Source organism: Primulina eburnea, chromosome 8 (genome assembly GCF_022965805.1).
Source record: "Primulina eburnea isolate SZY01 chromosome 8, ASM2296580v1, whole genome shotgun sequence".
NCBI lineage: Eukaryota > Viridiplantae > Streptophyta > Magnoliopsida > Lamiales > Gesneriaceae > Primulina > Primulina eburnea.
In genome coordinates, this window is record NC_133108.1 from 1,210,469 (window position 1) to 1,332,364 (window position 121,896).

General features: G+C 34.3%; 15 protein-coding genes across 30 annotated transcripts; 7 read left to right on the forward strand and 8 right to left on the reverse strand.

Annotated features, from left to right (window-relative positions):
• The first annotated feature begins 2,571 nt into the window (after window positions 1-2,571).
• Window positions 2,572-5,034, forward strand: LOC140838230 (uncharacterized). 3 transcript variants are annotated; one of them, XM_073204392.1, is made up of 5 exons: window positions 2,572-2,830; window positions 3,309-3,741; window positions 3,987-4,260; window positions 4,342-4,423; window positions 4,778-5,034. In XM_073204392.1, the coding sequence occupies exons 2-5, from the start codon at window positions 3,372-3,374 to the stop codon at window positions 4,979-4,981; spliced, it is 930 nt and encodes a 309-aa protein (XP_073060493.1). In that variant the 5' UTR covers window positions 2,572-2,830; window positions 3,309-3,371; the 3' UTR covers window positions 4,982-5,034. The 3 variants fall into 3 exon arrangements, with proteins under 3 accessions (XP_073060493.1, XP_073060492.1, XP_073060491.1); XM_073204391.1 differs by having other exon boundaries at window positions 2,575-2,834; window positions 3,309-3,906; XM_073204390.1 differs by having other exon boundaries at window positions 2,576-2,830; window positions 3,309-3,906.
• A 6,206-nt stretch (window positions 5,035-11,240) lies between these two features.
• On the reverse strand, window positions 11,241-15,986 carry LOC140838229 (triacylglycerol lipase OBL1). The gene is made up of 5 exons (XM_073204389.1): window positions 15,626-15,986; window positions 14,095-14,288; window positions 12,794-12,827; window positions 12,078-12,676; window positions 11,241-11,720 (listed from the first exon to the last, which is right to left on the reverse strand). Exons 1-5 carry the CDS (start codon window positions 15,978-15,980, stop codon window positions 11,430-11,432), a joined length of 1,473 nt encoding a protein of 490 aa, XP_073060490.1. The 5' UTR covers window positions 15,981-15,986; the 3' UTR covers window positions 11,241-11,429.
• Window positions 15,987-20,183: 4,197 nt separating this feature from the next.
• Window positions 20,184-21,641, forward strand: LOC140837647 (mitogen-activated protein kinase kinase kinase 20). Its single transcript, XM_073203762.1, has one exon. The coding sequence runs from the start codon at window positions 20,368-20,370 to the stop codon at window positions 21,427-21,429; it is 1,062 nt and encodes a 353-aa protein (XP_073059863.1). The 5' UTR covers window positions 20,184-20,367; the 3' UTR covers window positions 21,430-21,641.
• Window positions 21,642-23,886: 2,245 nt separating this feature from the next.
• Window positions 23,887-35,713, forward strand: LOC140838231 (DNA polymerase alpha catalytic subunit). Its single transcript, XM_073204393.1, has 31 exons — window positions 23,887-25,214; window positions 25,967-26,254; window positions 26,328-26,411; window positions 26,591-26,665; window positions 26,859-26,923; window positions 27,232-27,322; window positions 27,410-27,598; window positions 27,969-28,132; window positions 28,244-28,358; window positions 28,586-28,765; window positions 28,836-28,949; window positions 29,070-29,189; window positions 29,276-29,587; window positions 29,726-29,818; window positions 30,732-30,850; window positions 30,938-31,010; window positions 31,107-31,163; window positions 31,266-31,358; window positions 31,730-31,852; window positions 31,935-32,032; window positions 32,161-32,206; window positions 32,708-32,821; window positions 32,934-33,017; window positions 33,140-33,253; window positions 33,343-33,432; window positions 33,530-33,606; window positions 34,099-34,318; window positions 34,651-34,704; window positions 34,783-34,902; window positions 35,174-35,248; window positions 35,356-35,713. Exons 1-31 carry the CDS (start codon window positions 24,006-24,008, stop codon window positions 35,500-35,502), a joined length of 4,803 nt encoding a protein of 1,600 aa, XP_073060494.1. The 5' UTR covers window positions 23,887-24,005; the 3' UTR covers window positions 35,503-35,713.
• A 1,104-nt stretch (window positions 35,714-36,817) lies between these two features.
• Window positions 36,818-47,976, reverse strand: LOC140838233 (nicotinate phosphoribosyltransferase 2-like). 2 transcript variants are annotated; one of them, XM_073204395.1, is made up of 15 exons: window positions 47,555-47,976; window positions 46,809-46,956; window positions 46,059-46,178; window positions 45,783-45,917; window positions 45,631-45,692; window positions 44,989-45,064; window positions 44,316-44,417; window positions 43,597-43,713; window positions 42,740-42,798; window positions 39,622-39,796; window positions 38,749-38,883; window positions 38,580-38,678; window positions 38,074-38,173; window positions 37,267-37,379; window positions 36,818-37,137 (listed from the first exon to the last, which is right to left on the reverse strand). In XM_073204395.1, the coding sequence occupies exons 1-15, from the start codon at window positions 47,710-47,712 to the stop codon at window positions 37,060-37,062; spliced, it is 1,677 nt and encodes a 558-aa protein (XP_073060496.1). In that variant the 5' UTR covers window positions 47,713-47,976; the 3' UTR covers window positions 36,818-37,059. The 2 variants fall into 2 exon arrangements, with proteins under 2 accessions (XP_073060496.1, XP_073060495.1); XM_073204394.1 differs by having other exon boundaries at window positions 38,065-38,173.
• Window positions 47,977-54,319: 6,343 nt separating this feature from the next.
• LOC140838234 (histone-lysine N-methyltransferase CLF) lies at window positions 54,320-62,417 on the forward strand. Of its 2 annotated transcripts, XM_073204396.1 has the most exons (17): window positions 54,320-54,611; window positions 55,608-55,709; window positions 55,788-56,113; window positions 56,800-56,961; window positions 57,934-58,018; window positions 58,207-58,353; window positions 58,460-58,507; window positions 58,587-58,655; window positions 58,888-59,564; window positions 59,857-60,010; window positions 60,099-60,319; window positions 60,554-60,685; window positions 60,944-61,034; window positions 61,316-61,363; window positions 61,427-61,555; window positions 61,686-61,763; window positions 61,964-62,417. In XM_073204396.1, exons 1-17 carry the CDS (start codon window positions 54,552-54,554, stop codon window positions 62,153-62,155), a joined length of 2,721 nt encoding a protein of 906 aa, XP_073060497.1. In that variant the 5' UTR covers window positions 54,320-54,551; the 3' UTR covers window positions 62,156-62,417. The 2 variants fall into 2 exon arrangements, with proteins under 2 accessions (XP_073060497.1, XP_073060498.1); XM_073204397.1 differs by lacking the exons at window positions 54,320-54,611; window positions 55,608-55,709 and having other exon boundaries at window positions 55,977-56,113; window positions 56,795-56,961.
• A 5,713-nt stretch (window positions 62,418-68,130) lies between these two features.
• Window positions 68,131-71,221, forward strand: LOC140838235 (PI-PLC X domain-containing protein At5g67130). Its single transcript, XM_073204399.1, has 8 exons — window positions 68,131-68,522; window positions 68,631-68,753; window positions 68,889-69,026; window positions 69,130-69,228; window positions 69,342-69,645; window positions 69,728-69,951; window positions 70,032-70,118; window positions 70,844-71,221. The coding sequence occupies exons 1-8, from the start codon at window positions 68,250-68,252 to the stop codon at window positions 71,024-71,026; spliced, it is 1,431 nt and encodes a 476-aa protein (XP_073060500.1). The 5' UTR covers window positions 68,131-68,249; the 3' UTR covers window positions 71,027-71,221.
• Window positions 71,222-71,691: 470 nt separating this feature from the next.
• LOC140838237 (F-box protein At5g67140) lies at window positions 71,692-74,167 on the reverse strand. Its single transcript, XM_073204402.1, has 5 exons — window positions 73,730-74,167; window positions 73,497-73,643; window positions 72,722-72,857; window positions 72,525-72,623; window positions 71,692-72,036 (listed from the first exon to the last, which is right to left on the reverse strand). The coding sequence occupies exons 1-5, from the start codon at window positions 73,837-73,839 to the stop codon at window positions 71,827-71,829; spliced, it is 702 nt and encodes a 233-aa protein (XP_073060503.1). The 5' UTR covers window positions 73,840-74,167; the 3' UTR covers window positions 71,692-71,826.
• Window positions 74,168-81,312: 7,145 nt separating this feature from the next.
• Window positions 81,313-86,925, reverse strand: LOC140838236 (filament-like plant protein 7). Of its 2 annotated transcripts, XM_073204400.1 has the most exons (6): window positions 86,718-86,925; window positions 85,737-85,848; window positions 85,105-85,249; window positions 82,512-84,981; window positions 82,368-82,425; window positions 81,313-82,112 (listed from the first exon to the last, which is right to left on the reverse strand). In XM_073204400.1, exons 2-6 carry the CDS (start codon window positions 85,842-85,844, stop codon window positions 81,633-81,635), a joined length of 3,261 nt encoding a protein of 1,086 aa, XP_073060501.1. In that variant the 5' UTR covers window positions 85,845-85,848; window positions 86,718-86,925; the 3' UTR covers window positions 81,313-81,632. The 2 variants fall into 2 exon arrangements, with proteins under 2 accessions (XP_073060501.1, XP_073060502.1); XM_073204401.1 differs by lacking the exon at window positions 85,737-85,848.
• A 3,107-nt stretch (window positions 86,926-90,032) lies between these two features.
• LOC140838238 (OVARIAN TUMOR DOMAIN-containing deubiquitinating enzyme 7) lies at window positions 90,033-93,341 on the forward strand. 11 transcript variants are annotated; one of them, XR_012119558.1, is made up of 6 exons: window positions 90,033-90,711; window positions 90,898-90,969; window positions 91,348-91,520; window positions 91,638-91,758; window positions 92,624-92,731; window positions 92,824-93,341. XR_012119558.1 is itself a non-coding variant. In XM_073204403.1 (5 exons), exons 1-5 carry the CDS (start codon window positions 90,658-90,660, stop codon window positions 92,838-92,840), a joined length of 342 nt encoding a protein of 113 aa, XP_073060504.1. In that variant the 5' UTR covers window positions 90,033-90,657; the 3' UTR covers window positions 92,841-93,341. The 11 variants fall into 11 exon arrangements, 2 of the variants coding, with proteins under 2 accessions (XP_073060504.1, XP_073060505.1); XR_012119557.1 differs by having other exon boundaries at window positions 90,898-90,959; XR_012119555.1 differs by having other exon boundaries at window positions 90,898-90,959; window positions 91,436-91,520; window positions 92,821-93,341.
• A 2,515-nt stretch (window positions 93,342-95,856) lies between these two features.
• LOC140837890 (ethylene-responsive transcription factor ERF011-like) lies at window positions 95,857-96,318 on the reverse strand. The gene has a single exon (XM_073203971.1). It carries the CDS (start codon window positions 96,316-96,318, stop codon window positions 95,857-95,859), a length of 462 nt encoding a protein of 153 aa, XP_073060072.1.
• A 4,459-nt stretch (window positions 96,319-100,777) lies between these two features.
• LOC140838239 (uncharacterized) lies at window positions 100,778-104,885 on the reverse strand. Its single transcript, XM_073204406.1, has 10 exons — window positions 104,411-104,885; window positions 103,743-103,805; window positions 102,986-103,070; window positions 102,813-102,881; window positions 102,500-102,572; window positions 102,243-102,285; window positions 101,517-101,599; window positions 101,361-101,430; window positions 101,156-101,241; window positions 100,778-101,044 (listed from the first exon to the last, which is right to left on the reverse strand). Exons 1-10 carry the CDS (start codon window positions 104,720-104,722, stop codon window positions 100,999-101,001), a joined length of 930 nt encoding a protein of 309 aa, XP_073060507.1. The 5' UTR covers window positions 104,723-104,885; the 3' UTR covers window positions 100,778-100,998.
• A 1,685-nt stretch (window positions 104,886-106,570) lies between these two features.
• LOC140837648 (protein IRX15-LIKE) lies at window positions 106,571-107,916 on the forward strand. Its single transcript, XM_073203763.1, has one exon. The coding sequence runs from the start codon at window positions 106,765-106,767 to the stop codon at window positions 107,704-107,706; it is 942 nt and encodes a 313-aa protein (XP_073059864.1). The 5' UTR covers window positions 106,571-106,764; the 3' UTR covers window positions 107,707-107,916.
• Window positions 107,917-110,490: 2,574 nt separating this feature from the next.
• Window positions 110,491-112,780, reverse strand: LOC140838240 (probable WRKY transcription factor 15). Its single transcript, XM_073204407.1, has 3 exons — window positions 111,859-112,780; window positions 111,639-111,764; window positions 110,491-111,032 (listed from the first exon to the last, which is right to left on the reverse strand). Exons 1-3 carry the CDS (start codon window positions 112,617-112,619, stop codon window positions 110,870-110,872), a joined length of 1,050 nt encoding a protein of 349 aa, XP_073060508.1. The 5' UTR covers window positions 112,620-112,780; the 3' UTR covers window positions 110,491-110,869.
• Window positions 112,781-116,889: 4,109 nt separating this feature from the next.
• LOC140838241 (F-box protein At1g47056-like) lies at window positions 116,890-119,032 on the reverse strand. Its single transcript, XM_073204408.1, has one exon. It carries the CDS (start codon window positions 118,820-118,822, stop codon window positions 117,209-117,211), a length of 1,614 nt encoding a protein of 537 aa, XP_073060509.1. The 5' UTR covers window positions 118,823-119,032; the 3' UTR covers window positions 116,890-117,208.
• Between the last annotated feature and the right edge of the window lie 2,864 nt (window positions 119,033-121,896).

Genomic DNA, 121,896 nt, shown 5'->3' on the forward strand with positions numbered 1-121,896 from the left:
GGGATGTGTCGGCTGAGTGTGGAACGGCTTGCTAAATATAGTACAATTGCTTTGTTTTCTTTCCGGCCTTTCACTATAAGTATTTATTGGTTGCCCACAACTATGATGACCTGTTATTATTTATAAAAAAAAAATTGTAACATGATCTAAATAATCAATTTTGTAAGTCGACTATTTTATTTAAATTATTCATTAAAAAATTTATTTTTTATATAAAAAATATTACTTATTATATATGAGCAATATTGATACATCTCACAGATAATATTATATATAAGACAATTTCATAAAAGAACTGCTATTGTTTTTTATTTGGGTTCATGTTTCATACATTGTATAATGCTAGCGTATCTTTGACACGCATCACGTATTTGTACATTTTTTTAATAATTACATTAGTTTATATTTAAATGAGGTAGGTATCTTGTGAGACGGTCTCACGAATCTTTATCTATGAGACGACTCAACCCTACCGATATTAACAATAAAATGTAATATTTTTTCATGAATGACTCAAATAAGATATTTGTATCACAAAATACGATCCGTGAGACCGTCTCACATAAGTTTTTACCATAAAAAATGGGGGTCACATTTTTTGTGATCATTATTTGTTCTTTGAATAGCATGGTTAATTATATTGCATGGGACCAAAATTGTATCCAAGTTGCTTAAAATTAGGTCTGAAGTGACGTGGACTCAAAACATATAATTTGAACGAGCACAATTAATATTGTGGTTGTGTATGTATTCAACTATTTGATATAATACAATTCAATTGTATACATGCAAGTGATAACTACGAACATACATACCTACGTCTACAGGCAAAAAGAATGATGTTAACGGATCAAAAGCATATTAATTTGCAAGTATTAACGTTAAAGCTTATATTTGGTTATTTTTAATAAATGCCAGTCGTACGTGTAATAAAAGTGATACTATGTTTCATCTTCATCGAGACTATGAACACGCGATGTGTATATAAAATATCAAAATATAACCTTTCAGAATATCGTAGGCGCTACAATTCAGGAAATAAATACTGTACAAACGTGTCCTATGTAAATTTTACCCTTACTTATTCCAAAAAAAGAAAAAAGAATTATGCTTGTTTCTTTCGATTAAATTGCCGAGAGGTTCATAATTGTCGTGAAATATCATAAAAATACTAATAAGTGAAATGGTGGGTTATTTAGATTATAATTTTTTATATAAAAAAATTCAATTCCAAACTAAGCGTAAACTATATTATTATATCTTTTTGGCGTATCCACGATGCCCGTTATTTCCATGTAATTTACAAATATTTAAAAGTTTACAAATTTATTGTCAGCTATGTTGACTAAGAAGGTTAAATTAGAGAATTTAAAGATCTTGCTTTGGCAACAATTAGGAAAGGGGCGACGCAAACTTGGTAATAAAATTGTATGTTTGATAAATTAATAAAAATTAAAATATCTTGAGGAAACTTTGTATTTAGCCAAGAAAGAGAAACGATTCAGGAAATTGTGAAGCGAGACGTGACATAATTTATTTGTCATTTGCCTTAGTGTCGGCAGGCAATATTTTTTACTTTTCATAAACAATCAATGCTTAATTTTAGGCTTCGCTTTCGTAATGCGTAACGCATCATTTACTGTAATTTTCTGTTCCGTCAATATGGTAAGGTAGAGTTCATGTTATCACAAAGATAGCACCTTAATGTTAAAATCAACGAGTCTAAAATCGATTTGGAAATGTTGAGTTCACAAAATATATAGAGTTAAATTGAAATTATATTTTTTGATGTGGTGTATGAGTATCACCCTTACGTTAGCATTTCATTGACTCTGTAATAGACGGTTTATTTCATCCTACACATGTGGCCATTGTCCTCATAATAGGATGGATGGATAAGATTTGCCAATGCATATATATGATCCACTTTTTTTTTTTGAAATTGTATATGTGGTCCGTTGAAATGAAGTGAGAGTAGTACCTAGGGGTGCAAACGAACCGAATCGAGCCGAATAATAGTAAAAAAGTCAGGCTTGAATTCGGCTCGAAATAGGTATATTCGAGTTCGAGCTCGATTCGAAGTTCGATAATTTCAAATATTTGGGCTCGAGCTCAGCTCGAAATGAAGTTCGAGTTCGAGTTCGGCTCGAAATATTCGAATATATTCGTGAACTATTCGAATTATTGCTCGGATATTAAGGTTTGAAAGCTCGAAATGCTCGAAATATTCGAAATATATATATATATATATATATATAATTATATTATATTAATAAAATATTAAGGCTCGCGAACTATTCGCGAGCTATCAAACAAAATAATTTGGGCTCGAGTTCGGCTCGAAAAAAAGTTCGAACGTGTTCGCGTTCGGCTCAAATTCGATAAGTTCGAATACGAATCGAATATTTATCGAGCCGGCTCGAAAAACTCGCGAACATGTTCGGTTCGTTTGCAGCCTCAGACTAGTACCTACATAATTAAGATATGATCTTCCACACCTTTTCGGGTAATATAATATTATGTATATTTACATATGAGGAACACATATCAAGCCATGTATTGTCACATGGATTGCATATGCAGGAGGCACCCTCGACACCACCCCCTTTTTTACGCCATTAATTTCTCCAAATCGACGCCATCGCACACAACAGTCAATCATCACATCCGAACATTCGCTTTCACTCTAATAGGTGTAATTTTTTATTTCTATTCATACCATTTTGAAGCATCCTATTTAAATGTGAACAAGAAACAATTCTCAAAATTTGAGGGGAATTAGGAGTGAATCGTGTCTGCAAGTATTGAGTTTTCTTTGACACGTCTAAAGGTAAGTTCATTAAGTTTTTTTCTTAACTTGTTGTGCTGTTTGATCTTTCTCTGTGGGAGAGAGGAAATTTGTGGATGCTTATTAGTCGAATCGAGGGAAATCCTTAATAACATATGATGTTGAATTGAAATTTTCATCGAACTAACTCAGAAATTTGACAGGGGAACTATTATCACAAGCTGACTCGAAGTACCATGGGATTGAATTTGGTTAGAAGTACATGAGTTGTACTCTATTACAGCCAAATCGAAAACCCATGATCGGACTCGATTCGTTGACATGGAAAATGCATGTTTATTTTATGTATGTGCGATAGTGAAAGAATTTTGAAGTTAGATTCTGAAATTTGATAGAAAGTGTATATCTGGTATCTGCAGAATTATGCTAACCGTTGAGACAGAACATGTAGACGATTTGTTTTGTTTTTCCTTGCATTTGCGTCGAACTCTTACCCTGTTAACACTTCTGATTTAATCAGGCCACATAACTTGGGTGGAATAAGAAAGCAATGTGGCCTACAATTCGGCATTAACTAAAATTCATGAGGAAGAATACGGGATCGTTTAGAAATTCCGGCACATATACGAGTCCAGGAACACCAGAACATGGTGACACAAGCATGGTAGAAACTCCCAAAGGTTGGAGCTCAGAGCGAGCAGCGAAGCCGAATAGCAGTAGTAGGAGGCATGTTAGTTATGCTGCTGCTTTGATACCCTTTAATAGTGGAAGGGCATTACCTTCCAAATGGGATGACGCTGAGAGATGGATTAAGAGCCCAGTTTCCGGCCATGAGTCTTTCAAGGCAGTGACTGCTGATCAGGCGCCACGGAGGCAGCCAAAGTCGAAGAGTGGCCCTTTGGGATCTTCAGGACTTGTCCACTTATCAAACTACTCGCCCACGACCTTGGGAGGTGAGATAGTGAAGAACTTCGTTGGATACTCAATGTCTAGAGGTCATGATACTGGGATTGGAGTGAAATCCAGTCATTTATATTCTGAAAATACTATTGCTAGAAGTTTTAGTGTTCCTGGTCCGTCAAATTTTATTGGTGACACTTCAGTTTCTAGTTCTCAAGGTACATTATAAAGTTTCTTCGTGTGATAAAATCATTTGCCCGAAAACTGTTATGTTTAAATTATGGATTTGATTTTTCAGAAGTCGGCCTTGATGAGGGCACAAAGGAAGAAGATGGGGTTGTTTCACGTTGGGATATGACGACTCAAATGAGTTGTGAAGGAAGTGTTAATTCGTCTTCCAAACAAACGTTTTTGTATTCCATTTTAACTCCCTCTTCTTCAGGCCCAAACACGAATCCTGCGGATAAAGATGAAATCCGAGATGTGCAGGTGGATAAAAGCACCAGTACAGGCCAGCAATCCAAGAAACAAGGACAAAGAAATGTGGAGGAATTTAAGAATGTACAAGTGAAGTAAGTTAGGTGGAATTTTGTACTTTCTATTGCAAATTTACAGAGTTCAAGAAGATCTCAGATGGCATGGCTATTTTACAGGTTGCTAAGTGAAGAAGCCAAGATAAGTGCTTGGGAGAAGTTGCAGCAGGCTAAAGCAGATGCTGCAATTCAGAAACTGGAGGTTCGTACATAAAAAATTAGCATTTATCAGACCTAAAATCGTGCCATTTTGAAATCCATGCCAGCTAATGTCGAACCTCTGCCTTGAATTCTTGAATAGCTTTCTGTGCAACAGTAGATATATATATGGTCCTGTAAAGTAACATATTCGTCATAGAATTAGAAGATATAACTATTGTTTGTCTTGTCATTTATCATCGCATCGTTTTGTGTACAAGCCGCTACATGAGAAATCAGTACAATCACGTCTGAAACTAAAAATGTAATGACTTTGACAAATATACTAATGCCCTTTAAAGTTTTGAAGAGGTTAAATTGTTTGGTGTTTTCTTAATAAGTACACTTGTTTATATAGATGAAACTTGAGAAGAAGAGATCGGTATCCATGGAAAAAATATTGAACAAGCTAAGAGCAGCTCAAATGAAAGCTGAGGCCATGAGAAACTCAGTGCTGTCAGAAAGACATGACAATAGAACCCGAAGAATTCCATGCTTAGGAAGTTCCTGCGGTATTTTTGTGCATTTGCCTTCTCTCATTGCCCGTGAGAACAGTTCGTGACTATCGATCTGTCGAATAAAAAATCTAATATCCATGCTCCGTTGCATGATCAACATTGTTTCTGTGTGTTCAGTGTATGTGTATATAATTATGCATGGCTTACTTTCATTTCAATGTTTTTAGAAAGTATTGAGCAATTAAAGAGAATAGAGATGATGTCCATTGAAGTCCATTAAAACGTGAAACTAGGATTTCCTTGTAAAATGATGATGAGTTTCAAATTCAAATCATGAAGATGCCGCCTATGGGAATTCTTCTTCCATCAATGTGTTTTTCCCCTATTACATTTTCCCAATATAAATCAAGCTTCTCAGGTCTATTTTCGTTAGGTTGAATGTTAAAACAATTTAAATTGTGGAATAAAACATTTTGGCACTAAAGTTAAGAGGTTCTAGTATACAACAAAAAAGATTTTTTAGTGGTTTTAAGCTAACTTTATTAACTCCTTTTGGAACACAGCGCCGTGAATCAATTGGCCCGAAACATTATGTTGAGTATAGATCGTCTAGTTCGTGCCTTCCTGCTCCGTAGGAACCTGCAACCAACTAGCAACAAAAATACAGCAGCATGTATATATGATATATGCAATTGAACGAGGCTCAGACAAACTGATACGGCCTCTCCCAAGAACACAGTGAACCACGGCGAAGACCACAAAGGTTTCCCGATCAAAACCCCGATTACTCTACACACAGTAGGAACGACACTGTCTCGCACAAAGAACCAAGGACAATTTCCAATCTCACCCACTCTGGTATATCACTTTAGAAATAGAGAGGAAGAAGAGAAAGAGAAAAGCTTTCATGCACAAAGCAAGGAACACTGGTATGACGCCGAAGAAGAATGAAGCGCACTGTTGTCTCTCAGAAAACTCACGCTTACGCTCCTCACTCAAGTCGGCTGTTCACTCACCGATTAATCCAAGAAACGTTAGGCAGCCCTCTATTTAAAAGGAAAGGAAGAGAGGCTGAAGCCCTACAGCCCATATGCAAATAAGGGTGGCTAATGGGCCAGAGAAAATATTGGGCCAAACCCAACATTTCTCCACCTTTTGGCCCAACACCGGTTCAACTGGTCAGGAGAGTCACCTACAGCCATCATCATCGCCCCACTTGCAGAAAACACAAAGTTAGTACAAGTAACAATATGTAGCAAACACTAAGTAAGCTACACTAAAAGAACATAAACCGAACACATCAGTCAGAAGTATCAAAATTTAAAATTTTTAGACAAGATATAAATTTTTCAGTTGATAAACACTTAGTTCCCATGTCAGCAGGATTAAATTGAGAAGGAATTTTTTCAAGATAGACTATGCCTTTAGCAACCACATCACGAATGTAGTGGAATCTAACATCAATATGTTTAGTTCTATCATGAAAAACAGGATTCTTACACAGTTGTATACCAGACTGACTATCAGAAAATACTACAACTTCACCTTCAAGAAAACCAATTTCAGAAATAAGACCTTTCAACCAAATAGCTTCTTTTAAAGCTTCAGTGACAGCAACATACTCAGATTCAGTGGTTGAAAGAGCAACTATGTGTTGTAATTGAGATTTCCAGCTAATACAAGCACCACACAATGTAAACACATAAGAAGTTGTTGATTTTCTGTTGTCCCTATCATTTGCATAGTTAGAATCCACATATCCAATCAATTTAACACCAACATCAGATTTTGAAAATTTTAAGCCATACTTCACAGAACCATTCAGGTATCTCAAAAGCCATTTGACAGCTTGCCAATGGTGAACACCAGGATTAGACATATACCGACTCAAACAACTCACAGAATATGCAATATCAGGCCTCGTGCTAACCATTAAATACATGACAGAACCTATAGCATTTGAATATGGCACATTCTTCATGCTTTTAACATCAAAATCAGTTTTAGGGGATTGCTCTTTACTTAGAACAAAATGACCGGCTAAAGGCACATTGACTGGTTTTGCATTTAACATGGAAAATTTACTCAAAACTTTCTTAACATAAGTATCCTGATTCAACAAAATGACAGAACGTTTTCTATCCCTATAAATGTTCATGCCAAGAATACGTTTAGCATCTCCTAAGAATTTCATATCAAATTTAGCACTTAAGCAATTTTTGACATGATCAATAGTTTTCACACAAGAACTAATCAATAGCATATCATCCACATAGATAAGCAAGAAAACAGGAACTTTAGCATTTTGTTTGAAATACAAGCAATGATCATAATTACTTCTAGTAAAATTCATAGAGAGCATGCATTCATCAAACTTTTTGTTCCATTGTCTAGGAGATTGCTTTAATCCATACAAAGATTTCTTTAACAAACAAACATGATCAGGATACTTAGAATCAACAAAACCATCAGGTTGCCTCATACAAATTTTTTCATCAAGTTCACCATGTAAAAAAGCAGTTTTAACATCTAATTGTTTCAACTCCCAATCAAACTGAGCAACAAGGGCAAGCATGATTCTCACAGTAGTAAATTTCACAACAGGAGCAAATATTTCAGTATAGTCTATCCCTTCTTTTTGAGTAAAGCCCTTAGCCACTAACCTAGCTTTAAATCTAACAGATTCACATTCATTCTTGACCTTAAATAACCACTTACAGTCCACAACAGAACAATTATCAGGTCTAGGTACAAGAATCCAAGTGTTGTTAACATGCAGAGAGTTAATTTCTTCATTCATCGCATTTAACCATTGCACAGAATTTTCAGATTTTAAAGCCTCTTCATATGACTTAGGTTCAAGGTTATCAATCGACTCAAACACACTAAATGCATGAGAAGTCATATGAAAATCATCAAAGCGTTGTGGCTGCCTAGTATCTCTTCTAGATCTATCCCTAGCCAATTGATAATCATTCAAATCACTAATATCAGTTTCAGGCACATTTTCAGCAATTTCTTCATGCACATCAGCATCAACTTGACTATCAGAAGCAGTTTCAGAAAGATTTTCAGATAAATCATTCACAACAGGAACATTCTGCACATTTTCAGCATCATGACTTGGACCAAGTAAATACTCCACCTTGTTTGGAGGTGTGGCAGGTTCAGGAATAGGTAAAGGAGCAGATAAACAGGGGAATTCAAACTCATTGAAAACAACATCCCTACTGATTAACACTTTAAAACCAGATTGATCCCTTAACCACAATCTATAACCTTTGACCCCATCAGGATAGCCAAGAAAAACACATTTCACAGACCTTGGTTCAAGTTTGTCATTTTTTTGATGCACAAAAGCAGAACAACCAAAAACTTTCAAGTTTGATAAATTAATTTGAGTACCAGACCACACAGATTCTGGACATTTACCATTCAAAGGCACAGAAGGAGACCTATTTATCAAATAAGCAGCAGTACAAACAGCTTCACCCCAGAACTTTTTTGAAAGACCAGAACTTGCAAGCATACACCTCACCCTTTCAAGTAAAGTTCTATTCATACGCTCAGCGACACCATTTTGCTGAGGTGTATAAGGGACTGTTCTATGTCTTTGAATACCAGATTCAGCACACAAATTATCAAACAATTGATTACAAAATTCAAGACCATTATCAGTTCTTAGAATTTTAATTTTCTTACCTGTTTGATTTTCAATCAAAGTTTTCCAGTTTTTAAACTTTTCAAAAACATCAGATTTGTTTTTCATTAAAAACACCCAAACTTTTCTTGAAAAATCATCAATGACAGATAGAAAATACCGATTTCCACCTTGTGTGGGCACACTCGCAGGACCCCAAACATCAGCATGCAAATACTCAAGTATTTCAGAAGTAACAGATTGTTTGGGAACAGGGGAATTGGAAAACTTCACTCTAGACTGTTTACCAAGAACACATGAATCACAAAATGGCATACAGGACAATTTGTCACTACCAAAATAACCATCTTTGTGCAAAATTTCAAGACCTTTAGAACTCATGTGACCTAATCTTTTATGCCACAAATCAGTTTTGTCACTTAAGACAGCATTCACAGAATTTTGTACACAAGATTCAGATTCAGCATAGCAAACATACAAGTTTTTCTTTTTAGCAGCTTTAAAAATCACCAAAGACCCTTTCATGATTTTCATAACCCCATTTCCCCATCTACCCTGTAAATCATCATCTTCCAATGCAGCACAGGAAATCAAATTATGACATAAATCAGGAACATGCCTCACATTTTTCAAAGTTAACACATAACCAGAATCAAATTTCAAAGAGACATCACCAAGACCAGCAACTTGACACAATTTTTGATTTGCCATTGAAACAGACCCATGCTTCACTTCTTTATAACTAGAAAACAGATTTTTGAATGGAGACATATGGAAAGTGCATGCAGAATCAACTAACCATTCATTTTCACACACAGAATTTGAATGCACAGAATTCACAATAGACACATCACATATCTCAGTCACCATAAAAATATCACCTATGTTTTCACTACAAGAAGCCATATTAGCATGATCATCATGCTGATTTTTAAAATTTTGGTTTTTATTTTGCTTAGGCCTAGAGCAATCTTTAATGTAATGACCAGTTTCACCACAATTGTAGCATTTTCTATTCTTGGGCCTCGACTTAGATCTTGATTTACTCTTACCTTTATTTTTAAAAGAAGATTGGTTTGAAGATTTTTGATTTTGAAATCTGTTTTGAGACCTTCCTCTAACAAACATAACCTCACCAGAATTATTACCACCCTTATTGGTTTTTAAATCTATCTCTTTGCTTTTCAAACCATTCACAACAGTTTCTAAGTTTATGTTATCTCTACCATACTTGATGGCAGATTTAACATCATTGTAAGAATCAGGTATAGCATTTAAAAGAACAATAGGGGTGTAATCATCAATATGTTTATCTCCGGTTTGCTTAATGTCTTGCACTAATTTGGTAAACACATCAAGATTTTCATCAATGTCTTTGTTTAAATCAAGTTTGAACCGGAAAAATTTCTCAAGCAAAAACAATTTACTGGGCAACGAAGTTTCAGTATAAAGTTCTTCTAATTTTTCCCAAAGTTCCTTAGCAGAATTAAGTTTACCAACTTTTCTTAACACAGAGTCAGACAAGTTCAAAATTATAGACGAATAAGCAAACTCATCATTTTCAGCCTTTTTCTCAGCAGTTTCGGTAGCAGAATATGAAAGGTCGATCGCTTTGAAAACCTTTTGTTGTATCAAAATACCTTTCATTTTCTGTTGCCATATTGAAAAATCTGTTTTTCCGTTAAAAGGTTCGAGATTATATCCAGTCATAGCCATTTCCAAAAACACAACAGTTAATCTCAAAAATAGCAAATTTTCACACAGAAAAATTTAAATCACACAAAATCAAAACAAACACAGCGGAAACATATTTTAGCCACGAAAATGGAAACACAACAGTAACCAACAAGCACTTAAATCCTAGGTTTCTACCAGCAGCAAATCCCAGCACATAAATCCGCGGCAAGCGGTTATGCTACTAAATGCAGTAAAAGAGGTTCCAGCCAATATACCAGAGCGAAACTCTAAGTAAGAGTTTCAAATTCAACGAACCGAAGACGACGGTGCGGGGGCAGCAAGGCGCACGGCGGGCAGCGGGGTGCAGGGCGGGCAACGGGCAGCGGGCAGCAACCAATGGCTCTGATACCACTGTTGAGTATAGATCGTCTAGTTCGTGCCTTCCTGCTCCGTAGGAACCTGCAACCAACTAGCAACAAAAATACAGCAGCATGTATATATGATATATGCAATTGAACGAGGCTCAGACAAACTGATACGGCCTCTCCCAAGAACACAGTGAACCACGGCGAAGACCACAAAGGTTTCCCGATCAAAACCCCGATTACTCTACACACAGTAGGAACGACACTGTCTCGCACAAAGAACCAAGGACAATTTCCAATCTCACCCACTCTGGTATATCACTTTAGAAATAGAGAGGAAGAAGAGAAAGAGAAAAGCTTTCATGCACAAAGCAAGGAACACTGGTATGACGCCGAAGAAGAATGAAGCGCACTGTTGTCTCTCAGAAAACTCACGCTTACGCTCCTCACTCAAGTCGGCTGTTCACTCACCGATTAATCCAAGAAACGTTAGGCAGCCCTCTATTTAAAAGGAAAGGAAGAGAGGCTGAAGCCCTACAGCCCATATGCAAATAAGGGTGGCTAATGGGCCAGAGAAAATATTGGGCCAAACCCAACACATTAATTAGCGATTAAAGGTTAGTAATTGAACCTTGAGATCGTCCTTTAAAAGTTAATAAATACAATTCAAAGATCAACAAAATATATTTAGTTTTATTCCTTCCCATTTCGGTGCAACTTTACAACTTCAAAACACAAACAATAACAGAAGAGGAAAAAAGAACATTAAATCTTGATACTTGAATCAATGGTGGTCGGAAACAATTCAGTACTAAAAATGAAATAAAATGTCCATTTTTTTGTACTTATTCAATGAATCTTCAAAATTTTCAGATTATTATCAGAGAGAACAGTTGGAAGAAATACGTGGGATGATCCCAATCTAGTTGCATTTACATAATCCTGAGGACAATGTGCTGGAACCCCTGCAGTGAAAAGCCCGATCACTCGAAACATACGAAGAAGCGCCCCTTCTGCATACTCGGGTCCCCTTGTGAATGAAATAGAGAAGCTTCTGATCAGCTCCCACCACGCATTTCCCATTTTGGGTATTAACCATAGTAAAGAGAAGTAGTTCTTGTCTGGCTCTTCGGGAACAATCTGCACAAAAATATGTGAAAAAAATGAAACAAGATAAATACGTATTATTTACACACATGCTAGGAGAGTGGTGCATCGTCTCATATCGAAAAACTTAATACAAATCTTTTACTTGGATGGCTATTCAACTCGTAATTAAAGCACAAATGTTAGGTTACAAAACCTAGAGAAGTATTGTCCCGAAAGACGAGCATATACAACATAGGATGCGTCATCAATCGATTAAAACGCGAGTTTAAGGATCCTATTTTATGTGTTAAATATATTCAAAAATATGATTTGCCATTTTTGAGCTCCCCGCACGAAATCCCTTGATGCACTACTAGTATACACGGTTCAATAGGTAGAGAATCTTACCTTAGCTTCATAGAAACTGTTATAGTAGATGCATGTCCCAAAGTGCTTGAACAAGAGGGTTGAATCATCGTAAGGCAATCTCGGAACGACATCATAACTGTAAACGAATCTGTAGTAATTGATGTTGTATTTTTCTAAAGTTCTTTTCATGAATTCTCCGAACTTTTCGTCACCAACTCTTGGCTGCCCAAATGTGTATACACCGTCCAGTCTTCCGAGCAGAAATGACTCATCATGCAGAGCCAAGATCGCAGGGAACAACGCAGCCAACGCGCCACCCAAGCTGTGGCCTGTGAGTATGAATTTGGCTTTATCATTGTTCTGCAGCCGCTGTTTCAGCAGTTTCCGGAGGGCATAGTAGGCAGTCTCCTGCTTGTTTGGCGGCTGTTCTTTGGGCCAGCCGAGGGATTTCTGCATTCCTAACGCTTTCATGAAACCACCGTGGATTTTTCCGGCAGCCGGAAGCTCGTACCACGAGAGATCGACGTCGGTGGACCACGCATCTGAGTCGAAGGGTTCTGTTCCTCTGAAAGCAACGACGATAATATCATTCTTGTCTTCTAGTGCAAATGCTTGTGTGGTGCTTTTTTCTTGATAATCTGCGATAGGCTAAAGGTCAGTTACACTAAAAAAAAAACTTTTAAACTATTAATTACAGGTAACCGCGAAATAATTGATCGTTACTTTAAAAAAAGTTTAGGAATTAAAATCATTACCATTCCAGAAGTCGTTGAATCCCAGGAATTCCATCTGCACATCTTAAAAACACGAAATTAGTTCGGCATATAATTATTTTACATTTTATGACCGACTTATGAATTGATTATTTGGTCGATCAGTAGCCATAATATTTTATATAAAACACTTGATAGAAAATGTGATGATCTGATCAATAAAACCTCCTTAAGGTAATACTCGATAAACTTATAATTTACACCAGTGAAAATTGTTCATATTTTCTATTATCATTATCTAATTTATCAAACTCAAGTCTTAGTAACGTAACTTTGTATTGAATCCTATTTCGTCATAGTACTTATGCGATATCGAAAAATACTGATTTGACATAAAAAAAAATGCCGACGTTGAAGCAAAAAATTATCGTGTCACCAATCTGGCAAAATAGGTTTTGAAACAAACAAGAAAAACATAATTACAAGACTATGATCTAACTTTGACAAGTTAGAAAAGGCAAATAAAGAACACAAACAACTTGGAGAACTAATAGGTTATTTTTCTATCTATATTATATTTGTGAGGTCAGTAGTATTATCATTTGAAAATTAGTTTGTTCAGTGAGATAATAGTAATATTTTTATTTAGGCAAGAATTTGTGTGAGACGATCTCACGGATAGATGTCAAGTGAATTGATAATAGTAATATTATCATTTCAAGATGTCAAGTGAATTGGTTCGTGTTGATTGTTATGGATAGATTGATTACGAATATAGTTAGAGTGTGTGTATATATCAAATTATAAAGAAACGTGGTCGGTAGTTATTAAATTATATGGATTAAAATAATAATTAATAAATCATCTTCCAGCTGTATACCTGTCATGTCCTTTCGATCCACTTGCAACCTCAGCTTGCTTTCCTCGTTTAAGCAAGGGATTACATATAATCCCCGTAATTTTCCAATAAAATAAAATAAAACCATATATGTTTCTGAAGATTTAAAGTCTTTTCAAACAAAATTTCAACGATCGTACTCATGAAAATTGGTGAAAGCAATCACTGAATCCTGTTGAAACTGTCCACTAATTATAATGCATAAAGTTAATCAGGCTAAATCAATTAAAGTCACAAAATTGATTCAGCTTTTATCATAGTAATTTTGACAATTGTAAATTATTTACCTCAAGAAATATTTATTTAATTAGATCGTTATCTTTTTCAATCTAAACCAAATCAAAACCAAGATTTCAAAAAAGAGATCCAATCTATCATTAATTATATATATATAAGAGTTATAAAGGGGGGAATATTATATGGAAAACTTCAAAATGGTACGTACCTTCCAATGGTTCTCTACGATGGCCTGAGTATATTTGTTGTTCTCATAAGATGCCTTAGACGCCATTACAGAGAGAACAGATTTGTATCTTGCGTCTCCATGCTCGATCTTGGAGTCTAATTCAAGTCGCTTGTCGATGTGTCCAACAAAAGACAGGAACCTGGATGATGTTTTGTCTGGCTGTACTACTTTGCCTGTGCACAAGAGTAAATAAAATTAGACCTCAGAATACGGATTGCATTATTTTTTCCATCATTTTTAGCTTGTTTTATTTATAAATAAATCATACGAAACCTATCCAGAAGATGGTAGATAGCTGGTATTATTTAATATTGGTAGGTGACCGCAGTTAAGCCAGATATATTGTATGTGTAGCCGGGCGATCAATAATACACCGTCAGCGGGGACAAAACTATTTTATATAACGAAATTCAAATAAATTCAAATTAAAAAAAGGAAAAAAATGCAATGTTAATAATGAGGGTATGTTTTGTACGTATTGAGCAGGCAACGTTGTTTTTATTATTGTTATGTGAGTCGTATATTAGATTATTGATATCAAATGAACAATATTGTGAAATGATTTTTTTGCCTAAAAAAGACAAAAACAAAATAATTTATTGGATGAAATCAAACTTTAAAAGTTACACTACTGCAATCCCAAACATGTCGAATATACAATTTTTCATATAAAATAAATAATGTAAAACGGCCGTCGTCTAAATTAAATTCATGCATCTTATTCTGTTTGAGAAAAATGACGGTCAATTACATTTTGTTTCACCTTTAAAAATAAAATGGTCGAAATCCGATGCAGAAGAATATAGCATCAATCATCGTGTGTGACTCTTGAATGCTTTACAGCAACGCAACACGTGATTCAAAAACTAGCAATATGTGCTATTCTTTTTTTTTTTTAATAAAGCAATATATGCAATTGGGGAATATAAAAAGAACGTGATTTCAAATAGGTAGATAGGAGTACAATATTCACAACGATTAAGTAACTGTTGTAGATGAGATTTGGAATATATATGTATATATGTATATGACATGTAAAGCCATTAATTAGTACAGAACAGTACTGGAGTGCAACCGACAAGGTAGATCTCAAAATATATACGTATAAATTAATAAATATAATACATGACAAGTACCTAACGTGCATGTATCAAGAAAAGTCTACTACGTACGGTTCTCAAGGAAAGGATCTAATTTTCAGGGATTTCATAATTAAATCCACTTGTGTTTTAATTTGAACTCTACAACTTAATTTGAACGCCTTTTTTAAATTTTTCTATATAGACGAGGATGATTGACTTTGATACAATGTTACAAAAGATCTGCTTAGAGTTGAATCAGTGTTACATGAGATTACTGATATTTAATAAGAAGTTGAATGAACTCAAACAGAAAAGCTAGCATCGATCGTTTGCTTCATGTCACTTCTGCATCCCGATACTTTGAGTTTAAAAAGGATGCGTACGCACAAAAAAAAAATTCAAATAAAATGAGTTGATTAATTAGTTACCATTAAAAGAATTAATGAGTAGCCCAGAGAATCCGTCATTCCCCCAAAGCAAGTTCAACCAATACTCGACTCCGTCGCCAATCCTCGCCATGGGCTTAGACACGGTCTGCAGAAATTTCTGTGTCATCGTCGAGACAAAGATGATCCATCTACGCCCGAATGGCTCCCGCCGTACCCCTTCCGGACAGTCCACAAATTTCCTTTTCCCGATATTACTCGACAACAATATCTTGCTCACTTCAAGTACACCGGCTTCTTCTGGCTTGAGGAGCATGTAGTCACAGGAAAATGACTTGTTGCATTCTGCTGAAGAAGCCATTTTTTTTTCTTTCGAGCAAATGTAACGTAGAAGCATGGGGTTTTTACTTGAAGGCACGGGTATATATATATATATACAGAGAGAGAGATTATCTACTCACAGGTTAGAATCTATTATTATAATAATAATTTACAACATGTGATTAGAAAAAATTATAACATGGGATTGAATAGCGTCAAATTTGTGTTCTCTTGAAAAATTTTAAGGAATGGCCAGATTCCTAAAGGCCAAAAGCAAGTGGTTAAAAAAAAGTGAAGCTTAGCGCCTACCCTACTTGTAACTTTTGTTAATTCAGACGACTTTAGGTTGGTTGAAATCTAGTTGGCACGGCATTGAACAATTGGTCTGCTCCAACTCAGAAATTTCTGCCTCCAGGGAATCTTTTTTTTTTATACATATATATATATATATATATATATATATATATATTATTTATATATATATATTAGTAAGTGGTGACACGTGATAATTGAATACATGTAGTGGAATATAGAGTTTGGTGGATAAAAAAGATATTTTTGAAATTAGTAAAAAGGATTCAACCCACTTACCAACAATTTGATAGGTTTAATTTTAATTAATAATATATACACACTGTTGATTACTCATTTTCTAATTATGTCTTGAGTTTTAATTATGAGTAAATTCTTTTTTTATGTATGATTGAAGTTAAATTTGCAAATTTTAGATGACAAAAACTTGTGTGAGACGGTCTCACGAGTCATATTTGTGAGAAAGATCTCTTATTTGGGTCATCCATGAAAAAGTATTACTTTTTATGCTAATAGTATTAATTTTTGTTGTAAATATGGGTCGAGTTGACCGATCTCACAGATTAAGATCCGTGATACGGTCTCACATTAGACCAACTCATTTAGATAATGTAAATACATATCTCTTTATATTTTATTGAATTAGAGGCGAGCCAAGTTGAGATATTTACGATGAACCATCCTTCTCAAACAATTAAATTTTATTCAAAAATCGTATGATTCAATTATATAATATATTATAGTTACTTGTAGCATTCGATGTCATCAATTTCTAATCACCAATATTGAATTAACTAAATTTGATCCAATTTGACGGCTATTGTTTAATTTTTGATATAATTTTCACGTTAACGAGTATAGATTTTAAATTCTTACTATGTATATTATTAAATTTACGTATGAGATTTAGAGAACATTTCTTAACATTCAGACATGTTGAAAAGATTAATATACTGCTCTTATATTGATTGAGTCTTCGCTGACGGAATAATTGAAGTCAAATTAGATCGATGGACCCTCTCTCCATTATATAGTTGGTGGCAATAATAATAATAATAATAATAATAATAATAATAATAATAATAAATTTCAAACTTAGATGTGAAGAGTGAACATAAACATCTAATTATCTAATCATATTAATCTGTCCACATTACTTGTTCGTAACAGTGTTTCAATCTCGTGTTAAAAATATTTGATTAAATTATACCAATTCTCCATTAAAAACAATATTTTTCAACAATATATATATATATATAGAAAATAAATATAAATAACGAAGAGTTTTTAGTAGTCAAATTGCTTGACGGAGCTTGTTCTTTTTTCGTGCGGGAGTATAATTCTTTGGTAAATAAATCTTCATTTGGTTAAGTTGTAAAGTAATTGACCAACGCGGATTTTCAAGGAATTGAATGTCATATTTGAGTTGCATCAATTTTAAAATGATAATTTAAATATAAAAAAAATCGTGTGATTCGATTCATGAAAAATATTATTTTTAATATTCAAACTATTAAATTTTATTATAAAAATATCATTTTTTATTTGTTATGTTATGAAAAAATATTGTGTAAATGACCGTTGCATATAAAAATATTCAAAAAATAATAATAACGAGGATTCTTAAAAATGTCTATAATACTAAAATTATGAAAAAAAAATGAAGTAGTGGAGGCGACAAACTCGTGTAGTGAACGCAATTAATGATGATTGGAAATTTGCATATTTATCTTCTTGTAGCTATCTGAATAGGTACAATATGTCAATAGACTTCAAAATTTTAGGTCGTGTTTACATCCAACCAAAAGTTTCAATTCAAATAATTTAATTTAATTAGATTGTTTGGATAGTTTTGACAAGTGAAGAATTTAGATTTAAATAGATTCAAGCATGCTTAAGATGAATAAATTTAATTTATCCACTCGTGGCTGTTTTCGTCGCTGAAAATTTGATTTTCTTACTTATTTTCTATAGAGAGAGTCTCATATGAGACCGTCTCACGGATCATAGTCTGTGAGACGAGTCAACCCTACCGATATGCACAATAAAAATTCATACTCTTAGCATAAAAAGTAGTATTTTTTAATGGATGACCCAAATAAGAGATATGTCTCACAAAATATGACTCGTGAGACCGTCTCACACAAGTTTTTGTCATTTCTATATAATAATAATAATAATAATAATAATAATTCAACTCAAATATGAAAGATGTCATAAAAAAATAAATCAAATAAAATTCAGTTGAAACTATGGGTTCAAATAAGATTAAACCTTGCAATCTAATTATTTCCCAAATGTTTTTGAAGTTGGACTAATTTGTAAAAAGGATCTTTACGCTATAAAGTTTCATTCACCGATTCACGAGGCAGAGTAACAGGGCCTATTACAAAGTTAACATTTTTCGAAATGGACTTCTACGCCAGTCCACAACACACTTAACCGGCCCATAATAGACTCAAATTTGATGCCCTTTACTTGCTTCTTATTAAAAAATCTTAGTCGTTGTATGTGGGAAAGAAGCCCTTACATATTCACTGTGATTGTGTTAACAACAAAGAGTAAGTGTATTTTTCATGTATATATACGTAATACGAGTTGATCTGATTTATTTTTATAATTAAAAATAATATTTTTAGTATGAAACTAATATTTGAGTCGTATTAGATATATATCTCACAAAATTTTGTCTTAAGACGTTCTTATTAGAGTGTTTGTGGAAAAAAAAATGACACTTTAATATATTTATATTATTACCTAAAAATTGATTTTTTTTTTTAATAAAAAAGGATTGAATACAGGTGTGGCTTAATCATTAAAAACGTGGGAACATGTGAACTCATATACTCATCGATCACAACATTTTGTTTGCACGGAAAATGCGAGCCGATAGAATGTATTAATTGTAATATTAAAATTTATGTTTGAATTAGCACGAAGTTTTGAGTTAAAAGGATGGTTGAAATTTCTTTTAAAATTTTCTAAATTGTCAATAAATACTCCCTTAGTCCAATATATATGTTTATTTGTGTTTACACACATATTAGAAAAAATATTGAAAACAAAATTCACAAAAAAATTATATTTTACTGTATAAGTGTTTCGATATATATAGTTAAAAAAAAATCGAAGTAACAAACATATTTAATGAGAAAATACATATTGATAAATCAATAAAAACGATGCTAAATATAATTATTGGACTATATATTTGATATGTAAAAAATGTATCATTTATATTTGAAATAAATGAATGATACGTTCATTTGTTTTACTTTAGACTAGAATAGTACAATTGCTTATAACTTATCACCGTCCACCATTATGTTGATAATTAATAAGAACACACCAATAATTATATATGTTCAATTCTAAAATTGTTTCAATATTTAAATAAATATTTATATCTTAAATATCTATAATCAACTTATTTAAAATAATGATGAAATTATACGACTTTCATGGAAGGTTGATAAAATACTTTATTCAATTATATTAGAGTCTAGATTAAAAAAAAAAAACCAGTTTCTTAAATTACGCCCATAATTATATACATATATATCTGAAAAGAGTATATTAGAAATTTTTATTATATTGCATAATTTAAAAGATCTTTCACGTTTCAATTAAATTAAGTATATATATATATATAATTATAAGCTAATAATCTCTCCAAATCCAGTTGAAAGTTATCAATTAACAACTAAATACTGAATTATTAATCAAGGGTAGCCATCACTTAATAATAAAGTTGAAAAGAGGTGCGGGGGAGATTGATAAATGCCGTGGTTTGAAGTGTAAAAAGTCACCAGCATAAAAGCGTGGTCATTATTAAATTAAGCCTAATTAATTATTGTACAAAATATCAACCACGTTTCCGAAACCAATGTTACGCGATATGTCCTTCTTAACCACGCACGTGGTTTTTTTTATATTTTTAGAAACCAAGCCTTCCACTAACGTTTGAAGCTACGAATTTACACCAACTTACTCCTAAAACCTTCCTATATATACAGAGTTTCACAATTTCACACAGGAACGTGTAGTTTCGGCTCTGTATTTCCAATCTCAATCTTCTCCTCCAAAGGCAGAAGTTCAAGCTTGAGTATATGTATAAACAATTTGAAATACTCTTTTGCGTTTACTGAAGAATGGATTGGATTCGAGGTGAGAAACTGGGGCATGGTTGCTTTGCTATTGTAAATTTAGCGGTGCCCAGAAGCAAGAGTGGTGGAGTTTTCCATTTAATGGCGGTGAAGTCTTGCGGGTTTTCGCAATCTTCTTCTCTCATGCAGGAGAAATTGATTCTTGACGAGCTTAAAGACTGCCCGGAGGTGATTCGTTGCTTTGGAGAAAGTTTTTCATATGAAAATGGCGAAAAGTTGTATAATGTACTGTTGGAGTACGCCTGGGGCGGCACTTTGGCTGATAAACTCGAGAATTATAGTAATCGGAGGCTTCCGGAATCCGAAGTCCGGCGGTGCACGAAGGCTTTGCTTAGAGGGATTCACTACATTCACAAGCTTGGGTACGTTCACTGTGATATTAAGCTTCAAAATATTCTCTTGGGCTCTGACGGTGGGGTGAAGGTTGCGGATTTCGGGTTGGCGAAGAAAGCAGGAGGTGTTTCGGGGTGTGGATTAAGGGGCACGCCGCTGTACATGTCGCCGGAGATGGTCTGCAGCGGGGAACAGGGCCCTCCTGCGGATATCTGGGCTGTTGGATGCGTGGTGGCGGAGATGGCCACAGGATCTCCGGCGTGGCAGTGCTCCGACGTGGCGGGGCTTTTGTTTAGAATCGGAATTGGCGAGGGGGTGCCGGAAGTGCCCGGGAGTTTGTCGGAGGAGGGTAAAGATTTTGTTAGGAGATGCTTTGTTAAGAATCCAAGCAATAGATGGACGGCTGAGATGCTTCTAAATCACCCCTTTATTTCTGATGGTCAAGATTTTGACGATGACGTCGACGCCGTTTCCTTAACAACCAAAGAGGAAGAAAGCGTCTCCATTTCTCCGAGATGCCCATTAGACTTCCCAGATTGGGCTTCGTCAACATGTTCAATTACATCATTGCCACCGCCGGTATATTCTCCGGAATCCGCCTCCAGTTTCCCAGGCGACTTTTTGTACGTTTCACCGGGGGTCCGTCTGCGAGACTTGGTAAACAATCAAATCCTTGATTGGTCGGTTTCGGATGATTGGGTAACGGTTAGGTGACGTAGCTCGTTAGGCCAATTCAAATAACAAGAAAACAGAATTGATTTTATTACTGATATTTTTTATCTTTCCTTTGTAAATTTTCATTTTTCATTTTTTTCATTTTTAATTAGGCACGTTATAGCTTTCTCTCTTCTACATTTATTATAGTCATGTAGGATTGTACCGAATTCGTAGAAAAATTTGTCCATATTGAAAGCCAGGATGCATACACTAGATTAAATACATTAAAGAAATGGATATTTAAATTTATTCAAGTCCTGGAAACAATTTCATCAAACAATATCATCTATTTATTAGTTTTTATTTGAAAAATGAGACTGTTGCTTGGGTGTGTTAGGCAAAGATAAGTTATTTGCTTAGTTGCCATGCTTTTTCTGTTTTTCTGATATTTTCATTTTTCGGCAGCTTTGCTGCAACTTGCTAGCCGGCAGCAATATCCATTGAATTCAAGATACATATCCTCGACTGTGTACGTAACAACTAGAATCTACCTTGAATTTCGTGCACGCAAGTTAAATAAAAAACAGCATTTCCCTATCCAAGATAGGAACAACTATAAATAAACATTATATGTTTCGAATAAACAGGAAATCTCAATCCCTTTATATGTATATATATCGTGACCTTCCGGACCATGTTTAGAGTCGTAAGAAACAAACAGGTATAGAAAAAAGGACAAATTCAATCGATATTAGCGTTCTATATTTGTTCGTAATATAATAATAAAATAAAGACATCTTTGTTTTTCAAGCGCAAAAATAAAATAATATGTCCCTATCCGATTTTACATTATTATAAAATTTAATTTGAGGTCATCACTTGCAAGTCGTGGCCAAGTCCTATATCGAGCAGCAATGTGTGTATTTACATCCCAAAATAATAATAATATATATATATATATATATATATATATATATATATATATATATATATATATATATATATATATATAGTCGCATTTTATTCGTTGCTTGCCAAGTTAGAATTGGTCTTACCTACCAGGTTGGTTGTATATGTTGATCGTTTTAAACGATAACATACCAAATTCAATTGAATTATAGACCATTTTATCTCAGTTCAATATTGTTGCATGTAAAAGATATATATTCGGAATTGTGAGATCTTATTTTACATACACACACACACACACACTAATATATATATATATATATATATATATATATATATATATATATATACAGTTTTGATATACTGCACACTTATGTGAGCACCGATGAATGTCACTCACCCATTGGATATGTAATTTTTCTATATTTCATCACATCCAATAGACGAGTGACACCTCATTGGTGCTCACATAAGTGTGCACGGTAGATGTGCAACATATCCAAAAACTATATATATATATATATATATATATATATATATATATATATATATTAATGAATGATGTTAAAAAAAAAGAAGAAACATTGATCTTGTTTGTTAAATTGTTAATAGTAGTTCGTACGTAACTTCTGCCAATTAATGCTTGAATTTCGGTGAAACCGTTCTTATGAAATAATAAAATTGACACCGATATATCAACTTGATGAAAGGAAAAAAAAAAGGTTGGGACTTCTGTATTTTAATTGTAATTTTTAATCATTACATTCACTTAAATAACGAAAACCATCTCACCTAAATCTCTAAATATAAAAATATTGATCTAAATATAATATGTAGAGTGAATTATACGTTTATAACCTTTTTTTTACTATTAACAAACTGCCCACTCTCGTAGGATAGGCTTTCATGTATTATTGCGATACGTCGTACCTCACATGGAGATATAATTAGTTTACAACGATTTATTTTGTGAATTTAAAAATTAAAAATTAAAAATTAAATAATAATATTAGTATTAACTATTAATATGTACAAATTTTGATAAAATAATTTTCTGACACATTATGTAGTCGTAGGAGTCAAGGAAAATATATATTAATGCAATATATCATAAAATTGAATATTCATAATTGTACAAAAATTTGTGAGATCGTCTTAACTCTCATCGGTCAATTGATTTTGTGAGGTTGATATTCGATCCGACTCAAATTATGAAAAAAATCACTTTAAGGATAATTATGAAAAAAGTCGACTCGTCTCAGTATAAACATATTCTTATAATTGTATGGTTGAATAGTGAAACAACTTTAATATATTTAAAAATAAATTGATGAAATCATTATTATTGATATTAATAAATGAGATCCATACTTAAATTTACATAACAAGTTTTTGGTCAAAAAGGACCATCAAACTCCGAAAGCTACCCATATATTAGTTTTATTTAATTAAGTTAATTTATTAATGTCATAGTTAATAATTTCCTTGTCGCACGAGTACTTCCCAATCCATCCCAGTATTTCTTAATCTTGGTTTGGATCCAAAGCCCAAAAACTAAACCCAGCCCATGAAATAAACGAGCCCGAGGGATAAATGAAATCAGAATGGCGCCAAATACATATTTCCCGCCAGTGCTTCAGTCTGCAACCCATCTTTCCTCTCCGAATTTTTAGATCTAGCCAGAGAGCAAAATCTTCAGAATTTTACTGGTGGAGCAAAGAACGATGGCAGATGAGGAACCGGTGGAGGGGAGGAGGCGGACCCGGGGTCCTGCCGTGAAGGCGCGTTCGGAAGCACTACAGCGTCTCAAGGCCCTTCGCAGCGGTGGCCGTCGTGAACTCGAATCCGGAGGCTTCCAGATTAAGATGGAGGAACCGATTTATGACACGGTGGATGAAGATCAGTACGAAGCTCTAGTAGCCAAGCGCCGTGAGGAAGCCAAAGGGTTTATTGTCGACGACAACGGCCTAGGGTACGGCGATGAAGGTGAGGAAGAAGACTGGTCACTCGCTGGTGCCTCCTTTTCTTCGGAAGAATCTGAGGGAGAATTCGATCGGCGGAAAAGAAAGAAAAATAATGGAAACGATGATGCGGATAAGAAGGCGAGGGACGTTGTGAAAAAGCCTTCGGCGTTGGCATCTGCGGCAGCATTGATGGGTAAGCAGAAGATTTCTAACATGTTTACTTCCACTGTGTTTAAAAAAGATAATCAGAAGAACTTATCTAGTGATAGTATTGTTGATGATGTGCTTGCTGAGTTTGCGCCCGATGAGACTGATAAGGAGAGGAGAAGGAGAGGGAACAATAGTAATTTGAGTTTTAACCATTCTAAAAATTTTGCTTCTCCCAGCGGAGGGGTTTTACCAGTTAAAATTGAGAAGCCCGTCGTTGGCAGCATTACTCCAGATTCTAGAATTAAAATAAATGGAGAACATCAAGATGATGCGAATGGAGAGTCAAGGAAGTGCTATGCCGAGGAAGGTGAAATAATGAGACGCAAGGAGATTAATTTTGACATCGCAGAGAAAGGAGCTAATTCATCTAATAAAACAATGAACGAGACAAGAAAGGAGAAGAGTGAAGCTACTGAGGATGGAAAGGTGGGCAAAGAATGTTTGATAAATGAAGTCAAAGTTAAGGATGAATCATCTGTTAAAGAGGTTGAGAAAAAAGTGTCTACCCTTAATGCAAAAATCGAAGAGCCAAGAGATCCAGCTTTGAGTGCCAAAATGGGGTGGCAGGCCGTGAGAAGTGCGGGGCAAAATTCAACTGCTGATTGCAATGAATCTGGGCATGGGATGAATCAGAACTCAACCAGCGAGGAGAAATTGGATTTCGAATTGGGGTCTGATGGATCATTGCCTTTCTACATACTTGATGCACATGAGGAGATTTATGGTGCTAATGCTGGGAATCTTTATCTCTTTGGAAAGGTAGGTGAGCAGTACTGTGTGTTTATCTGGTTTTGCATTTTGTGTAATTGTGATTATCTACTGAATTTTGTAGCTAACCATACATTGCTGTCTGATATAGAGGATGGACTTTATAGTGATGATCTATATAGTAACTTAGACTCGCATATAGCATTTTAGAGTGTGATAAAATGATGTAATATTCTGGTTTAGTCCTGTCAGGATGCAAAATCAAGTTCGTGAAGACCCAATTTTTCTCTCCTTTTCTGTTATTTTCTCCAGAAGTTCTCCAGAAACGTAGTCTCATGGACTTTTAGTGAACATATAACCTCAGATGAATTTTTGTATATACTGATCTCTCCATCTTTGAAGTTCCATTATTCTACTACATTTGAAGTAGAGGGTAAGATCAATTCTTGGGGCTTTCCTCTGGTTCTTTTGTTTTATTTGCTATAGGGCCAGTAGATGTCATACTTAAATGAACCTATCAAGCTTTTATGTTTTTTCTTATGTTTCATATAAGGCACAGTTTACTTTGCATGTTTACATGACCAGTCTTTGACAGATTTGCTTCCCACAATACTCACATCGTTTTAACTCTTTCCTCTCAATGAAATGGCTATCTTAAACTATATTTAACATCGTTTCAATGCTGATATGTCTTAAAATATCTTGTCATGTATGTGACTTGGTAGATTTTCTTCCCCATTTGTAGTTTAGAGGTAATGCACTACATGAATTCCTGAAGTTGACTATAGTTGTAATTGTGACAGGTCAAAGCTGGAGCTGCATATCACAGTTGTTGTGTGGTCGTAAAGAACATGCATAGATGTGTATATGCCATCCCAACCTTTTCTTTTGCGCACATTGACACAATCGCAGAGCTAGAGAAAAATGTTGAGGAGTCTCGTATGACTCTCATGGCTTTCAAAGACACAATTTCAAAGCAAGGGAGAGATGGGGAAAAGTCAAGTATGTCGCCAACAGATCTTAAAGATAAAATTGCAAAGCTAGAAAAGGATGTTGAAGAGTCTCGGACAGCTTTACGAGTTCGGCTTCATGTAATTTCATGCCACCAGTTGCTTGCCTATTAATTTTTCCACTCCTCTTTTTGATAATTTTTTCTACTGTCAGGAATGGGCATCTGACTTGAAGTCCGAAATGGCGAAAAAGTTACTGCAGTGTAATGTTTCAAGTTTTAGCATGGCACCTGTTAAGGTCCGTACTGTTTTGCAGATATAGTGTCAGGTCATTTTCCAGATTAAACAGTTGAAGGCAAATTTTGAACTACAGCAGCTTATTTCCTTTTTCCAATTAAGACATTGCTGAATAGTCTTTCTAATGTTGTAAAATCAATTATTAAATCCTCACACTCTGCTTCTTTTGTGGTTTTCTAGAGAAATTATGCATTTGAGAGATCAGACATACCTCGTGGAGATAACTATGTCCTCAAGATCAATTATCCATTCAAGGTATTCGAGGATTGTATTAGATCAGTTATTTTGTGATATATATTCAAAATTTCAGCTGTTTCGGTTGCTATTCAAGCAAATTCTGTATATCAGATTCCCATGATTCCACACAGTGCATGTGAGAATATTGGAGATTAATCCGATGCCAGATTGACCCTCTTTAAGTTATTATGTGTGTTCTTTGTCTTTGCAGGATCCACCGCTTCCATCGGATACTAAGGGAAACAACTTCTGTGCTTTGTTTGGAACTCATAACAGGTATCAATAAGACTTGCCCCCTTTTGGTTATGTTCAGTGATTGACAAACAGGTTGCCCTTTTTTTTTATTATAGTTTTTGGGTGCATTGATGATCAGAACCTTCATAATCTTAGCAACGCTGGAAAATGTTTAAAATATGTTGGTATTGCTAGCTGTCCTGAGAATTTATTTTCTGATGATTTTTATCTCATTGAGGGCCTCGTTGTTCCTCAATAATGTTTGCTTCAGGTTTTCTGATATTCACTCTGTGCTTTTTACAAATACCATCTAATTTAAGGAAGATTTTTAAATACAATGCATAGTGCAGTGGGTTGGAGCTTTTCCTAATCAAAAGAAAAATTAAAGGACCATCATGGCTATCGGTGTCGAAATTCTCCAGCTGTTCTGCTCCTCAACGGGTGAGACTTCTGCAGCGCTGTATTATGCTGTTTAGCCATGTTAATTTTAATTTCGTTCCATAAATCCTTTTTCTTGCATTCGATCAGGTGAGCTGGTGTAAGTTTGAGGTTACTGTCGACGGTCCAAAGGATATTCAAGTTTCAAATTCCTCAAAGATTATATCAGAACTACCTCCAGCAGTAGTTGCAGCAATAAATTTGAAAACTATCACCAACGAGAAACACAATACAAATGAAATTGTGTCTGCTTCTGTCATTTGCTGCCATAAGGCTAAGGTATTTTAATGCATGATATTATTTTCTTCCTATTTCGTTATTTAATAATTTAGTTTGTATGCTCTTCTTCTTTATCAGTTCAAGTGGTTGGCAAGCCAGTGCCTTTTGTTTTCCTGCTTTATTTTTGGGCGCTGTTTTTCCTTTTTTTCAAATGTTATTGTGTTTGAAACTAATGCATATATTTATAAAGTTTATGCTACTATCTGTTAACTGCATAACTCACTGATTTGACACCTGTCAGTAAAGAGCTATCTATAGATTTCAATTTTTGGGGGAAATTCATGCACATTGGATTTTTTTTGCTTCACAAATATTTCTTTAGTAACACAGTCATATTAAATTATCTAGTAATTCGTTATGACACTTCCAGATTGATATTCCCATGTTGGGCTCGGAATGGACTCGTTCGGGTATGCTTAGTCACTTTACGGTTGTGCGGAAACTTGATGGAGGCATATTTCCAATGGGTTTTACAAAGGAGGCAGCTGACAAAAATGCCAAGGCAGGGTCAAATGTGATTTGCTATGAAAGCAGGCTAGTCTTGTTTTAGCTGTGTTTTTTTATATCTGATTTTAGCTTCCTCCTTTAATCGGTTATACTTCAATTTCTCTTCCTAATGTATACTTGCATTGACCCATATCGCAGTGAAAGAGCTTTGTTGAATCGATTGATGATTGAGTTGTACAAATTGGATAGCGATGTACTAGTTGGGCACAACATATCTGGGTTTGACCTGGATGTCCTTCTACACAGGGTGCAGGTACTAATACTTTTTTTGCATTAAATATAAATGTTTGATATTGCAAGAGCTAGTAAAGCCTTTGTGCATGACTCTCACCCTTGTAATATCAAGTTCCATTCTTGGACCTAATTTAGATCTTATCTGTTTGTGCTATATGCTATATGTTTTTTTCTGTTCTGGTCTTCTTTTAGGTTTAACATATGTAGCTTCCTTGAGAATGTCTAACATATCGTTGCATCTTGCAGGCATGCAAGGTGCCCAGCAGTATGTGGTCCAAAATAGGCCGTCTCAAGCGCTCTGTGATACCCAAACTCTACAAAGGAAACTCAGTATTCGGCTCAGGAGCAAGTTCAGGGATCATGTCATGCATTGCTGGCCGACTCTTATGTGACACTTACATCTGTTCTCGAGACCTATTAAAAGAGGTGGAATGTAATGTTTACTATCATATAATTTGTATGGCATCTTATAGTTTACTTTCTCTTCCTTCTTCAGGTCAGCTATTCCTTGACACAGCTAGCAAAGACGCAGCTGAATAAGGATAGAAAGGAGATAACTCCTCATGATATTCCTCAAATGTTTCAAAGTTCTGAATCGCTTATGGAACTTGTATAGACTTCATAACTCTAATACTTAGAAATTTCATTTTGAAGATCTCTGTGTAAAATTGTTATCTAAAACTACCAACGCCATATGATGACCACAGTATGTCCTCTTTTACTATTTCAGATTGAGTATGGGGAGACAGATGCATGGTTATCAATGGAACTCATGTTCCATTTGAGTGTTCTTCCCCTCACACGACAGCTGACAAATATTAGTGGCAATCTTTGGCACAAAACTCTTCAGGTGACAATTGTTGTGAACTTAGAGAGAAGCTTAATCATATGAAACTATTAATCATATAAGACTGCTGCTTTGTTTTCCAATTGCAGGGTGCTAGAGCTCAAAGAGTGGAATATCTCTTGTTGCATGCATTCCATGCTAAAAAATTTATTGTACCAGACAAGTTTTCCGCTCAATCCAAGGAAATAAAGACAACAAAACGTAAAATAAATGGTGTGGAAGGTAGAGATATTGATGCAGATGATACAAATTTTGATGACGAACCTCTTGAGAAAGATCGTGGGAAAACCAAAAAGGGACCTTCCTATTCTGGTGGATTAGTGCTGGAGCCGAAGAAAGGACTATATGACAAGTATGTATTGCTACTGGATTTCAACAGTCTTTACCCTTCTATTATTCAGGTCAGTAGTATTTCAGATTATATCTTCGCATTCTTCTTTACATTAATTACATAGATTTATAAATGAAATTCTTCAAGTAAAGCTATTCCTTTTTCTTAGTTCTTAATCATCATTTCTTTTTGTTATCAAACTTTGCAGGAATACAATATATGTTTCACAACTGTTGACAGAACGGCTGATGGATCTGTTTCCCGTTTACCATCTAGTAAAAAGACCGGAGTTCTTCCGGAGGTAAAACCATCATGATTTCATAAATACCTAGCTGAAATGCATGTGAGATTTTATTGTCCAATGAATTATGTAATAACATCTAACCAGACATTCCTCGTCTGCATTGAATGATGTCTGTGTTAATATATGACATTCGTTAAACTTACTAATTCGTTGTGCATGATTATGAAAGTTCTACCGGACTCTGTTCTTGAATTTCCTTCACTCTATTCTAATGTTCATTGATAAATAGTATGTGTGTAGATAAGGGATTACTTTGGGTGTAGGGATTCTTCCTTTTCTTATGGATTTGATCCCATTGCTTAAATCAGCACATGTAATTCCAAATATTATATAACCAATTTTTTTACCGTGGCAACATTTATATGATGTTTTATCTGTTTAATGTGTTCATTTTTTACTCTATTTTTTCTTGTCGAAGCATTATCGCGTCTTAATCAACTATCATAGCCTTAGATGTTTTGATTGACAGTCGCCTGGTACTTAAGCCCAAGTACACCAAGGAGGCAAGGATTCTATGCAGTCCTGCATATACGTTTTAACTTTACAGCCACAGGATTGACAATCAGTCAAAACCATGGATCAATGTAACACCAGATCCCACCCAATTGTGATATATCCAACCTTTTATCATCATATTCTTTTCGATCAAGCTGTCATCATATTCTTAGCTTGACACTTAAAATTCTAAATCATCTCTACCCTCAACTTCTATTAATGAAAAATTTCATGTTAATTACCATCCCTCAGATAATTATCATTTGTAAGCAGCACATAACAAACAAGCACAAATTAAAAAGTCCCCAAGTAACCTAGTAAGTGTATACACAGGTATTTGAATAACCAAAAGGTCATTTGATTCTAAAACCTGCATAAATATATTGTTTTCTGAAGAATAACTACATTTGATCAGTTGTTAAAGAATTTGGTGGAGAGAAGGAGAATGGTGAAATCATGGTTAAAAACAGCATCAGGTCTCAAGGTTCAGCAACTTGACATACAGCAACAAGCTCTAAAGCTGACAGCAAATAGGTTAGTGTTTACTTTCTTCTTTCACTTTTATTTTGTGTTTCTTCAATAACTATTATTTGTAGGTTTTAAAACAAACTTGTTATGCAGCATGTATGGATGCCTGGGGTTCTCAAACTCCAGATTCTATGCAAAAGCACTTGCAGAACTTATAACACTACAAGTGAGTCATTGTTGCTTAAATATGTATGATGTCATGTTAGATCAGCATATCAGACATGGAGAATTTTGTTGACCGACTCATGCAAGCTGTGCGCAGGGAAGAGAAATTTTACAGAGCACCGTTGATCTTGTTCAAAATACGCTGAACTTAGAGGTCTATACTCTTAACAAAGCACTCAAAATCTCTATATTCATGTTGATTCTTGTTTACTTGCTACTTGTTAAACTATTAAGTTCGTCTATTATTTCCAATCAGGTTATTTATGGTGACACGGATTCAATAATGATCTACAGTGGACTTGATGATGTTGGAAAAGCTAAATTAATTGCAGGAAAGGTCATTCAAGAGGTGTGCATGGATCTACATGATAGTATTAGGTGTAATTTGTTCTTTTTTGAGTGAAATGGAACTTCTGTGTTATCTATCCAATGTAAATCTGCTGCAATACATTGAACCAAAAGCATGAATTAGTATATGATGATTGAATCATTAAAATTGTGCTCAAAATAGCTGTATTAATTTTTTTATATAAATCCTATCAATCATGAGTTTGGATAAAGATTAAGCATTTTGGATGTAATGGAAGATTGTTTCCTTACATTTATTCTCTGCTTGAACCAACACTTGTGGCTTTATTGAAATGTTTTCGTCGGTTGGCAACTGAAGTGAATGCGTTCATTCTATAGTCCATATCCACTAGCTCCTTTTTCTTTTGCTAGGTCAACAAGAAATACAGGTGTCTGGAGATTGACCTTGATGGGTTGTACAAGAGAATGTTATTGCTTAAGAAGAAGAAATATGCTGCTGTCAAATTGCAGTTTAAAGATGGGATGTCCTACGAGGTGGCTTCCTACAACTTTTCTGGTGATTCTATAAATCTAGTATCCTATCTTCTGTTGCAACTAGCTAATAAGATTGGTGCAGGTTATTGAGCGGAAAGGTCTTGATATGGTTCGTCGTGACTGGAGCTTGATATCGAAGGAAATGGGAGATTTCTGCCTTGGTCGAATATTATCCGGAGGGCAAGTTTACTTGCCTTTTTATAAAAATCATTTTACTTGGTTAAATTGGTTATGGAATTTAATGATTTTGAGTTTTCCTACTGTTGCTTAATTTCGGAAGCTTACCGTATATGGTTGTAATGTTGCAGGTCTTGTGAGGATGTTGTTGAAGAAATACACAATTCTCTCATGAAGGTACTTTCTAAACTAGTCACACATTTCCCAACTTAATTCTAACTATTAGTCATCTCTTTGAAGTTCATCTATGTCTATGTTATATTAATTACTATTGAATACTATGCATAACTAGCAGTATTGACTTTGATAGAAGATAATCTTTTGTGAGTTGTGTGATATGATATTTTGAATCATGCTGATGCTTTTTGGACCTTCGTTGGTGATTTGGTTTGTCTAAATATTTTATAGGAGAAATTAAAATACGTTTATAGATACTTTCACATATTTTTTTTACTTTCACACAAATCATTTGAAGCCATAAGATTGGCCGAGCCTTCAACTTTTTTAAGGTGACACATTAATCTATTTTTTATCACGGGCATGCAATATTTAAAGACAAGGAATTGGAACCTAAGCCCATTGTCACGAGGACGCCATCATGCACCTGCTACTTCTCTGGGTAGTATGATTCAGTGATAAAAGAAAGCCAATGTAAATTATGGGTTATTTTAATTGCAGGTACAAGAGGAAATGAGGACTGGACAAATACCGTTAGAAAAATATGTGATCACCAAGACACTAACCAAACCACCTGAAGCGTATCCTGATGCTAGAAATCAGCCTCATGTAGAGGTAAGGTCGTGACGGCTAATTGTAAGAACTACCAGCAACATATTTACACGTTTTACTTTACATCATTTAGTTTGTTCTTATATTTATTGTTCATGTATTATTTTACTATTAGGTAGCACTTCGATTGAAGAAACAAGGTTATGTGACTGGTTGTTCTTCTGGAGATACAGTACCCTATATAATTTGCACTGAGCAGGTTTGATTCTCACCTTCCCTTACCATTCTTGGTGAGATAAATAAGTGCTTGGTTTGCTGGTCCTTGTGACAATTCCTAATCTTGATATCAAACAGTATTTGATCACTTGTTGCATATTATAGGGAAATGGTTCGAGCACCTCTATGGGAATTGCCCAGCGAGCAAGACATCCTGATGAACTGAAAGGAGACAATCAGAACTGGATAATTGACATTGATTATTATCTGGCACAACAGGTTTGTTTTGCTGAACTTAGGTGACAGGGGCTGTTGGTTTTTTAATTTAGTGCATTATTTTGCTCAAAAACTTTTCAAATGTTATGCAGATTCATCCCGTGATATCACGTCTCTGTGCATCAATACAGGGTACAAGTCCATCTCGTTTGGCTGATTGTTTGGGGCTTGATTCATCAAAGGTAAATTATGTAGCACGCTTTCTGTATTTTCAAGCACACTGTATGTACAATTGCAGTTTGGATATAAATGTTTGACTGTTAATTCTTATTTCATCAGTTCCACAACAAATTCAATGATTCTGTCAGCAATGATCCTTCCAGCTCGATGTTAATTACATTTGATGACCGAGAGAGGTACCCATTTCTTTGTAAATGATATTCATTAGTACCGTGCTAAGCAAATCCACAAACTATCAAAAGTCAAGATCTAGATGATGTTTTCTTCATATTCCTGGTCTTTTGTTCTGTTTTGTTGACCGTTGATCTATGGTGTAAAATGTCTCACTTTTATAGCTTAAAGTTCTTAAAAAGATAGAAAGGATTAATCCCATCTTCTGGTATTCATACATTAGCAAATGTTCTTTTCGTTTGAGTGACGGATTGTTAAAAAATTTCATCTTTTCTAGAGGCTTGCTTTCTTGCTCGAGTAAATCGAAGTAATTTTCCTCCCCTGTTTTCAGATTCCTTCATTTTGTGTATCGTCTATAATTTCATGTGTTTATCACAAAACCAAGATCGCCCTCTTGGTTCCTTGAATCCTATAGTTGTTTTCGCCTGTCTTATTACAATATCACTGAATCGGCGGGGTATGAATATTTGTTGGATCTGATGTAATCTGAATTGCAGATATCGAGGTTGTGAACCTCTGGTTTTATCATGCCCCAGTTGCTTCAGCACCTTTGAATGCTCCCCTATTCTGAGCTCGGTGTGTGCATCAATCAATCTAATGACAACAGATATCCAAGATGGATCATCAATCAATAAATTCTGGCAGAAGCTGCGGTGTCCAAAATGCCCAGAAGAAGGCGATACAGGGAGAATATCTCCTGCTCTTATAGCTAATCAGGTAATTTCTTTTCTTTCACTAGATATATGCATGTAAAGGCAATTTTGCTCATCGAAACAATGTATATGTGGTGGGTAGGCTCCTTTGAGTTTTTCGTTGTTGAGAACCATGAATTTACAATTGCTCATGTATTCGAGTCATAGGGAGTGGAGAGATCGGCCTCAACCCGACAGAAAAGAGAGTGTTTGGCTGACAATAGAGTAGTTTTAATTCTCCTCGAATTCTCTATACTTGACAGTTGACGCATAAATACGAAGTTTTTTCATGAAATTCTATGTTATAAATTCTGTAACGGGATTTCAAGATCACTTGGCGATGCTCGGTTTTATCAGGTTAAAAAGCAAGCAGAAGGGTTTATGTCAACATATTACCGGGGCATAATGATGGTAAATGCTTGCATTGTTGCCTCAAGATCAGTACAGCTAAACACAGTTTAACAGTACTTCATTTCTTTTTTCTTGCAGTGTGATGATGAAACTTGCAACTATACCACCCGTAGTGTTAATCTTCGACTACTTGGGGATTCCGAGAGAGGAACCACTTGTCCAAACTATCCCCGCTGTAATGGGCATCTCTTTAGAAAGGTTTGTCCCCTCGCTCTTCTTCTTTGCTCGTCAAAAATTAATCTCATCAAAATATCATTCTACTTCTGCAAGTCTGTGACCATTCATTTAACACGTATTATCCATTTAGTCACAAATTATTAGTTTAGCTCATTGGACAGTAATTTAGTCAGAATCGACTCATATATCAACAATGTTAAAGATAAAATTTCAATTAGAATACTACAGAACTTCCAAATTTTCTGTGATCGAAGATTGTTATTGATGGATCTTCCTTTGCAATTTACTTCAGTACACTGAAGCAGATTTGTACCGGCAGCTAACCTACTTCTGCTATATTTTGGATACATCACACCACGTTGACAAGGTTATATTTTTCTCTGACGCCTTGCTCCTTTCCAATTGCTAACACTAAATGAGAACGTACACCTGAATGAATTAATAGATTCAGACTTAAGTTTGCATTGAATTCAGATAGAAGTCGACAAAAGATTGGCCGTGGAGAAAGAATTTTCCAGAATTCAGCCTCTGGTTGACGTCGCAGCAGCAACAGTGCAGAAAATCCGAGACAGGTGCTCTTATGGCTGGGTTGATTTGAAAAACTTAGTAGTTAATGTTTAGTCGAAAAGTGGTCATATCACTCTATATGTCATCCTTGTTGAAGTGTGGCCAACTGCATGTATTTTCCATTATTTCCCCCCAATATTTGTATATAATTACTGGATTCAAACAATCTATATCTATCTATATACCTATAAATATATTAGTTCCATTTGTGAGCACATTATTATGACATCTTATTTTGCATTTAGACATAGTTGATGTTATTTTAGTAATTGTCCAAGTTAAGGTTAATAGGATGTAATTCATTTTAGTAGTTATCATTCAATTGTATTTATGATGGTAGAAATTGATGTCTTATGCATTTATTTTTTGTTCATGTATTTGTTATGTTCTTGTGATCTTTAGTATTACCTTTTGTATTTTTTTTCACGTGTTTATTATATTCTTGTGACATTTAGTATTACCTCTGTATTATTTTTTTCACTTGTTTTATCATTCTTCGCTTTTTTTATATTGTTTTCTCCATGCTTTTCTTTTTCTTCTTTGCGTATTCTTGTGATATTTAGTATTACGTTTTGTGTATTTCATCTAAGTACATTGTTGTTTGGGCAAAGGTAATGTCCATTACTCTATTAATTTATATTTATTGTTTTTCTTTTATGAAAGATATTTGGATGAAAAAAAAACTTTTATGATTTGATAGAGTTGTTATCATGTCATAATCAGGTTGATTGTAAAGTTTATCATATGAACAAATGAACATATGTGTTCATGGTCATGATGTTATTTTATCTATTATGTTTTGATCTGTTTAGATTGACAAATACTCTTAAACATGATATTATTCAAACGATTTTAAACAATATATAAATTTCGTTATTATGTTTTTGATCGTTAGTCAACCACGTGTAATTTTTCTAGTGTGTTATAAAAATATATATTGGACTTAGCACTTGTATAAAAAATTGTAACTAGTACAACTTAAATAATTTTAAAAAGTTCAAACTTATGTTCAAAAATGATTTCTATCGACTAAGACTTGATTGCTTTTTAGAAAGCACAACTCTTGTTGTGCTTAACCAATTGCTGACCTAACCTCTCTCCTGAATATTTTGTACATTTCTTCAACCCGATTCAGATAATACTTGATATCGTCATCACACAATATCCAAAATATTAGAACTTGATTTTTTTTTTTAAAATGATAGATGCATGCTATTTTAATTATATGCTACTTAGGTTTCGAGAATTTTAGAACTTTATACACCACTACGTTGATGTGGACATATTACTTTGCAAATTTGAACAGTTCTAAATTTAATCTATATTTGAGTATTAGACATCTATAAACATATAAAATAGAATAAAAATGTCAGTTCAAACGGCAGTATTTCCATCATGTTGAGTTTACTTGCATTTGTTGTGTTCATTTACAATTTACATGACCACACTCATTGATTGACATGGTTTTATCAACACAAATACTGGAAAGTCAGAAACCTGAAAGAAATTTATATTGGACGCAAATTTTACGTATAAGAGTAAATTTCTGTGCTCCTTGCGGGTGGTTGGTTCCCAGTTAGAAGTTCCCTTCCATTTTCTCATATCTCACATTCACTGCAGCTCTCCGACTGGTGCTTCATTGAGCCACAAGAAATGAATGAAATCATATAATTTTGCACTTACACTAACCTGCCCAGAAGATGAAGTAACAGATCAGTGGGATTTTTCTACAAGAAAACAAAATTGGAAGAAAAAATACCTTTGTTTTTTACTGGTGGGAAAAAATAGGTATCAGCTAGTGTAAATTACTGGATGTACCTTGTAAGGTGTTGGGTTCAACCTTCTCATGTGGTCGGGTCGCATCTGATCCAGTTGTTTAATGCATCGTTCTCTGATAGATTTTATGGGCGGTAACTCTTCTCTATCTTTTCCTATAAATATCCAAAAAAGCAAATATTGTTAACATGAGGCTTAATCAATAATAAGGATGACCTCTATAAATATTGCATAACGCTAACAAGGCAACGACCAAGATACAAGAAAGTAGATTGAGAAGATGCGTGGTAGCTGTATTACGTGAGATTTTGTTCCATTGACACAAAACATGAAAGTGTTCACATATGAAAATACCATAGCTTGCAGAAATTGTTGGTTCATCCGAGAATTAAATGTCAGCAAGATGAAGTGCCGCACCAAGTATGCTGCTACAGCATGTAAATTTAACCTTTGGGTACGGAAGATGAAAGTGTTTGCTATCATTTGCCGCCGGTAATATGGGGACGGATTTCTAAAATACGCAAATTATGTCTCCTGGAAAATGCTGTCATACAGCGATGATTTCAAAGTGGAACTCACTTTGAGAACCCAACTGATGCCATGGGCATTATATGTTGAAAAGAAAGTGCTCCATTTTGTTTTTCCAAAAAAATCACTTTCCAACTTGCTAGTATACCATCACTGAAGAGTCGAGACTAATTCCATCATTGTGCAATTTCGCATATGTATATACGGCATCGAGATGCCAAGAAATTTTAAGCTACACGTTGGCCAAAAACGCCATGAAGTTAATAGAGGTTTAGCAAATATCATGGAACAACACCAGAAACCAAAGACCACCTGATTTACCGGGCCAAAAACATTTCATAAGCTCCTCAACATGCTGTGGCACCACATATGCTCTCTTGGATTCATTGAATGGATGGCGACACAAAATTCTTTCACCTACCTGAATTTCAGAATTTAAAGCAATAGTTGAGACACTGGGTGGTCATGCTGAGAGGCGAGATCATTTATTACACAAATAGTGCAATTGCAACGAAAACTAGCAACTCGTACTTATGCAATCGTTTTACCATCATAATTAAATGCTGCTAAAAAATCTAACTTCCTTTAGCACGATAATTTTTTTTGGCAGACTGAAGTATTTCATAAGGATGTCGCAAGATTCTTACTTCCAACTTAGTTCGACAAGAGTGTGTAAAACAATCTCAGTTGTGACACATTCAATAGGAGTCCATATATCATCAAATCCACTAAAAGATACAAACACTTCTTTTTCAGAAGTACAGAGTAAGAAGATGTTCCATGGAATTCAATATAGCGTTAAGAAAGTAGAGAAATTAAAGAAGCACCTTGGGAGGTGGTTCATTTTCCCCGGTCATAATATCCACAAGAGGGTACCCTTCCTTCCCATATAATCTGTAACATCTTTTTTTGCATGGAATGGAGACCTGAAACAAAAGTTTATGAATGAATTTCTATTCTAGATTATAGTTCGATGTGATATCATGAGGATCAAACCTTTGAGACATCTTCAGAAAGTTTTATACGGGGCTGGTTGTTTATTTCAACCAGTTTGAAAACAACACCTAAGGCAGGTTGAGCATAACACGTGACCAAATGAGTCCCAATTCCAAACGCATCAACTTCATGACCCTGGCGAAAACATAAAAAAATGGGGAAAAAAAAAGCAAACCAAACAAATAAAAGAAGTGAAAAAAATAAATAAATAACAAAAGGTTGATGATGCAAAATATATAATCATTAGCATCGACAAGAACTTCCATCAACAAACAAGAAATAAAAGCCTCTAAAAGGTGACCAACTTTTACTCACTGACCTTCTCATTCTCATTCACATATTCCAGTTACATTTTCTTCCCCAAAGAACAAACTTTATAGATCAGAAATGCACGTGGTAGGGGTTTTAAAAAGAATATTGCCCAGAAAATATTTATTAAAACACAAATTCATTTTGAGCTCCTTGGACTGTAGAAGCAGTTTACAGATTGTAAAATGAGAGAAAATATTTTATTACATCTGTTGTTTAGTGACTCGTACTAGTTGAGCACCAAAAATAGGATGTCTCTCAATTTCATCCCAAAACTTGATGATAAAATCTCTTTAAAAGCGGAGTCGCTTTTGGTTTTCCAACCATATCATTTAGGCAGCTCCTAAAGATTACTGCTTTAGTAAATGGAGTTGAAAGATACATCACATCACAGCTAAACAGGTGAACTTTGCATCAATGACTTGGGGCAATGGTGAATAAAACAATCACCTGACAATAATTTTGTAAAATTGCATATTTACACGGCCATGACGACATAATAACATTAGTAAATAACAATAACATATATATGGCTCTAGAAAACTAAACGCTTCTTTTCTATACCTGTTTGTTTAAAGCATCTAAAGTTTCTTCATTGAGGTCATTGCTAGCAGTGATGCTCATCTTTCCGAAATCCCAAACTCCAAATTCCTTCTCAATCACCCGAAAAAAATTTCGGGCCTCACATGACTGGTAGGCAAGATCACCGGAGTCAAGTCTGATTCCTATTGCTTTATACCTGCAAAAGGATATTTAGAAAACAAGGCCTCGGAAGGAAAATATGTTCAACCTGTAGAAGTGGGGATGAATAGGAAAATACTTGTAACACGTTTTCGTCAGAGCAACGAATAGCGGTTTAAAGGGAAGTTAGGTGGCTTACCTGATTTAAGAGTGATGCCTCTACAAATATGTAACTTAATCCCAAAGAAACAAGAAGCGCTTAAGATCAATGACTTTAGACCAATTAGTTTGACAACGAGCATGTATAAGATATTGGCAAAAGTTTTGACAAATAGGCTGAAGAAAGTCTTGAGTAATACAATAGCGGATAACCAATGTTCTTTTATTAAAGGAAGACAGATTCTGGACTGTTGCTTTATTGCGAATGAAATTGTTGAGGAATATCGACGAAAGAAAAAGAAAAGCTAGGTGCTTAAAGTTGACCTAGAAAAGGCGTAGGACAACGTCGATTGGAGATTTCTGGATTTTGTGTTACAAAAGAAAGGGTTTGGAGATAGATGGATGAGTTGGATCATGGGGTGAGTTTCTAATGTTTCTTTCTCGATATTTATCAACGGAAGGCCGCGGGGAAAATTTAAAGGGGAGAGAGGCCTCAGACAAGGGGATCCATTATCCCCTTTCTTTTTTAATCTAATCATCGATGATTTGGGGTGGGTGGTGACAAAACCAAGGCAGTAGACGAAGTAAGAGGGCTCGAAATAGGGAGAGGAAAAATTGAGATTTCGCATATCCAATTTGCGGATGATACCTTGTTCTTTGCCCAGTCAGAGAGGCATGTGATGGCACTAGTGGAAATACTCAACTCTTTTGGTCTTAGATCCAGCTTGAAAATTAATCTGGAAAAAAGTGTTGTGTTTGGACTGAATTTTTCGGAAGAGGAAATTGATGAATTGGAATAGCAATTAAGGGCAAAAAAGATAATTGACCGATTAAGTATCACGAGGTTCCTTTGGGAGGTAATCCTACTGCTTCGGACTTTTGGGAACCCGTGATATCCAAAATGTCCAAAAAATCAGCAAGTTGGAAAAAGTTTTTTCTCTCAAGGGGTGTCGACTTACTTTGATGAAGTCGGTGCTAAGTGCGATGTCATCTTATTTCATGTCTCTCTTTAAAGTGGCAATTCGGATGGCCAAAAGAATGAAAAAATTGATGATGGACTTCTTGTGGGACGGAGTAGACGGGGAGACGCATTGCCATGTCGTTGGGAGGGAAAAAGTGTGTAAATCGAAGGACAGAGGAGGCCTGAGAGTGGGGAATATTTGTTTGAGGAACAAGACACTTCTCGGGAAATTGTGGTGGAGATGTTCAGTGGAAACGGAGACATTGTGGAAAAAAGTAATCAATAGCATTTATGGTCTTCAAGATAATGGGTGGGACGTGGGGTTGGCTAGGATCTCGACATTCAGAAGCCCTTGGAAATTTATCTCTCGTTCTTACCCAATTTTTCATCGATTGATTAGGGCGATGCTAAAAGAGGATAATATCATCGTTTTTGGAAGGATGATTGGAGGGAGGGTTCATCGTTTAAAGATCGATTTCCATCTTTGTTTCAAATATGCACCTTAACCAACAAAACGAACCGTAACTTTGTAGATGTTGATTTCAGAGTTTCCAATGAGATGTGCGGTTCAGAAGAGACTTTAATGAGGTCGAAGTAGGTGAGTTCACTGTTCTTTCAGGGTTAAAGGTTGTTAAGTTGGAGTTGGGCAGGGAGGATTTTAGAGTTTGGTTGAGGGGATTCCTCCGGGTTTATTTCCACGCGATCTTTCTACGACTCTTTTTGCCCGCTTTCTAACTTCCCTTTATTCTCCTACTATTATAATATCTGGAAAGTACCTATCCCGCATAAGGTTTAGGTTTTATCGTGGATCGTGGCTTTGGAGAAACTGCCCACTTGTGACTCAGTGCAAAGAAGATGGCCTACTTGTGTCTTATGCCCACAATGGTGTAGCTTATGTCGAAAACAAGAGGAGAATCAGGACCATCTATTGGTGCATTGCTCTTTCTCGAGTGGTATTTGGATGAAAGTGTTGCAAGAGCTGGGATTTCAATGGAATTTTCCGAGGCACATGACCTGTTTATTATGAAGCCAGGATTTCCCACCGGGAGAAGATTTACGAGCTTTTAGTATATGGTAATTCATTGCATCTTTTGGTCGATATGGTTGGAAAGGAAAATAGAATATTCGCAGATTTATCGGAGTCCGTGGACAAAGTCTAAGAGAAGATAAAATTCAGAGTGACGACTTGGACGACTATGCTGCCAGAGTTTAATCACTTATTTATTTTAGATTTAGACTTAGTTAGGGATTGGAATTTTATATGGTCAAGATAATAGTGTGATAGTGTTTTTTCGATCTCCCTAACACGTTTAGCGGATACTCATCTGCTTCTACTGTAAACCACTCTATTATTATAATAAAGTCTAGTTTTCTATCAAAAAAAAATTTGTCGAATCTATTCACACAAAATGTTGCAAATTTTTCATGTGCTGGAAAGGAGTAATTCACCTTCAATGTTTCAAGAATCACATATAACCAAGAAGTAACCCAATAATTTCTAGAAATTATTCGAACAGCAAAAAAGCTATAAGATTCTAGTTAATCGTGTATTGCATACAAATATTATAGCTCAGCTCCGATCTTCTAGCTGTTGTCTTGGAACTGTTAGAAACCTAAAATCCTATCATAGTCAGAAAACTATCCATCCATCTATGATGTCTTTCCATGATACCACCTGATACACCAATACTTACTCAATGTTTGTACTATTCACGATAGATATTTGTAAAACTATATTGAAAGAAACACAATTTCCAAAGAGGCTACACATGGTGGACCCTCGTAACAAATATTAAAAACTGAAAAACAAGTACACACTAAAGCTAGCATAGATAGGATACATGCATAAAGAACCAACACATGAATAAGACTTGGACGCACCCCAATTCGTCTAGAGCTAGAGCCACTGCACAAAAATTAGGAATACCACTTCTCATTACCTGTTCAAAAAGATTACAAGAGTCACTTCATGACAGAAAAAATAGGAACTGGTATTGAGATTGTGAAGAAAATAAATGAAATTTACATGTATCACGTAACTTTGCCAGTATGCTACGCCACATGGATTATTGTGCGCAATCAATTTAAAAAAATTTAAAAAGGAATTCGAAGTATTCACACGGTTCTCAACATATAAATTCAATCTTCTCCGAGATAAGAATATTGCAATCTGGAAATATCAATTTTAGTTGTTTATTTGTCATAAAGGATAGATTGCTGCTCTTATGAGAAAAAAGTAGATAGGCAGACTGAGAAGCCATGCTAAAACTGAAACAAGTACACCAAATGAAGCTGAATGAAATGAAAGGATCTAATGATCTATACAAAACTACAGAGATAAAATGGACAAAAACTTTTGGAAAAACTCATCTGACCACTGAAGTTTTCAACTTAGAAAATGTAAAACATTTAATGAAAAGATTTGCTGCTTTGTTACCCTAAAGGTTGAATAGTATGCATCCAGGGCCCTTAATTATATAATTAGAGAATACACCTGACCTGAGTGACATTATACAATTCCCCTGCCCCACATACTAGTAAAAAAACGAAGATGGGCAAAGGATGAATTGTCATGGAGGTGGTAATTCAATGGATCGGTATCTGCACGGAATTATTACATACTTCTTGATAACCACTGACCAGAAAGTCAGGATACATGCCGTTCCAAAAATAAAATGTTATCGAAAACAAGACAGCATAAGCAAAGAGAATCCATTGAGCTAATAAATTTCACTTACGTCATACGTGTCGACAAGGGCCAAAAAGTTTGTTGGAAAGGCAAGAGCATACGAGATGAAAGCAGCCAGCTCACTTTGATTTGTTTCGCCAAAAATACTGTCCAATAAATCTGAAAACTAATCAGATGAAAAGGTTGAATCAGTGAACACCATTTTAATGCAAAGATTTTTCAATACATTAAAACTATACCAGAAAGATAACTCAACCTTTTTATTCAGGTGATGTGATAATCAACCTCATCTCAACAAATTACAATAAGAAAGTTACAGCGCACTTTTATTATAATTTGGAACAAGATAATAAGAAAATAAAGATCATGCTCATTAAAAATTTTAAATTCTTTAGAACTTAATTCAAAATTTCAGAACGTTGCACACAGAATAAGAATTGAAGAGCATCAGTGTCAGGGGATACTTGTACTTTACACCAGAGTAAGTGATTTTGTTAACTTGTGATTTATGGGCATATGCAGTTAAAATGTACTGATATAAGTTTTGGTCTACTGTTGGGCTATTTCTTAGGCTTTATGATATCGGCCCCTACCCCCTTGCATGAACTGAAAAATAAAATATGTGGGACTCCACAAATATAATGAACACAAAAAACAATTACCAAAATAAGAAATAGAAAGTTCATATTTCTTACCAAAAGCGGAAATGAAGTCGAAACCGAACAAGATAAAAGAAAATGTAAAGCAGCAGGGATATATTAACTGCACCTTCAATTTTCTTAACCAAGAGTGCACCAAACTAACAAAATCGTCACAAACATTTGAGCCATCAGAACTATGAAGTGACTTCTTGGTGATCTCATCAAAGCTCTGCGCAGTCAAATGTTTGATATGTCAGATCATATGCATAGCAAGTTAATGACATACTGAGCATTCAAATCATAAAATAGTAAATCTGAATATTTTATGTTTTCATTGCCATGTAGCACGACTGGCAATAAGTCAACTACAACTACTCCCCTAAAACTTGCCTAAATAAGAAAGACCTCCACTTCAAATATCATGTATAAACACCTCCCCCATTTTATAAACTATTTATACGTTTTAAGAAATACATAAGGCAAATATTCTAACCTAAATTCGTGGTAACAACGCATAAAAAGTTAGATGACCTTTATTCCTCACCCTAGATTCATTCCATATGTATTTGTTCAAAGAAATACTAACTTTTTCTATCAAATTAAGTATCTAACTTTCTCTGTCAAATTAAGTATCTAACTTTTTCCATCATATGTATTTAAATAACAATGAATAAAAAGATATATGAACTTTATTCCTCATCCTAGATTCATTCCATATGTATTTGTTCATAGAAAAAAATATACAGCACAGGTTTTTCTGGCGAACACAGTTTTTGACACGCGTAAAACATAGTAACTACCAGAAAAGAGCTGACAAATGCATGGGAATGTGTTCCACGAAGTGGTATTCCAAATAATTTCCCAGCAGCAACATTGCTGTTAACATAAACAACAAAGACAGATAAGCTCATAAATAAAGTTCAATAATCAACCGGAGGCTAAAATAAAACTGAAGGGCAAAGGATAATGGTCCTTTCTGCATGCCTTATTTTGATTTCAAACAATAGATACATGATATTTCCCTTTTTGGGGATTAATAATTGTTTTCAAAAGAACAATAAAAGCAGTTATTGTAAATAGGATGTCTCTCATGTACAAAAAGCAAAATGCAAATAATCAACAGTATGCCACTTTTGAAATTTGACATCCAAAATTATAGGATGACAATGACATTTTTCCATTGCAACCAAAATTCAATTCATAAAATTGATTTCAGAGGTATTTTAGATTATTTATGACTAAGCATTCACACACACGCCCGCGACTTTGACCAGGTAAAAGACTGGTAACAAAAAAGACAATGAAACCTCATGGCTCCTTTAATCTTCTGAAACTACATAGAAAAAAGGACCACAAGAAGTATAATCAAATTGACATAATTGTCAAATGACACCAGCAAATGAAAAAGGAAAATTCAAATTTCATGCATCACTGTGAATCACCTTGTCGCATCAAATCCACCCATGTAACAGTACTTTGAGGCACCTATACCGCCATCAGGTCCCTGCGTGAAAAGCAGACAGACAATCCATTTGATAATCACAAAAAAAAGACTAGTACTTCAAGAAAAAACAAGATAGGCAATAGATAAGACCTGTGATCGTCGCAGACCAAATTCAAGAAGTAGTTTGGACTTTCCAGCAACAAAGCGATGCCTTGCAGCATTTGTAGCTACTAAAGATGCATAATTTACTAGGTTTAAAAGTGGGGTTTCAAGCAGTTGAACCACCTTAAAAGACAAACATAATCACTCATGAGAAGCAGCAAAAGTAAAACCAATGATACAAAAAATATATTAATATAGTTTTATAACTTCAAAAAGATCTCAAAAATAGATTGCTTTAAAAGGGATTGCCTGCTAGAAACTTACTGCTACTGGTCCTTCAACTCTCATCAATGGCATCCTTGGAAACACAACACAACCTTCAGAAAAAGCATATATCTCCACATCTGAACAATCTAGTCTCCTCAGATAGTCATAGAAGCCAACCTAAAACAAACATTCAAAACTCATCATCATGTCTGCCACAGGAACAAACAAAACAGGACCTTGAAGTTCTTCAAGAATATGGGAAAAATAATTTATTGGTGAATATTAATAGCAAAACAAAACAAAACAGATCCCTTGGTCCAACAGACAGCATAGAGTCATCATCTTTTACAATGTCGATTAATACTGAGTACCTAGATAGTCACTTCCCTACAATTCAACGGGCATCTAATATGGAATATGGATGATTACAAAATCTTTAGTGGTGAACTGAACAAGTAAGTTTGTTCAGAGAAGGCATTTATTTTATCGGCATCAACATTTTCAGACACAAAAAATAAAGGTTCCATATCTTAAGGTGTAAAATATTTCGACTATACATAAAACTCGAACAAGCATAAGTAACACTTCAAGAACACTTATCCACAGTTCGCTTATCTTGATCATTTTTATGCTAATCAACCAAGTCTGAAGCCGAAAGTTAAATTCCAAGGATTGATAAGACAGGCACTTGTATTTGTGAATAACACTATATCACAATTTGTCTAGAACACATAATCAATTGTTAAAAATGTGAATTTAAAAGCAAACTACTATGTTACCATTGATATGTCAAGTAAATCGATATACCTCACATGTTGGGGGCAAAGATGATTGGACAAAGGCAATCTCATCTTCCGTAAATTTAAAATTAGCAATTAGCTTTATGCACTCTTCTAGACCAGCAAAAACTGTATATTCACCACCAAAAGGGTTCCTCCGAAAATACAAGTCAAACCTGAAAAGGGATACATCATTGATATACATAAACTATCACATAAACCACGCATTCTCCTTGTAGATACATTATGGAGCAAAAATATGCTATCACGCAAACTACGCATTCTCCTTGTAGATACATTATGGAGCAAAAATATATCGAAATGATCCTCACGGCCAAAAATAATACTATTATATTTCGACATGGTTAAAATTTCAAGACACCTTTGAATATTTACCATATGTCAGTCATCTTTAGACAGGCACATGCAGGTGTTAGCATATGAATGCAGAATATAAAATCAGGCTCTCTCCCAGTACAATCATGTTTACGACGAATCATTCCATATTTTTTATATCAAAATTCATTTCAGTAAGGATTCAAGTACTATCAATAATGATTAAGGAACTACATCACTGTGCTTTTCCTAACCAGATGTGTTATCTTATGCATCTTGAGTTAAATCATAAAACTAGCCAATTGAACATAAACTTCATAAGCGTTCAAAGGCAGGTCAGGAGACGGATACTTTTGTGAGCAACAAATTTTGCCGTATCAACTGATAAAACAAACTAGGATAAATTATACAAAATATAGTTAAAAATCGTATGATTACACTGCCCGTTCGTTGTGCTTGCCTCCTTTCCAATACGCATAGGCCATCGTAAACTGATAAAGATCCGTCAGTAGCGGCGTCACCATGGGATTGGTAGGCCCGTCGATGCTTCCGGACTGTCTCTCCTCTTCCCCGACGCCATTCGCCTCCCCCGCCATAATTTCTTGAGACTGCGTTGTATTATATAAATTAATTAATTACGTGTATGTGGTGTAGCATACAAACACAAAGATGAGAATTGTGGGGGAAGAGATTAATAGGACTGAATCGTATAAAACAAAACAAAACAAAACTCTCTCTCTCTCTCGTTAAATTTGGGGTCCAGTCTCTCTTGTTTAGAGCTGTCGAAGCTTGTAAATAACCGCCCTGTCTATGCTGGTGGGAGTGGCTTGTCTGTACATATCACGGACCGGCCGGAACTAAAGTACTTCAAATGTCCAAATAAAGAAAACAAAAGTATAAGACTGTGAAAATTTACGAAAAAAAATAAAAAATTTTAAACTTACAAAATATATTAAATTATACATTTTATAAAAAAAATCAACTCAATTGAATTTTTTTCCCAAATTGAGAGAATTATTTTCACAAATTGAGAGATCTATTTATAGAACTTCTTTGAAATTAATCCAAAAACAAATATATCATTACATACATATCATACACTAATTTTCAATATTTACAACTCTTATTTTCAACCTCAGTAATTTCAACTCTTATTTTAACATAAGAGACATTTTTGGTATATAATCATAATTTATGTCAGATTTGACAATTTTGAAATAAAAACGTTGGTGTAATTTTTTAATTTTATTAAATGTTTAATTTTACGTTTAATTTAATAATAATTTATAGAAATTAATGAGAGAACATTGTGTAATTTGATATGGGTAATATCGAAAATCAGTGGTGAAGGTAATTTTGTGGAAAAAAAGGTTTGTGCAAGGACAATAAAAAATATGGTGTTATATAGGTGATATATATATATATATATATATATATATATATATATATATATATGTATATATATGTATGTATTGATAATACAAAAGGTTATATAAAACTATACATGTGTAAAGGAGATTTTTTATGATATGTTGTTTAAAAAGTTTTTTGTTTTCATTTCTGAATAAAAATAAAAATAAATATATATTTTCGAATATGGGTAGATGATTATGCTGGCTAAAGATGATCCAAATAAAAGTCAACAAATGTAGTCTTGTGCATGACATGGTCTATAGTCTGAGCTGATTGTGAAGTACATGTAAGTCTCTTGTAGCATTACATCAAACACATGATATTATTGTGATGACATGTTTAGTGTTAGAAAGATTCAAATTCTAAAATAGAAAATAAATGTCAATATCAATCCGGGCTTTTACCATGTCTCCCGAACAATCTCAGTACATATGGCGCAAGACGATTCCACATATCGAGGTCGGAATGGGATCGTGTGTTTTCACGTCTCACCGTAGTGCCCAGTTTGTCTTTCTTTCCTATTGATGAACATGAACTCTTTGGCTACGTGCCCTTTGGACCTTTCGCCCGCTTAGAAGTGGATTCGAACCACTGACACAAGGATTTTAAGTCCTTTGCACTAACCAGCTGAGCTACCTGGACTTTAAGTCTCTTTCTCTAAGCCCTGTGTTGGTTGGGCATTTCCATCGCGAAGGATTCAATCCAGCCACAGGTTCCCCTACGGTTACCTTGTTACGACTTCACCCCGGTCGAAGACCCCACCGTGGTATGCGCCAATAAGCCCACCAAAAGCCTTTGTGTCACTAGTATGACACAGAAGTCATGGGTGATCATTATTCCGATGCTTCGGGCGAAACCAATTTCCAGGGTGTGACGGGCGGTGTGTATAGGGCCCAGGTACATATTCACCGCGGCATGCTGATCCGTGATTACTGGCTAAAGATGGTCCAAATAAAACTCAACAAATATAGTCTTGTGCATGACATGGTCTATAGCCTGCTTTTGAGCTGACTGTGAAGTACATGTAAATCTTCTTGCAGCGCTACATCAAACACATGATGATAGTCTTGTGATGACTAATGTGAAGCATTGGCAAAAGTAAAACATCTACTATTTACTTTTCTTTAAAATATTCTAAGAAATTTTTTATCCTTCCTTTAACACTTTCGGCTTTTATACTTGCATATATATACATATTTTTGAACTTTTTAAAATAAATTCACCAACTATTTTACTCAAAATCCAAAAACACATTGCAAATCATAAAATCGTAATTGTCAAACCAAACATAAAACTAGCATTTTTCAAAAGAGCATAAATATTTTAAATCCTTTCAAACCACTCATAAGCAACAAAAGTCATAAAATCTTTAAGGTATTGTAAAGTCATAATAGCGCTGAAAAACTAGTAAGGGTCCTTGGGTTATGTGCACCATCAGTCCATCTAGTTCAACCATCAAGTCCTACTATATCAACATAATTATCCTCACATGCATCATTCACACCTAATGAGTCTAATGACTCAGCAAATCTTAGCCTTTATAGTAAATAATACGTATACATCCACATGCAATCGTAGAAATATTTTTAATAAAATAGCTTTATCATGAATATGCATAAATTTTAAATCTTTTCTTTCATCTTATACTTTTCATTTCATCATATACATATACATTTTTCTTTATCGAATTCAGATAATTAATTACCACTTTCGTATTAGCTGTTGGTCAATTGATCAATCTTACGTATTACCATGGTACCAGACGGCATGGACATCAGCGACACTCTCACCCGTCAACTGAGCCTTGGCCTTACATGTCATCGTGTCATTTCGTATTCGTATACATGTTCGTAATAGTAACAATCAAACCACCTCCTTCAAAACATTTTATCATATCTATCACTTATAGAAATTAATGCATATAACATTTTTTTGAAATCAAGCATGCAACTTATTCTTTAACATTTATTGTTTTGCATCATAAAACTCCATAACCTTTCAAAATAAACATTTTAACATTCATTACAGCATTCAGGACATTGCAGGACGTCTAACATTTTCATGTGTAAAATGACTGTTTTACCCCTGAAACCCCAATTTTCCCAATTTACTCGTGGAGTTTAAAACGACGACCCAAATTTATCCGAACTTACCATAACACCTTAAAATACACTCATAAACATTTCTTAGACGGAAACTTAACTTCATCGACTAAATTCGTAATTCGTTTTAAAACTTGAACTGAAATCCCTGTTTTAACCCGAATCAATTCGGAACTAAACCAAAATTTAACCATAGGTTAATAACATCTAACCAACCCTTTTTCAACCCAATTCAAGCCATTTAAAGCCCTTGGAAAATCCTAGAATGCTACTGCATTTCTTGCCCTTGTTCGAAAACCCTAATCCTAACCAACTTCAAGTCCTTCGAGCCTAGCCCTTAACCAACATGTCCAGACCCTGACCTAGAATGAATCCTTAGGACTCTACTGGACCAATCCTATCTAGCCATGCACTTGCAACGCTTAAGATCGCACTCTTCAAGACTCGCGTGACCAAGCCTCACGTTCCTACCATCCTTTTCCTCTTAGGACCCCTAGATGTGACCTAAACGCAGCACACAGTTGCGTCTTTCTTGAACCCAAAATCGTGCCCTAGTTTCCACCAAAGCCAAAATCGTGCAGCCCCTACCATGCACCATACCAGGCTTACAACATGCATCTTAAGACCCTTAAACCCTCTGACAAACGTCCCTTCTAATAGCCCTACCTTGACAACCCTTTTGTGCATCAATAACATGAAGAATTATACAAGAAAAATCAAGTTTTTCATGTATAAACCCTTAAAACAAAAATAAATAAGAGAGAATCATATTTTTCATACAAGCATGTATAATCACACGTAATATGATATGAACGATGAGAAAAGAAAGATTAAGATGTGCCTTTGCGTGTACGAAAAACAAGTCTAGATGCGATAAACATTGGCGGAGAGATGGAGGAGCCTTGCTGTGTTTTCTTCCTCAAATTTCACGTGAAAAGCCTTGAAAATAAGTGTGTGTGTGTGTGTGTGTGTGCGCGCTAATGGAGAGAAAACTAGGAGTCTAGATTGTTGTGTGCATGTGTTTTTTGAAGTTTAGGGCTTGAATAAAAGTCAAGTTTTGATATAAAAAATTAGGTAGAAAGTTAGGCTCAATAACTTTAGTATAATTGGTCCATTATAATGTAGGTAAAATATTTCGTTTAGGAAGGTTTTCGAAAATATTAGCCGAGCCTCTAAAAAGTCCTTGTTTTCGTAAAAAATCGATTGCTGGTTTAAAATACGACTCGAAGCGCAAAAATATTCTAAAGACACCATTTTTGAAAATAACATATTAAATATACCATATATTATAATTAAAAATAATTCTTTAACAAAAAAATTATTTTTCCTTACAGACCCCGATCTCTGTTCTTCAATCACGTCTCAAATATCTCTTAAAACACAATTTTATGCATTCTAATAGAAAATCATATTTTAAATATGTAAATATGTCTACCACTTACATTTAATTAATACAATTAAAATAATTTAATTAGTCATTTTTCATTTTTTTCCCTAGATTTGCATGCAGTTGGATTACATTATCGCATTTTGGACCTTACATAAAATACATTCGGGCCATAGGAAGTATTAAATGAGTTAATAAGATCTTTACAATGTGAATCTTCGTCCTAGATCCAATCGTTATCATTGTCTAAATATGTGTGGTTCATAATTGATCTCAAATAAAAAATATTTTTTATTATAATGATTGTCATTAGATTTATCATGAGCGTAATACTCTCATATTAGATGAATTAAACCGTTAAAATAGTACAAATCTTTCCCATGAAATACTGATATAGATTTTTTTTTCCTTATACTAAAAGAGATGAAACTCGAACATGTGTAATTACAATGGGGGTAGAGGGCGAGACCATTGAATAATTGGCCGGTCTCTCCGATAAGAATTCGAGTTTCTAAATAATTAGATAAAAATGCATACAACCTTCCATCCATAATTACGGCTGCACGAACTTTTAATTCAGCTGCTAACACATAATTAAGTGATTTCATACTTTAAATGTAGAATTTAGAATGTCGACCTTGGCCACCCAACAATCTATTACTCTCTATTGTCCAAGTAATAAAGAAATAATATTAGCACACACACCAATGTCATACTTATAAAACATGACCTTCCAAGAAGTGTTTTGTGGCTTAGCCATATGTCTCATTTTGTTTGCTTTTAAGAATAGATTCATTATTGGATCAAATCGATTTACCTTTGGTTTCATAAGTCTCGAATTTACGTGTTTTTTTCTTGCATTCATTCATTTTATTCAATTTTATATATTTAGATATTATTTCTTTATTACTCGGACAATTGAGAATAATATATTTGTTGAGCAATCCAGAGAAATTTGAAATTACTAAATTATATATTACAGGTTTCGTTGAAAACACATGTAGTTTCATTTTGTGGCTGGAAGGTGGTATGCTTTTTATCTAATTACTTAATGACTTAAATGCTTATAAATATTTAAAGGGGTGATTTTAACATTTCACGAGATGACTTGATATATTTTACCGTGAAACGTCCCAAAGACACTCATGGAAACTACGATGATTAATTAATTTTGTATGTGTATTACCAACGAAACAATGTTTATATTGTACAACGATAGATGATGTTTTGTTGTTCAGTAAGAGGATGAAAGCCATGATTGGGTAGAATGTAAGCTTTCGTAGCATTGAAAGGCAAAAACATTTGTGAGACGGTCTCATGAGTTTTATTTATAAGACGGATCTCTTATTTGGATCATCCATGAAAAATATTAATTTTTATGCTAAGAATATTACTTTTTATTTTGAATATGGGTAGGGTTGATCTGTCTCACAGATTAAGATCCGTGAGACGGTCACATGACACTCACTCCAATTGAAATGCATAGAACCGGCACCCTTATAACAGGGGGAAAAATCTTGAACTTTGCCCATTACAGTGTTGGGATATCAGGAAAATAAACGAGTTAATATCGCAACGAAATATCATAAATAATATCAACAATGAATAAGATGAACATCAATATTTATAGTGGTTCACCCCAAAATTAGGCTACGTCCGCTCTAAACCTCTTAAGGAGAACACTTATTTATTAATAACAAAGAAGACAAGAGAATTGAGAATACAAATTATTTCACTCAGAACACTTTGATTTTAACACTCACTTTTTCTCCACTAATCCTATTCCTTCCAAGAATAAACACTTTTTAAAAAATCTCACACTAAATTATTTATCTCATTTCTACAGTTAGCTAGAGTAACTGTTTTTGTGTCTGATTGAGCTAATCAATTTGCTCTTATTTCGAATGCAACCGTTTTTTTTAGAGTAATAATTTATCCATCTTTTATTTTAAAAAAGTATGGTCTAGAAAATTAATTATCGAACAAAATCTACATAACTTGATCATTGTAATATATATATATATATATATATATATATATATATATATATATATATATATGTGTGTGTGTGTGTGTGTGTGTGTGTGTGTGTCTCTATATATATATATATGTATTGTAAAATTAAAAGCAAACATTTATTTAATCATTTCTGAAAATTAACTAATTGAAAATAAAATAAAAATACTTTCATATTAGAACAAATATATAAAATTGTTGTTTTTGAAAGATGAAATTTTATAAAACGAATTTTAATATATTTCGTAACAAATAATAATGAACGAATCCACACACACGGAACAAAGAGGCCGCGAAGAAAAGTAAAAGCAAGTACATAAAAAGGGCGAGCAGACCTGAAAAGCTCCTCTATTTGGCCCCTCACACCGCCAGCTCCCCAATATCCAATTTTTAGGGTTTTTGAAAGTAGAGTTCAATTTTCAACCCGCCAAATCAAGTACCTGAGCCGGCTTTGCATGGTTCGGATCTGTAATCGGAGCTCCATTGCCGGATCGAGAGAAAGGCCGGCTCAGCGCGCATGCCACCGACAATGTCGGCTCCCAAAGCCTCCCCCTCCACCTCCGGATCCTACCCCGCGGTGATGTTTTGAATGGCTACCCCTTGAAGCTGCATTTTACTTGAAAATGTTGTTTGAATATATACACTTACACGCGTCGATTTCCGTGAATTATTTGAAGTGCATTACGTTAGATGGAATTCGAACGATGTTATTGTTTTCTCTTGGATTTTCTGTGTTATTTGGAGAGGCGGGGATTGGAAAAGGAGAGAGACATTGTTTTTTTTTCTTTCCCAGAACTAAGGTTCTTGGTTTATCGGTCTCAAATTAGTGTGATTTGAATTTTGGGTTTGATGATGGTCTGACTTGAGGGAAGATTTAATTTTAATGCATTAATTTTAAATTTTTTAGATTGGTTTTTACGTGCTTGATTTTGATTAAAAATAATTTAAAATGTGGAGACTTTTAATTTAATGGAATAAGAAATCGAGAACTGAACCTTGGGATAGTTTGATCTGCACACTTTCATGATTTATCGAGGGTGTTGAGCACGACTTTATGCTTAAATGATCTTACACCTTCCAAATTGAAGTGATTGAAGTTCAACTTTTGTGAAGAATTGTGTATTCTTATTAAGGACCAAAGAAGATTTTGTTTGTCAGGAGACTCAGGACAACAAAATCTTATTATATATGCCATTTTGGAGGTTAAGTTGAATTATGGTAATCCTTTAGATGGTATTCTGGCCTTAGCGACCATTTTATTTAATGCAAAAGCTGCTAATAGCTAATTTTATATATACCAAGCAACCTACATCAGTGAAATTCTTGTTCGTTGAACACAGTTCTTGTCAATTTCTTTTATCTAAATAACATGCTTCACTAGGTTCACCTATATTAAATTATATGTCTTCGTCACCAAAAAAACATTGTTGGTACTTGCATGCTTTTAGCACTTCCCATTGTCGGTTACATACGTGTCTCAACCCTTGGTTTTTTATATGAGTTGCAACTCTTTTATGTTCACTTAAAAATAAAAAAGAGGGATATCTTACAACTTCTCATATTAATTTGACAGATCACTGGGCAGCAAGAATCAATTCCGCCACCCCGAGAAGTTTCAGCAGTCGTTGATTCTTTTAGGAAGCAAGTTGCTTTAGACCGCTCTGTCTATATAAAGGTGAACTCAAATAATGCCTAAGATTTAGACCACCTCGACACCTCGTGATAATTTTTCTAAAGGTTCACTTTATCTCAGAAACGTATGGAGGAAAACACAGTTAAAGTTCTTGATGTTACAAAAGATCTTTATATGCTGACAACGGAAAGAAGAAATTTAAAGATTATCGGCACCGATCGAAGTGTGGATTTACTGGCAAAGAGGCAGAAGGATGCAATTGATATGCATAATGGTATTGGCACCAGCAATGGAGATGATGAAAGCAGTAGCTCTCAAGAAGATGGATATGCCTCTTCAGCAATACTTTTAGGATCAAGTATTGCAGTCAGGAATGCGGTTCGTCCCATAAAGCTGCCTGAAGTGAAAAAAGTACCACCATATACAGCATGGATCTTTTTGGATAGGTAAATCAAGATTTCTGTGTGATTAATTTTATTGACGCTTCTTCAAATTTCAACTTCTCTCTGCATCGATTTTGAGACTCCGTTCGTTAGAAAGGACTGGTAATTCTCACTCCGATATTTGTCCAAATTGAAAGTTTAGATGGTAGTTTTAGGATTAGAAATTGATTAATATCTGTAACTTTATGTACTGACTACTGTGTCTTGGTTTATTCACCTATTTTATTATCTGATAAGTGATATCTTAATATTTAAACAGTCAAATGAAGCTTAATTTGTCATTTGTGGCAGTATGTATCTTCTGGTTTATGATTTTAAGTTTTTCAATATTATTAAATGTGCTTATAATTTGAATCTTTTTATTGTTTTTTTGTTTTTTGTTTTACAATAGCCTTTTTTGTCTCTTCGTTGAGAAGTATTTCTTTTGTATTTTACGTTGACATGTTTTTTGAGATGATTCATACCTTCATTTATGTGGAAAATTGATTATTGATGTGCACAGTCAAGTGTTTTTCCCCACTTTATCTATTAATTTCCCACCCTTTCTTTGGTTCCAAAGGACTGGCTACGGTTCAAAGTTTATGTGGAAGGACCAAGGATCAGAATACTATTTTCGTCTGGTCATTTTTGCCAAAATTTGTGTTAGAGAAGGAAATATATATTTATTTTAAATTTTTTCCATAGTGCAGAAATCAGAGAATGACCGAGGATCAGTCGGTGGTTGGTAGAAGAAGAATCTATTACGACCAGAATGGTGGTGAAGCTCTAATTTGTAGCGACAGTGAAGAAGAAGCAAATGAGGATGAAGATGAAAAGAAAGAGTTTGCAGAATCTGAAGATTATATTCTCCGGTTGGTAAATGTGGTGTATAGCTTATAACCACGATTTATTACTCTCTCTTTTTTTATCTTGAAATCTCGTGCTCGAAGACATCCACATTTTCACTTGCTCCTTTTATTTCCTCTTGCTATTTATGCATTGTGTTAAGCAACTTTATACGTTGGCTATGGTCTTGTTTGTTTGATTGGAAATGGTGGATTGTTTATGTCTGCTCTATTCTGTCTGCCATTTCTTCGTTCAGATGACTCATCAAGTAAGGTTTAATAGCCGTTGTCTCATTTGTCTGTGGCATATTTTTCCTTTATCCCATCTCAGTGTGCAACTGAGAATTTATTTTCGAAGTTAAATTATCAAATTTTAAGTCGCAGTTTTTATTTTCCATTGTCATGAAAACATGAAATTGGTTCATAGGATCGCATAATGAAACTTCTTGAAACAAAATGAAGCTTAGTTTCCCAGTTGCTATATAAGTTAGAAGGTATGGGTACCTTGCTTCTAATGTTCTAAGAGTATCATTAGCAGCTTACTGTTCTAGTTCATTAGATACTTAACTCCATTCGTTGACAAGAAATCAGGCTCCACCTTTTCAACTGTAAATTCCATTAGTGTATTTCACTATTTCTATGTTTGTGCAAAAATGGGCTGCACACGTTAAAAACAGTGAATTTGATGGGCCTTTTAAGATCATATGGCATGAATGATTAAAAGGGAAGTCTTCCTCCACACAAAAATATTTATATTTGTAAAATAAAAAAACATGTAATATATGTCAAAAGTGTACAGCACACATCTATAACAGTAAATGAAAAACCCATTTTCTTTGTTTCATTTGTCATCTCCTTGTGACTACTGAAATTTTCAATTCATCTTTGAGATGTAGTATCAAGTAAATCGAGACGAAATAACATGTTCAATCCTCGTGTTCTCAATTCATGAACTTTCATTTATCATATGATTGTTTTTTTGTCTTCATCACTTTCCAGAAATACCATAAAAGAAATGGGTCTATCTGATGTCACATTCGATTTGTTGGCCCAATGTCTATCAAGAAAATCTTGCGAGATTAAGGTATGCCCTTAAACTGCAGATGACCAATGACGTGCCCGTCTTTATTTTCTTTCTCTTCCTCGTTTGTCCTTCAATACAATCTGAGAAAGAAAAAAGAATTGGTCATCGAGAAAACTTTGTTCTAGCTGTTTCCCATTTTCTTTTTGCTGGCTTTACAGAGATAAACTACCATCGAACATCTTATACAGGGAAGATTTGAAGATCTTATCAAGAACGAGACTGCTATTTGTCATATGAGCAATGGACATGTTGAAGGATTTGTGAATCCATATGTTGATAAAGATCTCGATGCTGCTTTAGATTCATTTGACAATCTCTTTTGTCGACGTTGCCTTGTAATCATGAAGTTTGCTTTTTTCTCATTTCCTGTGGGAAAAGTCTTTTGTTTGTGTGATACTGTTCCCATTTTTTGTCCTTCTAAAGTTCTCTATATGCTCACAGGTTTTTGATTGTAAACTACATGGATGTTCACAGGATCTTATCTTTCCTGTAAGTTCATTATCCAAGGAGATTTAAGCTAATTTGTTTACAAGTCTACTCATTGCTTATTATGTAAATTTTTCCTTAGGCTGAGAAACAACTTTCATGTTATCCTGATGCTGAGAAGGAACCATGTGGGCCACACTGTCACCGGCTTGTATGTCGTCTTCTTCTTCCTTTTCACCGTTTCTTCAAATAGTTGTTACATTGACAACTTTGAATTTGTATGCGTTCCTTTTAATGTATCTTTCCTGCAATATTCTTGAACTCCTTTTGTCCACGAAACATAAATTTTAGTGTGAATACTTGATGCATTTCCAGGGAAAAGATCTCCTTATTCCATTCTAACAATTATTTTGAAGGCTGATTAGTAATTTATTTTTCATCAGGTCCTTAAATTAGAGGGTAATGCCACAGCGAGCTCTGGGCAGGCAATTTATGAAGAACAATTTGACCCAGCACCTACCGCTGCTGCTATGCAAGTGCAAAAGAGGAAGCATGTAGGTCCATCTGACAGGAAGAAATCAAAGTCTTGCCAAAGTGAAAGTGCTTCTTCCTCAGATATTAAACAAGTTACTGATATCACTTCATCACTGAGGAGTACATCTTCCGGAAAATCAGGGAGTGAAAAAAGGAGTAGCAAGAGAATAGCAGAAAATGTTCTGGTGGCTAAAACGAAAAAGCAGAAGAAAATTGCTGCATCTGATTCTGACTCTGTTGCAGGTTGTGGTCTCAGTTTGAAAAGTTTGAATCTTCGGAGCAGTTCATGTCGAGAAAATGAAGACACCCGGTCTTCTCAGAAAGTGTTATCCACAAGTTCTAGAAAGTCAAGAAGAATACAGTCCTCAGTACTGGATTTTGACAAGTCTTTGCTGGGAGAGGCTGCCAGTGGGGCATCAAATGAGACTGAGAGTAACCAACCTCTGACTAGTAGTGGTGACACCTTGAAGAAAGAAGAGTTTGTTGATGATAATATGTATAAACAAGTGGTAATTGATAGTAAATGCTGGAAAACATTTGAGAAGGCTCTGTATGAGAAGGGCATTGAGATTTTTGGACGCAACAGGTTACTCAAAATATTTTGATTTTCTTTACTTGATGACCAGTTCCCATGTTCTTCGCGATAAGGACATTCTTGTAAATATTACTGTTTTACTGACTCAAATGTGTCACGTAATTTATGTTTTTTTCTACTTGGTTATTATCATAATGACCGACAAATAATAATTTTATGTTCAAGATTTTGTTTAGGCTCAACCAAGTTTCCTATCTACTACCATTTTTTTTTATCGTACAACCTTAATGGTTTGCTTTAGATGCAATGCTTTCTCCTGAAGAACTATATACGTTTCATGCAGCTGTTTGATAGCTAGGAATCTTATGAATGGCCTGAAAAACTGTTCAGAAGTCTTCCAATACATGCATCTTTCAGAGAAGGATATATTCTCTCGAGCCAGTAATGGGACGACACTAACAGATGGTTACTTAAAGGCTGATGGTAATGAAACTGTGGTAAGCTGTTTTTTTCTCTTTGTCCATTTTCATGTAAAATAACAACATTTTCAAACAGTTTTCATATATCCATTTTGTGTGAAAATAGAGTAATGGAGCACGAAGAAGGTCGAGATTTTTACGCAGAAAAGGTAGAGTTCGTCGCCTAAAGTACACATGGAAATCTGCAGGTTACCAATCATTCAGGAAGCGAATTTCTGAAAGGAAGGACCAGCCTTGTCGACAGTACAATCCATGCGGATGTCAATCTGCATGTGGAAAAGAGTGTCCATGTCTTGTTAATGGTACCTGCTGTGAAAAATATTGCGGGTAAGATGACTTTTGTTCTTATGTATTCAGTGGGATCTTAAAAATTTAATTGGAGTTTTGTGGTTCAACTCTTGCTGTTTCTGTCTGCTTCCCTCGTCTTTGGTGGTAACACCATGCTTTATTTTTCTTGTACTCAGTCAAACAGCTGTTCTTTACCTATTGGTTGAAGTTCTAATGCCTTTTGGACTCGAATACAGTTTGCATGTTAAATTCCATATTTTTTTGTCTATTTAGATGTCCAAAGAGTTGCAAGAATAGATTTAGAGGCTGTCATTGTGCCAAGAGCCAGTGTCGTAGTCGTCAATGCCCTTGCTTTGCTGCTGACAGAGAGTGTGATCCAGATGTATGCCGAAATTGTTGGATCAGGTAAGGCGTCTCTGACTATGGTTTCTTGTGGCATGAGGTTCTTGGTTGAAATGGATACCATGGGATGTTGTAACAAAGCTGTATTTTTATTTTCACATTTTTTACACAGTTTGGCTATCCATGACAATGCTGTTTTGATGGACTCCATTCCAGTATTCTGATATTCTTGGATTCTGATGTATAAGAATGTTCAATTTCTGAAAAAAATAGATTTCTACTTTCTGTGAAATAGTTATGCTGTTTGATTTGGTTTAACAGTTGTGGCGATGGCACCCTTGGGGTGCCTTCTCAAAGAGGTGATAATTACGAATGCAGGAATATGAAGCTTCTTCTGAAACAACAGCAGAGGGTAATACTCTCCAAAAGTATCCTCTTTACTTCAAGCTTCCCACTCGAGGGAATTTTTTCCATATTGCTTGTTTCTTTACTGAACTTCAGAGAGCTTGTGTATTAGGGGGAGGTATTACTATTACCGAATGGCAATCAATGTTTAAGAAACTTGATTCCCACTCAATCTTGTTAACTTGTAAAGTTTTTGAGAGCCTAAAGTCTCAAGTCCCAACTCTCATGCTTCTAGAGATATGGAGTGTTAGTTTGAAGCATAGTTCTGATGGTATTATGTGCTTTCAGGTTTTACTGGGGAGATCTGACGTATCAGGTTGGGGAGCATTCTTGAAGGTAAAATTCGGAATATGATGCATAGAGAATTTGTCTGACAACTTACAATTAGTCACACTGCAGAATAGCGTCGGTAAGCATGAATATCTTGGAGAGTACACTGGTGAACTAATATCACACCGTGAAGCCGACAAGCGTGGGAAGATATATGATCGTGAAAATTCTTCATTTCTCTTTAACCTAAATGACCAGGCATGATATTGTAAACTTTTTATATCAACAAGTATTTCTTATCTATGCTTACAACTCCCCCTTTTTGTCCTCCATAAACCTGTAGAAATGTAAGAAAAAACGACATTGATGATTTTTTCCTCATTTTCAGTTTGTGCTTGATGCTTATCGGAAGGGCGACAAATTGAAGTTTGCTAACCATTCACCAGATCCAAATTGCTATGCAAAGGTAACTGGTACCACATTATTGATTTATCATACATTGATAATTCGTACATCAATTTCTCTTGTAATACTAAAGTTGGATGCATCATCATGTCAACATAAATCACACCTCTTTGTGGTCATTATACAAAGTGAAGTATGAACTTTAATTTTAACTTTGTCTCTACCATTATCTGCTTTTATCTATTTCAAATCGCTTGGTAGGTCATTATGGTGGCAGGAGATCACAGAGTAGGTATATTTGCCAAAGAGCGAATTTGTGCTGGAGAAGAATTATTTTATGATTATCGTTATGAAGCAGACAGAGCTCCAGCATGGGCGAAAAAGCCTGAGGCGTCTGGTACTAAGAGAGAAGAAGGGGCTCCTTCAAATGGTCGCGCCAAGAAGCACACGTAATTGGATTATATTCATTTATTTAGACAGATGTGTCATTCATTCCTGACAAAAATCGTCCTTGAAACACCTTCTGGCCGAGGTTCTGATAATTTAGTTGCTGGAGGTAAGGTAACAGTAACTCATCATCTCCGGAGTAACCTAAACTGATTCTTTTGTTCGTGGTATACTTTACTATTGAGTCTATTCAACAAAACAGGAAAGAATACAGACGCTTATGATTTTTTTCCATTCCAATTGAAAATCAGTTGTAAAATGCATTTAATTGGTTTACTCTGATTAGCAAAAGGTAGTTTTCAAGGCACTTGTGATTACCATGCGATGTAGTAAATACCAAGCAAAGATTCCTCACTAGCCGGTGAGACACAGTCCGATGTTACTGTATAAGCTTCTGTTGATGCATTTGTTTGCCTCTTCTATTTGAATAAAGAATTAAAGATCAGCTACGGATGTGGGTTGCCGTATATCAGTCCTAGGGCCGTTGGGCCCAGGAAACTCGCTGCCTGATCTGGCTTGAAATGGTTGTGCCTAGTAAAGCCTGGACCCATCCTCATGGGGCCCCACAAATAACAAGGCTAGTTTTCAGAAACTTGTATTGTGCCAGCCTAAATTTTGGCTTTAATTGGTGCAACCTTAATTCGATTTTTTTTTTTTTTTTTTTCCATTTCATTACCATTTTTTTGTTTACCTAATGGTGACACTCCGGGTTAGGGGTGTTAATTTGGGTGGATTGCGTTGGGTTGAACATTAGTACTATTCAAAAATTGTTGACCCGAACCCAACCTGAACCTGAGCCAACTCGAATTCGAATCAACCCGATTTTGATTCTTTATTTATTTTTTAAAGAAAATTAAATAAAATTCAAATAATAATATTTTAATTTAAACAAATATTAACAAAATCTCTCTTGTATGTATGATTTAAATATGAAAGTTTAATGGTAGAAAAATAAAATATCTTTACTAAATCAAATAAACAAATATTTAAAAAATAAAAAAAAATGTTCAAAATAAATATTAAATTATGAAAATTTATGATATAAATATACAATAAATATTTTTTCAGACATACAATATATATAGACAATATTTATTAATTTTTTAAAAAATTAAATTTTCAGGTCAATCCGAACCCAATACAACCGATCATTTTTTTGGGTCAGCTATCGTGTCTAACCTGATCTAACCCGAACCCAAAAACACTAAACCCAAACTTTATTTTTTTTTGGTTGAACCGTGTCGGGTTGATGAGTTGTGTTTGATTTTAACACTCCTGATCCAAGTAAACTCGGAAATTTCAAACATGGTATATGTATCAACTCGGTGGCTGCCATTCTCTTACCATCACTAAGAGCATGAAACATTTGTACACCTGTGGGTGGGTACGAAAAGACTACAAAATTTGTATTTTTAAAGAAAATTAATTAATTATTTTCTTGTTTCAGCATATATACTATATAGACAGTCGAAGGGTACACGGGGAGTAAGGTGAGAGTTGGTTATTAAGCGAACTCATATTTTAAAAAGAAATGATTACCTAAAACATTCATTTATTCACGTGTATATGGAGAAGTGTTTCACCTTTTAAAGTCACTTGCGAGAACCAACCCAACAACCCAACAATAAATTATTTATTTAACTACTAAAAGCGTTATCGTTACAAAAAAAATATCTCGAAAATTCGTTAAATTGGTTACGAAATGTTGGTGCATGTAATATTATCAACTTAAATGTTAAATATGTTTTTGATGAATGCATGTCTATGTTTTTTATGAATGCATATCTACTACAATAGAAAATTTCAAAGTATATGAGAAATTATTATGTAAAAGAAAATATGAGTGTGATTGAAAAACGCTAGTCATTGCTAACGAAATTACATATAAGAAATTTCCTATTTTTGTTGAAACTCGATGAATATTTTTGTATCGATTGCTTAATATCTGTTATGTTTTAAAGATTTACTTACACTATATTACAACAATATTGCGGCATAAGTTTTAGTATTTATTGACTCTGAATGAGATATTTTGAGTAACTGTGTTTATTTGTTGTGAATTCTTAGAGAGGCAACCAAAAAATTTTCTGACGTCGACTACTCTACTGCAATTATGTTCCTATCTATGTTTTTAATATGTTTTTAAAAATTTTTGATTATCGTACCGATGTTGTTAGGAGTGATTTTGCATCAAGTATGAAAGATAAAATTTTAAAATATTGAGAGATTATCTCAATTGTACATGACTCAGCAACTTTGTTTGACCCTATTCGAAGTCAAGGTGGCTTATATTTTTTTTTTTTTGAATATTATGATAACTTTCTTAAGAAGAATATTAACAATAAAAAAAAGTCAATCATACATTCTTTTCAAGAATTGTTCGATTTGTAAGTTAGCAAAGAATGTGGAGCGAGTAACCAGTCGAACCCAAAGGAAGAGCGAAAGAAAAAAACAAAATGAGAGCAATCAACTTCTTTCAATGTTTGAAATGAAAAAAATTTAAAAAAATATGTTACAACAATAAAGTCCTGTGAGATACATATTTATTTAAGTCGATATTTTCATACTCTGGAATTTTTCGATGTTCTAGAATGGTGGGGAGTAAATTCGTAACTATATCCAGCTTTAGGGGCAATTGCAAGAGACGTCTTAGAATTTCAATTTTCAAATGTTGCTTCTGAATTAACATTTTCAACATGTGGTTGAATCAATGGCGAACAAAAAACTAATTTAAATCTGGAGCTAACATTTCTACAGGATTGTTTTGTGGCAACAAAACAAAGACTGCCTGAGTGATAGATGGATTTGCAAGCTCAAGTTTCAAGGAAGATCCAGAATATTCCGAATATATTTTAGTACACAAAAATTCATTTGAGACGGTCTTACGCGTCAATTTTGTGAGAATAATATTTTATTTGGGTCACCAATGAAAAAATATTACTTTTTATGCCAAAATATTATTTTTATTGTAAATATTGGCGTGGTTGACCCGTCTAACGAATAAAAATTCGTGAGATTGTATCACAAAAGACTTACTCATTTTAGTAAATTATGATGAATTTTAAATGTTTAATGTAGATATCAATGTTTCATTTATATTTATCTTTTTGTATGATATATTTTCTCAACTCAAAGTACATAATAAAAATAATTGTTTTTCTACCAGATGAATTTTTTTTTAATATTCCATATTTACGTCATGCTTGGGTCGGTGATTTTTTACTGTCTCAGCATGACCAACTCTGATCTCCTATTTCTTTTGTTCTGTTTCGCTTCGGGGAGGCCGAAAAGAACCATCCTAGCGCGAGATGCTATGCCTTTCATGCTTCGACTTCACCAATGCGAGTTGGGTGGTCAAAGCACCAACCTAGGACGCCTCGTTCTTCTCCAACAATAACCCTTAGAGTGGGTCTCATGTGGGACCGTCTCACGGATCTTAATCTGTGAAACGGATCAATCCTACCCATATTCACAATAAAAAGTAATACTCTTAGCATAAAAAGTAATATTTTTTCATGGATGGCTAAATAAGATATCCGTCTCACAAATACGACCTGTGAGACTGTCTCACACAAGTTTTTGTCTAACCCTTAACCTAGAATTCGTCCATCTATTACCGGTTCGGGTAGTAGATAGGATTAGTTCCAAGATATTCTAAATATTTTGGAACCAACGTGTAATGTCCTGGATTTGTTTATCTGTTACTCTGCAATTATTGATTGATGAATTGATATGATTGTGAAAAAGCCAACTGAGACACAAAATGAGATTGCATGTGATGATGTATGTGCGAGGACAATACCCCTCGCGCATATGCGCGGCACTGATACGTGCATATGCGCGAGGCAGGCAGAGGACCTCACGCATATGCGCGAGACTGGGCGCGCATATGCGCGAGGAAGTGTGTTGATCAATGGCAAGTCCAGAGAACCTCGTGCATATGCGAGGAAGAAGGGCACACATTTGCGCGAGCTGCCGAGAAGGAAATTGCTGAGACCAGTATGTCTCGCGCATATGCGCCGAGGAAGGTCGCGCATATGCGCGAGACATGTAGTGCATAGAGGAAGCCACTTGCCCTTTTCGATGCAATATATATATATATATATATATATATATATATATATATATATATATATATATATATATATATATATACTGTCTCATTCAGTTGCTACGGAGAAAGAATAAGAAAGCTCCGGGGCAAAGTTTCGATTCTTGATACTAGAATTGTGATTTTGTGAAATCCATTCGTCCGATTTTCAATCCGACTTCAGTATTGTGTTCTTATCGACGAGAGCTTCAACTGAACGTAAGTTTTATTGATTTATGTTATGATTTGAAATTAGTATATTGTCATAATCAAATATTATTGATATATGGTGTTCTTGACATAGTAGACATCGTATAATCAAGACCGGATTGAAGAACATATATCATATGCAATTGTTATGAATTTTTAGCATATATGTGAGTGGGATTACACAGATTTTGTGACTTGTGTATGATATTGGTTGATGATGATGAGTCGTGACATTGAATCTATTGATGATTGAGTTATCGATATATCGAAATGATGTCGTTATGCCGTTGAATAAATCTAGACCGAATATTAAGCCTATCACGTAAGTACATTGAGTTGTATGTGATTTCATGCCTCTCAATTGTCATTTCAGATTGGTATTGACAGCTTCTACGTCGAGAATCCAACTTCACCATCGAAAGAAGAACGAACAAAGAATCCAACGAACAAAGAAATGTATAATCCAATGTTGAACCGGGAAAAATTACTCGAATTAGATCCGATTTGAATTTCCTAAAACCACATGCTAGATTGTTTATACTTTGATATGTCTATATTTTGTCTATTGAGTTATAGAAATGTACATAAGATAGATGAATACTTGGTAGAGGTGCCAAGTAACCGGACGTTCAGTTTATATTGTTGTGCGTAAGAGAAGATCGACTCCTATTGTAGATATTCAATATAGAGAGAGCCGAAGTCCGGGAATAGGAACGTACCGCCACCCCAAATGGGAGAGTAGGTGGGAGATTTGTTACGTTCTTATTCAAAACGAGATCCTTAGACTTAGAAAAAGAGTCGAGTCAAAGATTAAGAGTTAAAGAGTTTGATTTAGAGTATGGTTTTGATATATGTTTCTAGACTTGGATTCATGTTTTTAATACATGTTATGTGTGTTGTATATGTTTGTATGACATACATGTATACATTGTTTATACTGGGAATTCTATTCTCACCGGAGTTATCCGGCTGTTGTCGTGTTTGTATGTGTGCATGGCAACAGGTGGGACATGATCAGCACCGAAAAGAGCTTGAATGAGTGAGGATTAGCGTGAGTGAAGATTAGCGTGGTGATCAACACCGATATGAAACTGGTGGTTTATCCCTAGATTTGTAGTGATGGAAAAAAACAAACACTAGTTATGTGACTTGTAATTTGGAATAAGTTTGTAAGTTGATCATGTGTTGTAGAGTTTATATTTGATCTTGTATAATAAAGAAACTTAACTAGTTGTATGCTTGTATACCTTTTGATTAGTAATGTTTGATATTATAATTTTTTTTTATCAAAGTAGCATACATAATTGATCCAATTAGTCCCAAAAATTGAAGAAGATGAGTTACCACTCAGTCCCCACACAACGACAATGATTTTGGACTAATTTTACCAATTCCGTCAACAATAGATCCGTAACTTCAAAATAATTAAGCGTTGTTGAGATTTTGTGTGAAATAGTAAAGATTTTTTCTTGGGGAAGTTGGTGAAAAATCCCCAATGAAGACATTTCTTTGACTTCACTCCCTACCCACAAAATTGTGGTATTATGTCATACAAAATGTGGTACACTTCATGTGGAAATATGGTACACTTCATGTGAAAATGTGGTACTAAAAAAGTACCTAAAGACTGAACACAAAAAAAAATGACGACTGGGGATTGAACCCAAATTTCCCGTTTTTTCTTTCGAGCACAGACAATATCTGACATAGGGTTCTAAAATCGAGACTTCCATTTCAAAAGAAAAGAGAATTCCTCTGTCCTTGCCTGTTTTTATTTCAAAACCGAGACTTCCGTTTCAAATGAAAAAAAAAGACCGAGATTTAGTTCCTTATTATATTTTTTTAGTAGAGAGACTTCCTTATTTTTATGTTCGAATGAATTTGATTTTCCCCACTGCCACTGCCACTGCCCGACACCCGATGTTGGCATGTTTGGCGGAGCTTTGCAGTATGAAGCCAAGCTCAATTTTTCCCATTGGGCGCCTTTTTTCTCTAGTGCAAGTTTTGTTATTTATTTTCTTCTCACCTCTGTTCGTCCCCACCTCCACCGCTTGCTCCAATGGCAATTGTCAGGTATTTCAACTGATTCATTCCTTTCTTTCGGTATTTTTGCGTGGATCCTTACATTTCTTGGCATCTTGTCCCTTGTAAATGAGCTGAGTCTTCTAAGAATTTGGGCAGCTCCTGGAATCGTGTGTTTCTGCTACTGACTGTGGGCCTGGTCTATATTGTGGGAATTGCCCTTCACTTGGCAAGAATCAACCTTATTGCATTAGGGGTCAAGCCACTGCACCAGCTTCTATTGTAACGAATGCTGATCTTAACTTCTCTATTTGTCTTTGTTTAGTGATTAGTATTCAGGAATTCCGTACTTGTTTTCTTGATTTTGAGTTTTGGTAGTAATTACTTTGTGGTTGTGTATCATGCTGAATAAGATAGATTAGTGGGCTGCCCTTTAACAAGTACTCTTGGCTAGTGGCACATAATGCCTTCTCCCGTGTGGATGCTCCTTTATTGACTGGTGCCCAAAGACTTACTTTTTTTAATCAAGAAGACACTGTTACTAATCAATTGAGGGTATGCAAATTGTATGCCTTTTTATTACATTTTAAAGATAAGAACAATTGCTTCTATGTTATCCATTCATATTCTTTTTTGTATTTATTTGAATTTTACGTAGAATGGAGTAAGGGGACTTATGCTGGATATGTATGACTTCGAGAACGACATCTGGCTATGCCATTCATTCCGTGGCCAATGCTACAACTTCACTTCATTTGTAATTTCTGGCCTCCTTTCTCCGATAAATTTAGTTTTATGTAGTGCGATATCGAACATAATTTGTTCGAAACGATTTTGTAATGTGTTTTTCAAAAAATTCAAATATTTTAGGAACCTGCAATTAATACACTGAGAGAAGTGGAAGCATTCCTAACTCAGAATCCTACAGAGATTGTTACTATCATAATTGAAGATTATGTTCATTCGCCGAAAGGGCTAACAAGGGTGTTCGCCGATGCTGGTTTGGACAAGTATTGGTATCCGGTTTCGAGGATGCCCAAAAAGGGAGAAGATTGGCCGACTATTAATAACATGGTAAGAAATAATTATCGTCTACTGGTTTTCACTTCTGATTCTTCAAAGGAGGCTACTGAAGGAATTGCGTACCAGTGGAAGTACGTGGTGGAAAATGAGCGTAAGTATCAGTTAGTAGAATACCAATTTGACTGAAGTGTTGTTTTGTTCAATAGAAATCTTGATCCAATTATGTGTTTCAGCTGGAGACCCTGGAATTATACCTGGTTCATGCCCGAACAGAAAGGAATCAAAGCCACTCAATTCAAGAACTGCCTCTCTATTTCTAATGAACTACTTTCCAACCATGCCAGTTCAAACTGAAGCTTGCAAAGAGCATTCTTCCCCAGTAACTGATATGGCTGCGACCTGTTATAAATCAGCCAGGAATATGATGCCTAATTTTTTAGCTGTGAATTTTTACATGGTATTAACATTTTAAACTTGAAGAAACGTATTAAATGTATAATTTTAGTTGTAAGCATTACCATTAGTTCCAATGTGCAGAGAAGTGATGGAGGAGGTGTTTTCGATGTTTTGGATCATATGAATGGTCAGTCATTGTGTGGGTGTAGCACGGTGTACGCTTGCCAGGTTTTTCTAAACTCTCTCTCCTGAAAATTTCATTACTTCAAGAAAATAGTGAGAGTCGCAAAATAAGAAAATGTAGCTGATGCAGAATCATTAAGAGCTATAATATATGTATAATGAAAGTTGGCTGTCTCGTTCATCAAGAGCTTTGAGAAATTTATGAATGGATTGGTTTAATCTGGATAAAAAGTGATTTATAATTTGCACGTAAATTATCGTTTTCATCTTTATTCTTTTGAATTAAAGTTGGGCATAGTAACATACATTTGGAGTAGCTTAGATTTTATGTATGAATTTGAAAATTATGAATAGTTTATTGTGATATGATTATTGATCCATTTCAAACCTGGTGCTCTATCTGAAATTAGATTTTTTTTCCGTTGAGAAGCTTGTGATTCATTGAACTGCTTATTGAATTGTCACACATTGGAAAAATTCAACTTGCAAAACAAGTATGAGCGCCTCTATACCTCTTTGATTTATTTCAGCTTTGCAAGTCCTTAAACTTGCTTTTTGGGGATACTTGGTGTTGTCCACCGGCTCCTGCCCCACTTATCAAGGGCGGATCTAGGAATTTTGGAAAAGTGGGCAAGAGTAACTCATAAATTTTGGGGGCAAAACTTGTTTTAAAAAATTAGACCATAAAATTTTGAAACATTTTTCTTTGATCGACCACTAGTCATACAAAACAAAATTGAGTAGCTTAATACTAAAAGGACTTGTTGCAGGCCGGAGCACCTTTTGGAAGTTGCAAAACTGTTTCTGTGTCCAACACAACTCCACCTGCCACTGCAACTGATGGAAGCTTTTCGGGTTCAGTTCAGTTAACGAGCTACGCTTCAGCCATCATAGTCCCTTCCATATCGTTTATATGCCTGTTACTTTTTCTTGTGTCCGTTTCGTTTTTGTGACCATGACAAATAATGGATTTAACCATTCAGTCCATAGAAGTCGAAATATAAAAAGTGTTTACCGAATTTGGTTTGAGCCAGATGTGTATCCAACAGCGGTATGCCATATGTGGAGCTTATTGTATCAAAGCAGACTGAGGTGTTATGAAATGAGTTTTACAGACTTACAATATACAAAGGAGTTATGTTCTGTTATTAGATAGATAAGATTGAATATTTTGTCAATGTAATAGAAGATAAGTATTTAATCACTTGATATTTTCATTTGAATCATGGAAATTTACTGAAATCCAAGTTTTTCTCTGAGTTGCCAATCCGACATTTTTATTTTATGTTGGCAAAAGCATGAGGATACTGGGAAACACATAAGTGCTACATACTGTTAAAAGTAGTATTGCAAAGTCCCCACTCACATCAAAGAGAACAAAAATTGTTGATACAACAAACTCCCAACAAATTTCACAAAATAATCCATCTCTAACATACGACGAATCAAACTACACACGTATGACCTAAGTTTCAATGAAGTTGTAAAGAACATTTCATGTCTTTAACAAAAATTTAACTTGTACTCTCGAATAAGTATGTACAGAGATAATCAATGGACCACGGAAGTCTTAGCAATGGCTTCAATATTACAATGTTTTCATAAAATAAAAAACAGATAAACAAAATAACCAGATTATTGATAAATTGAATAACGAACCATTCGCGGTTCTTGAATGCTGGCCTTTTCTGAGCGAATTTACATATATACAAAGATGATAAGCCTATACACTTTTCAATGAGAAAAAGAAGCCTTAATAAACTGCCCTCGGGTGGGATCTTCCATCACCTAATATTCCTTTCGGTTGTATCTGAAGAGCTGGACTGATCGTAAGCATACCAATGAAGCAATCCAAATGTATCTTAATACCCCATACATTGATGGATTCGAGCTTTCGACATTTATTTACAAGAACTAGAAGTCCATCCTCAGTTACATGGCGACAACCCCATAACACTATACTCTGGAAAAGGGGAAGATAATGACAATATTATCAGCTCAAAAGATCTTGTACCTCTATAGACTTGCAACATTTGGTCATTTCTTTGTTACACTTTTAGATATACAGATAGATCATTTGATCAATATATTTGAATCTTTCGGCTAAAAATTTATTACTTTGATGAAAACGAAGGAAATTTAGTAGATAAGAGAACCTCAGCTGAACGAAGAAAACAGACTAAAGTCCCAAGCTTTCTTTAAAGTGTGAACGTTATTTGCATTTTGCAATATATTTTGTGTTGCCCAAGCTAATTATTGAAAAGAAAAAACCACAAGAATTTTTATTAATAAACTGAAGTGTATTTGACATTAACTGAAATGCAAATAACACCAATCTTCCCAAATATTTCCAATTTTTTTGTATGGAATTTCACGGCACTCATATTCGAAAGTTTTGCAAACCCATATTGATAAACACAAATTTTCCTTTACTAGTGCAATAGTGTGTACCTTCAATTGAGGACAGCTCTCTGCAATGGCGATTAAGGATGAATCCGTAATAAACGTACCACCAATATTCAGGTGTTGTAGTGAAGTAGCTCTCGAAATCTGCAAGGAAAAAACATCAATTCAGATGCTATGCAAATGCTTAAACTTTGGTTCAAGAATGGAGTACGATCAGAAAAAAATAGCGACAGAATTCATACAAGTTGAACAACTCCTTTATCTGTAATTGCTGCCACACCCCACAAAGAAACTGAAGAAAGGTTTCCAATACATTTTGCATTAGACATTTGGTACAATCCATAATCGGTTATCATGCAACCCCAACGGCTTCTTGATCTGTACCACATACCAAAGGTATCAAGATTCATTAGATAATATCCAATCTTCATATCAGATTCTATCATCTTCCAAGAAACATAGGGAAACAAAATTTAATACATGGTCTAGGTTCATGATATCATAACGTTTATAATCTTATAACTGAAACGTATTCCGTGAACTTTACTCCATTGCCAGTTTTATCAAACTATGCAGATTCCTACTAAGAACTAGGACTAGGAGAATCTCAGTATATCCATATGTTAGAAGGTTTCCAGTAACTCTGATCGAAAATGGACAGATTACTCTATTATTCTACAAGCAGACGTGATAACAGGGACAGATCCAGTTGATGTGAGGGGGGACTACTGATCATTTTAAACCAAAAAGATCTGGATTTTTTTGTAATTCTTCTAAAAAATTTACATTTCAAAATCTGAATTTTAATATGTAATCCTTCTAAAAAAATTATAGGTGCATCGCAGAAATGATTGTACAGGTGGCTTGTAAAACTATCCTACTGACTCTTCAGAGAGAAAATTAGCTCTGGAACTAGGAACACCCAACTCAAGGAATCAAAGACTATAATTCAACCACCACAGTTCAGCCCAGAATTTCAATGATCGGTTAAAAAGAATAAAAAATAAAATTGCATACATATCCAGGTCTTTGAGACCATAAGCTAAAAGAACCAATCTTGTAGTAGATTCATCGTCCATTTTCCACCCAGAGAAACTGAGAATTCTCCTCCGAGCCAAAGATTCCTTCACTCCTTGCCTCCATTTCCGACACACCCGGCTTGCCCTACATACATAAATATACACACACAAACATAAATACACAAAATAATTCAACCCAAAAGAATATTTTTACAAATAAAATCAACTCACCGAGCCATATCTCTGAAGCAAGTCAAGATGGTAAATATGTGGGCCAATAAATCAAGAGGCAGACGTTCAATTACTGCTTCATATTCTCCTCCTTCCATATCTACAAGCATGATCAAGAATTAGGATACAAATTAAAAAAAAAATTAAAGAAAAACAAATTTAGGATTCTTTCTCGGGATTTTTTGTGCTTGTATGCGTGGGAGAAAAACGAAAGGAAAAAGGGTGGCAGTTTTTGGCGCTTCCCAGCAGAGAACTCAGCTTGGCTCACGCATAAATACCCATATTTGTACATACACACACACGTGCCAACCAAAGAAAGAAGATGAACAGAGAGTGTGGTCATCTTTCATCATTCTATATTGAGATTTTGAATCTAATTACACACATAAATTTCTTTTACCATTTTGTATTGAGATTTTGAAACTTTGTAAAATCTAAATGCGCACATAAATGTCCTTTGACTTAACATATGACATACATAGTTTGAAGAATTTGCGAAACTGGGGGCGGTAACAATTTAACGAGTTTGGTTGTCCAAGTCAATCACGTAAATACAGTCTATAAAATAAATACTAGATACGAGGACATTCTGGATATATTGATTTTTTAATTTTTTTTACTTTAATCAGCTTATATTATACAATATATTTTTGAGATAATAATAATAGTTTTTACTCAAATAATATAGGTTCTGCAATATTTTTTATAACATAACTAACAAAAAAATGATAATTTTGCAGTAAACAATATAATTTTGAAAACAAAAAGTAATATTTTTCATTAATCAAATATTTTTAATTCAAATCATCATATATTACAAAATATATTTTTCATAACATAATTAAAAAAGCGATATTTTTACAGTAAAAAAACTATTTTTGAAATAAAATGAAATATTTTTTATGAATAGGTCAGATATCTCTATAACGTGAGTTTTTATGACCATGTTAAAGTGAAATCCCTTATATAGCATATTTTGATGTTTTTGTGATAGGCATATTTTGGTGTACTAGCAAGAAGCACGTGCGATGCACGTAAATATTAATTATTTAATAAAAATTAAAATTTGATTTTTTTTAAAAATAATTTGATTCATTTTTTTATTTATATTGATTTAGTCTTTTGTCATATTAGACGAATAAATTAATTAAGAACTTATATACTTTACTTTCAAAATTGTTTCTCAAATTGAAATTCAAGTCGTTAATTTTATGTTATATAATAAATTATAATTAGCATAATATATAGAATGAATTGAACTGAAACAAATTTTGAAAATATATATATCTAAGAACCACGTATAAGGTATAATAACCTAAAAATCAACCAGATTATGGATTTTATAAATGCATAAATCATAATTTATATAAGTGAAGCACACTAAGGACAAATAATTTTCAATTTAAAATATTTATGATTAACTTGTCAAAATATTATCAAAACTAATGAAATAATAATAATTGATAATAAAATATAACCTATAATACTCAAAATTTGCTTTTAAAATTTGTTTTCAATCATTTTTTACACGGTTGAAAGATTTTCTCAAACGATTATAAATATTAACCACGTGAAAAGTGTGAAAGACGGTTCAATATTTCTAATGATATTTTCAACCAGTTGACAATCTAAACAACAAGATATAGTTTGAAGAGTTAGTCTCATGTGAGACCGTCTCACGGATCTTAATCCGTGAGACGGGTCAACCCTACCCATATTCAAATAAAAAGTAATATTCTTAGCATAAAAAGTAATACTTTTTCATGGATGATCCAAATAAGGGATCCGTCTCACAAATACGACCCGTGAGACCGTTTCATACAAGTTTTTGCCTAGTTTGAAATGTAAAAACTTGTGAATAGTAAAGACACGGGAATTTTATGGATGTAAAACACTCACACGTCACTCCTTCCTTTGTAAAAAGGATTCCACTAAAAGACTTTGTCTTATATATATATATATAAATATATATATTTATAAGTGCGACTAAAATATTTAAACTTCTTATTATAGCTAACTATTTTAATTTTTCTATCAGATTCGTATTTTATGATATTATTAGTATATTAAAATTCATAATTATTGATATAAATTCTAATAAATAATTTATTAAATTCTTTACTTTCAATTCTTAGTTAAAAAATAATAAAATATATTAGTATTAAATTTCACATTATTATATTATTATATACTTATCATGTTATTGTACTATTGCATATATAATTATTTTTTTCTTATATCTTCATGTGATACTATAATTTATTACTTAATTAGAAACTACACTAAAATATAATTACAAAATTGCATTAAAATAATAAAATAACATGTAGAAAGAAAATTAAAAAGATAAAATATTTAAACTTAGTATAAAGATGGATTATTTGAGAAAGTTAATTTAGGAATTACATTTTATTCTTGAAGTGATATAAATTATTACAATCAATGTATATTGTACTGATAATTCATTAGGAATTGTTAGACTATTAATTATATATGATGTGGAATAATTAGGCTACTAATTAATTATATATTAGGTGGAATAAATAAAAAAAATTGATATTTTCTTTTTACACTTACAACAATTAGAAATTTACAAATATATCTTTATTGAATTTTTGGATTTGTATTGATGAGGATGTCATTTTTATCTTTTGACAATTGAAAAAATTGTCAATTATCTACACTTACGTAGGTTTATAGATAAAAAAAATATATTTTTATTATCAAACATATATTCATTTTTAATGCATAGATTTCCCATAAATTATGTAGAAAATTTCCATGCAATTAATCTAACAACACACAATTTAAGGGGATGATAGAAAATTTACAATGAAAAACTTTGTTATTATTTTTACACTTTTATAAGTATAATATTTAAATATATATTCTTTTAATATTTTTAATGATTTTTTAAAATTAAAAAAAGCTATTGTTTTAATATTTTTTCTAAGAATTATGTATCAAGAAAATATTATTTCTCTAATGTATTTTTATTATAAAATATTTATTCAATTTTTATGTAACATTATTTTCAAAGATTCTTATGTTGCAATTTTTTATTAAAAAATAAAAACACTATTTTAATCCTTATGTATTTAATGATTGTGTAATTTTCATGCAATTAATCTAACAATACACAATTTATGAGAATAGTAGAAAATTTACAAGGAAAATTTTGTTATTCTTTTTGTACTTTTATAAGTATAATAGTTAAATATATATTCTTTTTAATATTTTTTGTAAGAATTATGTATGAAGAAAATATTATTTTTCTAATATATTTTTTATTATCGAATATCGATTCAATTTTTATGTAATATTATTTTCAAAATTTCTTATTTTACAATTTTCTATTAAAAAAATAAAAACACTATGATCCTCATGTGTTTAATGAGTTCAAAAAAATAAATACCTCAATTAGATACATAATCAATACATTACAAATCCATTATCCCAAATTTGTCCCTAAATTTTATATACTATTGTTTTAATATTTTTTCTAAGAATTATGTATCAAGAAAATATTATTTCTCTAATGTATTTTTATTATAAAATATTTATTCAATTTTTATGTAACATTATTTTCAAAGATTCTTATGTTGCAATTTTTTATTAAAAAATAAAAACATTATTTTAATCTTTATGTATTTAATGATTGTGTAATTTTCATGCAATTAATCTAACAATACACAATTTATGAGAATAGTAGAAAATTTACAAGGAAAATTTTGTTATTCTTTTTGTACTTTTATAAGTATAATAGTTAAATATATATTCTTTTTAATATTTTTTGTAAGAATTATGTATGAAGAAAATATTATTTTTCTAATATATTTTTTATTATCGAATATCGATTCAATTTTTATGTAATATTATTTTCAAAATTTCTTATTTTACAATTTTCTATTAAAAAAATAAAAATACTATGATCCTCATGTGTTTAATGATTTCAAAAAAATAAATACCTCAATTAAATACATAATCAATACATTACAAATCCATTATCCCAAATTTGTCCCTAAATTTTATATATTTTTTCCACCAATGCCCATGCAATTAATACAAACAATGCATAGTTTTTGGGCAATGTAGTAAAATCACAATCAAAAAACTTTGTCTATCATCCACACTTTTATAGGTATATAGATATAGACTAGCAAAAAAACACGTGCATCCGCACGTGAATCTATATTCTAAATAACTAAAAAATAAATTAATAGTAAAAATATTTTAAATTTTTGCATAACGTGATCAAATCCATCAAACAACATTTCGTTCGAAAAAAGATAGATCAAAACAAATTATAAGAATTTGGAATAATGATATATCATATTAAGGACTAAATTGAACTAAAATAACAATACAAATACAATGATTTGAATTGATTAAGCAATATAAGAATGTAAATAGACTAAAGGTGAAATTACCACATATGTTACTTAATAATTGAAATAAGTGAACATGTGAAGGGTAATTGTGTCCGTTCACAATTAAAAAACTTTTCCCTCGTCCACATTTTATAGATAATAATAATATAGATATAGATTGATAAAACCTTCTATAAACATCCACGTAACTTCCAATTTCAATCATTTTAGTTCTCTCCGATTTTCTCTCTTTGATTATTCTTCTATACACATGATTTAATCCTTAACATATTTATAAATATTTTTATATTTATTTTGTTTCCTTTCATTTCAAATACAATTATTTATATACATAGAATTTTCAAAACGAATTAGGTTTGTCCGTTGCACAATCAAATAGTGGATTGTGCTGGGCTGCGAGCCAATCCTCTCCAACCACCAAATATGAGTAAAGATTGGTGAGTTTGCTCGAAAGCCCCGTCCCGTCGAATATGTAGGTAGCTTAGGTTTTCCCAAGCTGTCAAGATGGCTATTTGCGTGCCGATCCACCGTACTGCTCGTTTTGACAACTCTATATATGATAAAAAAAATTTATAATAACAAAATATTATTTAATGTGTACTACTATTATGTTCACGCAATGTGTCTTCATTGACAGCTGATATATATTACAAAAATTCATGTGAAATCATGTTACATATCAACTTTGTGAGATGAATCTTTAACCTGATATAAGTTATAAAAAATATTAATTTTTATATCCAAACTATTAATATTCATGGCAATGAAATCGTTTTTTGTTACTTATGTTGTAAAAAAATATTGTATAATATACGTTGATTCGAATGATAAGTATAAACTTTTATATCAGAAATATATTTATTCTGTAATATTACTGATTTAAGTGAAAATGATAGCTTCTACGTCGGTAATCTTACTTTTTCACTGTATATATATATTAGCCTTCCTATACTCTTTTGAATCATTTTTTTCCTCTTGGTGAAATAAATTATTATATAATTAACTTCGAAAGAGCTGCTTCATTTAAACATGGTCAGGGGTCAGGTTCGGGTCGAGAAAATCCCTACCCTTACCCGGCCCAACCGTGGCCGATTCTATGGTTTGGGTCACGAAACTAGTGGTTCGTGTCCAGCTCCGAGTCTGGTTAACCGCCGGTTTCTAGTCCGATTTGACATTTTTTTACTTTTTTTAAAAAGTTTGAAAAAAAGGATAAACTCTTTTCATCTTTAAATATTTGAAATGTGAAATTACGAATCACAATTTAAGAATAAGGGATATGTTTCTCGTTTTATAGTATTTCAATCATTTCTCCTTCACAAAAAATCCGACATGGGACTCCAATCCTTATGCATTGTCTTACATCGAAAATTCAGTAAAATAGAAGAGATTGCAAGTCTGTAAAATGAGAAGTCAATCTTTTAAATTCTTAAAAATTTTATCCCTATAATTTCAACAAAGAAGATATAGTTTGCACAAAGTTCACTGCATTTTAATATTTTTCATAAAAAAATAGTATGATCCATTTGACACACCGGGTCGATGATTTTTCTACCCGTAAATCGTAATCAAGCTGCATTATGGCAATTTCAGGTCAAATTCATTGACTCGGTTAACTGGCCCGTTGGCCATGGGCCAGTTCCGGCTCAAACTCAGTCCTTGGCCATGTCTAACTCCACTTCTACTCTCATCAATTAGTTGTCTATCTCTTTCGTGCTATATGAGGGTTTGGCCGTTCATACGATCAGCTGAGATTGAATTTAAATATTTTCTCGATTGAAATCGAGAAATATCTTTCATTATACCACTAATGAGTAGCCCTTGATTACATGACAATTTTTTTTTTAAAGAAGTATAACAAATTAAAAAATTGATAAGATAATACCAAAATGAGGGGTTGTATACTCATTTTGGTGTTTATGGACAGTGAGTCGTTACAATACAATTGAGAACACCACAAAAATATGCATACCACCAAATTAGCTGTCATTTTGGTGTTTATGGAAAATGCGCACAGTTTTCTTGATCACGTCGAATTAGATATCAAACATGAAGAGACAAAAACGACGTGTAAAATTAACTGACATAAAACTCTGACAAATAGGGTAATCGTGATTGAATTTTTTTTAATACAAAATCAAATGGTGCATGATTTAAATATGTATATATATAAATCTATAATATTTTTTAAGAAAATTTATGTATTTTAAACTTTTCCGTATGCCATTAGCCCCATAAATTAACATCCGATGGCGAATTTATTAAAACTACATACCTACTGGGGATTATTTCACCCTACCCCTGCAGGCACTGCCTGCCGAGGTACATCCAAGGGCCAGAATTTTTTCTGGCCCAATTTTATTTTATTTTTTAATTTTTTTTTCCCCATGATATGAATCTCAACCCTTGATCCTGGGTGTGGGCACTGTCCCCACACCCAGGATCGAACCTTCCACCTACTGGACACAGAAAACAAACTGGTTCAAGAACAAAGAACCGAAGAACACTCGGTAACTTTCTACGTGCAAATCTGAACTTCACGTGCTCACATATTTCATGAACAAATTTCAATGTCCATTCTCCCCGGTTTGGGTCCCAGAAAAATGTAATCTTCCCGGACAAAAACTTGTGTGAGACGGTCTTACGAGTCGTATATGTGAGACAGATCTCTTATTTGAGTAATCCATGAAAAAGTATTACTTTTTATGCTAAAAGTATTACTTTTTATTGTGAATATCCTTAGGGTTGACCCGTCGGTTTATTACCCGAACCGGTCCTCACTCAATCATTGCCGTATACGTCGAACCTCGGGGAGCTACTAATCTAAATGGATTTCCGTTGAGGCGCTGTTCGCAGCTCGAACTATGGAGGTTGATATGTCTCGAGTTTCCGTCATTAAATTAATTGTAAGAATTGAAGGTTTCAGGTATTGGGTTTGTGTACTAAGCAAGGTCAAAACGCATTGCATTTTAAAGATGAAAATTCATAATTTGGTTGGTAAATGTTTTACAAAATGTAATATTTTTAAAAAGTGGTACAACTTATAAAAAAAAATTATTTATCATATTTTTTTAAATATTTACAAACATTATCTTGTGTTGACACTCCTTAAATTTCTTACAATTGCTATATATAATTTTTTAGAAGTAACAAAATGCTGAGACAAAAAGAAATTTTATGTTGGAATCCATGAAATGAAGGACATGCAATGTAGTATATTGAAACTGTCTTCGAAATGTGAAATGTTATTTATACAACACACACACACACTCACACCCCAAGAGTCAAGACTCGTGCAAAACACAGAATTTGCAGTCCTCTCTTATGCTCTCTAGCTTTCAATATCCTAAGTAGACATGAAAACAAAACAATGCAGCACCCAGGAATCGATATTTCATTTGACAACCAACTCTGCAAGATAAGCACCTGAAGTACTAATTTAGCCACTTTAACCAACACAAGCATCCATTGTAATTCAACCAATTGTCCCAAAAAACCAACAGCTTGAGTGAAGCTTATAGGAAGGGTGCTTCCTTGCCACTACTTTTCTTTTTTAACCAAAACATTTTTTTCAAAAAACTTTTACCTTCTGTTTTCTTAATCGGGACAATAGCCATGGAAGCAACCGTGTTTTTATCTTCTTTGAGAAGATTGTTCCCGTTCGGATCACCCAACTTTCGCCAAGGTTCTACTACCGTAATGATACTAACAGAAGGATTATTGTTTACATTTTGAGTATCTTTGTTGGTGGTGGGAAAACCATTGATTTGATCATTATCCTCAGCTTGCATTTTATCTATTAGAGAGGATCTCTGGCTAGAATTCCTATGGAGAGTGGACACATTGGTAACAACAGTGTCGGAAGGTGTGAATGTTACCTTCTCAAAAAGAGATGCATCAATAGGTGAAGCCAATGCTTTCAATTGCTTCCCGAGATTTAGGATAGTTTCTTGGCATTCTGCCAATTTTTCTGAAGCTGCAGCGATCTCCAGTTCCTATCAGGTCAAATTGATATTAGCATGAAATAATAGTACTACGGATTTCAATGAACAATGTAAAACTTAATAAGAGTCACGAGACCAATATCGTTATGATGGGCAGGAGGAAGTTAATGAACAATTTCGAAAAATGAGTTGAGTAACACAAAATTTGAGGGTGAATTAATTGGATGCCTAAAAAGGATGCTTTGAACTCCAAATGTGCTTTAAAGACCTCAGGTGTGCTATTAATGGATTGAAATAAAAACTTACAGTTCGGAGTTGATTATCAAAGTGCTCTCTGGCAACGGGAACTTCATTGCTCGTCATGCTGAAATCAAATCAAATTTAGAAACTGGAAAGCCTGCTGGAAACTATATCATGTGCGTGCTAAGAAAACAGAACAAAATTGCATACCTCTGTAGTTGTATCTTTATGTCATGGCATGTTTCCTCCGGCGTTCTACGATATTGTTTATTATTTTCCACCTCTGTTTCTAAATGTGAAGTATTTTGATGAGATTTTCCCTCTTCAAGACTGGGTTCCATTAGCTGAGTCTCAAGATCTTCTTTTACGATCTTTTCCTTAGATTGCTCCACTGTTACCACCTCTGAGCGCAAATTTTCAACAATGAATTTAGGTTCTTGAAGTTCAATCCTGAAGTTCACCGTATCTGATTGAGGCTTGCCTTCCATACCAACAAGTGAAGATTGCTTATTTGAAGACTCAATACTTAATCTTTCACACTCTTCATTTGTGTTCTGCTTAAGTGCCTCTGTTTGGCGAGAACCGTTGTGCCTACTGAGAGGATAAACCACGTGATGATATGGCATCTCTTCTCTCTTGGTATGAAGTTGATTAGAATCTGCTAAGTTATTTGCTGATCCATTGTCCATTTCACTCTCACTTCTTGATTCATCCCAATCCAAATGATTACGGATGGCATCTTTCATGCTCGAAACATCTTGAACCGAAAAGCAGTGATTCATTACCCATTCAAAACTTGAAGCTACCAGTTGAACCAATCGTTGGAGATCAGCTTTCCCATTCAATAAATCATTGCAAGTCTGACCAAATGGTCGCAAAATAGTTGTGAGCTCAGCAGCTTTCCACTGAAACACTCGAACAATGTAGCCTGCCGGGGTTTTTGTATTCTTATATGATAAAAGCTTATCGGCCATCCCTGATAGAGACTCGGCCACACAATTATCATCAGATGGCGCGTTAATTCCTTCAAGGAGTTCAAGAATTTTGTGTACAGCTATGCTCACATTCGACTGGAAAATTTGGTCACTCTCTCGTTTCACTGAGATATCATTTCCATTACTTGTATCGGAAGCATCCGGACTTAAAGACTTATTTGGTGATACCAGAGAAACATTCCCATTTACTTTATGGGAATTTGACATATCATTGTTATCTGTACCTCCTCTAGCGTTTGAGCTGTGGTTCTGTGACAAGGCAACTCTGATCTCTTCTAGTACTTCATGAGGGTTTCTTTTGGATATATGGCAATGCTCCCAGAGCATTTTAAGCACGTCTCCAAGCTTCCCAGGAACTCTATCGTCTTCTAGGTTGTCCGACTGAATTCCCTGACCAGAGATTAATAATTCTGATTGAAAATCGTAAACTGGAACCATCTCCATATCTAGTGCTGGTGAAGAATGCCCGCCAGATGGACTTCCTGAGGGACCAGTAATCTCATGACCTGCCTCAGAGGAATGATGAGAACTTCCAGCCGGATAATTGACAGATACCACTGCCAACTTTTCCATCTCAGCAAAATCAGCCATAAGATTCATGTCTGAACTTCCCATGTTTCTGTGAGATGGCGTACCCAATTGTTTCTTATTATTGAATTGCTCAAGTTCTGATATCAAAGCAGAAGCCCAAGATTCCTCACAGTTGACTTTGTCACCGCTTCCCATATCAGATGAGGCAGCCAGAGAATATTCTGGAAAGAAACATTGATGACCTTGTTCTGCAGTTGTTTGGCCTTCAAGTGATTCGTCTATCTGTCCAGCCAGTGATAGTCTGAAAGGTGTACGGGCACACATGGTTCTATCAGAGTGGAGTTCACTTGAATTATTGAGAAGTGCACTTTTTAGAATTCTGTTTTCTTCTTCCATCACATGCAACTGCTCGGTCAGGGAATTGATCCTTTTGCTTGGTGTGTCAGAAGGCACGTTAACGTGAAAGTTCCCTGAACTAATCAGAGAATAATTTGGCCTTCTTCTCCTTATCTCCACTTGATCCTTTCCAAGAATTTCGACTTCATTCCTCATTTTAGCCAAAGCAGCAGGGCCAGGCAACCGTTTCCGGACAAGGAGGCGTAGCCTTTGACATTCTGACTCCAACTTTGCAATTTTTTTTACACTCTCCTGTAGTTGTTTTTGAGTGACCTCAGACGTTCGACGATTAAATTCCCTCTCCTCATTCCGGATGTCATGCTCCTTCTCAAGAACACGGACCTCGTATTTCAGAGAAGTTTTCTCTTTTTCAGCAGATTCTACTCTCAACATAAGGGCATTAAGATCAGCCTCTACCCGAGTTCTGTACTTACTTAAATCTTCAATAACCTTGTCCTTTCCTGATAAAGCTTTACTGAGATGAGTATTCTCAGCATCTAATTTGGCAAGCCCCTTGACAGCCTCTGATAGCTTTTCATCTAAACTAATCCTCGTTTTCTCAAATTCTTCTTTTGTTTTCGCAACTGCGCCATGAACTCTTTTCTCCTGCTCTTCACGAACAAACCTCAATTGCTGCGTACACTGCTTCAATGCAGCTTCCATGTGGCCCAAACGTTTTTCAGAAGCTGCTTTCTGCTGTAAAACATTATCGAGTTCTTGTTTCAAAGATACTGCTTCTGACTCTGCCTTCTCCCAGCCTACAGATAAATAAATAGGGGATATCAAATTATGAACACAGTTGCAAGGAAAGGATTCCAGAGATTCCACTTTACGAGTTATAGATAGGCGGTGATTTACTATATTTTTTAGCAGTAGATCACCTGCAATAGCTTCTTGAGCAATTTTCATCTGTGTCTTTGCCATGTTATCATTGGCGTTACATTCAGAGAGGGTAGATGAAAGCTTGTCATCTAGAAATTTAAGATCTCTTTCCAGTTCTGCTTTCTCAGCAAGAAGTTCCCGTGCCTGTAAAACATGTTAGAAAATTTTCCATCAGCTGAAACATTTTTTGGAACATTAAGCAAATAACAAGATACTTGAAGGCGAACAAGTTTGGTTCATCAATTTCGAGTATCACACAACGTTTTATAGTTCCTGGGCTTATTTAAAGTTTGAATCAAGTTAGACTCATAATTGTACAACTGATGGGAGAAATAACAAAAAAAAAGTACTTGTGTCAAAGCTCAGAAATGGGTGATAAGACTTTGTCACTGAGAATCTTATTAAATGTTGCGAATTTCACATCTTTTAACCAAGTTGGTTCGAATAGAGAATTTGGTCAGTGGAATAAAGTGATTAACAATAAAGATTGGAGGAAAAAACAATGCCTAATTGCTGATATGAGAATTGAGATTTAGAAACATAAATGAGGATTATGCATGTTCCCTGTATATTCCTTGTTGGCATTGAACTTGTAATGATAAGACGGAGAACAAACAACTGCTAATGAGACCTCTGTTATTTCTTCATTTCTGCTCAAAGAAATGTTCGAAGATAATGTCTTCTCCGTAGATTTTTTCTTCCAAAGCCAAGACTTTTGATCCATTGTGGTTTTCAGCATCTAACTGCTCAAGCAAGACAGAAAATTTCAGTCGGTATCATATAGATTTCAGACTTCAAGCGTTTTAACACGCAGCTGAATACTGTTTGGATTAGTTTATCCATCGAATTAGAAGAGAAAACCATATATCTAGAATGATATACTCAACAAAAATCAATTCCCAGAACTTGAGCCCGAAACAGCTGCGGGATGAGTACATTTCTGGTCCACACGAACAATTCTACTAAATCGTACAGTTTTACGAAAGCATTTTGTCATCGTGATATCATCGTCGCAGACTATCTAGTTCTATATAATGCATATATTTCATCATGAACGTGTGCTTGCAGTAAGAAAAACCAATGACAGGATCAAAAGCCAGTTCATGCAGCAATCAACGTCAGAAGCAGAACATAAAATTAAAATCAGAGAGCGAGAAAACTCGTCATCCTAGGAAAAATCTATGACACCACTCTCACGGAAAGCTGTCAATCAACCTAAAGCAACCGTCAGCAAGCTCAAGGCATAAGCACTGTGGTTTTTTGTTCAGTTCCAGTCCTCCACCTTAGTTCAGTTGATTCAAACAAAAATCCGAAGAAAAACTATAAAAATCCACCTTATATAATTTGAACAAAATCAGAAACGGATGTTTCCAAGGCCGAGGCACGTGCATTCACTGCAGTTGACTAAAACTCACAAACTCGCCAGCAAATGGACCACGGCAGGTAAAATATCGGGAATTTTTTTTCAAAAAAAGGAAACAATCATCGCAAAACAACGTCGAAAACTAGAATCAACAACTTCATTCCGCGCGCATACGTATTATCAATGCATTGCATATTTGCATTACACCACAAAATAAACAATATGAATCCATAGTTCGATTGCACGTACCGGAGTTGGATAGAGCAAAACCGAAGAAAAAACAATGGATGCAGCCACTCCGAGCAAATGTGAAAACCACACAGCAAATGATAGCTACTTATTGTTTGCTTATATAAACTTTTCTGCAAGCGAGAGACAAAGGAGAAAAAGTGTTTAAAAGTGGAAGGAGAAGGCAGCCGTAATAATAAAATGGGTCGGGCCGTCTCGGGTGAACAAGGCTTCTAAGCGGGTCGCTTCGACCCGACAGGGAGAAAGACCGAGTGTCGATGTCGCCGTTGCTATTTTCATTTGTTTAATCATATGATTCATGCGTGCTCGATGTCCATGTCCCAACCAACCCAATACAAGTAGGAATTTACTAAAAGTACACAAAATTTTAAGCTAAGGTCTTTGAATTCGTAATCATAAAAAAAAATCCATATATCATGTGTTTTTACCTTCTTCTAGTCGTAACACATAGTAAACAATACATTTGGTTTCCGAAATAAAACGATATATGATATAAGAAAAACTTATTTATGTTTACCTATTAATGATTCTTTAATTTTGATAAGTCGCAATGCACTAAATAGCCACAAATAATGGAAATCTTTGCCATTATATTTAATTAGTGGGGTCACCCAAATTCGCCATATTCTCTTGGCATGGATTGCATCACACAATTTTTATTGTACAGGTGACTTTTGCTAAATTACTAATTGATTTTTCGGTAAATGTATACTGTAGAGCACTAGAAGCCGGCACACGAATTAAATAAATAAAATGGTCCTGATATTTTATAATATTTTAATAATGTTTGGTGATTAAGATGCTTGTGTTATGAGCTGGATTCTTCTACATATTATTATCATATCAATTAAAAAATTCTGTTAATTTTACACCTTATTTTGATATCATTGTCTCATGAATTAATTTTATTATATGAATATCGACTTGACTCAACTAATAAAAAAAAATTCTTTCTATGTCAAAAATATTAATTTTCATGATAAAAATATGTAAGATCGTCTTAAAAAAAACCTTCTCTTTTGATATTAATTTTAAGGAACACCGAGGTGTAGTGTTAAGATATTTAAACAATCACATCGAGTAAAATAAATAAATATTGTAGGTTGCTTAAAAAATTGGTAAAAATTTGTGTGAGACGATCTCACGAGTCGTATTTGTGAGACGAGTCTCTTATTTGGGTTATCCTGAAAAAATATTATTTTTTATGATAAAAATATTAATTTTTATTGTGCATATGGATAAGTTTGATCGGTCTTACGAATTAGGATCAGTGAAACGGTCTCACATGAAATCCACTCTAAAAAATTTCATTTGAGTGATGTATTTATTGATTCGATTTTGGAAAACCAGAGACCGTCTTTTTTGGTTTCAGAAATTTCCGAACCGAAAACCGGGCTATATATTAAACCAACTCAGAATAGAAATGTGGTTCGGTTTCGGTGTAAAACGCAGTATGAATAAAGTTCAAAATTGTTATTTTTCACGTTTTTCTTGATTTTGACTGAAAAAGTTGAACCTCGATGCAGAAAATTCGGAAGCTTTTCTTCAAAATATAATTTAAGAATAAATGATTTTGTATATATAAATACAAAAGATTACGTTTAAAAGTTCAAGCTTCAGGTTTTGTATTTCCCAATTGAGTTCGGATTGATTTGTTCGGTTAAAACTGGAACTCTTTCTAAATATTATGTATAAACATTGAATTATTTTTTATTGTTCAGAAAAAATAGGGATATCCACTATGGAGATTATGACTATATCGTCCGAGTCAAATTTCATAATTAGGTTCCATGAATGAAACGACAAGTTTTTCCTATGTTGTCAGTTTCAAATGGTTCGATTGTCATAATTCTGTTTAATCCGATGCTTACTTTTCACTAATTATGCACTCTAAGTATGATTTGGACGTATAATCACCTCCAAATATAATGACGACCTCTGATTAGAGTAGTCACCTAATCAGTGTGTGCAATTTTTCTTCGCATTCTTTCCAAAGGGACACAACTATACAAATGATGATTATGTCAGAGCTAAGTACAAGAACAAGACGAACAGAAGAGTCATTGATAGCTATATAAAATAAATTTCACGTTGAAAATGGGAAAAAAAATTATATTAATAAGTGAAAATACATCTAATAAGTTGTATTTGAGTGTTGATTAATGTGGAAAGAAACATCCATTTTTATATTTAACAGTCAAAGATATTCAAAGTCGCGTCATTTTGAAGACAATCTTATATTTTATCAGAAATGTTTCGACATTATAAATATAAGTCAATTTCTGAATTGTGCATCAAGTTTTTTTTCCTATTATGTTTTGGGAAAATTATAGATATTGTTGTCTATAAATTTTGTTTTTGGTTTTGAAGTTCCTGAACAGATATTGTTATTACAACAACATAGTGATACAACATTTTTTTAAGAAAAACGATGTTGAGATAAAAAAAAACTAAATCACATTCTATAAGTTTATTTTTTCTAATACGTGTTAAAAAAAAAGTATGGATCGATGCTAATGACTTATTCTTCGATAAAACACAAAAACTTTAGTAAAAAGTTTTCACGAGTTAATGTTGTGATATAAATCTTTTATTTGAGTGACTCATGAAAAAATCTTAATTTTATGTAAAAAAATATTACTTGTTATTGTAAATATAAATAAGGTTCATCTATCTTATATATAAAGATCCGTCTCACCGTCTCATACGAGAAGACCTTGTGTAGAGCTAGCTGTACGTTGATTCTTTTTAAGGCAATAACAATGTCTGCGTTAACCTTTCACAAAAAGTGGATGCAACACTAGACCAAACAAAAGACGTACAACATATGAGATCATAAATTAATTATTTATAGAATCATAAACTGATATACTTTTGTGGAAAAGAGAGATTGATTTCAATGTTTACGTGATTGGACAAATTTAACCTCTTTAGAATAAAATATTAGTTATTTTTTCCCAATAAACATAATAGTACTTTTATTTGACTTGTGAAAAAGCATCTTGAAGACGACATACAATTCAATCTTTTCTATTTATATTTCTATGGATATTGTTTCAAAAAAAAAATTCTATGGATATTTATTTCGTCTAAAAAGAGAGAGAGAGAAACAGAAGGACATGTTGGTAAATGTGTATCTTATCATATTTACTTTTCGAACGGGGATATATTCACTTCCGGCAAGAAGCGAAAGAGGCCCGTTATTTCTTTGGACCAACTCTGCCTTTTGCGTCAAAACCCGGAAGCCCAATTTAAAGATTTGTACTCCGACTTTTGATTTTTGTATAGTATCAATGGATTTTAAATACATTCACTAGAGTTCGCCAACGGACAAGAAATGGGTAAAACAAAGCATAAAAAACCCAAGCCTCCTAAACGAGCGAAACAATTCCATGTAACAAACAATTTAGACCATCAATTCCCGTTTCTTCGTGTTGAAAATACCATGGTTATTGGCATTTGGGTAATTTTGTTTTTTTATTTTTGGGCGAGTTGTAAACAGGGTAAGAAGGGAGGAGAGCAACCAGATACTTCTGAATTCCGAGCTCAGTTCGATGCTTATCTTGATTCTCACATGAGTTTAATTCGGGGTACATTTATGTTTACCCCTTGTTTATGATGTTTACTATTGCTAGCAGTAGGCTTTTCAGGTGTTTTTTAATGGTATCTCACCGTGATTGGTAATCAGCTGCAATATGTTACAATTTGGTAACGATTAACTGTTTGTGTTTTGTTACAATGTTGTGTTGTGGTGTGGTGTTTAATATTTTCTATACAGTTGCTTTTCTTTCAAAACTGAAGGACTGCTTTCAAGTCCGAGTGATAGATGAGCTACATTTAGCAGAACAATCACGAAAAGTTTGAGCCCTTTGTTGAGGATGAAGTCCTATTTGATGAATACTGTCGGTTTATTGGAGAGGATGGCACTTGGGCAGGAAATATGGAATTGCAAGAAGCTTCTTTTGTGATGCGCATTAACATATGCATTCACAGAGTACGATATGTTTTTTTTATAAACCTAAAGAATTCTTAAACAGTTTCAACTGATTAGTTGATGATAAACTTTAGTCCAAGTACTCAATTTTTGTACGGCGATAAAGTGTTTGTGATGCTAAGTTATGCCGTATATTGACTAGAATTTGTAGATTTATCACGAATTCACTTTTCAAACTCCGTGCAGAACTTGCCACCTCGCTGGTATATACAGAATTTTGATATGCATGCCACTCAGATGATTCATTTGTAAGTACAGGTTCTCTTCTTTATTATCTTCTAACATTACACCCCTTCAATGAATAATTTTTCATTGTTTTTTAGTAACAGGTCGATTATATGGTTTAACTATGTGATAAACATAAAAACATGTCGACCTGGAAAATCTGAGAATAGATAAATGAAGATACTTTAGTTTTGGTCATGTGAAACATTCACTTGAACATATTTTAGTTGTGGATAACCTTGAATATGAGGAAGTCGTGTTTGTTGATTTTTCACTCAATGGCACAATTAACTAAGCATCAGCATACCTTGTTTTGCTTTCTGCAATTTCTTCCATCTATCTTCTTCAGCAGACTTTGCAATCAAGTTGCCAAGGCGTTATTATACGTGCTTTTGTTTTGCTTTCTCGTAGAGGGATAAGAAGAAGACAGTAACCGAGCAGGCATTACTTTGTGAAGATGTTCTTATTTCTGCTCATCGACTTGCTCGTCATTTCGCAGCTCATATCATGATGGAGAGCATCACAATAGTTTGCGCTCAAAGGATGACGATTGCTCTGGGCCAGCTAAGCCAACTGTTATCAAGGTTTCTCTCATTTTAGTATTGAAGCCAATAAGAACTTCCTCATATTTTTTCTAGAATGGGTCATGACACACTCATGATTGGTGATCTTGTAACAAGTTGCTTTTGTTTAATTTCTAGGCCCTGAAAGAAGCATGTGGTGATGTTGAAGCTGCGATAGGAATTCTTACAGCGGAAAAAGAATCTGTAGATCATCAAATTTCTCATGATGAACTCTGCCGTCCAGCAAGAAATTCTTATGGTAACTTGCAGACAATCTTTTCCATGCTTCTTCTGAGATATCCAGTTTCTTGATTTTGTCTGTGCACTTTGAATATTATATCCCATATTATGGTATAAATGAGAATTATAGGTTTGTGTGTTCACATTAGGGTTTGCGTGAAGACTTTGGATTTCGAAAGTGTGTCCAATCTAGGGCTACCATATCTTTTGTAGCAGTTGGGATTTAGTTTCTTCTTTTCGTATAAGCAACATTTTGCCTGAGTAATTGACTCTCCCTTCCCATGAAGTTAACAATAGTCTTGTCTGCAAATGCTGTCTTGAAAGCTGATTGCTGGTGTCATTATCAAAGAAAGCATAAAATTACCGAATTTCAGATAATCCTTTTTTGTGCTAATCTAGGTGGATGACAGCGCAGTTGTATTTGGAGTCTTTTCCTGTGTAATGGGTGTCTGTAAATTGTTATCCTGTTAATGATCTGTAGTAGGCTTTAATCTTACATGTTAACAGTTTTTGCTGCCTTTTCATTTGTTCGAATGTACTTTCAGTTTTATGAATTCAAACACGCCAATAGTTTTCTTCATATAAGAGGGTGGCATTGGGATGGATGAATTTGATGCTCGGGATTTCAAATCCATAATAAAAAAATCATTGTTTTCTTTGGACAAATCAATTTGACAATGAATTTCAAATCTAAATAATTATTTTTTGAGTCATTGTGGTGGATTTCAAATTCATTCCAATAGGATCATCCCCTCTAATATTCCATCAAATCCAAATTCTTCAATCGAAACACAATCTTATGGAATTTTGCTAATTATTCTGCTTTCATGGCATTACATTGACTTGGTTCCATGTAATAATTAATTTCTCCTCATCAAAATAAGGATTTTGAGCAGCTCAAGTTTAAAGTTGAAGAAAATACATGCCATCTGGATCCAACTGACAAGTTAAATGAAAAGATTCACAAGAAGAGCCCTCAACCTGATGAAAAGGTTGTTTGATGCGTCAACGAGACAATTAAAATGGACATTTCTTTTGGTATTTTATCTAAGTTGTAGTTTATCTATCTCTTTTGTTGCAGCAGAAAATATCAAGAAATAAGTCATGTCCGTGCGACTCAAAAAAGAAATACAAGTCCTGCTGTGGTTCAGGTGCAGGGAAGTCTTCTGGCAGATTTCCAGTGTATACTTCTTAAACAAAATTATCATATACAATCTATCCATGACTGATTATGATGTGGTGACGCTCATGAAGTGATATGCAAGTGAATTGATGAATTTGATAAACCCATCTCTAGGATGCATCTGCGCTGATAAGCCTATATAACATATTATGCAAATTCCGGTATTGTGATTCTCATTAATAAGCCACAAATCTTGTATAAAGCTTTCCTGTCAAATAAGAATCAATATGATGTACAACAGGAGGGGGGGCAACCACAGCAAGGCATGTACTCCCGCTAATTTAGTTACCAGAGTAGTGATTGCTTCGACAACAAAACCAATTTGTGAAGTTGACATATCAAAGCCATAATTTCGATTTTCTTTGGAAAATCATTACTCAAGTAAATTGTACTGCCAATCGTGGCTTCTGGATGTGGAAAGACTGGCACAGTGAACTAATCTTAATCCTTTGTTGCACTTGCAAGAACACAAATTTTCACAAAAAAATCAATGCCTTCATGAAATTCAGCTAGACATGGTTGATTTTATTTCCTTTCGAGTAGTCAATGTTGGTTGTACTCGAGTTAGTGACGATTTTGCGCGTAAATTTTGTTTTTATGTGATTTGGATATCATTTAACTACATGGGTATCTGGCATTCTCCTTTCATATCCATGCTAGGGCTTCCATTTTACGTTGGTTATTTCGGTTTCAGTCTTTTTTGCATGAATATATGTGCATTATAAGAATCCAATTCATAACGTGGGTTTATTTTAGGAAATATTCTTGCGTCATAATAGTAAAAAAATAATAAATATATATTCGGCATATTTGATAGGTTTGACTTTTGTGAATTTGGTGGATCGTATAACCAAAAATTGCTTATCAAACTCAAAGTACTCAACTTGAATATGAAACTCAATAACTCATGTTGGATACAGGAATTAATCAAGAAACTGACTATTGTCGGCTTAATTATTAGATTAGATATTTTTATAATATACACGCTGTTGTCTTCTTTTTCCTTTGCATCCCACAATTTGGCCGGTGGTTGAACTTCAAATTATTGGTCTGATAATATACATTTATTTTTTCCTCAGTATTAATTAAGGGTTTCATATTGATTTTCTTTAGCATAATAAAATCCAGGTTTTCGGATACCTTGAATGTGGCCCATGAATCGTTGCTCTAATGCGAATTCATGTACCAAGGTTTAAGCTAGTGGCGCAACCATATTAGAGAGAGAAGAGTGAAACTCAATTATTTAGCTTTTTCAAGATTGAGGTTCAAAATATACATGACGAAATTGCAAAGGTGAAAATTTGTGTGAGATGATTTCAAGAGTCGTATTTTGTGATACGGATATTTTATTTGGATAATCTATGAAAAAATATTACTTTTTATTGTGAATATCGGTAGGGTTGACACGTCTTACAGATAAAAATTTGTGAGATCGTCTCACAAGATACCTACTCAATTGCAAAATGTTATGCCGCAAACAACAACGGGTCTTGTGTTTTGCTTTCACACACTATTGTCGCATAAATGATGACACGGGCAAAACTTAAAATTAATCAATTTTTTGCTTTAGGAGCTCTTGTCAATGAAAATTTTTATTCATGATACCTCATACGATACTTGATGCATCGATGAGCGTCGGAGTGGTTACGCTAGGACACCCTCATAGTCTTTTTCTAACGGTCTTATTCGTGATTTCATGTTCGGGACAATTTTGAAACTTGCGTCTGGACTCATGACACTTGCTGGAATCGGATCCTAAATTTCTCGTGAGTATCAATTGTATTAAGATATCTCATATCATTTCAGTAATGTTTTTAAGAGTCGTATATATAGACTTAGATAATATTTCTGATTAAATTAATTTTTGAAATTGAGTTAAATGTAAATCTGAATGTTAAAATCCACTGGATACTCGCTGTGTAATGACACAAAATGTAAGAGTGACACGAATGGGATAATCTCGTCTCAAAATGTAACAATCAGTCCTGTTGCGTACGGTTGCAAGTTGCTTCAATGTTTCTAGTTAGCATAATATCGTTAAAAAAAAATTAAAAAAAATAAAACAATTTGTGTCGCTTCAATTTTTCTAGTTAGCATAATACCAACTTGTACAGAACCCATGCCGATGATGAACCCAAAAGCTGCTCCAATGCAAAGGACATTAACGAGGTGGTGTTCTTTTTATCACATTTCCACTTCTATTTGTCGCAAAATTTTACTGTTCAATTCTAACATTGTAATTTTATAAAATCAAAACATCAATTCCATCTAGAACCAAAATCCTCGGCCGCAACCACCAGAAAGGGGCAATATCTGACGAGGGGATGATTTAATCATATAAGTGAAGCAAAATGTTTTCAATTTTTTTAAAATTGCACAATTGTAACATTTTGCTTATTTAAAGCTATTTTAATAGTATTTTTCATACAAAACGAGACCAATTTGACATTTTAATAATTTTTTCATTCGTAAGGAAAGGAAAAGAGGAAAAAAGGACAATCCGCCGCCTGAGTCCCACTCGGTGCTCACCACCACCATTCTCCAATCATCTTTATTATTATTATTATTACTATTGTCTTTCTCAAATTTGACATCACATGCAATCGTACTTGGACCTCAAAATTAATCCAAGTATGATTCATGATATGTAGAGATTTATGAATTTTGTTTTCGGTCTATTTAATTTAACAAAACATAATGGTGGAAACAACTGACAAAAAGTGTTCTATTTTCCAAGGAAAAACAAAAAAAGAAAACTTTTTTATAAAAACAAAACTACATCAAATAAAATTATGAGAAAAACGAAAAAAAACTAGGATAATCTAATTCCTTCATTGCTGGAAAGCTACAAGATGCATGCTGATTTACCAGAAAGGTAGGAGGAAGAAGAGAGGCAAGGATGTATAATTTGGTTTCGATTGAATTTGCAGATCTTCAACAAAATTCAGCGGTCGGGCCTTCTTCGGGCTCGGGATCGGGCTTCTTGTTCAAATCAATCTGGTCTTGTAACCAACACGGTTTCAGCGATTGACGATTGATTGCATGTACCACCGTAGCGCCGCCGCCGCCCTGGAGGGCGTCGACTCTAGCACCGACCTCCGCCGCCATCTTCCTTATAGAGGCGGCGGATAGATCCTTCACCCCTCCTACAGATATTTCATCTGGGAAATTGAGCTTCGCGGTCGGGCCGCGGAGGTAGAACACGGCGGTGTCGTAGGCTCTCGCCGCCGCCACGGGGGAGGAGTAAGAGCCGAGCCAAATCCTCGATCGTTTGTTTGGCTCACGAATCTCCGCCACCCACTTTCCCCACTTGCGCATCCTTATGCCTTTGTATGGCTTGTCAGTCCTCCTCCGGCTCACCGATCTGGGTCCTTCAGAAACGCCGCCGGCCTCCATAACTCTGGAAAATCGAAGGTGATTCGTTCTACAGGTCCCGCATAAATAGGGAGATTGGACAAGAAGCAGCGGGGGATTTGGCTAAGGGATTAAGGTTGTTGTCATGAACAGAGACGATGGTTGTTTTCCTTAAAAGCAAGTTTTTATCAAATCAAAAAATGCACCGACACACCGCCACTCCCCACATACCAGATTTCAATTACATACACACACGTAACCAGACGTGTTTTATAATTTGCTACGCGGATATAAATTATATTTCTTTTATTTTTCTTTTCAAAATAAAATATCATTTCATTATTTTGAATTTTCATAAATTTCAAATAGATTTACGCGTTCATAAATTTTTTCCATGAATTTTTAGTTATTATTTTGAAGATATTTCAAGTTATGATTATTATTTTTTATTTCAACTTATGATTATTTTTTTCTGTGAAATTTAAAATGAATTGAAGGATATCTGGGCCGTGAGAGAATTATAATAAATTAGTGGGTTTGATCTGCAAAATGCAGTGAATTGTATCATAAATTAATAAAGATAATGAAAGTGGTTATTAATTATTAATATTAGAATACATGGATTTTGTAATGGGGAGGTTAGGTCGTTGGTCGGCGGGTGGACAGATACCACTGTGGCTTGATTTCTCCGTCCCCCACTCTACTGTACGCTATTATTATATTATATTATATTATATTTATAATATTGTATTATTAACTATTATTATAATTTACTGTATTATGGTATTTTTCTTTTGTTTTTCCAAGAAGGACTTTATTAGATTTTTTTGGACAGTTAACATAATAGCATTAGTTAATTTTAATTTCTTTCTGAATATTAATCATTCAAAAGTGTTTTTTTCCTAAATTTATAATGAATAGTTTAGTTCGGGATTATTCATCCAAGAAAGAAAATTTCTAAGGCTCCTAAAAGATGGGGAATCGGGGAAGAAGAATCAAAATCGAAAAGAGCTTGAGCTATTTGATTTCTGATTCGCCGTATGTGTATAATCTCTATTGTGTAAGTCACGTCCAGTAAATTCTGAATCTCTCGTATGCTCATCTCTAAGTATCCTAGCTCTTTCGTAAGATTCGTGACTACCTTGCATCGCCTACAAAAAGAGCTATCTAGCTAATCATCTAACATTGTTGGATTACTTTCTCAATTCCTTCTTGATTGCTCTTTATTCTCGACTTTTACTAATGTCTGTCTTAGGATTTGGTTTCCCAAAAGCAGCGGACATTTGTTTCAGTCACGTAACACTCCTCCAATGCCAAACTTATGGTTCTCATGACTGACACAGGCGTCAACATACAATCTTAATGCAGGGTGCGACGAGAGCTCCCAAGTGGTTGCCTCGTATCTATTTATATCGCTATTAGTACTAACTTTTGATGTTTCATTCGCTCGATAGAAATCCCATAGTCACTCGGTTTCCCATGTTACATCCCAGTGCCTCATGCCGTTGTTAGCTTCATGCGCTTGTTCCATTCGGGATTTCCAATTGCCCATAAAACAGTTTTTTTTTTTCTTATAGCTTTGGAGTTCTTTTCCAATGCATCTTCTTCCAGCCTCAATCAAAATCCCACCAAAAGTTAGCACATGTTCCCTCAATTTCAGAACAGATTCTCGCCGGAATTCTGAAACACGACATCGCATAAGAGGGTATCGCCTGAAGCCAACTTTAATTAATACTTCCTTACCCCCAAGCTAGCTTATTCCACCATCCTTGAATTTTCTTGAGAATCCTATCCTTTAGGTACGCAAACTGCATTCGCTTAATTCTTAGTGAACATGTCGAAAGGCCGAGGTACAAATCGTGGCCTTGAACAACCGGTATAGTCAATATCATTTTCACTAGGTAAGTTGCCATGTAACGCCATTCAACCCTGACTCGAATTTCAAATCAATTTGTTTAGCGCGTGTTCTGACATAAAAATATAATTAAAATCCAACCAATTCATTTGAAAATTACTATTAAAATTGATGTGTATATATACTATTGAAATGAAAAAAAATATATACACATTTTATTTGATTTTAAACTGATAAAATGAACACGTTTCTCCTTCATCTCGACATCCATACAATGTTGTTGTATATATTGTAATAAGAACAAAGTCCCTTTCTAGTCGATAACAAAATGGTTCGAACGTGTCGAATTTAAGTTGCATTAGTGGTCCCGACGCGACTTTGAATGAATTTTAGTTCCAAGTGATTCAAATGTAATGGTAGGTAATTAAACACTCATGAATTGGTTCAAAATTAAATTTGTTTCTGCAATGCTAATCCCCAATTATTCAATCCCATAAATTTAAAATTAATTATTGTCTAATTAATTGGAATAATTCCAAGATTAGGGTTCTCCAATACTTTTCTCGGAGCCCAGCAAAACCTTGCCATTTTCAATTTTATCATCTAGAGATCTCCAAATCAACTAATTTTGTAACAAAAAAATATTTAAATTAACATATGCACTCATGAAGAAATATTTTAAAAATATATATAATTAGTTTTTTTTTATCCAAATACATGATATTTTTTTTTAAAAAAAATAAGAAAATGTGTGTAGTCGTTTATTTTCATGTTAAACAAATGAAAAGATTTCGTTGAAAGGTACTCATGTCTCATACAATTTAGGAATACACAATATATTTATATACTCGAATTCATTTTAAAGGCACCTATTGGCTCCGGCCACTAACTTCACCACAAAGCTTGGTCAAAGTTATCAGCAACATTATTGATCTTGTAATAAAGCTTAAAATAAAAACATATTTGTTATAAATAATATTTTCCTCAGAAGCTTACAAATTTCATAGTCCATATTTTACAATTAAAAAGTTTTGCATGGCCCATGAATATGATCAAGAAACGATCGTAGACGAGTTTTAATTAACTTTTTTAAAAAATAAATAAATAAATAAATTTTTAAAATAAATGTTAATTTTTTATTTGACAAGCACCACAATTTCTGTTCGACCACAATGTCGGTTGATTTCATCCTACATATAAGAGCACTACCTCCATGATATAATCAAGAGCCCAAATTTAGCCACACATACATGGGGTCCACTAATTTATTTTAAATCACGTGTGAATCTTGTTCATCCAAACTATGTGAAGGCAGTGTTTCTAAATATAGCATCGTCTTAACCCACAATGCCAAGGCTATAGAAATGGGGAATATGATGACAGAGATTCAATTATTCAGTCCGACTTCTCAGACATCCTATGCTTTACCTCAAGCTTCCCAAGTCAAAAGCCTAATAACACCAATATTTTCCTCGTTATCTATTTTATATTCATTAGATCTGTCGTCATATAATGGATGAGTTATTGAAAAAGACTTGATGCAAAAATTGGCATAAGCAGAGGGGTAGAAATCGCCGCCCAGATAATAAGTCCAAATGGTGAAAAAAGTCAAAAGTGGGTGGAGAAAACAATGAGCAAACAATAAATCTAACCAATTGACCCCTCCTCTTCTTCACTATACGTTTGACAATTTCGATGCATTGTAACATTCAATTTTTAAGAGACAGGTACAGAGAAATTCACGCATGTTGGTCAAAACAGTTGTACTGAATCTATAAGAAAATTTGAATCATCAATCATTATTCGAAGTTGGCTCATAATATTGATTTATCTATGTTCTAAAAGCTAGCTCAAGAAAAAAATTATTAATGTCTATATATATTTCTCAAAAATTTAATTCAGTCGATTTGGAACATCTAACACACTTTCGCGTACCCAAGAATGAATAACTTGAACGTGAAGTTTACAAGATATTATCGGATGACTCATAATACATACCAACACAACAACGAGTCTGGTCTCTCGTACCACGTTAAAAGTGTGAACTTTGGCCTCGTTAAATTTTAAAACCTAGTTCAAGAAAGATGATGGTTCATATATATATATATATATATATATATATATATATATATATCAAAAACTTATTTCAGCTGATATGAAAAATCTAATTGCATTAACACCCAGTAAAAACAAAATAAAAAACACTGTATATAAAATTAATTGCATCTTAAACCCCATGTTTTAAAAAAGGGGCTTAAAACTTTCTATCATAGAGATTAAATATGCCTGAATTTTTATTAAATAAAGATGAAATATATTTGATTTTTAAAAAACAAAAATGGAATTAGCCTATTAGTACTTTTTAGAGATTCCATGGCTTTTAAACTTTTCACAATTTTATAAAGAAGTACGACAATCATAAATTACGTGTGTTTCTCGATCTTTACATATATACGTATATTTAATATGATTATATTATATTTAAATGAGCATCCCGTGTAAAATTGCTGTTTCTCATTTAAGAAACATTAGTTCTTAAAATATCTGATGAAACTTGACGCAAACATCTACTGAGACGAACCAGGGAGAGCACTTGACAACTCCATTGTATTGTGGTTAATATTATTCAGAAACTAGCAACAATAAAAGGAACAAATTGAGAAATCACAAGCCAAATCATAATTCAACCGTCATTGATTCCCGTTTCTCAGATACGTTCAAACCATTGCAGGAATGGTTTAGTACATAAGATTGAAATACAAGCGAGATCTACAAACTATTTATTCAAAGTACATGCCTTGATACACTATTCTTCTTAGACACTTGAAAACCGCCAAGCTCCTTGCTTCGCTTGGTATTGTTCCACTCTACCTTGATTTCTTACTTCGCATTCCCATTCGTGACTTTGCAAATCTAGATTGTTGGTTAAGAGAATCGCTCAATGTCACACAAACAAGGAACCGAAGAAGCTATTTATGATAAATAATAAAGTAAAAACAGAGAAGGAAAAAGTTTAAAGGATACTCCAGCCGCATCCCTTCACCAGATGTCGAAGAATAAAGAATCGTGCCTTGTAAACGATTTAAAGCCTCTGTTGAGCAGGCAGTATCCTGAGTTATGAGCATTCATTTTCAGTTTATTTTCTCAGAAAAGAGTACACAATGAAATTAAGAATAATCGATGACTCTCTGCATTATGATTTACCCCAGTTCATCTTACTGCAACGTACCTGAAAGTCTACAAATGACACTGGAGCTCCATATGTGCTTTGCATCTTCAATTTTAAAAATCCGCGACATCTATATCAGACCCAAATAAAGTTAAATTTTTTATAATATGCTATATCATCAAATTGACAATTGTCTTTAAAAGGTCTTCTACAAACCTCGAAAACACACGATTCAGCTCTTCCTCTGAGCAGGTTGGACCCAAATTAGCCACAAAGAGGGTGGGACACGGAGTATTGTTCTGCAGATATTTTGGAAAAATTATTATTCAGTTGCATAAGCAACCCTGAAAATTGAATTGGCGCGGTGTATCAGCATCAAATACCATTATAACCGCATAAAAGGAATTTAAAAAGAAAAACTGCAGTAGCACCACAATCAAAACAAGGGAAAACTCAAGAGTTTGGGGTGTTCACTGATGCACTTAGTAGTAATTAGTAAATGAGTTGTTAAAGACATAAACACAGCAACCAAAAGTAGCATAACTAATTTACATTCATTTAGACCCATTTCAAAATTGGCGAAAAAAGATAAAACTTTGATCCCAAGTTTGAACAACATGTGGTCCCATCTCAAATTGCTCAAGCAGTCCGGCAGCCCTAACACTTCTAAGTCATTTGTTCAAATACAGGCCCTTTCGAGACCATTAGGTAGATTTTACATAATCTTGTGAGCGGATACAATCCAATTCTTTAGTGAGGAACTTTAAAATATTCAAGTTTAGGGGGAGTAGGAGCCCATCAAAAGCTCCTATAGAATATTTTATGTTACGATGTAAATTCTTGGCATTTATTCAAATTCTATACTTCATAATATCTGGCACATAATTATCGCACAGAAGAAAAGACTACACTGAATTCAAAAATTAGGGAAGTAACACTCACTGATTTTACAGCCGCATTCCCCATTCCACCAACACTTCCAAAACTGGAACATGACAAAAAATAAAAGTTAGTAGAGTCACTCCGTTATCAGCATGCTAGACTAGCAAAGACCTCTTAACTCAAGGAAATAGGGCACATGGCAAGTACTTCTGCTTCACCCTAGACCTTTCAGCCAGAAGTAACCATTAAGGTAGGTAAAACTCGGAAACTGAAGTAATCACTTCCAAGTAAAGTTGTGCATGAGTAGTGCAGATGACCTTTGTGTGGAAGGATAACCAATCGTGTTGTAAGCGGAATTACCGATTCCAGGCATGTGAATGCTGTCAACACCTGCTAGTGCCCAAGCGTGCAAACATGTGTAGAGTGAGATCTTAGAACAGTGTCCTCCATGTGACTAACTAGCTATGCCTTAAAAGAGATCAGATGAGGACCATTCAACCAGTTTTTAAAAAAATATGATTTTAAAATATAGATGAAATAATTCTTTAAAGTACCTGTAATTAACATTCTAACCCTCCAAGTAGAGACTGTTAATAAGCACTGCATAATTAACCTAAAACACATTCTTACCAGGATCATAGCTCCTCTCAAAAGTAGAAGATCCTTTTTGTCTCTTTTCTGAACTTTGTCCCTCATCATCTGATTTGTAAGGTTGTTATTTCACAATATCAGCTACTAGCCAATAATCGATGGGAATTAAGGGGAAAAACAACAAAGGAGATTGTACTCAAGTAGAAATCTACCTGATCTGTGGCGCTTAGACCTAGAATTAGACTTTGCAAGATCAATATACAAAGTAGAACCTTTTTCAAGATCAAAAACCATCCCCTGAAAAAAACAATTTCACGGAAAAACCCAAATGATTATAATCCTTAATTAGAATATTAAATATATAACACTCACCAAACTACAAACAATAAATTTTAATAAAAAGGTTCTCTCTTCAAGTTGAGTGAAGTCTGAAGTGGCTCTTAACCTCTTAATTGAGTGACACATCATCTTTTCTTCACGCCTCATTTCACTTAAAAAATGAATCTCAGTGTCGAAAATAGAACTAAGACTGCAGGAGCCAAGAAAAGGATCTTACACAATATGAAATTTTGGACTGTAAAGAAAAGTCCAATGGCAGTTCATATATCAAGCTAGGCTCGTCATACTCAAACTAAAAGTCATGACCAAACGGAGACTACTTAACTTAGCACTGTCCATTTGACTTACCAAAGATTTGTCAACTTAAGCTCTTAACAAAATCTTTCAAAGGGATCAAAGATTTTTTTACTCTTCAATTACAGCATGTAAGAGTACGTGTTAACTATAAACTTTATCCAAAGATCTAATATAATATGCATGGGCATTGGTTACATAAAAATGATCTTTGTATATAAAGTTTACACCACAAATCTTCACAAAACAAGCTAAAGAATTCATTCTGTGACAACAGGAGTTTAAAATTTATAGAATTTGCAACTGCCATTATTTAAAATCTAGGAGAAGTCTTACACTCAGTGCATGCAAAGCCATAACTGCTGACTGCTGATCCACAAATGTTGCAAAAGCAAATGGCTGGAAACACATAAATCAGGCATTTTCAGAAAAAGAGAATAAATTACTGTAATATAACACAAGTTGAGGTTCAAAAAATCAAAATGATGAAATAAATTCCAGCTAATTCAAACTAACGAGAAATAAATCAGTTTGAAATAACGTAATTCCTAGAACACCAGTAGTTATGAAACTCAAATTTTACAGCTGAGTAACCCAGCAGGCACATGACATCATATAAAATCAATTTAGCCATGCAAGTTTCCATGGGGTTATGGCATGCCTAAAAAAATTAAAGATTAAAGAAATACACACACACACACACAAAACATCGCAAACGTGATTAAATGAATCACAAACTGGCTCGTCTCGAATTTCCACGACCATAATTTAAGCTCATTCACCTATAATTCCCCTTCTGTATTCATTTAGCATGCATAGGTAACAAATAACACAAAATTTCTCGACCTCTAAAACAAAATCCTAGGTGCCAAAACTGGACACAATAGTTAGAATCAAAACATTAGTTTTTTTAAAAAGAGAAAATATTCGAGTAATTAAGCATAAAAAAAGTATATGCTGAACTACGTCTACGAAGCATAAATCCATGTAAAGGTCGTGCATACCTGACTATTAGATGAGGTAGGCGCGCGAAGGTTAGAGGACTGGTATCCTGGGAATTCACGAAATAGATTGTAAATTTCTCTGGGTTTTACATCTTCTGGAAGACCTGCGACGAAGAGTGTTCTCAGCTGATCGTGGGAGGAGTTCGGATAGAGTGGGGAAGCGTAGGTGACAAATTGAGGTTGGACATGAATTGGATGAGAAACGACAGATGGAGGTTGATGAGACGTCCCCGGAGGAGGAGGCGGAGGCGGGGTGGGCTGGTAATATGGGTGGTGGATTGGTGGCGCGTAGTAAGACGTGAGGTCGTCCATGGAGGATGGAATTCGAAGATCAACGAACCCTAGGTTCCACCAACGTTCCTTCGGAGAAAATAGAAATGGATCCGATCTACACCTGGACGACCAGGACCCGTTATATCAAATCAAACCTCGTAAAATGAACAGTTGAACATAAAAGCCCATTTAGATTCCCAAAATCCCTAAACTTAGGGGATTAGGAAAATGCTAATGCACCAAAAGCATTGATCAAAAACATATTTAGAGTGAGTCTCGTGTAATCGATAAGACGGGTCAACCCTACCCATATTCACAATAAAAAGAAGTACTCTTAGCATAAAAAGTAATATTTTTTCATTATTACCTAAATAAGAGATCCGTCTCACAAATATGACCCGTGAGACCGTCTCACACAAGTTTTTACCACATATTTATTATGAACCCTATTCTTTTCTGCTTGGTTTATCTCACCATCATTTGTTCTTATTGCATATAATAACATTCACATAGATAACAATAGAACGGGTATGACAAAACACGAGACATATTTTTAAATTCGACAAGTTTAATCCATGTCAGACCCGCTAAAAATTGTATAATTTTAAATTTAAGTTACTACACAATAAAAATCTTTAGAAATTAATAAATCATCAAATTTACTTACTAATTTTATATTAATTATATTTAAGAAAAATTATAATACCAAATTAAAGCATAGCTGAAACACCCGGGACGGCTTTCATATCTAAAACTGGTAATTTGTCATGTCTAGATATTCATGTAGTTGGTGAGGTTCCCTTTCTAAGTGTCTTTTAAACGGTAGATGAGATCCTATCTATGTGGGCATTACCCTCACTTCATTTTAACAGATAAGATCTAGCCACACATACAATTTCAAAAAAAAAAAATGGGTCTTATATATGCATGGGCAAATCTTGGCCATCCATCCTATCATGGGGACAATGCCCACATGAGCAGAATGAAATAAACCTTTTTAAACCAACTTGATTGCCTAAGCTGTCGAGCTTATTTATCTTCAGCCCTGCTCGATTAACACGCAAACTCGTCAAATTTGTGGTGTATAACTCTCAATATTTTCTCGACCCATAATACAAAGACGATAAACAAATATAATATATATATATATATATATATATATATATATATATATATATATATATATATATTGATAACATAATTATTAAAAAAATTCTATAGAATTTGAGACAATAATAATCTATTAATATTAATTAGCTAATCAATAAAGATACTTTAGTTTTGAAGTTGACTTAAATCTTATATATTAATGAAATCAATTTCGTGTTGTTGTAGTGCTGAGTCATTTATATATAAAGGAAGAAGATAGATAGATATATGACGAATTTTCAGAGGACATACAGCTAGCCCACATTCAGTATATAATTCTACTTAATTAAATCCAATCACAACAAATATCGGTCGTTTTTTTCCTTGCTTTGGTTTGTACAGCTAATGCAATTAAGGTTATACCTCACTTCAATAAAAATAATAGCTATGGCAACAATTTATATACAAATTTTGACAAGGGAAATGATTAATTATCCGCAGGGTCTCCTTATTGATAATTAAGCTTAATGTTATTAAATTAAATGAAGGGGTTCCTTAGAAAAATGAAAATGGTATAGAGAAGGAAAAGCGACTTCTGGCTTGTAATTAGTTAATGAGTCGCTGCAAGCGTACCAAACGTCGTCCACCGGCTCCCCTTCAACAACCACTCCCCGAATACATCAAATTTATAATAATTAGACCTATATTTTATCTCAATTAGGCAATACCAAACGGGAAAAAAATTATATATTAAATTAAATATAGCCCGTGGAGAGTTAATTCAGATAAATTAATAAAACTAACTATTCATGAGTTTCCACAATCATTTATGGGTGAAAATGTAACGTCATGTTTATATTAATGTTAGCCCGACGTTAACCACTCAGACATCTTTAAAACTCACGACTTCTCCTTCAAATGTTCTAAGAATCTTGAAAATAGTTTACTTTCTTTGTGTGATATATTCCTTATCATATATTTGCAAGCGTAAAATGAAGAACAATCCGAGCAATGGCACCAAGCTTATACTTCTTCACCCTTACATACAGAAACAAGGAGGTTCAAATCGGCTATGGCTTCTAGCGATCGTCTCTTTTATAACATTGGCCTTTCTCACCACCTTAATCTACACCAGGGAATCTATAACCACCACAACAACCTCCGTCGCCACCCGTGCCGCCGTCACTTCACCTCTGTCGAGATCCGTTGTCAGGGCACTCGTTCATTACGCCTCTAACTCGAACAGCACCGACCGCATGTCGTACATGGACATGAACCAGATCTCCGAAGCCCTCCGACAATGCTCTCAACCTTGTAATTTCCTTGTTTTCGGCCTGACACACGAAACCCTTCTTTGGAATGCTCTAAACCACAATGGACGCACCGTTTTCATCGATGAGAATCGGTACTACGCTGCCTACATCGAGGAGAAGTACCCGGAGGTTGAAGCTTACGATGTCCAGTATTCCACGAAACTGAGCGAGATGCCGGAGCTGATCGCGGCAATTAAAGAGCAGGCGCATAACGAGTGTCGGCCGGTGCAGAATCTCCTATTCTCAGAATGCAAGCTTGGCCTCAATGATCTGCCGAATCAACTGTACGAGGTGGATTGGGATATAATCCTCGTAGATGGACCTCGTGGATACTGGCCCGAGGCGCCGGGGAGAATGGCTGCCATATTCACAGCCGCCGTGCTGGCGAGGAGCAAAAAGGCCAGCTCCGGGAACCCGAAGACTCATATATTCGTGCATGATTTCAACATGAAAGTGGATAGAATCACGAGCGATGAATTTTTGTGCAGGGAAAATTTGGTGAAATCCAAAGATCGTATGGGGCATTTTATTTTGGAGAGAATGGAGAGTAGCAGCACAAAGTTCTGTCGGAATAGCCATACCCATTCATCGCCAGCCGAAGATTCTTCTTCATCGTCTTGATTAATTAATTTTACTCTGACTTGTCACTGCCTCCAGAAATTGCTGAGATTTATATAATTTAAATTGGTGTAACCATTTTGCTGGGTGAGTTCTGTAAAAATAATAGTATTTTTTTTTTTTTTTTGGATTCTAGAATGCAATTTCTTTTACATTTTTATAATGATGTAATTTCTTTTATTTGCAAGCCTTGTCAGTATTTAATTCTATTCAAGACAATAATAAATCATGTTCAATATTCTTTTCCTATTAGTATTCATCACTTAACAAGTCCGTTGCTCAAGTTTTAGAGACAAAGTTGAATTAAATTTCATTTAGTATAAGTTTTGCAAGACATGGATTCCAACCACTTACACCTCTTGAGAAGATGTCAAATTGACAATCGGATTTTCAAACATTTGTCGTGGATTGTGTAACGTTAGGCCCCAAATGGGTACTCTTGGGCTCGAATGAAAGGGAAAATGAAACAAGCCCGCTCTACTATCGGATCATTGAGCCATTAGAAAAATCTTTGAGAAAGTGATATTTAATATGCTGCACCCACTTCTCATGCTCCGAGTCGTTGCGAAATAGTACACGATTTCCTTTATCCCAGGTCAAGTAAATAGTTACCTACAAAAAATAATAGCATGGTTGAAGGGAACTATTAGAAATATTACTCCTGCCCTGTAAAGTAAAAATTCATCAATGTATTTATCTAAGCTCCAAAAATCCAAATTTTGGGTAGATTGTGACTTTGTACATCATATGTGAGTGAATCAGGGTCATTCATCCATAAATTTGGAGACCAGATATCATATTCTCTTAAAGAAAGAATATCGATGTTAAATATACCATATGTGTGCAATGAATATCGCTCGTCCCACTCCAAGTAGTGAATGATCAAAACATGGTTGAAATCGCGAAGCGTTGTGTTAAGTTGTTGGAGCAATATTTCGAACAACTAGCAAATAAATTCGAAAATTTCGAGCTAAACTCGAGCCAAAGAAATTAAAAATTTTGAACTTCGAATCAGCTCGAGCCAAAGGAATTTTTTTTTGAGATTTTGATCTTTTTTGTCCAAAATCACTAAATCCATCAGATATTATTTATTTGACATCGATTAAGTTATACGTGACACATGCAGAGAGAATATTTATGTAGAGAGAATAATATCATATTACTCAATTTCAAATTAATGTGATAAAAAAAAAGACATGGAAAAATAAAGCAATAAGACTCACAATACTTCAAGGTGGGAGGAAAAAAAATTTGTGATTTCCTTTTATTTTTGTTTATGTATATTTTAATGTGTGTAATATAAATATTATTTTGTCACATATGCCAAGTAGGATAGATTCAGTTCAAAATAAACTATATGCGATGAATTTAGTGGTTCTGAGAAAAAAAAAATAGATTAAAAAAGAGCCATATTACTCTATGAAACAAAACTTTTACAATTATATGACTAAAACAAAAAACCAATCTAACTTACATATTTTTTAGATTTCATCGATAAAATATATTAAAAAAACACATTTGATAATATATTTTTTATTTTGTAAAAAAGTGAGCTAAAGATAAATTTTTGTTTGCATCAAATCAATTGTTTTTAAAAAAAAATTCAGAATGTCTCTAGATTGAAAATGAAATATCCATCTCAAAATCAAAAGACAGTTCTTTGAAAAATGGTTTTTCGTGACGGAATCCCATGAGAAAACAATCTAACGTAATATCTTGGTGTAACAATCCATGTACAACCAAATACCAATATAAATTTATCACATGCATTGATTAAGAAAAGTTTCTTGAATTTGTTAAAACTTTAATTCAAAAAAAAAAAAACATAATTTTTGTTTTTGAGATCCATTCAAAATATTGTCAATTAAAATAATCAAAAGCCGCAAAGGTTGCCATAAATGACAGACAACGCGAAGCTCGGAAGCAGGCAGAGTCGTGAATACTTGTGTAGGTCTCACTGTAAAACTCTACCATATTAATCACGCAGCTGCATATTTTGACTTTACGTCAATCCAAATAATGCAAAACATAATATATTCTATGCAATTTCAAACCAAACTCGCTCTTAATTTCCTAACCCCCTACCCCAACCAAATTACCTGATATTCATTGTACGCAATAAAATAATTTTTCATGCATTCACTTTACAATACACAGCAATATCTAATTAACTTTGGCCATTCCAACTCCCAACCCCTTCCGCTTTTAATTTTCTTGGTCAACCGTCCAACACACAAGCTAAATGCTTCGTCATTATTACTCTAAGCCACATGTTTACCTAATATTTTCTTTCATTTTTCAACCATCGTCCTTGTTATTAGAACGACAGTTTTTTAGGTTTAATTCAAGAAACAAACGTAGGGGAATTCTACGATCCACCGTGTGTAGCATGGAAGTTTTGACACGGATCGGATAAAAATATATAATTAAAATGATGTGATCAGTCAAACTGAAATCAGAAAACGACCCTTTTGCGCTGTGATTCGTAGACTTTTACAAGTCTAATATTGGCACTATCTGCAATTATTCTTCGTCATTGAATAATTGTCAGATATATATTTGTTCAACATTAATTATTTACTATATGATTTTTTAAAACAATATTCTTAAAAAATAGTGGGAAATCGGATGCCAAAGTTACATATTGAGATTCGAGCCGATGCAAATCCAAAGGAGGATTAGTTAAGCATAAAAAAGACAAGAAACAAAAGCAAAAGCACACGACAAATTAACTAAACTAAAGAAAGATAAATATCTCACCCCCCCTTTTCTTTTCTTTTTTTAAAGGGAATTTAACTATACAAGTACCACACATACATACTCACTATTCAATTAGAGATCCAAAAACGAAAATTAAATAAGAATGGGAATTAATTGTTCCGTCACACATTGCACAAATCGCATCAAATCTACCACTGACCATACCTTTTTTGTAAGGAAATAAATATTAAAATATAATACAAGTTGATAATCTCGAAATTCGCATCGTACCAAGAAATAAAGGAACTTCACTCCTAACCTTTGGCGAAGTCCGAACAGATGCCATATTGACAAATTCAGCCATAAACCCAAATAAATGTCCAGTGTTAGACATATAAATATTTAGGCAGCCCTTCTTTGGAGAAGCTAGCTACCATGCATACGTACATATATATTGTATCGTGAATTAAGAAGACTCTAAAATCATGGTACTATTGGTTTCAGCAATGGCGAGAGAATGATTGTGCTGGCCTTCATACGTGACGACTAGCATTGATGGATCATCCAAAGCCCTCTCCACATGTTTACGGGCCGGGCACCCTCTAACGCTACTGCACTTGTAGTAACCTCTGCAATTTTTATTATTATTAATAATACCACAAGCTTAACTGATTTTATGTGAGATCTAAAAATAATCACTCATATATATGAAAACTCGATAAATCTGGGCTTAGAGAGGATGAAATATATAGGAAACTTTTGGGAAAGGAGATCCCTTAACTAAGCAGCTAATATATTGGTAGATTTGGCGAAATTTCACCCCATCTCACGGTGAAGGAACGATGACACTTTATTAACTTGTTGCTGTGTGAAAATGCTACTCAATTAGTGAAATAAAACTTGGATTTCTTGTTATATATTCCCTCAAATTGCCAAAAAGAACATTTGTTTTTCCAGATTCAATATAAATAATGAAGTAATTGGATCTGTAACATTAACCCCATGCGTTCGGGCACCGCTGAGCTATTGAAAATTTATGAGAGGAAAATTGTATAGATGTTGCGATAAATGGTTTAAAAATCAGAAAACACTAAGAAAGATAATTTATTAAAGAGTAGCTAGTATCATATTTATCTCAAATTTTAGAGATTTACATGCTTGTTTGACACAAATTTTGACATTTGTGTTTTTATTATTATATATATATGATTACTGAAATAAATATGCTTTGGTACCTAGGATGTGGAGAACCTTTGATGGGTTTCTGCCCGTATTTTCTCCAGGAATAATCATCCGGTGGAATATCAGACATTTTCATGCTGATCGCGGGAATCCTAATCACTCTCTTTACTCTCAGTTTCCTGCCATTAAAATAAAAATCAAAGCTTAATCTTATGTTAAAGAATTATGAAACAGACGTCGCTGAATAGTTTAGGTGTTCTACCAGATACTCACTTTCTTTTTGAACAGTGGCAGCGGCCGGAGGAGCCACTGCACCCGCCGGATACGACGTTTTCCGACGAAGTGCATTTCCTCTTAAAAGAAGAACAAGATGACAGAGGAGGCTTCCCGGTAGAATTCGAAACCTGAGAAAGACTACCAATCATGTGAAGCACCGAGGAAGACGATGTTTGCTGCTGCTGCTGCTGCTTAGTTTCGGAAAGATCGCCGCCGGTCATCGATGATAAAAACGAATTCCCTCGGGAAACCATCGGCGAGTAAGAGAAACTAATCGTCTTAGACCCCGATTCTTTGACATTTTCCACTCCATTTCTCATCAGAACATGGTGATAATCTGAAGCTGGGATTTGTTGAATCGGTGTAGGACAGTAAACTTTGGCATAATTTTGAGTTTCTGCTCGAGGGTTTTCCATAACCATATTGGGAATCGGCACAGAATCAGGAGACGAGTCCGGATTATAAGCAGTAGCAGTAGTAGCAGTGGAAGAAGAAGTTAGCGGAGCTCTTCTGAACCGAGCATGGCCGGTTCGCGTCCGGGTAAGAAGAGAAATAACTCTCTTAAACTTGCTCACCGCGACATCCGCCACCGCCGCGTAATCCATCTCCATTTCATCTGGGCTTCGATCTTGCTCCGACGTGAACAGTTTCAAGAGCTTTTCAACACTTTGTAGCCCAGAAGCAGCTTCTTTCGCGTATTCTTCTGACTGTGATATAAGACTTCTGTTCCTGTAATTCATCATGAGCTCCACAGCCATTGCCGCTGCCACCGATTAAAATATGTGCTTCTTTTTACAGTCTCTATGTATGCATCCCACAGTAATGTAGAGAATAGAAGAGAAGAAAAGGGAACGTTGAACGTATGAAATGGGAAGATAATTTATCGTGAAAACGAAACTGGAGATTGGTGAGTTAAAAGAAAATAGAGAGGTGGTGGATGGTAAAGTAAACAGTAGGTCACTGACCTGTCACTTTATCTGCATCGTCAAATTTAGGTGCGAATAAAGATCACATCTGCACCCTTGGATCATATTACTATATCGAATCTCGTGCGACAAGAATGGCTGACAAATATAAAGGCAACACTTTTTTTTATTATTATTATTATTATTAACAACATCATCAAACATTCTCATTAGCTATGGATGAATATTAATCATCTAAATTAAGTTGTTTTTTCTCGTTTATTTTGAAATGAGTTCTAAGATATCATTTTAATTATTTTTATTCAAATTTTCAATAGTATACAACTTATTCTAATCATTTCATTAACATGCTAATTTAATATATATCGGGTTGGAATAGTGTTTGATCTCTTTTTCACATGACCAAATAATGTCAGAAGTCTCTCATTAATCTTATCATCTACTGGAGCTACACCTTAATAGCTCGTGAACTTTTCATTCCTAATTTTATCCTTGTGTATTTTGTCACACTTTTATCTTTAACATACACATATTTGCTATCGTCATCTTGTAGTGTGGTAATGACCGAACATTACGAGCCATAAAAGCAAAGCTGGTTGATTAATAATATTTTATCATTTTCATTTTAATCTCGCAAACATATTTAATTTTCTCTCATAAGACTCCCAATGGCATCCTCAATTTCATTCATCGAACTTTAATCATATGATTTATATCATCCGTAATCATGTCCATGGATCATCTATTCATTTAAATTCAGGGCCAAAGTTTTCAGTCTTTTAGCGACTAATTCTAGAGGTGATTCTAGATACCAATCAAGGCATAATTAGTGTTTTTGTTTCAAATTTATTTGTTACGTTGAGTCTAGGTAAGTTGGTCACAACTTACGTTTTAAGATCGAGACAAGAGGAAAAGGAAGAAACTACGCTTCCAAGACTTTGGCCTTTTTGGTGTGAGGTGGGGTCCAGTTGAAACATTAAGAATCGGTCTAACTATTTCAAATTTTAATTGAGATATGCATGCAAAATTCTATTGAAAAACTATAATATTTATAGTTTAATTGATTGAATCTTATGTATAACTATAATATTTATAGTTTAATTGATTGAATCTTATGTATAAATTTTGAAGGATATATAATATAATATAATATTAATTAAACGTCGAGGCAAAGATGTCAACCGTGTGAGCCAATGGCGTCCGGATGTCGTAAAAGGACGTGTGGGAAATTGGATGATTGGTTGTTTGTGTACTATGGACAATGCTATGTTTGACTTCGAATAAATTTGACTTGGAATCACATGCCTCCATTTAAGAACTCCACTCTTGTCTTTTTCCTCTTGCTTTCACATCCAATTTATTAATTTCCAATATAGACTTTACTTTATTAACCTTTTAATCCTATGGGAGATATTCCTCGTGGAAATTTAGGATAATTTGGAAAAACTATCATCCAAAATTCCCGATTTGTTAAAAATAAAAATTTACGATAAAAATATCAAACTCTCAAAATTTACCAAACTACACACTTTATAAAATTTTCTCTCTGCTCAATTGTGATTTTCTTCACATATTGAGATGACCTATTTATAGAATTCTTTGGAAATAATGCAAAAATAAATATATCATTACATACATCATCACACACTGATTTTCAATATTTTCAATTCTTATTTTCAACATTCAATTTTTTTATTTTCAACATTCAAATATTCTAATTCATATTTTTCAACACGATTAAATTTGTAGAAGACGAGGGTCGTTTTTTTCTAAGAAAATTTTCACTTCAATTGCATCACTCGAGTGAATTTATCCTCTTTGAGCATCTTAAGAATCATTCGATGGCTGAGTTTAAATGATCAAGTACTAGTATGACCATATTTAAAAGTAAATTATTATATCATAACAATGATCATATGAATAGTGAAATTGTGTGGTAATGAAAATAATAATAATAATAATAATGTATAAAAAAAGATAAATATGGTAATAGTTGTAAGAGCAATTTTCTTAAACGTGTTTCTGGAATCCTTGTCGGTTCAATATATGTTTCTTGTCGGATTGCAATGAACTCTACACAGGTCTAGTTTCAATACTCGCTTCCATTAATTTTTTTGGGTTTATTGCAAAAAAAAAAATTGGTGACAGTTTTTTTTAAAAATAAAATAAAATGGAAACGCAGAATCCATAAATGTGAAACTCCCCCCCTATACTATAGAAAAAAAATTGGGGAAAATATAATAAATAATAATCACAAAATTTTAAAATTCATAAATTTTTTTGTCATGAGAAAAACATTATTATTTTTTATTTGAAGAAAACAATTTAATTTTTCACATGTCCTTTTGAAATGCTGAATACGTCACCAATTGCGGCCCTGAAATTCCTGGGCTTGATAAGACCTGGATGGGACTAGTGATGATAAATTCAAGGCCCGTGTCGTCCCGTTAATCCAACATGGACCGTTAAATGGCTTTATATGTGATGCGTTCAAGAAATCTGTCACGGCGAATCACGGTTGATTCGATGCTGGGTGTGTGGGGCACTGCCCCACATTATATCAAAGGTCAGGCTTTCATTTCATGGGGAGAAAAAAATTTTAAAAAAAATGGGTCAGAAAAAATTCTGACCCTTGGATGCATCCCTGCAGGCACTTGAAATATTCCGCGAATCCCAACACAAAATCCAACATGATGCAGAGTAGGATCGCATACTACAAGGCGAATTCTCAGTAGCTGAAATTCATCTCCAATCAGAGTCTAGATTGTTATGTTCCGTTTGATGCGTGTAAAGATTGGAACTTGGACCTAACTCAACCCCAAAAGCTAGCTCAAGGGGGAGGATTGTCCAAGCCAATATATGTCACTCAAAGGTTATTTATCTAACCGATGTGGGACATTTAACACACCCCTCTCACGCCCAGGAATGAACATCTGGAGCGTGAAGTTTACAAATGACCCAATTATGGGCAGAACGGGTGGCCTAATTATAGGCAGTCCAACACATAACGGTGAAACCCGGGCTCTGATACCATGTAAAGATTGGAACTTGGACCTAACTCAACCCCAAAAGCTAGCTCAAGGGGGAGGATTGTCCAAGCCAATATATGTCACTCAAAGGTTATTTATCTAACCGATGTGGGACATTTAACAATGCGTTTGACGAGATAATTAAATGATTAGTAATTAGAGTGATTAAAAAATGAGATATATAGATTAATAGTATAATGAGATAAATAACATGGTGTTTGGTATGATTTTAAAATGATGAATTTATGTTGTAAATTTTATTGTATTGACCAAAATATCCAAATGTTAATTAAATATATACTCTTAAAAAAATTGAATAGATAATTAAATATTTATAATTATAATTTATATTTATTAAAATCAATTTAAATATATTTATTAAAAATTAATTTGTAAATATATATTTACTTTAATAATTTAAAAGCTATTGCAGCAGATGTTTCAGTTTTCAGCTTTGGAGACGACGAAGATGACGAAGATGATGAAAGTGGTTGATGATAATGCTTAGTGATGACTGCTGGTTGTAGGCCGTTTGGATTCGTCCATGAGAGAATGTAAAACGTAACCCTTTTAGTTTTTACGATCCGTTTGTCTGCTATAGCTTCAATGTTTGTTAAATGGTCTTTTTTATGTATATGTGGCTTTCTCAATGAGGCAGAAAGCCGACTTTATAAAATCCCTATTTACTGCAAGGAATCATGGTACATTATTTATGGACATCATCTATCCGTAAATTAGTCCGTGCCACAGAGGTCTAGATTTTATACTAGGGATCCACGTATTATAAATATGATCGATATATTACACAGTAAATAAGTAACCAAGGGCATGGTCACAGGGGCAAACCCCATGAGACGAGGCAGGAGAAACATTGATTTAGTTTTCTTGGTTACTTGACAGAATTCACATTTTAAGTTCCAAATTTCGCCTGTTTGAATCTCTTGTTTTATAAACAATTTCACCACATATATGTATGTATGCATGAACCAAATACCGGTGGAAATTAAGAAGAGGAAATTTCATTTGCAATTCTGGGAAGACGGAAACGAAACAAAAGCATATCAAGTACCAAATGTCAAACAAAAGAAGATGGCATCATAGTCATCATTTGTTAACGCGTGTATTCAGTGTTACTCGTACTCAGGACTAAAGCCCTTTAGTCAACCATTGAGCCAACTGGCTGGCCACCAAGAATGGACTTGGTAGATTACAATAGGATGGCACAGTGCCAGGGGAAAACGATCTCAGTTTGAACACATCCGAGTGGCGAATTTACATTGGACACTACTAAAACACAACAAAAGTACAAACTCAAAGTTGAGACAAAACCATGTCTAAACACAGCAACTCAAGATCGACCACGAGTTCACAATTATGACTCATTCAATTCATTCACAAGCTATCCTGTAAACCACCACCACCACCACCATTTGATAACCTCCGAAAAGCACAAGGAACAAATATCCTTGCCGCAAAAAGATTAAACCTTGACTTATTCGAGGATCGACCCCCATTACTCCCTGACGCACCATCAACATTTGCAATTCCACTAGACATTGCTCCACTAATAATATGGGGAAAATCAACACCTTCGTCTTGTGCCCCTCCATCACTCGTACTCGCATCCATAACCTCAGGTTCAATCTCATCTGAATCTAAATTCACAGCTAAAGATACCCTCCTCGCCCTTAGCCAATCTGCAACCTCACTCGTTACTCCCTTGCACTTCTTAACTTTGATCTTCACCAAATTGGGACACCCCAATGCAAAAGCCTCAATCCCTGAATCTGTAACACGACAACCCTTTATACAAAGCTTCTTCAACGCCATACATTTTGCTGCAATACAAGAAACCTCAGGATCACCAATGGTTTCACTACCACAAAGAGCTAATCTTTCCAATTTTTTACATTTTGACGCCATAGTCATCAAACTCACAGAAGTTGGGTTTACCCCAATAAGAACAAGTTCCACAAGATTTACGCTATAATTTGCAATTGAAATCAACCCCTCATCACCTATCCTGTTCGTCCTCCACCCATCAATATGGAGTTTCCTCAAAAGCTTACAAGCCTCAGCAATGGCTGAAATCCCGAAATTCGAGCAATCAGGAGCCTTCACCAAGTGCAAGATCTCTAATTCGGGGCACTTAGTGAGAGCCATCAGCCCCACATCAGTCACCTGCAGCCTCTCCAAATGAATCTCAGTTAAACAATTTTTTCTGCCAGTAATGTTCTCCAATAACCTGTCCCAATCACCCAAACACCTCAGAATCTTCAAAGTTTTCAAATTTTTGGAGCCAATAATCAAGGGCCCAAAACATTGCCCATTATAAAGCTCCTTAAGAGTAATTGATTTCAGCGATGAAGCAGCAATCCCTGGCCCAATAGGCTCTCCCGCAAACCCATCATTAATTCCCCGCAAACGCTTCACAGAAAGTTCCTCTAACGAAGAACAGTAATTCAGCAGAGCATTCATCCCTTTAGCTCCAAACATACAAGATCCACAGGAGAATTTACGCAAAGACTTGCAGTTTTGAGCTAAGGCCAACATACCCTGATCGCAGATTTCGCGGCAGCCGCGTAGCTTGAGGCGGGTGAGATTTTGGCATCGCAGGGAGATCAAGGTCAACGCGTCATCGTTCATGCTGATCGATTTGCGGTCGCATCGGAGGGCGAGTTTAGTGACGGAGTCGAACCGGTTGAATAACGCGGGGAGGTGGACGGCAACCTCGTTGATAGCGTTAAGAGCAAGACGGTGGCGGTTCTGGCCTTCGACTGCTAACCAGCGGCGGCAGACAAGGGAACTTTGCTTCCTATCACCTGCGCCCAGAGACTGGAAAATTAAACCTAAGCATTCGTCGGGGATCTCGGAGGTGTAGTCCTGCTGTTGATTTACCATAACGACACCCAACGTCGGGGGATCAGAGATGGTGGGCCGAGTGGGATGATGGAAATGGGTCGAACCCACCGACGAATTGCCTGGGGCGGAAGTGGTCTGCCCCATTCCAGGTTATTTCGGAGAGGAAAAACACGCGCCGCCGATGGAAGATGTTGGACGAGCTCCAGATTTGGGGAGGATAGGTTTATTATACGACGTGTGGCGGAAATAAAGAAACGTGCCCCGTCAAAAGGGCACTCGCGGCCGCGCGTCAACGCCACGACCAAATAATTGAAGTGATTCTTGTATTAGAAACGAACATATAATGTAAGCTACATTCAATTATAAATATTTATAGCAACATAAACAAGAAAAAGATTTTCTTTTCATCCATGTACTTGCTACATCTATCTATTTATTTAAATATGATATAATGAAATTGAGTAATGTCACATGTATAGTTAGATTTCTACAATAATTTTTATAACACACAAAATTAAATATAAAAATTATATTTATTAAAATTTCATAATATAAATCAAAATATTACAAAAAAATAGTTATAAATATCATTGTACGATATATTGATTGTACATGTAGTATTATTCAGTGAAATTTTGTTAGTTATGCTAAAAGCTCTAATATTTTTTGAATTCCGATATGTTAGACTTGAAAGTGATTCATTAACGCAATCTATTAAAGTTCTAGTTTCAAAATTATAGTGTTTTCAGTTTCATGTTGAATTTATCGTGCATAAAGTATTCTGTACCAAAATGTTTTCTAATGTAGAATTTTACGCTAGCTCCTTGTTAAGTGAAATACTAAAATGTCAAAATAGTGAGCATTTTTTGACAGATTGAAGAGTTGCAAGTTTAGGTTGATTTAGTCCTCCGCTAGGGCCTGAATGGGCACACACGGTACGACCAATACTTGGACTGCGGTTCCTTATTTCTCCTTTTCTTCTCCTTCCACTTTTTTAAGGAGATGATTTCCCTCTTTTTCTTTTAGTTCGTTCAATCCGAAGAAATCTTGTAGTTTGTTTGGTGTAATATTTTCTATATATTTTTGTTTTAGTTTTATTTCCGGAGTATTAACGTAGTCGAGATACCAAAAATGGATGATGTCTCCAACGTTTTTCTATTTGTTAGTGAATTCCTTGCAAATTACATAATACATTTGAATTGGTGACGACTTGTTCTATTTCTTTAATCTTTAATTTTAAATGATTAGATATAAACAATTATTTTAATAATAAAAACTTTAAATCAAATCGAGTGTAGAAAAGTTAAGTGGTCCAACTCAAAAGAAAAATATATTGGAAGACTAAATGCCTCATAAATTCATATATATATCATCACGGCCACGCCGATTCTTCCCACCAAGTTTAAATTTATTTGATTTTTCTTCGACTTTAAGATTACTTTCACCACCCACCAACAATTACCATCATTACGTTCGAGCGTTACATATATTTAATAAAATAAAATGTTATATAATAATAATAATAATAACAATAATAACGAGGGTGCTTATGGGTTGCTTCTTAGTCACAGATTCATAAAAGTTGTGTTTTGTTGGGGACAAAAATTTGTGAGACGGTCTCACGGACCGAATTTGTGAGACATATCTCTTATTTGGATTATCCATGAAAAATTATAATTTTTTATGCTAAGAGTATTACTTTTTATTGTAAATATGGGTAAGGTTGACCCGTCTCACAGATTAGTATCCGTGAGACGGTCTCACGTGAGACCCATCCTTTGTTGGGATGAGATTATATGGAAGAAGATAATTTCAATTCTTTTCACAATATATAATTTCTTTTTAGGATGGGTCTTACGTGAGACCGTCTTACTGATCTTAATCTGTGAGACGGGTCAACCATATCAATATTCACAATAAAAAGTAATACTCTTAGCATAAAAAGTAATATTTTTTTATGGATAACCCAAATAAAAGATCTGTCTCACAAATACGACCCGTGAGACCGTCTCGCACAAGTTTTTGCCTTTCTTTTACAGCAAGTATATTTTGAGACGTGTCAATCATGTTCATTTTTACAATAATAAATAATAATTTTGATATAAAAAATTATTTTTTATAAATGATCTAAATACAAATATGTCTCACAAAATTTTTTATATTTCTTTAATGTGCTTTGATAGTGTTTCACAGTGGTCACATTGTAATTATTAAGCCTAGTTTAATGGGAAGACATTATAAACCCACCCTGACGAAAAGGTGTGGACTAAATTGCACTAAAATAAAATCTACTTGAATTAAGTAAAACCTATCTACTAAAAGCTGGATTATGAATTAAAATTTCACGATTTTAATATAATCTTGTAATTTAAATTTGAAGTGTTAGCAACATATAAGGTGTGGAAATTTGAAGTTATCCACCAGTAATATATTTGACAAATATTTTGAAATGTGGATTACTATAGTTTGTACTTTATATGTCAATACATACACACACACACACACATATACATACATGTGTTTGTGTGTGAGTTTTTTTTTTTTTTTAAATATATATATTTCTCTGATTGGGTCGTGATGTCATGGGATGCTGAGGTCCACAAAGAATGTTTTCAAAACCAAGACTGAAATAATCGGGCTAAGAAAATGTGGTCCTTTTGTATTTGGGCTTTCACAATTATTGGGTTTTTTTAAAAAAAATATTCTAAATAAATTCGTGTTCGTGAGATAAAAATTTCCCTTAGCACCATCTTCAATTCTAAATTACAAAGTGTTTTTAATGCGATTTACCTTTTTTTGATTTTCTTTATATTTTTATATTGAATTTATCGTGTTTATTTCCTCATTCTGTTTTAAAAGTATTTACTTCGTCCCAATATTTTATACAAAAGATTGAAATTTTGGGTTTTCAAATAAGTACTTTACGTTTTGCTTTTAAAAAAGGCAAGGCATTGTGTTAAAGTACAAGAATTTGAGTCTCTCCCTTTAGCCAAAGTGATTCGCCACTCGCCAGGGTAAAAAAACTGCGGTGGAGATATCCGCAAAGTGAGGAATTTGACTTAAATGGGATTGGTTGCTTTGAAGCTTTGATTAAACTAACCAAAAGCAAAGAGATTGACCAAAAAAATGACAGTAGCGCTGCTGGAGATAGCAACTTTTCAATGTTACTTTGAGCGAAATTCATTCTCTATGTTAGAGTTAAGTTCATTGAATTTTGT

What these genes read in the sequence shown, in the direction of transcription:
- LOC140838234 (XM_073204396.1), top strand. Translation starts at nt 54,552, where the DNA reads ATGCCACCGACAATGTCGGCTCCCAAAGCCTCCCCCTCCACCTCCGGA. An exon ending in CTGATGGTAATGAAACTGTG is followed by an intron (nt 60,011 to 60,098) that starts GTAAGCTGTTTT and finishes GTGTGAAAATAG; the next exon opens with AGTAATGGAGCACGAAGAAG. An exon ending in TGCCGAAATTGTTGGATCAG is followed by an intron (nt 60,686 to 60,943) that starts GTAAGGCGTCTC and finishes TTGGTTTAACAG; the next exon opens with TTGTGGCGATGGCACCCTTG.
- LOC140838239 (XM_073204406.1), bottom strand. Translation starts at nt 104,722, where the DNA reads ATGGACGACCTCACGTCTTACTACGCGCCACCAATCCACCACCCATAT. An exon ending in CTACCTCATCTAATAGTCAG is followed by an intron (nt 103,806 to 104,410) that starts GTATGCACGACC and finishes ATGTGTTTCCAG; the next exon opens with CCATTTGCTTTTGCAACATT. An exon ending in GGTGAAGGGATGCGGCTGGA is followed by an intron (nt 101,045 to 101,155) that starts GTATCCTTTAAA and finishes CCAACAATCTAG; the next exon opens with ATTTGCAAAGTCACGAATGG.
- LOC140838233 (XM_073204394.1), bottom strand. Translation starts at nt 47,712, where the DNA reads ATGGCGGGGGAGGCGAATGGCGTCGGGGAAGAGGAGAGACAGTCCGGA. An exon ending in AAAATGAACCACCTCCCAAG is followed by an intron (nt 38,174 to 38,579) that starts GTGCTTCTTTAA and finishes TCTGAAATTCAG; the next exon opens with GTAGGTGAAAGAATTTTGTG. An exon ending in TTTTTGGCCCGGTAAATCAG is followed by an intron (nt 37,380 to 38,064) that starts GTGGTCTTTGGT and finishes GGATATTTATAG; the next exon opens with GAAAAGATAGAGAAGAGTTA.
- LOC140838241 (XM_073204408.1), bottom strand. Translation starts at nt 118,822, where the DNA reads ATGGGGCAGACCACTTCCGCCCCAGGCAATTCGTCGGTGGGTTCGACC.
- LOC140838235 (XM_073204399.1), top strand. Translation starts at nt 68,250, where the DNA reads ATGAAAAAAAAAGACCGAGATTTAGTTCCTTATTATATTTTTTTAGTA. An exon ending in GCTACAACTTCACTTCATTT is followed by an intron (nt 69,229 to 69,341) that starts GTAATTTCTGGC and finishes CAAATATTTTAG; the next exon opens with GAACCTGCAATTAATACACT. An exon ending in TAGCTGTGAATTTTTACATG is followed by an intron (nt 69,952 to 70,031) that starts GTATTAACATTT and finishes TCCAATGTGCAG; the next exon opens with AGAAGTGATGGAGGAGGTGT.
- LOC140838237 (XM_073204402.1), bottom strand. Translation starts at nt 73,839, where the DNA reads ATGCTTGTAGATATGGAAGGAGGAGAATATGAAGCAGTAATTGAACGT. An exon ending in GGTCTCAAAGACCTGGATAT is followed by an intron (nt 72,858 to 73,496) that starts GTATGCAATTTT and finishes TATGTGGTACAG; the next exon opens with ATCAAGAAGCCGTTGGGGTT. An exon ending in ATAAAGGAGTTGTTCAACTT is followed by an intron (nt 72,624 to 72,721) that starts GTATGAATTCTG and finishes TTTTCCTTGCAG; the next exon opens with ATTTCGAGAGCTACTTCACT.
- LOC140837647 (XM_073203762.1), top strand. Translation starts at nt 20,368, where the DNA reads ATGGATTGGATTCGAGGTGAGAAACTGGGGCATGGTTGCTTTGCTATT.
- LOC140837648 (XM_073203763.1), top strand. Translation starts at nt 106,765, where the DNA reads ATGAAGAACAATCCGAGCAATGGCACCAAGCTTATACTTCTTCACCCT.
- LOC140838238 (XM_073204403.1), top strand. Translation starts at nt 90,658, where the DNA reads ATGGAATTGCAAGAAGCTTCTTTTGTGATGCGCATTAACATATGCATT. An exon ending in TTAACATATGCATTCACAGA is followed by an intron (nt 90,712 to 90,897) that starts GTACGATATGTT and finishes AACTCCGTGCAG; the next exon opens with AACTTGCCACCTCGCTGGTA. An exon ending in TCCAGCAAGAAATTCTTATG is followed by an intron (nt 91,759 to 92,820) that starts GTAACTTGCAGA and finishes CTTTTGTTGCAG; the next exon opens with CAGAAAATATCAAGAAATAA.
- LOC140838231 (XM_073204393.1), top strand. Translation starts at nt 24,006, where the DNA reads ATGGCAGATGAGGAACCGGTGGAGGGGAGGAGGCGGACCCGGGGTCCT. An exon ending in AGACCGGAGTTCTTCCGGAG is followed by an intron (nt 29,819 to 30,731) that starts GTAAAACCATCA and finishes ACATTTGATCAG; the next exon opens with TTGTTAAAGAATTTGGTGGA. An exon ending in GAAATCAGCCTCATGTAGAG is followed by an intron (nt 32,822 to 32,933) that starts GTAAGGTCGTGA and finishes TTTTACTATTAG; the next exon opens with GTAGCACTTCGATTGAAGAA.
- LOC140838240 (XM_073204407.1), bottom strand. Translation starts at nt 112,619, where the DNA reads ATGGCTGTGGAGCTCATGATGAATTACAGGAACAGAAGTCTTATATCA. An exon ending in TGCCACTGTTCAAAAAGAAA is followed by an intron (nt 111,765 to 111,858) that starts GTGAGTATCTGG and finishes TTTTAATGGCAG; the next exon opens with GAAACTGAGAGTAAAGAGAG. An exon ending in AAAGGTTCTCCACATCCTAG is followed by an intron (nt 111,033 to 111,638) that starts GTACCAAAGCAT and finishes TAAAAATTGCAG; the next exon opens with AGGTTACTACAAGTGCAGTA.
- LOC140838230 (XM_073204391.1), top strand. Translation starts at nt 3,372, where the DNA reads ATGAGGAAGAATACGGGATCGTTTAGAAATTCCGGCACATATACGAGT. An exon ending in TTCAGTTTCTAGTTCTCAAG is followed by an intron (nt 3,907 to 3,986) that starts GTACATTATAAA and finishes TTGATTTTTCAG; the next exon opens with AAGTCGGCCTTGATGAGGGC. An exon ending in CTGCAATTCAGAAACTGGAG is followed by an intron (nt 4,424 to 4,777) that starts GTTCGTACATAA and finishes TTGTTTATATAG; the next exon opens with ATGAAACTTGAGAAGAAGAG.
- LOC140838229 (XM_073204389.1), bottom strand. Translation starts at nt 15,980, where the DNA reads ATGCTTCTACGTTACATTTGCTCGAAAGAAAAAAAAATGGCTTCTTCA. An exon ending in ACTCATTAATTCTTTTAATG is followed by an intron (nt 14,289 to 15,625) that starts GTAACTAATTAA and finishes TCTTGTGCACAG; the next exon opens with GCAAAGTAGTACAGCCAGAC. An exon ending in ACAGTTTCTATGAAGCTAAG is followed by an intron (nt 11,721 to 12,077) that starts GTAAGATTCTCT and finishes ATTTTTGTGCAG; the next exon opens with ATTGTTCCCGAAGAGCCAGA.
- LOC140837890 (XM_073203971.1), bottom strand. Translation starts at nt 96,318, where the DNA reads ATGGAGGCCGGCGGCGTTTCTGAAGGACCCAGATCGGTGAGCCGGAGG.
- LOC140838236 (XM_073204400.1), bottom strand. Translation starts at nt 85,844, where the DNA reads ATGCTGAAAACCACAATGGATCAAAAGTCTTGGCTTTGGAAGAAAAAA. An exon ending in GAAATGAAGAAATAACAGAG is followed by an intron (nt 85,250 to 85,736) that starts GTCTCATTAGCA and finishes CATGTTTTACAG; the next exon opens with GCACGGGAACTTCTTGCTGA. An exon ending in TTGATAATCAACTCCGAACT is followed by an intron (nt 82,113 to 82,367) that starts GTAAGTTTTTAT and finishes TTGACCTGATAG; the next exon opens with GAACTGGAGATCGCTGCAGC.